General features: G+C 40.9%; 5 protein-coding genes and 1 long non-coding RNA gene across 6 annotated transcripts in view; 3 read left to right on the top strand and 3 right to left on the bottom strand.

Moving 5' to 3' along the window:
• Positions 1 to 3,853: 3,853 nt before the first annotated feature.
• Positions 3,854 to 24,555, bottom strand: LOC146607957 (uncharacterized). Its single transcript, XM_085348633.1, has 13 exons — positions 24,551 to 24,555; positions 24,370 to 24,440; positions 21,989 to 23,138; positions 11,508 to 11,772; positions 10,801 to 10,820; positions 10,109 to 10,113; positions 6,767 to 7,199; positions 5,182 to 5,625; positions 4,834 to 5,097; positions 4,463 to 4,717; positions 4,278 to 4,379; positions 4,067 to 4,150; positions 3,854 to 3,920 (listed from the first exon to the last, which is right to left on the bottom strand). Exons 1-13 carry the CDS (start codon positions 24,553 to 24,555, stop codon positions 3,854 to 3,856), a joined length of 3,165 nt encoding a protein of 1,054 aa, XP_085204759.1.
• A 7,813-nt stretch (positions 24,556 to 32,368) lies between these two features.
• LOC146607956 (uncharacterized) lies at positions 32,369 to 83,093 on the bottom strand. Its single transcript, XM_085348632.1, has 25 exons — positions 83,038 to 83,093; positions 81,284 to 82,907; positions 73,185 to 73,445; positions 72,363 to 72,803; positions 70,980 to 71,423; positions 62,292 to 62,723; positions 60,711 to 61,151; positions 54,068 to 54,331; positions 53,697 to 53,951; positions 53,364 to 53,612; positions 52,970 to 53,227; positions 52,454 to 52,756; positions 52,084 to 52,353; positions 51,879 to 51,962; positions 51,670 to 51,732; positions 51,169 to 51,252; positions 50,080 to 50,150; positions 44,607 to 44,668; positions 43,698 to 43,753; positions 42,996 to 43,213; positions 42,053 to 42,318; positions 40,831 to 40,944; positions 40,326 to 40,467; positions 33,097 to 33,137; positions 32,369 to 32,837 (listed from the first exon to the last, which is right to left on the bottom strand). The coding sequence occupies exons 1-25, from the start codon at positions 83,057 to 83,059 to the stop codon at positions 32,574 to 32,576; spliced, it is 6,729 nt and encodes a 2,242-aa protein (XP_085204758.1). The 5' UTR covers positions 83,060 to 83,093; the 3' UTR covers positions 32,369 to 32,573.
• A 13,840-nt stretch (positions 83,094 to 96,933) lies between these two features.
• LOC146607955 (NLR family CARD domain-containing protein 3-like) lies at positions 96,934 to 109,131 on the bottom strand. Its single transcript, XM_085348495.1, has 8 exons — positions 109,063 to 109,131; positions 108,373 to 108,601; positions 101,577 to 103,338; positions 101,310 to 101,483; positions 100,101 to 100,274; positions 98,384 to 98,539; positions 98,012 to 98,058; positions 96,934 to 97,836 (listed from the first exon to the last, which is right to left on the bottom strand). Exons 1-8 carry the CDS (start codon positions 109,084 to 109,086, stop codon positions 97,268 to 97,270), a joined length of 3,135 nt encoding a protein of 1,044 aa, XP_085204621.1. The 5' UTR covers positions 109,087 to 109,131; the 3' UTR covers positions 96,934 to 97,267.
• A 1,377-nt stretch (positions 109,132 to 110,508) lies between these two features.
• Positions 110,509 to 125,378, top strand: part of LOC146607939 (uncharacterized) — a 200,538-nt gene continuing 185,668 nt past the window's right edge. Inside the window, exon 1 of the mRNA XM_085348631.1 lies at positions 110,509 to 111,813. Coding sequence (XP_085204757.1) covers positions 110,512 to 111,813 — 1,302 coding nt within the window. The 5' untranslated portion in view covers positions 110,509 to 110,511. The remainder of the gene's footprint in view (positions 111,814 to 125,378) is intronic.
• LOC146607954 (uncharacterized) lies at positions 118,310 to 119,067 on the top strand. The gene is made up of 3 exons (XR_014905134.1): positions 118,310 to 118,543; positions 118,640 to 118,736; positions 118,923 to 119,067. It is a non-coding gene; the product is annotated as an uncharacterized LOC146607954 (long non-coding RNA).
• The window catches only part of LOC146607953 (NLR family CARD domain-containing protein 3-like), a 13,246-nt gene continuing 12,614 nt past the window's right edge, over positions 124,747 to 125,378 (top strand). The window contains exons 1-3 of the mRNA XM_085348478.1: positions 124,747 to 124,874; positions 124,959 to 125,057; positions 125,145 to 125,249. Of these exons, the coding sequence (XP_085204604.1) occupies positions 124,750 to 124,874; positions 124,959 to 125,057; positions 125,145 to 125,249 (329 nt within the window). The 5' untranslated portion in view covers positions 124,747 to 124,749. The remainder of the gene's footprint in view (positions 124,875 to 124,958; positions 125,058 to 125,144; positions 125,250 to 125,378) is intronic.

The raw sequence follows: 125,378 nt of genomic DNA, 5'->3' as shown, positions 1-125,378 counted from the left end.
AATGTGGGATTTAGTATTATTTATGGTTCAGTTTCCTTGTTTGTCCTACTTGTTCCAGTAGTGTTCCTAGTTTAGTCACTTGTATTTCTGGTTTTGAGTTTTTTATCTAGTCTGTTTCACTTTTTGCCTCCATGCATGTTAAGTACTGTTTCCATGTTTATTATTGTCTCCCGAGTCACTGTGCTTGCATGTCTTGAGTCTGAGTTTATGTATATTTCCTGTTTTATTTTGATAGTGCTTTGCCCTGTCTTCATTTTTGCTTCCTTCCTGTCTCATTGTGTCTGATTAGTCCCAGCTGTGTTTCCCTCCTGTTCCTCATTCCCTCCTTATCCTTTGTGTATTTGAGTCCTCTGTTTCCCTGGCCCGTCGTCATGTCGTCCCACTAGCTGTGTGTTTCTCCGTGTTCCTCGGTTTCCTCGCAACTACTAGTTTTGGATTTTGTTTCTTATATCCTGAATTAAATTTTTTCCACAGCGCAATAAAGCTGCCTCCCTAAGTTCACCCCTTTGTGTTTTTAAATTCAGCCTCACCCTGTTAGATAAGGATATGAACTTTTTGGGTAAGTCAGGCTTTCTGATTCAGGGTTTGTGTATGCTCACCTGAAAGGTAGCATCTGTTCTCCTGTACAAAATTAACTGATTGAGCACTTCCTACTGCAAACACAGTAGTATAAAGAACATATAAATAAATAGTAAGATTTAACACTTGTGCTGCAAATACAATTGTGATTTGATCATCACATATAAAAAAGCAGGACAAGAAATCTATCAGCTCAGTTTAACACTATATTGTTGCTCAGTGCAATGTCAATACTGATGTTTATTTCTGACATGGCAGCTGCACATTACAGATCTGAAATATTGCACACACCTAAACATTAAAGGTTACAGTGTGTTTATCTCTGGTATTCTCCCATAGCTTAATAAAGCAGTGTGAAAATCACTTCAAAGTGAATTTAATGTTATTTATTCACAGATATGTCTATAATCTAACATCATCAACCAAATACAGGCAAATTCCTGTGACAAACACACTTTGTACTGCTCCAACTTTACAGCTGAGCTTCATTTGGTTGTACTAGGTTCATGTTTTTCATGATATAGTAAAATATGTCCGTAGAAACATGTGACGTTCTGTTGTGAATAAAATATGGGTTTAGCAGATTTGCAGATGATTGCATTCTATTTTTATTATATTTTCCACAGCGTCAAAAGTTTCGTGGAAATGGGGTTGTACTATAAAACTGTAAAATTATTATAGATATATTTGTTTAATTTGGTAGAATCAAACATGATTTGAAATAATTTGATGATAGTGTCACGGTCTGGGGGGCAGACCGTGGGGGATGTTGGAGAAAGGACCCAAACGCTGGACTTAATGAAATGAACAGTGGGTTTATTTACAGTGAGGTAAATGTACACCACACATTGAATCTCCAAAAGTGCTCCCTCGACTCCCGTGACGTGTCTTCTCCCAAGTGCTGGTATCCCGTGCTCTCTGCCCCTGTGCCTTCACACACCCCGTGTGTCTTGCAGTCCTGTGTTCCACTCTCCTGAGGAAAAAACACAGACACAGCCGTTATGGCACCAACTCCAGCAGGCATACACTGACCAGCACTACAAACACTGACATGGAGTCTAACTCAACGATCCTGCGCCGGAGGAAGCTCCATCGCTCTGTTAAGTAGCTCCCCCGACGATCCTGATCAGAAGCAGGTGTGTGGTAAGCTAGGCGTGACCAGCAGCTGGCAGGGCCACACCCATCAGGCCTGCAGGTGGCTGTCCTTCATCCTCCAGCCTCACACACATACACACACCAGCATGGAACACAAGAACACAGTGCAGCAAACATACATCCAATACACTAATAACAATAAAGGTCCACACTGTTCACGAACCCCGAGTCCCCGGAACCGGGTCCGTGACAGATAGTCACTAAGGAAATGAAAAGGAAGACATTTTGTCAACACTAACAGAAACTCTCATGGGACTGATGTCTAACAGTGGGTAAATAGACTGATGTAGCACTTTTCTAATCTCATGGGGCATCAGAGTGTTTAATACAACATGCCTCATTAACCACTGTTATACAAGCAGTTTTTTTTCTATGCTTAAGTGCTTTCTATCTAACACTCACACACATGCAAAACTCCAATAGATGCATCAGAGAGTGACTTGGTGTTAGTAGCTTGCCCAAGAATAATTGGCATCCAGACTGGAGCAGTCACCAACTTTAAGATTAGTAGATGCCTGCGCTACATCCTAGATCCATGGAACAAGTAATATACAATGTGTGATGCATTAGTTGAGCCCACAGCTCACACAGAAACCAAACACACTGTACAAATTGCATTTTTATGCACAGTCCATATTTCAAAAGGCTCAAAATTATTTGAACCACTGACCGAAAAGCAATTTCATGTGAATGTGAATAAGCCATATTCAGCTATTAGCTATAGTTAACTCTAAAAGCCTGTTTAGAGAGAAAGCAAAAACTTCAGAAGAGGCCAAATCAACAGTCTGGTTCATTCTTAAAAAGAAGCAATGCCAGCAAAAAGGCCTGAAAGATCACAGAAGACAGGAAAAGTGCATGATGACAAAATTATTTCCATGGTTAAGGAAAACAATTTCACAACATCTAACCCAACATCTCATCCAAGAGAGCACGTAAGCATCTCAAGGGAGGAATTAAAACAGCCTTTATACGTGTCCGGTGACTTTGAGCCTCTGAAAATGGGGCACTATGTATAAAAAATGGCTCTAAATCCTGAATAGTTAGCACAACATTTCTGTTAAAACCCTAGAATTCAAGCTAAAAGACGACACTTCAATTTCATATTAATCGGCTGAATTAAAATCCTTTGAGACAAAACTACAAAAACTGTGTTGCTGTCCAGATGTGTGCGCATAGACTGAACTACAGATTATGATTTGAGGCACGCTCAAATCATAATGTTAACAGACAACCCACTCTGCATCCTGAGTGCTAAACAATATTAATCTCATTTAACCTGCTCAGTGCTGTGTGATGACATACTCTCTCTTAATATGTATATGATGATAAAACCATTCTCAGTGTTGTTATATAATTATAATTCCCATATCAAAAAATGTAAGAGTTGTGTGAAATTTTAGTGCACTATTTTTAAAGACAGACTGTTTTCAGTCAAAATCACATTTTGTACATTTACATGATTAAAAGTGATATTTGTAAACTGATTTGATTTTCACATGTATTTCATAAAATCTAAATATGCACCGTGTTTTACACCACACCTTTATTTCTTGCATTAGTTCATTTAAAATAAAGAAATGACACTCACTGGTATCTTTGTTGTCATGCCACCTGACTGTAATGTTATTGCTTGACTACTGTGAAAATCATTATGACATCTTTATGTTTTGACTGACACATAAAGTCCAACATCAATACAGTTTTTGCAAAAGTAACAAAAATAAACAAAGTTGACTCACAACTTTAATGTAACAATTACAGCCTCACTTTATTTTTTCACTATGCGAAAATAATTTAATCACGATAAAACAATCTGATGTGTAAACATTAGGATGACTGTTGCATAGCTTCAATCAGAGCTCCATAAAACAAAAATCTGCAGAACTTTCAGAAACAGTCTGAGGTGTGCTCGTCTCTATACAAATACTATTTTTAATAATGACATAATAAAGAAATACAATAAAGCAAAATAAAACATTCTAAAGTAGCTATTAAAGCTTACTGAACCATTATTGCTGTTGTACATTACAGATTAGCAAGAAACAATTATGAGACCATAAAACCACAGCTCCCTGATGATGACAATGATGATGATGATATGATGATGGTGATGAGTTCTTCACCAGATCTCAAACTGCTTGTGTTCCTTGAAGGCTGCTCTGTGCACGATGTTGTTGCTGTAGAGTCTAGAAAGAGACCAAAGCAGAGAGAGCAGACGTCACTCATTCACTCAGAACAACATGAATCCATGTGAGCTCAGACTGTGAATGATTCCTCTGAGAGTCTGAGGAGAAACTCCTTCACTGATGGGGACTGATTCATGTTGGCTCACCGCACACAGTCGATGGAGGGGTTGATGGAGAGCAGCTGCAGTAACACATCAGTCGAAGCATCAGTGATCTGATTGTGACTCAGACTGTAACACAAACACAAACACAACAAGAGGCTCTAAGTGATCACTGCACATCATATTATTGTAGTGTGTGTGAACAGGCTGATGGTTATTGGTGCCTCCCAGAGAAGGATCAGTGTGTGACACTCACTCCAGTAGTGTAGTGTGTGTGTCCCGGCTGCTGTGTGTCAAGTCCTTGTCCTGGATTTCATGGAGGAGACACAGAAGCTGCTGGAAGCTCTCTTCACTCAGTCTGCAGAGATCATAAATATAAAACAAGCTTTAAAGTAAAACTCTACATTTTATTTGGCCTGTGATGTTCAGGAAGACATTTACTTGACTGTTAGAGGACCATCATGGAGCAGCAGTGTAATCAGACCCTGAGCAGGGATGCAGCTCTCAGTCAGGTCTAACCGTCCGACTGTCCAGTATCTCAGCAGGGAAGCCAAACTACTGACAGCCCTCAACAATACTCTCTGTGATGGTCGGGCTTTCTTAGGCACAAGAGAAAGCTCTTCCACAGCCAGTGGACAGACCACTCTGCCTCTTCTTACCCACTGAAACAGGAGCAAGACCATGTCTATGGAAAGCCTGAAGATCACAGAGACAAAAGAGCAGAAATGATGAACACCAAGAACCAAAGATTCAAAGTGGACAGCAGATAAATGGTGTTAGAAGAACAAGAGAGTCATGATTTCACTTCCTGCCTCAGACTGTGTAGTTGTGTTGTGTGTCTAAAGAGGAGAGCGGCTCCTCTGGCAGACATCTTGCTGGGTGTGAGGATGAGATCCACTTTAGAGCCACACAGTCTGAGAACTCTCCCCACAGACCAGCAGCTTTTCCTGTGTAACTCTCCTGTTAACAGCAGCTGGAACCCCAGGAGCTGCAGCAGAGACTCCAGCTGCTGGGCCTCCTCTCTGGATCTTACAGACATGGATGTACACACACTCTGGAAGAAGTCTGGATCACAGCTGAAACACAGTGAAGATGAAACCAAAGAACATGCTGAAAATATTCTGCAAATGAAAATATTAATTAAAATCTGTCTTATTTACCTGAGCTGTGAGATATAAGGCAGACACTGCAGGAAACTCCTCACTTCACTCTCTTCATACGAGCAGCCTGTCAGCTTCACTTGTTTCTTCTCTGGTTGGAGTTTCAGCACTTCCAGGAGGATGGAGGTCTTTCTCTCTGAGAGGTTTATGGACCAGACTGCAGGAGCTGACTGGAAAACTGACTGTAATGATGGAAGGACACTCAAGCCTGTTTTAGTCTCATAGTCCTTCAATTTGGAATAGAGATCCAGCAGGAAGTCACTTTGACACTTCTTTCCATAATCACTCAAGTTTATGTTCCCATAGGGGAATGTTTGATATGTGCACACTGATGATAACAGCTCCAGTATCTTCTCTCCTGTCTGCTGTTCTCTCTCTGCTGCTGCACAGAACAGATTCCCAAAGAACCTCATTGTGTCTTCATCTAATGTCTCCTCATCAACACTGGAACAATAAGAAGGAAACATTTAGTGATGATTTGATGTGAGCTGCATAAAAACAACCACACACTACTGATGGACTCCATCTTTCCTTCCTGTACATAATGAAGCTCCATGTTAAACACATCTTCCATCAGAGCAGCTGAACACTGTTTTACACTCTTACAACACAAACACTCATCCTGCTCTAACACATCTGCTACATCTGCAGGTGGACACACAAAGTGATGAAGACTCTCTGCTGTCTGAAATCTTCATCTGCTGCTCACTATAGAGCTGCTACCATCATCATCATCATCATGCTCAGTAAAGTTCAACAAAGTCAGGAGATAAAGTGCAGCTTCATGTAACTCATTCATTTACTGAGTTACTCACTGAAGGACTCATTGAGTTTGCTTTCATGTTGTTTCCATGGCGATGATTGATTCAGGTTTCTGGCTGTATCACTGCAGCATAGAGATGGTTCACAGCTGCTTTGATTTTGAAGCTGCTCTCATTTTCAAAAAGCCACAAACAGTTTGAACTTTGACTTTAAACACTTGATGTCACGTTGTTGTTGTTTTAAGAGCAGCTTTAAACAGGACTGACTTGTCAGCACTGAGCTACGTTCTTCTTCTTCTTCACATCATTTCATGATTCTGCTGCAGGTCAAACATGCAAGTTTCCATCAAACATGTGTGCACTCCAACACTCTCCTCTCTGCTGCATGAGCCCAGTCACATGCTCACCTTCATTCACACAACTTACATCAGCTTATTGAATTTAACATGAAATCAATTCATTTCTTCACCTATCAAATCTAAATCAAATTCAACCTTTCTGATGAGAAACTTCTTTACTTTAGATCCTGTTTCATCTGAGATTTATAGAAAATATGAAACTTCACAGCAACAAACAGCTGAACAGGTCAGTGAAACACAGTAGTGTACTGAGCACGTTTCCCTCTGAAATATGACAGAGTCTGAATACATTTACAATATGATCCATGTAGATAAAGTCACAAATATGATGCTGATGACAAACAAATAGCACAAGACAAAATCACCACTTTACAATTTATGGAGCTTCAAATATTTCCATCACTTCTTTTCACAGCACATATTTTCTTACAGATATTTGACTCATGTGAAGAAGATTTCATTTACCTGAGCTGTGAGATATAAGGCAGACACTGCAGGAAACTCCTCACTTCACTCTCTTCATGTGAGCAGCCTGTCAGCTCCACTTGTTTCTTCTCTGGTTGGAGTTTCAGCACTTCCAGGAGGATGGAGGTCTTTCTCTCTGAGAGGTTTATGGACCAGACTGCAGGAGCTGAAAAAACTGACTGTAATGATGGAAGGACACTCAAGCCTGTTTTAGTCTCATAATCCTTCACATGGGAGTACAGATCCAACAGGAAGTCACACTGATATGCGTCATCATTATCATCATCATCATCATCATCATCATCATCATCATCAATGAAAGGGAATGTTCCATGTTTGCACACTGATGATAACAGCTCCAATATCTTCTCTCCTGTCTGCTGTTCTCTCTCTGCTGCTGCACAGAACAGATTCCCAAAGAACCTCGTTGTGTCTTCATCTAATGTCTCCTCATCAACACTGGAACAATAAGAAGGAAACATTTAGTGATGATTAGATGTGAGCTGCATAAAAACAACCACACACTACTGATGGACTCCATCTTACTGACTCACAACACAAACATTAATCCTGTGTGTGAAATCACTGTGTACTGAACTGTGACTGTCATTTTATTTGCTGTCTGACTTTAGAGCAACAGATGCTTGATCCTGTTTTATCTTAAAGTTGATGTGACATGTTCTTATTCTTTAACATGGCTGTGTTATTGTTACTGTTTGATTCTTATTAAACATCATTTCATTATTGTCACACAGACAGAAGACTGTCACATGTTTCAAAGTGGAAACTGATTGATTTAGTAAGTCAGACAGTAAAGCTTCAAAAACAGCTCAGCTCTTTCATTTGAATGTTCACGGGACTAAAACTCAAGTGAGTGTTAACAACAAGTCAGTAAGAAGAAGAAAACATTGAACCCTGATCTTTAGTGAATTTACAACATTTGTGTGAAATGAAGGATCAATGTGGATTGATTGCTTCATTGGTTAACCATGCAAAGCAATAGTCCTGCAATTCATCTGAAGGTGCAATACTGTATGAAAATAATCTACCATAGTTTATGGTTTATTCATGATATCTGATAAAAATTGTGAACCTTTTATGAACCAATAAGCTGATTGTGATTCAATAAATTACATTCCATGATTAAGCAGCACTGTAAAGAATATTGTTAGAAACTAGAATTAATGGTTTGTGCTTGTTCTGGTTAAAGCACTTGCATTATTTACATATGGCCATATACATAACTATGGAATGTGATTTTAATCAGTGATAGCGCTGTTGTTTACAGGCTTGGTTTTTTGTGAGATCGTGAGACCTGGATTTCTTCCTTGCCAAGGGAGACGGTGAGCTTCTCCCTTTGAAAGAACCATAGCCATTCCAGGTTGCTCTTCCCTCAAGAACAATTGCAACAGTGCGGTCGGACGAAATCGCACCAATCACAGACATCTGACCTTCTGGATTTCACTTAACTAAACACTGACTATTAAGCCGGCATGACAGACATATGTGAGCTCAGATATGATTCTGGGGTATTACTGTTATTGCTATTATTGTATTCTATTTTCATATTGTCATTCCTGTTTATGAAATTGATGTTTAATACAAGTCAAAACAGTTTTACCTGTGACTCCAGTCATTCTTCTGCACCTTAGTCCTCCTATGACTCTAGCTTGTGGCCCATTTTTCCTTTTACTTTAACTTCCCCTACCCTATCCTTTAGTAGCCTACATAGATCAAAACTAATAAAAATAAAACTGATAACAATTACAAATGCATACAAGGTACAAGTTACAACTAAGTTATTATTGATAGAACGTAAAATATTTCCAGTGTTGTTTCAGGGAGCACTTCATTTTATGTAGATTTAATCATGTAAAGTACATTTTATTTACCTGAGCTGTGAGATATAAGGCAGACACTGCAGGAAACTCCTCACTTCACTCTCTTCATGTGAGCAGCCTGTCAGCTCCACTTGTTTCTTCTCTGGTTGGAGTTTCAGCACTTCCAGGAGGATGGAGGTCTTTCTCTCTGAGAGGTTTATGGACCAGACTGCAGGAGCTGACAGGAAAAATGGCTTCAAAGCCATTTTAAAGTCACTTGAAAACTCTTTCACATGTTCAAACAAATCAAGAAAGATGTTGTCTATGTCCGTTTTAACTGGAAACAATAGGAGGAGCCTCTTCAGTATATGTTTGTTTTTTTCTTTATATTGAAGTGCTGCTTTCAGGCATAAATCCATGAATAGCCTCTTCTGCTCCCTCTCCAGTGTCCCATGGTATTTCTCCTGCCTCCATGAAACTGGACCTCTGAAGCTGAAAAACAAAATTTCAGATTTCTGTTAAACTTGATTTGATCAAACTTTAAACACCCAATGTATAGCAGGGAGTAGACACAGGGTTAGTGTCATGCTGGAATACAAAAGGGGAAAAAACTTATAAATGTAGAATGCCCATGCTTGTACAAACCCAATTCTGAGACAGCTATGATACTGTGTTACATATAAATACAAATGTTAAAGTTAAAAGTTAAAATTAGTCACCTATTAAAACATGGTATTGAAAATAAACAGCGGAAAATAGCCACCCCTAAGGTTTTTTTTTTTGTGTGTTTATGGTTGTAATTGTTGACCCTGGAGTTGCCCACCCCTGCTTTAAACCCTAATCTGTCATTCAAACATTCTTGTTAGATTATGGTAGTTTCAGGTATTAAAATGCTATTACATCCGGACATAAGAGGACGCATAGCATAGTTAGTAAATATGCTGAGCGGTGATGTGGGGTCATCCAACACCGGCTCCAGGGAGGAGCATACGGCAGCATGCTCCACGGAAGATTTTTCTATTGGAACAGTCTCGAGATGACAACCTACGCTCAGCCTTCGACCAAGTGATAAGAAACGATGGTCGGTGTATTCACGATGGTCAGTCCTGAAGCGGTGCTGGGATTTTCTCCCTTTCAGTTATTGTTCGGCAGGAAACTGTGGTTGGCGCTCAACCTTATTAAAGAAAACTGGGGGGTCCAAGCCCTGCTAAAAATGAGATTCAATACGTCCTGGACCTGAGAGCAAAGCTTCAAGCGTTGGATAGGTTATCACGGGAGGATTTAGTTCAGGCCAAGGAACAACACCAGCACCTGTACAACAGACCCAGGCAATTTCTACTGGGAGATAAAGTGCTGTATTGCTCCCGTCTTATAGCTCAAAGCTACTTGCCAAGTGGCAAGGGCCCTTCGTGGTCACATGGCAAGTGTGGGACGTGGACTACAAGGTGGCATGGTCAGACAGGGGCGGAACCACACAGATCTATCACCTCAATCTCCTTAAAGCATAGATAGGGGCTGAAACCGCTGCTCTTGTGAGCCTGGTTAAGGAAAGAGATGAATTGGGGCTGGAGGTGCCAAATTCCACCATTGTGATAACCATCTCACACAGGCCCAGAGAGCAGCGGTTAACACCCATTTCAAAAACAGCGGTTTGTGGATGTCTCTCCTCTGCCTGGCCATATGAATCTCATGGAGCATCACTTTGAAATGCAGCTTGGCGTGACGGTGCATTCACAGTCCTACAGGTTATCTGAGCACAAAAGACAGACTGTTCAAAAGGAATTGGCAGAAATGCTAAAGATGGCATCAACAGAAGAAAGGTAGGTCTATACAGTTCTGTGTGGACTATTTCAAGGTGAATCAGGTGTCAGAGATTGATGCTTGTCCCATGCCCCGGATCGATGAGCTTTTTTCGCTTTTTTACTTAACTGGATTTAACCAAGGGCTACTTGCACATTACCTTATCTGCAGAGTCTAAGGGAACAAAAAAACGGCCTTATCCACTCTTTACAGTTTGCACCCATTAATCACACTTCCATTCTGCTTATTTGAAGCCCTGACCACTTTCCAGCACCTTATGGACCGGGTACTGTGTTTAAAAGCTGCATATGCTGCCGCTTACATGGATGATGTCATCATCCATAGCAACAACTGGGCAGAGCACGTGCAGCGGGTGGCCATGGTGCTGGAGTCCCAGAGGCAGGCGGGGCTCACGGGGAACCAGAAGAAGTGCACTGTTGGACGGAGGGAGGTACAGTATTTGGGGTACCACGTGGGAGTTGGGCAGGTGCATCCTCAGATGGATAAAACAACAGCAATTGCCCGCATCCCAAGACAAAAACGCAGGTGAGGCAGTTCTTGGGACTGGCCAATTACTACCATCGGTTTGTGCCCGGCTTTGCGAAGCTGACCAACACCTTGACCGATCTCACCCGAAAGGGTGCCTCGGATCTGGTCCAGTGGAGGAAGCAGTGCCGGGCGGCATTTGTGTGGGTGAAAGAAGCTTTCTGTGGGAAACCCCTGCTCCACACACCTAACTTCTCCCTTCTTTTTATTCTGCAGACCAGCACCTTGAACAGAGGGCTTGGGAGTGTTTTAACCCGGGAAGTAAGAAGAGTCAACCACCCCATCAAGTACATCAGCTGGAAACTTTGAGAGCGGGAGGCCAGGGACAGCACCATGGAAAAGGACTGCCTGGCAATTCAGTGGGCAGTAGACTCCCATCATTATTACCTCCTGGGCTTTAGAGTTACACCATTATTTTTTAAAGAAGTAAAACAGTAATAAAAAAAAATAGAAGTTACATTGTCAGTACATTAGATATTGATATAAATTATTTAGTTCGGTAACAAGTATTAAAGTCAAGTCAAAACCTATTTTTTCCATTTTAACAGTCATAATTATTTGAAAGCAAAAGCTACATACCTGAGTGAGCTGATGAACGGCAAAGCCTTTAACAGAGACTCACACTGACTGTGACAGGCAGGAGTTTCCTTGTCCCAGTGGAGGCACACATTAACCTTTGTATGCATCCTCTGCATGACTTCCACAGCTCTTTCAAAAAGCTTCTTTTCACCATCAACTAGAAGGTGAAGGTTTCCATCTAGGCTGAGTAAGCTTACAAAGTTCATCTGCTCTTCATTGATAAGAAAAATCTCCCAAAGCTGTCGAGGCAGAGGGCCAGACCTACAATTGAAAAAGAGATCATTACCTCAGAGTAAAACTAACCAAGAATACGCGTCTCATTAAAGGATGTAACCTAAGCAGTAATATAAGCCTAAAAGCGCATGTTCATTCTTACCACTGAACATTTTTAAAGCATTCAAACAGCTGTCTCATTCCTTGTTCTGATATCACAACATCCTCGAGGTTCAGCCTTATTTTCCATTCCTTTGACTGAGTGACCACAAAGGCCACAGCACAGCAAGGGTAAGGATCCAGACTGTCTCCACTGAGGTCAAGGCGGTATTTTAGTTTGTCTAGAAGGTAGATGCACGCTTCAGGACTCTGGGACTCATACAAGCACTGACATAAGAACAGTATGTGGACATGGAGCCCACTGTCCTCAGTATCAGCCTCTTCTTGCTCACACAGATGAGGAAGAAATGTGTTTATCAGCTCCTTGAAGAACCAGTTAGATGTATTCTTCAGGTCCTGATCTGGAATCAGATGCTTCATCAAACTTGGGCTCTTCTCATTCAACAGTCGACACACGAAGGGGATCAGATGTTTCATGTGTTTCTTCTCCTCTGTGAGGCACTGCTGAAAAACATCTCTGACTTTATCAGGATTCTTCAGGAGCCACAGTGCTGCAAAAAACTCCTGCACTGTGTAATGGAGGAATGCATATGTGGTTATCGTTTCTGTCGGGGCCACCTTGATGAGAAGTGGTTTCAGGAAGGACAGGACACAGCTGTCTTCACAGGTCAGGTCTGTCAGGTTCACAGATTTTTGTTGAGTTGCAAGAAAAGCAGCTTCAGCCAGAGACAGAATTTCTTCTGTCTTGGTGCTGATGAAGGAATTTAGATCTTTTTTCTTTGTTTTGCTGTTTATCTGAAGGCAGAATCGAATAATATTGATGTAGATCTCAGTTATTGTACATGGCTGTGGAGAGTCTTCTGAGTTAAAGCAAGCAGCTATCATCAGTGCATACATGGGGACATGACAAAGAGTTACCAACTCCAAGTTACTCAAAACTTTCTCCTGATCTTCACCGAGTGTTGCAGATAAGTATGTTTTTATAGTCTGCTCACTAAAACCTTTCACCTCCACTCTGTCAAAGTCCCCAGAAAGGAAGTCTTCATCCTTTTAGAATCTTAACGTGTCCTGAGTGTTTCCTTTATTTGTACATACTGTTAGGTTCACAGCAGAGTTTTTAAAGGAAAGTGTTCAGAATCAGAATCAGAATCAGAATAGGGTTTATTGCCAAATGTTGAGCAGGTTTACAACATTAGGAAATTGCTGCGGTGCTTCAGTGCAAACATAGTGTCATAAATAGCACTTAAATAGACATGGAAAAAAATAAAAGTAGGGATAAGAATTAAAAGTGCTACGTGGAAAGATATATACATGAGTGCAGGTGGTGATCAGTGCCAAACATGGAATGATGCAGTGACACAGCGTAGGGTCATGTGTTAGTGGCGGGTACAGTCATATGGTTATTGTTCATGTGTCCAACAGCAGAGGGGAAGAAACTGTTCTTATGGCGAGAGGTTCTGGTGCGAATGGACCGGAGCCTCCTGCCTGAGGGGAGCAGGTCAAACAGACTGTGTCCAGGGTGAGAAGGGTCAGCTGAGATCCGAGCTGCACGCCGCAATGTCCTGGAGGTGTACAGGTCCTGCAAAGATGGGAGTCTGCAGCCAATCACCTTCTCAGCAGAGCGCACAACACGCTGCAGTCTCTGTTTGTCCCTGATAGTGGCTCCAGCGTACCACACGGTGATGGAGGAGGTGAGGATGGACTTGATGATTGCAGTGTAGAACTGCATCATCGTCCGTGTTGGCAGGTTGAATTTCTTCAGCTGCCTCAGGAAGTACATCCTCTGCTGGGCTTTCTTGATGACGGAGGTGATGGTGGGCTCCCACTTCAGGTCCTGGGTGATGGTGGTACCCAGGAAGCGGAATGAGTCCACAGAGGTGATGGGGGTGTCAGTCAGGATGATGGGGGGGAGTGGGGCTGTGTGCTTCCTGAAGTCCACAATAATCTCCACTGTCTTCTGGGCATTCAGCACCAGGTTGTTGTGGCTGTGGTTGTTCAGTGTTTGTTCAGCTAAAAGATTTAAAGGGCAGAATAAACTACATTTATATTTCGTTAATAAACATATGTAATAGAGCATTGAAGAGAAACATCAGTTATCAGATACCTGTAGACTTCAGAGTATCAGAGACTAGGGATGGGTATTGATAAGATTTTAACGATTCCGATTCCTTATCGATTCTTTTTTTTTTTTTTAAAAGGAGAACACTAAAGTCGATTAGCTTAGAACTTTGTTTTATATCTTCTCTTTGAACAAGATAGAAATTTAGGAGTAACATGGCCTTACAAACCCAACAGTGAGATCTAAAGAGAGCCACAGCCTACGGCTCTTCAATGGGGTGTCACAGGGTCCCCAGGAAAAAAAATGTATATGTAAAATAATAAAATAAATATTCTCCTGTAGCAATAACAAAGTTTAACATAAATTATTCTGTAGCAATTACACAAGAATATCCAGTAATGTCAGAATCAGAATCAGAATCAGAATACTTTATTGATCCCTGGGGGAAATTATTTTTTGTTACAGTGCTCCATTTTAAACCAACATTAAGACAAGACAGACAATACGCTAACTAAGAATAGTACAATATATACATATATATACATACATACATAAGTCACTTATAAATAAATAGTTGGAAAAGAAACATGTGTAGTTGTAGCAGCAAACAGTGTGTTAAGTGGATGCGTTGTACAGGGAGATGGCCACAGGCAGGAATGATTTCCTGTGTCGTTCAGTGGTGCTTTTCGGTAATCTCAGTCTCTCACTGAACGAGCTCCTGTGACTGACCAACATGTCATGGAGTGGGTGGGAGGTGTTATCCAACATTGTCTTTATCTTGGACAGCATCCGCCTCTCCGACACCACCTTGAGGGAGTCCAGCTCCATCCCCACAACATTACTGGCCTTACGGATCAGTTTATTGAGTCTGTTGGCATCTGCGACCCTCAGCCTGCTCCCCCAGCATGCAACAGCATAGAGGATCGCACTGGCCACCACAGACTCATAGAAAATCCTCAGCATTTTCTGGCAGATGTTGAAGGACCTCAGTCGCCTCAAAAAATAGAGACGACTCTGGCCCTTCCTGTAAAGTGCTGTGGTGTTTTTAGCCCAGTCCAGTTTATTGTCAATGTGTACTCCAAGGTATTTATAGTCCTCCACAATGTCAACACTGACCCCCTGGATTGAAACAGGGGTCAAGTGTTTCCTGGTCTTCCTGAAGTCCACGATCAGTTCCTTGGTCTTTGCCACGTTGAGCTGCAGATGATTCTGCTCACACCACGTGACAAAGGAGTCAACCACAGCCCGGTACTCTGTCTCATCATGTCCTGCCTACAATTAAACACATTCACTTACCAAAGTGAAATCGGGGGCATGTGCTGTGGCAAATGGGTGCAAGCCTTTGACCACAAACTTAGACACTGCTCGGTGACATTCGTCTATCCTGGCCTGAAAGGAGACGCTACCGGTAGACTGCAGCGAGAACTGCCAGCATCTGAGCCAGACTCTGTCTGTCTCATCATGGTTATCTAAATGCAACGCACAGTAATAGCAGGTTTTGTAATAAGGTAAATCGCGCTAACATAATATGCAATGCTAATTGATTAGTTACCTGCAGTATTAACGGGAGAGGACGTGGAAACGCTACCGCTGCTGCTGGGTTGAGCTTCGCTAGTCCGGAGCGGATCAAAAACACGACATTCGTTGAACGCAATCGCGTGTTTTTTGAGCAAATGCTTTTGCATGTTCATAGTGTTTCCTCCCTTTGATGAAATCTCTACTTTGCAAGTATTGCACGTTGCCCTGTTGTCATCCTTTCTCATAAAGTGTAACCAAACTTTTGAGCGTTTGTGCCGCTCAGGCGCCGTGTTTCCTACTGGGTAAAAGACGCTACTCAACGTGATGACGTCATTCGGGGCGACTGGAATCGATAAGGGAATCGTTTTTAAAAGTGGCAAACGATTCCAAGGAATTGAAACAGTGGGAACCGGTTCTCAACAAGAACCGGTTTTCGATACCCATCCCTATCAGAGACACACTTACACATCAGCCTCAAAGTCTCCACTGATGAGAAACTCCATCAGCTGTTCAGCATCTTTGTGCTGTTATTTTCCTGATCACAAGAAACAAAAATCAAAAACTGTAAGACTGTGGTGTTACTGTGAGCTCAAAGACTGTTATTGTCTATTATTACAGTGGCTTTAATCCTCACACGGAATCTCACCTGTTCCTCTCTCCACCACATCACATCATGCTGAGTGTGAGCAGCTTCATTTTCTGTGACAGGGGAGTAAATTTCCCATTAAAGCATTGTAGCGGGTGACATGGTCTAAATAACCCAGTTATTCCAATGAAGATAAAAATGCCAGACAAAAAAACTCAGTACACATCTACATTAACCATAAATCTCTGCAATTAAAATCACGTTCTGGGTTAAGCTTATCAGTAATTAAAACCTCATTATGGGTCAAACTTGTCTCATTTGTTTATTATCAATGTGCCTCTGCTCTACTGCAGTTTAATCCGAATTTAAAGAGCTAAAAAGAAAGAAAAAAGGCTGTGAACATGTAAATTTAGTCACACACACACAAACAGTTATCACAAGAAAAACTAAACAATAGGCAGCCTACTTCTTCTGTTTAAAACAACTCAAACTGCCTGTAAAATCTTTAAGTTCTCTCTGCAAAAGATGCCGAAAATAAGAAGTCAAGTTTGGATTAAAGGAGCAATATGCACAGAGCATGATAAAGGTACAAAGATATTCCAACTTCCGGGATCAGCGGCTCATAAGTGATGAGTAACTTTCGAACTATCAGAATGGAGACAAGAAGCGATCCGAGCCGAACGATAACAAAAGTCTAACTTTTCTGTCCTGCAGGACATTTGCTTCATGTGCTATTAACTACAACACACCACCAAGTTGAAAACAACACTTTTACATTTTTATGTATATTAGGACAGTTGTTTAGGAATGCGTGAGTTACATAAAAGTCATTTTCTTCCCTTTTTCTTTCTTTTGGTCTTCAAAAGAGAGAGAAAAGCCGCCTTCACCTCTTTTATAACACAAACAGCTTGAGCCGATCGAGTTCGCCAGACAACCTATGTGAGTGTCGAAACACACATGGATGTACACGACAATAAAGAGAGACGAAACACAAGGACATAGTACTAATTGATATTAAAATCTGTAACATAATGTATAGTTTGAAGTTTAGTCTGTTACTGTTACTATTTTTACCATTTCTTTTTGGAGCAACTGTAACCCACATAATTTCCTTAGGGGTTAATAAAGTATTCTGATTGTTTCAGGATGACTCACCATTATCCAATGACACATCTGCTTACCTGTATCTTTTGCTCGTTTCTCCTCCTCTTCTTTTCTATTTTTTTCTAAACTGAGCACCTGATGGTTTTGAACTTTTCTTGTCCATTTTCCATTGGTTTTCATTTTGCACTCCAGTATGAAGACAAATCCCCCAACTCGAGGATCGCCACAACATAACCTAATAGACCTACACCTTAGTTCACATATTCACTTTGTCTAAGGTGTATTTCTGGGATTTCGCACAACCCGGGATTAAAATCATGAATACAATGGGCTTGGATTTACAACATTATGAATGAAATGTGCTCTATTTGGAAGCAGTTGCCCCTCCCCTTTCGACAGGTTGTGTGTGAGACTTTAAATCATCAAACTGTAAATTATAAATTTTAAATTGTTATTGATCCCTTTACCCCTGTTCCTAAAGTGTATATTTATTTTATTACTCTTCTTATATTTATTGTTTGTTTACTTACACTGCTGTAACTGGAGCCTCGTCGTCTCGTCTCTCTATATACTGTACTTATATAGCGGAGATGACAATAAAGTTTACTTTGACTTCAGCAGCAAGCGGCGCACCGAGGGCTCTCGCGCTCACTTTTACTGGACGTTTTACTTTAGTAAAACAGTGAAACATGAGTCTTTCATCACCGTTCAGGTTGTGGGTTACAACAGAAAGTGATACATTTACTGTTCTCAAGTGGAGTCAGACTATTTCAACAGAGGATGTTTTGCTGAATAAGAGGATAATCACGTCTGTGTGAACTCGAGTCATAGAAACTTTTACAAACTAAACCACGTTTGTCCATAATTTGGACTGCAGGGAACAGGGGGAAGAAATAGTGAGAAGGTGATTAGCGGATCACTGAAGGTGGGGCAGCCCCTGAGAGTATAAGGAGGATCCATAGAGGTAAATAAAATGCATTAGCAGTGACGGAACTTTGACCTCTAACTTTTGTTATGTGGTATCGTTTCAAATTACAGAGAAGTGTGCACAGTGTTTAAACAAATAGGACTGTGACAGGAGAGGGATTAACTAATGAAGAGGTTGTTTGTTTTATTGGGAGGGATATAGAAACAGAATAAAGTTACATGAAATACATGTGAGCTGCTGGACAGACAGGTGAGATCCATGTGAATGACTTCACTAAGTTCTTTCGTTCATTCCTCTGTTAAATCCAGATGATTTTTTGTCATGGTTAGTGAAGGACTCAAAAAGCAGAATCTTAAATCTTCAGTACAGTGTGTTTATTTACAGTGACACATGATCACACAGAAAAGCAACAATCTTTGCGACTGGGTTCTGAGACAGCTGGATGTCCTGAAGGCTCGAATCCTCGCCACGGGCCTGGTCAGAAGAAACACCAGAAACAAGTCCACAACTCAGTGAGAACATTTACTCAGCCTGGGATTCCTGCACAGACACAAGCAGAAGGTAATTATCAGGGAACACACAGGCGATGGAGAAAACTGATCATATGTTGGCAAACTAAATGGTAAAATGGTAAATGGCCTGTATTTATATAGCGCTTTTCTAGTCCCTAAGGACCCCAAAGCGCTTTACATATCCAGTCATCCACCCATTCACACACACATTCACACACTGGTGATGGTAAGCTACATTGTAGCCACAGCCACCCTGGGGCGCACTGACAGAGGCGAGGCTGCCGGACACTGGCGCCACCGGGCCCTCTGACCACCACCAGTAGGCAACAGGTGAAGTGTCTTGCCCAAGGACACAACGACCGAGACTGTCCAAGCTGGGGCTCGAACCGGCAACCTTCCGATTACAAGGCGAACTCCCAACTCTTGAGCCACGATCGCCCCAAACTAACTTTACTAACTAGCTTAGTCAACAATCCAGCATTGAATAAATGTCTTCCTCCGGCTTAAATGGAAACTGGCTGATGACCAAATCTCTCAGGTGCAGATAGGCTGAGACTGGAGGAAGACACACGTCTACAGATAGAGAGACAGAGAGAGAGCAGGCAAGAGTGAGAAGGAGAGCGAGAGAATCCTCACATATGAATAAAAGCAGGACAAGAAATCTATCAGCTCAGCTTAACACTATATTGTTGCTCAGTGCGATGTCAATACTGCTGTTTATTTCTGACATGGCAGCTGCACATTAGAGATCTGAAACTTTCAATTGCACACACCTAAACATTAAAGGTTACTCAGTGTGTTCAGCTCTGGCATTCTCACATAGCTTAATAAAAGAGTGTGAAAATCACTTCAGTGTCATTTTAATGTTATTTATTCACAGATATTTCTATAATCTAACACCATCAACCGAACACATGCAAATTCCTGTGACAATACCAAACACACTTTGTGCTGCTCCAACTTTACAGCTGAGCTTCATTTGGTTGTATTAGGTTCATATTTTTCATGACATAGTAAAATATCTCACTAGAAACATGTGACATTCTGTTGCGAATAAAATATGGATTTAGCAGATTTGTAAATGATTACATACTGTTTTTATTTTCCACAGCGTCCAAAGTTTTGTGGAAATGGGGCTGTACTATAAGACTGTGTAAAATTGTATTTGTTTAACCCTTTCATGCATAGTGGTCACACAGTGGACAGCTATTCAAAGACTGTTTTCTTGTATTTGTGTCAGTGTTGATGGTACACTTGCACATAAACCACTACATTGGACACTGATGTGTCACTCTTGACTCAGTCTGTCTTGGTCTTGTCTTGGTTTTGATATCCTCTGGTCTTGGTATTGTCTTGGTCCTGCGGTTTAGGCGGTCTTGACTGTCTAGTACTCAAAACACTTTATACAACATGCCTCAATAAATTGTACAGACAATCACTTTTGTTTCTATGCTTAAGTGCTTTCTATCTAACATTCACACATATTCAAACTGCAATAGATGCTTCAGAGAGCAACTTGGGGTTAGTAGCTTGCCCCCAAAATAATAATGCATCTACGCATGCATCTACTAATAATAATTAGTAGATGCATGCGCTACCTCCTGAGCTAAATCCATGGAACAAGATATAAGTAATGCCTGATGCATTAGTTGTACACGGGAGACATCATGCTTTCTTTATATTGCCAGATAAAATAATTTAATAAATAGTAATTAAAAAAAACTTGTATTAAATAAGAAACATGTTGACAAATGATGGTGGTCACAGTGGCATCATCAAAATGCAAAAACTAAAAAGTAAGCAGAAAGTGATGGGATCTGACTACTTCCTGAAATTCTTCTTTAGCTGTCATTAAAGTGAACAGTCACACAACACATGGCCATTTTTATGCATAGTTCCCTGTTTTAAAAGGCTCAAAATTATTTGAACAATTGACTGAAAAGCAATTTAATGAGAATGTGAATAAGCCATACTTATAACTATAGTTAGCTCTAAAAATTCTTTTAGCGAGAAAGCAAAAGCTTCAGAAGCCAAGATTAAACTGAAAATGATAAAGGAGAGAAATAGATCATGATCTGAAGTATATCATATCATCTGCCAAGAATGCTGGAGGCTATGTTATGGCATAGGCATGTATGGCTGCCAGTAGAACCAGGTCACTAATATTTATTGATGATGTGACTGTTGATAGAAACAGGAATAATTTTGAAGTGTACAGGGGTATACTCTCTGCTCAGTTTCAGACAAATGCTGCAAAACTGGTCGTACAGTGCTCCACAGTGCAAATAGATAATGTCTCAAAGCATACCTCTATGTAACCCAAGACTTTTTCAAGGCAAAGAAATGAGATACATTCTTCAATGAGCAAGTCAGTCACCTGATCTCACCCAAGAGAGCATGTACGCATCTCAAGGGAGGAATCTGGTATTAAAAACTGCCTTTATACACTGTTCAGGAAATAATGAAAAACTGAAAACACATCAGCTCTCAATCATTTTGTCCAGTGACTTTCGAGCCTCTGAAAATGGGGCACTATGCATAAAAATGGCTACAAATCCTGAATAATTAGAACAACATTTCCCCCGGAATTCAAGCTAAAAGACTACACTTTAATATAGAACATATTAATTGGCTGAATTAAAACCGAAAGAGGCAAAACTACAAAAACCGAGCCGCTGTCCAGATGTGTGTGCACAGACCAAACTACAGATGATTTGAGGCATGCTCAAATCTTAATATTAGCTACCAGCTGACGCTAATTGGCTGCTGCCGGTCCAAACAATTTGATTTTGATTTGACCAATATTTGTTGAATAAAAAATGTTGTGACGCTACATAGTATGTATATAGCAGTTGAAATGTTTCAGTTAAGTCCTTATTGGTTAAATATATTGTTTGTTTATTTATTTATTTATTTATTTATTTATAAATTGTGTACACAGGAACAAGAATAACTTAATGTATTTTAGCTTAACTGGCTGACATTTTTGTATTATTTTTGTGATTTCTTATTGGCCTTGTTTATTTAATGCAGGCCAGGTGAACCTTTTTTGGGGTATGAAAAAGGATGGCGAGCCAATGAACGGCTAGGAGCAGGACTCATTCTGCAATTGAAGCTTCCACTGGTTGGGTAGGAAGCTATCAAAGACGACGCTCTGTCCCCATTTTCCAAATACACTGATTTCCGCAATCATACACACCATTCCCCTCATTTATGGACAATGGCGCTTGGACATCTCTCATGGACAGTGCATCAGTGAAGCATGGTGGTAGCACCATGATGATTGCTACGAGTGAGAAAGCTGTAGTTACAAAAAATCTTGAATGTGTGAATTTATCAAGACAAAAGGGAAAGGCTCAGACATGTATCTTTTAAATGGAGAGTAAGTGTAGTTTGCAAGATGTGAGCAAACATGTAAATTACATGCTCTCACTTACCTTTGGAGTTTGCTCAGACATCCTAGTAATGGTCTCACTCCTTGTTTTGATACTTTTGTGTTTTGCAGCTTCAGCTGTATTTTCCTCTCCTTACTCTGGCTGATTATATAGGACACAGCATAGCATTGCTGAGGATCGAGAGTCTCCCCACTCAGATCAAGACAGTAGTCCAGTTTATCCAGAAGATAAACACAGGCTTCAGCAGACTGAGACTCATAGAGACACTGACATAAGAACAGCAAGTCTATTTCACAGTCCTCAGTGTCACTACAATCTACAAAGGTGGTCACCAAGTGTTTGAAGAACCAGCCAGATGTTTCTCTGAGCTGCTGAGAAGGAATCAGACTTTCTAGCAAATCAGTGTTTTTATCATTTAACAGTCCACACAAAAAGGGGACTAAGTGTTTCATGTGTTTGATGTTGTCAGTCAGACACTGTTGGACAACACTTCTGGTCTGTTCTGGATCCTTCAAGACCCACAGTGCTGCAAAAAACTCTTGAACAGTGTAGTGGAGAAAGGCACACAAGGGTTTCTTTGCAGTTGAGCTGACTTGAGATACACTCCTGCTCAAAAAAGCTAAATAAGCACAGCTTTCTAATTTGGGCAGTGATTTCAGGTTCACATTTTTTCCTTCTGTTGCACAAAAAGCAGCCTCAGATAAAGACAGTACTGCATCCCATTTAGTGCTTTCATTTTCAGATGTCTTGCCAACATTTCTCTGAATGCAGAAATGGAGGATATTGAGGTATATTTCTGTAACTGTGCAGGGATGTGGAGAGAACTCTGAGCCCTCAAAACTAAAGCAGGCAACCACCATCAGAGCGTACATGGGGACGTGGCAAAGAGAGAATAATTCCAAGTTACACAAAACTTTGTTGAAGTGTTCCTCACTCAGATACTTGGATAAGTATTCTCTGATGCCCTGCTCACTGAAGCCTTTCACTTCCACTCTGAGACAGTCCCAACCTAACAGGAAGTCTGCTGACTCCACCTCTGGTCTGCAGGTGATGATGATCTTTGCTTCAGGTAGAAGAGTCTTCTGTATGAGCTTAAACACCACAGAAGTAGAGGGGATATCTGTAACGCCATCAAAAATGATAGTAACATTGTCAGCATTATTCTTTATGTCCTCTAAGACTTTGTCTTTGCCTTACTCCAAATTCATGTTATACATTTTATATATTTTTTAAGAACCATATTCGTCTCAGCTCTGTTTTTGTTTTTTTTTAAACTTTTTATGCTTTAAGCTGAGTTTATTTAAACTCCAAACCTTGTACCTCACAACTGGGAGATTTTAACATAAAATAGTGGAGCTGCTCTTCCTTTTTGTTTTGCTTCTTTATGGTTATTAACCTGCCAGCATGCGCATGTTTCCAGAGGAGAGGGGATGCATGTTCTCTAACTACAGACTACTGATCCAAAAACAGGCTTTACTGAATTGTATATATTTTTTAAGTAGTGTTGTTTTGTTGAGTCACCATTTCAGAGTTGCATTAAATACAATAATATAGATGTATTCTTTTTCATTTAGGTCTACTCCAGTCATAAAAAAATAAAATTCTTGTCTGTATATGTGATATATACAACCATATTCTTGTGCTGGACATTTTAGGCTGGAATTTCTAATCCTTATATTTTGATCTAAAAACTAAAAAATGGTATACAATGCATTTTTGTTTAAAAATAAAAATAAAAATCTAAAAACCCCTTTGAAACCCTGTACTCAAAGCTTCTTCAGTTTACCATGGACCAAGTAAAAGTGAAGATGGTTGTGTCCAATCTGAAGGCTCCCAGGTCCTCATGTTTGCAGATCACAAATTGAACAAACGTTAAAGACAAAAATCATAATGCATAGCTTCCACTGTGTGACTCATTGATACTTGTTCAACCTATACATGAGCCAAAAGTGACCAAAAACCAAACAGCAGATAAGCTTTAGTACAAAGGGACAGTTATAAACGACTGATTTTGTTGTGTCACTGGCAAAATTATTAAATTAAGCATTTACAGAAATGGTTACGATGTAGCACCATCACACCCTTTAATGTCATATACCACACACTTAAAGACAGAAGTAGTTCAGATTTATTGATATGTGGAAACAATGCTGTTTATCCCCCTCTAAGCATTTTTACTTACAGCTCTTTAATGGTTTTGTAACACATACAAATACTGTATCTACGTTTCTTTCTTCACCCAGGTTTGAATTATTTTACATTTAACATCCGCCAATTTAAGCAAAAGCCATCATTTTATCAGCTAGTTAAGAATATCTGGTTTCTTCAAAGCAGTCACTTTATTGTGGATCTCAATAAGACGTTTCCCAATACAGATGCATCAGAAATTAAAAGTGTAACAATTATTTTTGAGAATATTTTACAGCTTTTGGTCATGGAGGGAGTATTTCCTCCACTGCTGTTATCATCATCATCGTCATCGTCATCGTCATCACTGAAATAAGCCAACTTAAAAAATGTATGAAATTGAGCTAAAAATGTCTGCATAACATCAAAAAAGCATCGTCATTAATGAGACCCATGGTCATTAAGCGAGGCGCTGACCTCATTATGCTTCCCACTCTTCAGCCAAAGCAGTGATGAAATACAGTTTTTAACTGTTCTGTTGCTCTACTGTAGGTGTTGTGTAGCTAAACTCATGTAATTAGATACACGGGTTTGGTTAATTCCACAAACGTTTCTTCCATGTTTTTTTTTTTTTTTTTTTCGTTTTTTTTTTCAGGTTTGCAGTATTACACAACCACAGTTTGCAAAACATAAACAAATGGACTACTTTCATAACCTTATTCTGGCTTCTGCTCTGCAGGACTTTGAAACACACTTCAACCATAAACTCTCCGTTTTTAATTACACCTCAAAACACATTTGTTCACACTTGTATACACTTTATCATTACCATGGTCATGCATTTGTTCCCTTGATAAGACTTTTATAGTTTTGCTTTGTGGTTTTATTCAGTTATTTTATTCCTTTGTAACTTTGTATTTTTAAGTTGTTGTAGTAACGTAATATCACTTATGGAGTCTAAATTGACGTGTTTAAATGTGTCCTTGATTTAACCCACAAATAATTAAGTCATACGGTGATTATTCACTTTTCGTGAAGCTCGGCACACGCAGAGAAATCATTCAGGGGTCATGACTGTGAAACAGGCTCCTTTTCAAAGATATACACATCACAAATGTCTCTGGATACAAAAACATCGACAACACAAAGAAATATCTGGAAAAACACAAGAAGACTGTCGCTCACTCGTCTTTAACTTTCATAGCTGAAAAGACTCTCAGCTGAGCTCCAGGTTTCATCATTTCCTCTTTTCTTAGTGGATCCTGTTGTTTTTTTTACTAAATCTTTATTGCTTCGTGGTTTTCAGTCCATTGTATAATTGAGGGACACAGACCAGAAACAGAGGAGAGCAGGTAATCATTATATCTGTGAGCTGAAACATGACTAGTTTAAATATTGATAAGATACTTTGAAAAGGAAGAAGAAATCATCTGTGGTTCTCATGTCATAACATAATTTAATATTTAAAGAGAAACCTAACATTAAATTTGTTTATCAAACAGATATTGTGATTTTTTTAAAAAAAAAGTATTTTACAGTCACTAACTCATCCTGTAAAATAAGACAGAGAAAAAAGCGTTGGTTATGCAGCACAGTGCAAAAGTCTTGAACCATCCATCACATCTTTATATTTCGCTTCTAAGGATTCAGATGTTTCTTTAATTTTTAATGCAACAATTCTCCAGGTTTCTTTGACTGGTGACCTAAATATTAGTATTAAAAATGAATTTGAATTTTAAAAGCTCCTTCGCTGTTCACTTTAAAGTAGCTTCTATGAAATTATCCTTCCCTGTCATTTATAAAACAGTGATGTGGACTCTGGCTGCTATACTGTTAGTGATGAAGACTATTTAGTGAACACATCTGTTTTATTTCTGCATTTATTAAAAAACATTCTAGGACGACAGTTGAATAATTACTGGTTGATCTCCAGGACTTCACATGAACTGTTTCTTTATTGTTGACATTTTGTTTTCATATCTTATTCTGTAGTTTTTATTTATTGATCTTAAATCACATTACTCCACTATTTAAACTCTTTCTGCACAAAGTTTGAACTAGGAAGTCAAAACCATCCGTGTTTGGCCTTCATAAAGGATTCCTGCTTATAATCATGACGGAAAAAATACAACAAACTCGAACAGCTGGGTCTGTTAGAGACCCTGCGCTACTTTAATAATGGTTTTATAAATGTATTAACTGATTATTATTCTTATAAACTGTTATACTGTCTGCTGTAATTTTACAATAATCCTTCCACTGAGTAAATTGGGTGACACATCGTGGGATAAAGAGCGGCAGCCATGACCTTATAATGACCTATAAAAAATAAAAAATAAAAAAAATCATGTATATCACATAAGTTACAGTCGGAACATTTGTGTCTCTCTTTAAATGTTTACAGATCAGGTCATGGTTTCCATGTCGGCACAAACAAGTGTATTTAGGCAGGGCTGGACTGGGACAAAAAAAATCGGCCCGGGCATTTTGACTAGAGACCGGCCCACCAGGCATTATAGGAAAAACCATAAAGCCTTTGAATGAAAACAAACGCTGTTGTGACAGTGATGTACACTGTCTTGTTGGTATATATGTATCAATCTAATAAACTTAAATCTACACCATCCTCCCTATTCTGGTATTCTAACCCGAAAGTAGACTGCTTGGTCGAGTTAACCACCTGAACTATCTACACATGGTGAAAACCTGAAATTAAAACAGAGAAGACTAGAGGTGAGACATGATCATTACTGATTACTGATGACAGATTTAGATATATTTTCATAAACTATTCATTTACCACATCAATAAACAGCATGGCAGGGCAAAATATTTTTTCTAACATGGCAACCTTTAAAAAGTGAAAGGAGATAGAAAGACAGGTGAGAAAGAATAAAACTTAATTGACTTTTTGATGGCATTTTACTTACAGTACTGGTACAGTATCTAGAAAATGTGGGAAAATACTGGCATCATATACAGTACTTAGCTACTTCTGAAGAAATGATGGGACCCTAAAAAAATTACTATGTACAAAAATGGATTTCTATACATTTTACATCAGATGAAAACGTTTGTTGTAAGATTCAGATAATTATTTATTCAAAGTTTTTAAATGATATAACAAAGAAAAGAATTTCTTTGTGCCCCCCTTTATCTGTTAATGCCCTACTTGGGCCCCTGGCAAAACTTTGCTAGATCCGCCCCTGCACAGTTACCAGCTGTCAGCTGCATAGAAAGGGATCCTGGTGTTATTTGTCTCTCAGAAACAGTTCATAACTTCCCTTCAACTCATTCATGTCACCTAAAAGGTAAACCTGTTTCTCCATCACCTGTTCAGCTCTGATGATTCAGTAAGGACATCTCCTGGTTTCATCTTCATGTTTCCCTCTCACCACATATCCAAACCGACATCATGACTAGCAGCTTTACAGCTGTGGCTCCAGCAAACATCAGCTGATACTAGAAATTAACCCTTTAAGACCTACCATTGAACCAAGTCCACCAGAGCTTATATTATATTTTTACATGTTGTAGAGCCATTTTTGGGAGCATTTCAAGTTGCTATACATCAATACAACCATTAGAGCCTAAATTTTAATAATATGCATGCATTAAGTGCATCATAATTACATAAATTGCAAAAAAGTGCAATAAACTACAAAAAAATTGAAAATCGTTTTTGTTTTTTAAAATATATTTCTAGTTAGAGAAATTTAAGAGGCTTATCCCTCAAAACTGTAAATACAAAAAAGTTGCACAAAATAGTTTCCCACCACGGGAAATTTATTTTGAGTGTCTTCATAGTTTTATTTTTGAAATACACCAATTTTTATACACTGCAGGAAAAACGAAAATAAATATTATACTGCAAATTTGCAAAAAAGCAGCATATGCATCAAAATAAACTATTTCCAGCAGTGCAATATGAGTCCTCAGCATCCCAGAAACGACACAGAAAGTCATAAAGTCAAACATAACTTTTAAAAACACCAGCATAAGCTCATGAGGCCTTGATGGTAAAAAACTACATTTCCGCGAAAATGACGTCACTTCCGGTTTCGGGCAGGTCATGGCGGACATGCGATAGTTCGTGCTGATGGACATAGGAAGTGTTATGAACAGCTGATGGATCGGCAAAGCGTGTTTCTGGAATATTATGTTTTTGTTGCTGCAAGTGCTTTTTATGCAGTTTTTGCAAAGCTATATGTGGAAGGAAACCGTGACCTAGGACAAGCTGATGGCATAAGATGTAAGTACAACTCCTCTGGTTTCATATGCAAAAAAAATTATTGCGCTAGCTCACGTGGTTGCAGTGCTACCGGGATTTAAAAATAGTTACGCAAAATGGAGCGTGCTCTGACCGGTTTTAAAGGGTTAATATTAAATAAATTCTAACAACAGCTGATCAAGCTTGAACATGCTGCTGTTGTTTAACGCAACATCCGCTGGTTTCCTCTTTCTGGCGCAAAGTGGGTGATAAACAAACAAGAGAGATGATCAGCTGATCATTGATCAGTTTCATGATTGAAGTAGAAACAGGAGATGGAGGGGAGAGAATGACAGAAGAAGAGGCAGCTGTGCAGCAAAGACACAGAATAACTCCAGCTTTGTGTCTTTTTTCATTCTACCTGAAGTACGGGACAAATCACGTTCCTTTTCCCCTCAATACAAAACGTGCAATATTTTCTCTGAATACCAGACGATTACGTTTTTTACGGGACGGTTGGAAACTCTAATAACTAACCTTATAAATAAAATAAGATAAAACAAGTTCAACGTCAATAATATCATAGCACCCACCCAGCAGTATATAAACTCCCATGCTAGCTAGTACGCAGTACGAGTTATTGTAACTGACTGTAAAAAGTCAGCATAACGAAAATAAACTCCACCTAAACTTGGTTTATATCTGACCCAGATAGACTGCAGGTCATAACTTCTTACCTGAAGTTCAGTTCACTGCCTGGGGTCTCTGCTCCTCCTGCCTTTCCGTCATCCACCTGCCAGCGTGTTGCATCTGCTGGCCTCCACCACTTGCTAATGTTACTAAATCGGTGGAAGCTCCGCAATAGCCACCACCAAACAACTGAGTTATTTTTACACATCTCCCAGCATCTGGCCAATCCACCACCTTTCAGTGTTTATACTGTTACGAAAAAAAAGAACCCATCGGCCCATAAAAACGAAAAATCACCATGGCCCACCGGGCAAATGCCCGATGGCCAGTCCAGCTATGTATTTAGGTGATTACCGTGTAACGTTAGGGTCACATATCCTGAACATATACAGAGAGTTTACTGTGTGGATCCGTTTTAAAGAGGAAATAACTAGTATCACCTTCTAACGCAGCGATGTTCCGTTATGAAACAGACTCGAAGTAACGGAGGAAGTCTGACTTCAAACCATCTTTTAAAAAAAAAAGTCGTAACATACCTGATCAGCAAAGCAGAGCCTCCCAGCTGAAATAGCTTTAAGCAGACCATTCCTCTCTGAACCTGTGGAGCTTTCACAACAAATAACCTGAATTCAGCTTGATGAACAGTCTCTCAGGTCGCTCGATCTGCTGTTTATAAAAGAAACGCTTCCTGTGGCTCTGTTTGTAGGTTCTGCTGGTGTCCACAAGATGTCGAGCTCGGAGCAGCAGAAAGATGACACGAAACACTTCTGTGGATTTTTTTACAATATTTTTACTGAGAAAGAGAAATTATTAAAAACAAACAAACATGCAAATCACATGTAAATGGTTTGGATACAAATAGATAATCTATAACAAGCTGGCAGCAGAGATTGTAAAGAAATATAGCAAAATATTTATATAAAATATTTTAAGTGGTTAAAAAGGACTGGATTGGTTTTACTGTAGAACACAGAGTATGTACAGCAACGCAGTCATAAAGATCCTAACATAATAGGTCATTTCTTTATTTGATATATAAATACATTTTAAAGCTTGTTGACTGCAGACTATTTATCAATATAAGCAAAGAGATAAGATATCAAGATGTAGAGAAACCATCACACTAGCCGGTGTTGTGCCAAAAAGTGATTTCCAATGTTTTTTGATTATTTTTTTAATTTATTTTGTCATGAATTTCCTTATATTGTTAAACAGACAGCAGCCAACAGGATTTAAGAAAAGGTTATATATATAAATGAGCTGTTTTAGAAACATCGTTATGATGTTTTATTTGTCACAATATTGTGACTCTTGTGCACATCAGTCTTTAAAACAAAGATTTTCAGCTGGATAAATAAAGGATATAAAAAAGTCACTTTCACAGATTATAGAGCAACACGTCATTTACAGAAGTTTAAATATGGAAATCGCTTTTTTGCACACACACACACACACACACACACACACACACACACACACACACACACACACACACACTCTGCACAGACAGAAACTGAAGGAGATTTGTGATGAAATAGTTAAACGAATAAAGACTCAAACACTTTGCGGAAGCATAAACACTAATGCAAGAAAAACAACATCCATTATTTACAGGTGACCTACTCATGCCCAATTCTCATAAAGAATTAGATTTTCCAACTGCTTTTTTATGCTTCCTGTGTAATTATCTCATAGACAGCAGGACAAAAACATGCAGGTTCACTATAGTCAGACCATCATGGCAGCTTCTAGCTTTTTCTGACAGTGTGACAAGAATCTCCAGAAACCTTTGCTGTTATCACAAACACAGCCGTCTTCTCTGTGTGTGTTTTATTCTGTAAGTAAGTCTGTTGTGCATTGCATTGAATTACCAGTAAATGAAACAGCCTCATGTTTCCTAACAGAACAGGGAGAAATCAGTATTATTAGGTCTGGAGTCATTACAGTTAACAGCCTGCTGGTTGCAATCATCTCAGTGCTTTTCTGTCCCTGTTTCTATGGAGATGTGTTAATCAGTGATAGTCTGGCACAACAAGTAACCTTGTGCCCAATTATGCAACTCTTTTCTTGTTTCACAGAGGATCATTATCAAGATATGACGACAGCAAACGTTTTGATAAAGTGTCACTGTGGAGGTGGGTGTCCATACAGCTGTGTCAGGGTTGGGTTAGCTGAGCTGTGATGTCACACGTGACTGTTTTTAGTGGTGGAGGTACGTTGCACATAAGGTATAGATCACAAAGAGAATGTAGGATGTCTGAATACATATACTGTATCGCACTCAGTATTTCCTGCATGGCACAATCATTGAGACACAATCACATCAATTACAGACATCTGGCCTCTTATTTATTCCCTGAGTCCACATGCAGCTGTACATTGATGTGAAAGAAAAAATATTTATTTTAAGCAGACAAAACTTGAATTGAATTATAAACGAGGTCCATTAACGAGTAAATTTTCATTAAAGTGTAACAAAGAGAAGAGAGAAAATTATAAACTAAAACTGATAGATATGTTTATGATATTTTCTTCCAGTTATCTCAACGTACCAAACATGGTTTTATCCTGACTGTTTACTCATTACATCTTTACTCTCATTGGTGATTACAGAGTCTCTCTGCTCTGTCCTGACTGAAACATGCAGACCAGAATAAATACAGTTATCACAAAAGTACAAAAAATAAATATGGCCAACTTCCTGCATTGATAAAACAGTTGTAGTCTTTGTTTTGTCTTAATAAGAAAATAACTGAATAATCATCATTACACAAGCATCAGATGTAAAACTGGAAAAATTAAAGGAGTGAGACACAGCTGGGAAACAAACAAGACAACGAGGCACGGAAACAAATGTAAATACAAGGCAAAGAGACTATCAAAATAAAACAGGAAGTAACTACACAGAGGATCACGTACCCAAGATGAAAACACGACGAAATGATACAAAAGGACACAGGTGAGGCTGTACTGAACCGAACCACAAATCAGTAAAAATAAAGATATACTCAAAATGTAAACAGAACACGCTGGCTGCTCTTTGTCTCCATATAAACTGTCCTCTTAATCATCAAAGATAAAAAGAAAAAATCTGACCTAACATCAAAGCTCATTTGATCTAATGTTGGTGTGTCCTTCACTGCTGACTCCATGAACAGTATCACACTCCACCCAATATTTTCACAAGCAGAGTAAAAACTACGATTCTCTGACGATGACAACTGCTTCAGATCTGCTCTGTACACAATGTTGTTGGACTTCCTCAGTCCAATACTCCAAACCAGTAAAGTCAAAAAAGTCTTAATATTCACAAGACTGTGGTCACCTCACTTCATGTGGAACATACACAGTTCAGTTTATTCTGGGAGCTGTAGCAGAAAGAAAGCAGCATGAAGCTTCTTAGCTGCTCTTTACTCATGTTGGATTTCAGGGAGCTCCTCAGTCTTTTACACACATTGGTACTTATTTTTACCTCCAATACACTCAGCCCAGGAGTATGCATGAAATAGAGTGACCGCACACCATCTACGTATTCACTGGAAAACTAGCTTCTCTGTTCTCACATAGAGAGCTGTGTACAGTCTGTGTGAAAGCAGATATTTAATGTCTGAGGGTTGATAATTTCTTCACCAGGTCGTTCCTACATATCATCTTTAAGATGTTCTCCATCACCTGCACAGCTCCAGTGATCTCATATGTCTGCACCATCAGATCTACTGTGTCATTTCTGTCTGCTTTGGACAAATAGTTTTCTTTGATGGGTGATATGTTGTTCCACACTTCAGTCTTCAGGTGCCACTTAAACTTCTTGAATTCTTCATCGTTTAAATCTTCGAGGATATCGGGAAGCATCACCATGATTTTCTGTTAAAATCAGAGCATACTGTCAGTCTGTAGATGAGGCTTTGCAGGTCATAATGAAAGGAAGTTGAAACCATAATGGTGTACACAGTGAATAGAAGATAGCCTTACAGAGAGCAGAGATAAGAAGTATAGTTCTTTAGTTCCTCACTTGATCCATATCCTTATTGATAACAGCACACTCATTGAGTCTATACAGAAGTTAGCTAGAACAGATTCAGACACTGACAATAAACTTTGTCCAAACTGAGATCAGCCTCACCTCTGCTGGGATTCTCCCATCTGCAGAGAAAGGTAGATGATCTGCAAGGAGCCAGGGATAAGAATTATAACACGCAAGCATTTAAAAGAATTGACGAATCTTGAAATTAAACGCAATGTTTTTGTATTGCAAGTCCAAAATATTTACTGTAAATCACATGTCCTGTGTTTTTTTTTTGAAAAAGGGTAAATGACACATTTGGGAAAAATAAAATAAAAATCTCCTACAAACAGCTTGTATTAAAAACCTCTATGGACATGAATGTGGCCAGAGGCAGCAGGTGAATGGCCTCCTGAAAATGTCTGACAGCCCTTGAGTCAAACAAAAAGAAGTTTCTATTAAAGGCATTTTAATGTTCCATGTTAACCCACTCAGATGTTTGGACAAGGTGCTGCCAGTCCTGCCATAGAACTGCTAAGTCTTGCTTTCCAATCTGAGGAACACTTAACTTCATGGCTTGTCTCTATTTTTTCTAATTTGTGCCTCCTTGTCTCCTCCTGCCTGTGAATCTCAGTTCATCATGCTCAAGGATGTCTAACTTCCTAAACTGCACCTGGACAAGAGAAGAGACTTGAAGGATGAACACATCTAATTGATCCTTTTACCTGTGGATATAGTCTAAAACTACAGCATAACTTTTGCCTTGTGTGTTGAGATTCGTGATCAGCAAAAGTGTGTTTAAACATTACTTGCAGACTTCCACATCTCTGGAATCAGCTTGTCAGGAAAACTCAGATTCGGCTCAGTGCTTCAATATGTTCACCACCTTCTCACTAACTGCTCTGCAGTTTTAATCATACATTTTTTTATGTGTTTGACCAAAAATGGTTTAATAGATAGTCACCCTGTTAAATTACAGCTGGCAGTTTTTCTTCTTCTTCTACATTGTATTGTTCTTTTTTTTTTTCCCAGTGTTGATATTATATATTGTTTTGTTTGTAGGTTAATTGCAGGAATTTCTTAAAGATAGAAATACCTGTAGAGAGTGGTCTCCTCTCTACAGGAGCTCACTCTGCAGGTGGGGGAGAGATATAGGAGAGGTAGAGAATGAACTCAACCTGGGTGTCTATTGTCTTGTGTAGATTGGGAGATGATTGGATGATGGGGTGGGTGCAGTTTTCTCTGGGGTGGAGTCGGGTGGGCTGCCCTGGACTGTGTGGGGCGGGCCCCGGTCCGGATGGGCCTTCCCTTTCTTCCCTCCCCATCCTCAGCTGCCTCCCTATTCCCGCTCTACCACACCCACCCACACACGCAGGACTTGGGGTGCAGGTATCTCACCAGGGTGCAGGGGAGGCACTCCCCCTCTGTCCCCTTCTGGCCGCCTGTGCCTCAATTTTATTCTGCAACCTAGACATCCACATTACTCACTCTCTCACATAACACATACATATAGGGCCTTGGGGGTGGGCACGTTTTACAGCATCCAGAGGATGGTCGGTGTACTCCAACCCACCTCTGGCGCTGGTGCCCTACCCTCAATTTTAAATGCATTTAGACACTAAGGGTTTTCGGGAGGAGCCGTGCTGCTCTATGAGAGGAAGCAGGAACCATGTTCTCCTGTGTTTTAAATGCACTTTAGAACAGCACACAGCAACACTACTAGGGCTGGGTTTTTATAATCGATTCATCGATTAAAATCGATTCTGGCTTGGATAACGTGAAATCGATTCATTAAAATCCTGAATCGATTTTTTTAATATAAATTTATTTTGCCCGAAATGCCAGAATCTCTGGTGACATCTCACAAAATTTCAAGAACCACCAAACAGTTAAGACAGTAAATGAGAGCAGGAACACGGATTCTGCACATAGACTTAAACACACAGCGTGACCCGCGGATCAGAATCAGTGAGATGTCGCCTTTCTCACGGTCGGGGCTGAAAGCCGACAGCTCGCTGATCCTGATGTTTCGGCGGGTCGGCGCTTTGTGTTCACGCCCTTTATGCGCTGATTCTAAAGCTGTTAGTTTGATCTCTCTCCAAACACTATTGACTGAACCAGCAGCAAAAGAAGATCCAAATGCTTCACATAAACATCGTCATGAATTCACTCTGACTTTTACTGTTTTGCTTCCACCGCGATGCGCAGCTCTCTCTCTCTCTCTCTCTCTCTCCCTCTCTCTCTCTCTCTCTCTCTCTCTGTACTTCAAGAACAGTTTCCCTTTCTTCATTATTCGCTTGCTTGTTACGCACCAGTCTACTGTTGTTTACAGGCTGTCGGCCGCTGTTTTTTTCCCTTTTACATACTTCCGAAAAGAAAACCTAATTTCTGCCGTTCAATACTGAACAAATTTAAACTTTCTAAAATTATGGAAAATGCAAAACGTTGTGTCTCTAATAAAACCGCTGCAACTCAGAGGTAACGTTCATGTGTTGATTCAAGGTTTTCTTTCGTTTTTGATGTGCTGCAGAATATTTGTATAAAATCCAGGCCAGGAAAAATCACCTTCATGTTTTTCTGTTTTATCTTCAGCTACTTTGACACAAAGGCCTCTGCTGTGACGCTCACACCTGTGATAAAGTCTTGTGTCAGCTTCCTTTTTATTGATAAAAAATATGTAAATATACTGATCTGAATTATAATATTTCTGACTGTCAGAATTTCCCAGATTTAAATCGAATCGAATCGAATTAAATCGAATCGTGGATCGAATCGATTCGGGACCTTGTGAATCGGAATTGAATCGATTCTAGAAATCAGTGACGATACCCGGCCCTAAACACTACATATGAGCGGGCGTAGGGAGGTTTGGGGTCTTCACTCACCCCGGTTCTGTTAGCCGTCAGGGCCGGGGGGCTGGGAGGAGGTGCTGGCCGTCAGATTGGGGTCTGGGATGCGGGGCCTCCCTGCTGCAGATAAGGAAGTGGTCCGCTTGCCTCCACCCCAGAGAGAAGGGTTACATCTCCTGGGTTTAGGTGTGGCTTGCCCCTCTGGGGCGGGGGTACCTGGACCTGGGATGTAGAGTACGTTTGGGGAGTGCGACTGTCTGTGCAGTGTCTATTTGTGTCTGTCTACACGTTGGGTGAATGACGAGTATTTGGTTGTGTATATGGGGTGGGAATGCACGTTTGTGTCCGCGTGTGCCTGTTCGTCTGTGTCTATATGTCAGGTTGGGTCTTAGACTCAACCTCTCTGGGTACATCTCAGGCCCTCCAAAGTACGGAGGCCTATCTCCCCTCACCACACTCCCTGCCGGTGGCTGATGCCCTCAGACGTTGGTGTGTTGGTGGTTCTTGTCGACTGGGGCTGGGCGCTCATCAATAGCGTGTGCAGCGGGGTGGCCTGGGGGGGAACAGGCCACCCCCCCAACCAGACTGGCCACCCCAGGTGCCACCCCAAAGGTAAAACAATAAAATTCAATCAAATGTACGATTATGTTTTCACGGTGAAGCTCAGATATCCGAGTGTAAGTGAATGCAGCATCGGCTTCTGCGCTATGTGCATCACGTTAGCAAAGGTAGGAGAGCCAAGCACGAAAGACGGCACTGCAGGAAACAATTTTTCGGTGAAAGAAAATGAGGACAGAATAAATGTCCCGGTAAGTAATATTAAGTTTGTTGAGTTTAGTAAACTTCGGTGAAATTAGAATACCAAAGAGAAAATAACACTTAAAGAATTATTGCAGCCGTCGAATATTTCAGACAGTATGCTACTGAGGGGAGCTAACATAAGAGTTATGAGTTATAAGATGTAATCTAAGTCGTAACATTGCTGTATGGAGCTGCAGATTTGGTTGCAGGTTAACATAGCTGGACTGGCCATCGGGCATACCGGGCATATGCCTGGTGACTTATTTTTTTTTATTTTTTTTGTAATGGCATGAACAATGACAGGTGGTGGATTGGCCAGATGCTGGCAGATGTGTAAAAATAACTCAGTTGTTTGGTGGTTGCTATGGCGGAGCTTCCACAGAGGCCAGCAGGTGGATGAGGGAAGGGGAGGCAGGACAAACGCAGTTTGTCCTGAACTTTAGCTAGAATGGAAAAAAGACACAAAGCTGGAGTTATTCTGTGTCTTTGCTGCACAGCTGCCTCTTCTTCTCTCATTCTCTCCCCCCTCCCTCTCCTGTTTCTACTTCAATCATGAAACTGATCAATGATCAGCTGATCGGCTTTTCTCTCTTGTTTGTTTATCGCCCACTTTGCGCCAGAAAGAGGAAACCAGCAGATGTCGCGCTAAACAACAGCAGCACGTTTAAGCTGTTGTCAGAATTTATTTAATATTAATTTCTAGTATCAGCTGATGTTTGCTGGAGCCACAGCTGTAAAGCTGCTGGTCATGATGTCAGTTTGGATATGTGGTGAGAGGGAAACATGAAGATGAAACCAGGAGATGTCCTTACTGAATCATCAGAGCTGAACAGGTGATGGAGAAACAGGTTTACCTTTTAGGTGAAATGAATGAGTTGAAGGGAAGTTATGAACTGTTTCTGAGAGACAAATAACACCAGGATCCTTTTCTATGCAGCTGACAGCTGGTAACTGTGCAGGGGTGGGTCTAGCGAAGTTTTTGCCAGGGGGCCAGGTAGGGCATTAACAGGGAAAGGGGGCACAAAGAAATACTTTTCTTTCTTATTCTCATTTAAAATATCTCGCTTTTATTAAATAATTATCTAAATCTTACAACCAAAGTTTTTATCTGACGTAAAATGTATAGAAATCATACATATACCAACAAGACAGTGTACATCACTGTCACAACAGCATTTGTTTTCATTCAAAGTCTTTATGGCTTTAATACCTGGTGGGCCGGTCTGTAGTCAAAATGCCAGATTTTCTGTCCCAGTCCAGCCCTGCAGGTTAATACTGGCAGTGTCACCATGCCAGCTGACTGGATTTCATCATCAGCCAGTGTTGTTCTTTATCAATATTACCAAAGTTTACCAAAAGGCAGCAGAGAAAGTATTTACTTGCTTTCAGGTTTCATTCAAATGTTAGTCTTTTCAGTTGTTTCCCCACTTTTTTCCTGTTTCAAAATCAAACACCAGTTTGTGAGAAGATTATCTTCTTTTTTTTTAATAGGCATAAGTTTTACATTGGAACTGGCTAATTTGTCAATTGTTTGTTACAAATGTTCGTATTTTAATATTAAAAAATGTTTTTGCCCAAAACATATGTGCACTATGTGTCAGTAAAAATACTATGCAAATATTGCTGTCCTTGAATGCTGAGTAAACACTGACAAAGCACTGATTGTATCTCTTGTACTTTATCAACGCAGTATCTAAAAACTTTGCACCGTAGAGGTTAAAATCTCCTTCTAATAAGAGTTAAAAGCGCATTCGGTTATTAGGTTTATAGGGTTATTGAATTATGGTTAATGGTTGGTAGAATTTTTTTTTAAACATTATCTGCCAATTACATCTGCCACCCTTCTCCAAATCTGTGCCCCCACCTGGCCCCCCCAACAAAAATTTTCTAGACACGCCACTGGCGCTCATGTATGTACTGGCTCACTCCTGGTGGCCGATTGGCGGGCCTGGCGCCTGTGGCCCGTCTGGGCTCCTTCCGGGGGGTGGGATGCCCTCAGGCCTCTGGCCTCTGGGCCTGAAGCTCGGTCCTCTCTGGCACAGCTGGCTGCCGGCAGAGCCCACGGGCACGTCACTGCAACCCCCTCTGACTTCTGCTCCGTAGCTGCTGGGTGACCTCTCGTTTGGGGCTCTACTCAGCTCTTCCCAGGAGGGTGGCACGGTTCCCCCCCTTTTGGTGGTCCTCCTCGGGTCCGTGTACTCTGGGGCCTCTGGATATCTGGGGCCTGGATCTCCTCCATACCTGCTTCACACCCTGGTGGACGGGGCTGTGGCTCCCCACACTCCCTAGCAGATCGTTACATGGAGAAACCTTTGGAATACAAGCATGCTGATCCACACAGGTGTGCACACAGGTGTACACACGGGTGTTCACAGACGCGGACTACACCTTTCTTGGCTGCTGCCTCAAAGCACATTGTGCGCTGTCTATCTTGCGTGCTGCACAATATTGTTTAATATTTAGTATCTACTGTTATCTACTGCTAGCTAGTTTATTGTGATGGTGCCGTTTTTATTATGTTGCTCTTTGTTGTTTGCTTTCTCTTCTGTTTTTTTTTCTCCATACAGGTGATCCAGGTGTTTTGTTTGTTTTTCTTTCTTCCCCCCTTTCTCACCGTCTCTTCTCCCCTCTGTTTTTCTTTCTCTCCCTCTCTTTCTTTCATTCTTTCTCCCTGTCCTATCCCCCAGTCATGTCTGTCCCGTTTGTAGCAACCGAAAATAAAATAAATACATAATTATAATAAAGGTCAATCAAATGGACCAATATGGCAAGGCCATGATGATCCACTTGGTAAAATAAATCCGCTTGGCATCTTTCTTGCCCTTAAGACAACAATTCTGATGGCTAAAGATCCAAACGGGACACAAAAAAAAAAAAAAATAGAAATACCTGGATGACTTCTAGTTTTTGGGTTCTAAATTCAGATGAAACTGAGGTTATTGTACTCGGCCCTAAAATTCTAAGAAATATGGTGTCTAACCAGATTCTTACTCTGGGTAGCATTACCTTGACCACCAGTAACACTGTGGGGAACTTGGAGGTGTTTTTTGACCAATATATGCTCTCCAATGTACATATTAAACAAATATGTGGGAATGCTTTCTTCCATCTAATATCTCTAAAATGAGAAATATCCTGTCTCAGAGAAACACTGAAAAACTAGTTTATGCATTTATTACTTCTAGGCTGGACTACTGTAATTTATTATTATCAGGATGTCCTAAAAACTCCCTGAAAAGTTAATTCAAAATACTGCAGCAAGAGTACTGACAGGGACTAGAAAGAGAGAACATATTTCTCCTGTATTGGCTTCCCTTCATTGTCTCCCTGTTAAATGCAGAATAGAATTCAAAATCCTTCTCATCACATACAAGGTCAGAACTGGAACCAGCTCCTAGTTTGAATTTGGGAGACAGACACCATCACTACTTTTTTTTTACCCTTAAAACTTTCCTTTTTGATAAAGTATATAGTTAGGGTTGGATCAGGTGACCCTAAATCCTCCCTTAGCTATCCTGCAATAGGTGTAGACTGCAAAAGGCCTCATTAAATACAAATAGACATCACAGCTTCTTAAACACCTGGAGCTCAAAAAGTGCTAAAATATGAGGAAGAACTCAAAGTCAACATGGATTAGTCAAGATGAATATTGTACTCTATTCCTTTCTAACATGTCCAAAGAAATTTCAGGATAATGACCTGTTAGATCTGCTTCATGCTCCCAAACCTCTGTGTCAGTTTGGTCTCGGATGGTTAGAGTCACTTCATCTGTATTCATTGGAAGGCGGATCACAAATGTTGGGGAGTAGTTTGGTCCAAACTCCATGTCAAACTCAGCTCTCTGAAAAGAAGCATAGCATCAGTATCTTTAACTATGGCAGTCTCATTAAGTGATTGTAACCCCATTCCTCTTATCATCTCATGTCTCAATTCATGTGGATGGCATAGTTTTGTACACCTAAGGCCCAGATTCTGTTTATAGTTTCCTCCATTGTAGACACTGATATTTCTGCCAATAAATCCTTACATGAACATAAAACGTACAACATCTTGATTCAAAAAGTCAATTTAAATGTTAAATGTAGAGAATATCTGCATTTCAGACACAGGGTGATTATTTTTGATATTGCTGGTATTATTTTACACACAGCTTGATGCCTCCATTTCATTAAAGTACTGGACAACTTTTCTTCAGAGTACTTACTTTGGGTTGGATTTTATTGGCCACGGGACAGTGAACGGTGTAGGTCGTATTTTTGATGAGGTTACACGCAGAAGGCACCAGGATGAAGTGGGAAGGTTGATGATGCTTGCTTACCTTAAGAGTCATCAGAACATTTTATATACAGTTTTATCCCTGCATGAAACTATTTACACAATGACACCAAATAAAATCTACAAATTTTAAGAAGGGATACACTTGAACCAGCAAACATTTGGCATTTTAATTGAAACTTTGATTTGTTATCATTAAACTATTTTTCTAATTAATTTTTGTTTTTCCAGAAAAAAATGCATGACTGACAGCTAAAATGGTTACTGAATAGCTAAGGGTAATATAAACAGGAGTTTATATTTAGGAGTTTGGTATTGTTGTGCAGTATACAGTAATGGATGCTTATAATCACTGCTTGGTTATGTTCTGGGTAGCAGCAGAGATATTAGAGAGAGAGATGAATGTAGTTAAAGTTCAGTTGTGACTCATTTGTCTGCATTTGGGTCCGAACAACACAACCTCCACGCCATCTGCCATCACACATTGTGACAGTTGGAGAATTTTGGTAAAGATGGTGGATAGAAGTTTAGATTACTGGAGAAAGTTTTTAAAACCTTACATGTGGGCAAAGTCAGCTAGCCTTAATCAGGTGCAACTACTGGTTTCATACAAGTGTTTCTTTTAATTTCCAAAACATTGAATTAAAGTTTATTTACATAAAGCTTTAAAGTAACTACCAAAGTAAGGAGCCAATTGTCTTTTAAATATGGCTGCTATGTAACACACTTGCTTTTACAAGGATTTTGATAGAAGTGATCAGTTTAAGATGACGATGTTTTTTAGTGACACTTTAAACTGGCTGTGGGTTGGTGGGCAGCCATAATGTTTAAACACCATGTGCTCCACAAAGAAGGAAATGCTACAACAGCAACAGCACAAGTCAGCTTTTCACAGCCTGTCCACAAAGAAAATCAATTATTAGTACCAGAAATTATAATGGGACTTATTTGTAAGTGATTCATTTCTCCCACTGCACATCTACACTGGAACACATTGTGGTTCCACCTGCCACATCCATTTTTAATCAATGTTCACATTCATTGTTGGTAGCTACAACTCCAAGTGAATATAAAGCTACACAACTATGCACTAAACTGGATTCTATTGACACAATGAAAAAGATGAAGCTGTAAGAATAATGAATTTTTACCTCAGTCATGGGGATGTTTCTTGGCAGAAGAAGCACATTGATGTTTTGAGTCTGTTTTGCATGGTTTGGTGGACTGAGGAACAATAAAACTTGCCCCTTAACTTGCTTGTTCCAAATGCCCATCAGGAAATCCAGGACAAGGCCAAAGGCAGAGAGGTGGGGGTTATCAACAATCACATGAGTATCTGTGATCTTTAGTGGTTTGATGAAGCTCATTGCATCATCAGTGAAGTGGGCAACAGACAGGAGGCCATCAGAGAGCAGAGCTGTGAAAACACAGAGTCAACAGACATGTATTTATCTGAACACCCACTGATCCACTCATTTTAACTACCCACTCTTACAAACAGCCTTTTTATCCCTTTTCTGACCCTCTTATCTCTTCTCTGTTCCTTTCTTTTCAACATGCTGTCTGGAATGAATTCATATTACTAAGATCATCATCAATCACTTCAATATGACCGTGCACTTTCTCCATTTTCAGTGAGTGAGCTCATGTGCACGACTATGTTCACGTGTGACTCATAGTGAGAATCTGTATGTATATTTGTGCCCATTCATATACACATATAGCGACACACACACACATAGTTGAGTACATGTAAAAGTCAATCAATATGAATTATCAAGGCTGAAGAAATATATCGGGGAAGCAGAGAGCATGAAAATAAACAGCCTGCTCTCCAAAGATCTATCCAGCATGTACTCTCAGCTTCAAGAGAATAACAACACAACACAACTAGAACTGAGCAATATTAGGAGAACATTTGGGAGAAAGAGGTGTCACACAACACCACTGCCAAGTGGCTGGTGGACCTAAGAGCAGACTGCAGCAACCACCCAGAGCAAGAGCCAGTCAACATCACAAAGGCAGACATACAACAAGTCTCTGGGGTGAGTGGGTGATTATTGTGGGCATTACTGTCAAAAATAATCTGCTCACCTTCCTGTGTTTTTACACAGTGTGGGAAGTGTAGCTGACGGACAGCATCCTCACAACATTTGATGTCGAACAGTGGCCCTGCAGCCATCTTTCCAGCTGGTTGGAGGACGCTCTCATCCCACTGGATGATTTTGTACAGGAGCTCTGCCTCTCGAGTCATATCAAACACCAGTCCAGTCAGAATACAGTGGAACAAACCTGAACCAGGACACTTGAACCTGCAGGATATAACATAAAGGTTGTATGACCTGAACTTTTAAACCCTAAAATGAAAAACTTTGTTCCTATCAGACTCCGCCTCACGATCACTGACCAAAAAGGGAGCACACAGACAAAAGTAAAACATATATCAAAGTTAATGCAGGTAACTCCAGGAGCATTTACTCCTGTAGCACCTCCACTAATGATGAAAGAGTGAAACAGAAATTATAGTAGTTTCTGTTGGTGGTTCAAAGGAAAGCTTGTTTTATTTTTCTACATTTCCCTAATTTTGTCTTCAATGAGATGAAAAACACAGCTAAAGATTTTCCTGTAGTGTGCATTAAAAGTATTATCCAAAATTTAATGCTAAAATGCTCCCAGAGGTCTGCATAATCTGTGTTGTTCTAATTGTGAGACATGAGAACAACAGAAATTTTATAGAAAATTTACTGAGAATGTGACATGAAAGCTGTTACAGCTGTGGATTTATGATGTTGTTACCTGTAGAAGATTTGTGCACATTCATTTTTTACTTCAGGTATGAAGCTGGATGGAAGCTGGAATTTAGAAAGAAACATTTGTTAATAAATGGTGAAAACTTAACTTAAGCATGCTTTACAGATAAATTGTATGTACAGTGTGAGAATACAGGGCTATAGAACCTTTTTTTTTTGCCTGTCCCGTTTGGCTCTTTTGCCATCAGAATTGTTGTCTAAAGGCAAAGAAAGATGCCCAACGGATTTACTTTACCAAACTGACCATCCCAGCCTTGCCGTAATGGTCCATTTGATTCACCTTTTATTGTTCATTTTATTTTCACTTACTGAATACGGGACAGACTTGACTGGGGGAAAGAAGGGGAGAAAGAAAGAGGGAAAGAGAAACAGCTGAGAAGAGGGACGGGGGAGAAGGGCAAAAAACAAGAACCAACAGAACGGGCAGAGAAAAAAAAATGCATATATCAATCACCTGGATCACCTGCTGAGAAAGAAAAAAGAAAACAAGCAGAAGAGAACAAGAGTAATAGAATAAACAACATCACAATGATATATGGGAATATGACAGTAAATACTAAATATTAAACATTATTGTGCAGCACATAAGATCAACAGAACACAGTGTGCTTTGAGGTAGGAGCCAAAAAGGGTGTAGTTTGTGGGTGTGATCACCCGTGTGTACACCTGTGAGCATGGGCTATAGAACCTGACAGTAAATTTACTAATCAGGATCCCACAGAAAGGGTATAAAGCTAAAGCTTGATGCAATATGATAATTATTCATGTGTAGTGTAGTGAAGTTTGTTAGTTTCATCTTATAAATTCACAACAGGCATTCAAAGAGTTTGTTAGGATCTACCAATCTTAGAATCTTCAGATTATTCTGAAATATAAATATAGTTTCTTTTCTCACCTTCTTCACATCTTTGGGATTTATGTCTGGTGTATTTGGACCCGGTTTGACCTCAGAGTCATCTGATGGGAGAAGACAAAGAGCTGTTGGCAATATAAACTATACTCTAGCTCTCTTCATAAGATCTGAGTCAGTCTGACTTCAGCAGCTCAAGGTTTCCTGCCATCATTTTTCTCTCAGAAACTTCTGGATTCCACCTGTGGAAATACCTGCTGCTGTTTCCCCATTTATCGATTTGGTTAAGTTAGCTGGTAGCTGTCCAATGCTGAAGCATGTTAGCTACAAACAATTTAGTTGAATATTTGTATTCTCTAATATTGTCTGCTATGTGGATAGACTCACTTTTCAGTTAGACTCTACAGCTACAGCCAACGTTTTTTGTGTTCAATATAGACCGAGTGGGCTGTTGTGGTAATCGTCTACTTACAGTACTGTGGAAAAGTCTCATTCCAAACCTAATTTATTTATATTTTGCTAGGAAATGTGAGAAAAAGGTGTAGTGATTTATTTAGCTTTTTTATTTTTATTTACTCTTTTGCAATTTTAATTATTTCCAAAGTCGATATTTGGTATGACCAGTTTTATTCTTCAGCACAGTCTGAGCTTTCCTAGGCAGCTTTCTTGCCATTTCTTTAAGTAGTCTTCAGGAATAGTTCTCCAGGCTTCTTGAAGGACATTCAAAATTCTTCTTTTGATGTTTCTGCCTTTTGTTTCATTTTCTGTTAAGATGATCCCACACTGCTTCAATAATGTTGAGGGTCCAGATTCGGGAGAGGTCAGTGTATGGCTGATAGTGTTCCAATGGGATCACAATGGTAAACACAATGTTCTCACACACTTTCTGTGTTTACAATTCCATCAAGTTTGAAAAGATCTTCGCCACTGGCTGAATTACAGCATCAAACCATGACAGAGATTCCACTGTTTTACAGATAGCTGTAGACACTCAGTGTTGTCATCTCTCATGACCTTCTCCAAACATACTGACAATGATTTGAAACAAAAATTCTAGTGTAACTCCGTTTCCCTTCCTTAAGAATGGCTTCTTTACCCCGATCCTTCCACTGAGACCATTTCTGATGAGACTTTTGTAACCAGTAGAATGATCAGCTGATGGTCCAGACACCTCTCTTAGGTCCTGTGTCAGGTCTTTCTTGGATTCCCTCCTATTTCTTAAGAACATAACAATAAATAAAAAAATAAATAAAAATGTATTTATTTATTTTTAGGAATGATGAAATATGCTAAGTTTTCTGGGAATAGCTGAGAATCCCCATGTTGGTACAAAAATACTATTTTTATGCCTGCCAAACTGTGTTATCTTTGAAAATGTTAATAGATTCAACTAAAAAAATGGGGGGAAAAATATGTGATTTTGCAACAAGCTATTAGAAGAAATTGCCTAAAGAAACAATTTAAAACTTTTTATTACACAAATTTGTCTAGTATGTGTTGACAAAACACTGGTTTATTTGTTGTTGTTGTTTTTTAGCTTAAATAATTCATTGGTCAGTCTTAACTGGCTTAAAAAAAACATAAAATATTATTGTGAAAGTGTGTTACGGTTCTGGGTCATTTTGACCCGGCTTTTGCAGTTTCTTATATTTTGGTAAATTTCTGTATTATGATTTATGTTCTGGTTCTTTAGTTGTGCTATTTTGATTATTATTCTAGATTTAGTTCAGTGTCAATCTGTGTTTTTGTAAATTGTTTCTTGTTTTACTTTGAAGGTTCATGTCTGATGTCAGTGTGTTCAGTTTTACTTCCCCCCTGTCTTGTTAGCCCTGATCTCTCCCAGCTGTGTCTCCCTCCTGTTTCCCATTCCCTGATTACTCCCTGTGTACCTGTGTATATAAGCCCTGTGTTTTCCTTTGCCCTCTGTTGCGTCGTTAATGTCTGCGCACCCTCATTTTCACTGTGTTCCGTTTGCCTGCCTGTTAGTTTATTTGTTTTCCCAGTTTAGTTAGTTTTCTGTTCTTCTTATTTTCCTGTAATAAACTGAGTATCTTAAGTTCACCTCTGCCTCCATGAGCCCTGCGTTTGGGTCCAATCCTGCCTACCTGCACAGTAGGGGTGCAACGATACACAAAATTCACGGTTCGGTTCGGTTCGATACTTTGGTGTCACGGTTCGATATTTTTTCGATACAAAAAAATGTTCATGCCTTTTTAATTTGTCATTTATCAAAATTATAAATATATATTTTAACTCAAAAGTACAGTTTTTAAATTTAACCCTAACCCTTGTGCGTGTTTTTTATTTTGACAGCGAATGCGCACCTGCGGACCACTTATGTGCAGCCCTGGTTATTTAGCTCGTCATATTGCAGCCACAGAAATTCTTTTGTCCATGAAACCATAAAGCTGCACTTTCTTTTTGCCTTATAGTCTGATTTGTCATAACTTCTCCGTTTTGTGGTAAGCTTTTCTTTGGCTGTCACTTCTTCACCCTGACCTGTCTTATTTGGCTCAGCAGAACTAAAATATATATCTGTCTGTGAAGGTCATCGTAGTCAAATATATATCCTGCTGCTTTTACACACGCACTCACATAAGCTCAGCGATTCTCTGCGCGATCAACCTCTCACATGTTTAAGCTGCGGGAGATTTCACTTGTCATGTTTGCATAGTAAGCTAACGATTAATAAGACGATGTCAGAGGAATTAATAATAATAATAATAATAATAATGGATACTTTATTGATCCCCATGGGGAAATTACTTGTTTTTCTCTGCATTTGACCCATTCACTCAGTGAAGCAGTGGGCAGCCCACTAAGCAGGCGCCCGGGGAGCAGTGTGTAGGGACGGTACCTTGCTCAGGGGTACCTCAGGGTAGCCGTTAAGTGGATTCGAACCGCCGACCTTCCGATCATGGGGCGACCACTTTACCTACTGAGCTATCCCTGCCCCAGTTTTGGTGCACAAATTATCATCACTCACAGATCAGTGCTGTCATTGCAAAGTGAAAGCAAAAAAACAAGCACAAATTCAAACGCGATTTCAATATGTCACATATTGACAGTGGCTCACCGATGCCAATGACATAATTACCCAGCTACATTTCTGAAAGAATGCAAAAGCATTGACATATATTTTTCCTTCCTACAATAGCCCGACGGGCAGGGAAGAGATAGATTTTGGTAGCCCGACTGAAAAGATCGCTAGCCCCGGGACGTCGGGCTAGCGATATTGCGAGCCCTGTATCTGATTGAGGAATCACTCATCTTTGGAAAAGAGAGTTTATTACAGAGAAATGGCTCTTTCCAAAATAAAAGCTATACTATCCGCTTCTTCTGGGCTATATTCTCAGCAGCATAAGGAGAATCATGTGCTAACAGCTGTCTAAATGACTCGGCTAAAGTTAGTAGCATGCTTGTTGTTTTTGTCTTTGCACTAGGATGATGTCGGCGTAAATGTGCAGTCATATTCGTTGTGTTCCCACTAGTGCTTTCAGGTTAATCTCGTTGAAATGACCTTAACGCCACAACACGGCAAATCTCCGTTAACGAGCTACCGCCGATCGCCCCGTGCATGGGGCTAGACGGCCAACACGTTAACGAGCTAACTGCGCTAACACACTAGTTCCCACCCATGTAATTGAGCATTGCATGGCACATCCAACATACTGTTTTACTTTAGTGCATGACTCGCTTACCTTCAGGGTCATACGTCACATGAAAACCAAAATAATTCCAAACGCCAGATCTGAATGAGGGTGCGGGAGGTCCATGTTGCAAAGAGAGCTTAACTTCTGTCTCGCTAGCTTGCCCTGCGCTCTTCCTTCTGACGATGCTGTCTGTGTTGAGCGCTCAGTGAATCTGCGTTCGACTACTCCGCCTAGGCTGCACTGTCGAGCCTAGGCGGAGTAGTCGAATGCAGATTCACTGAGCGCTCAACACAGACAGCATCGTCAGAAGGAAAGTTGATAAAATAAATTAAAAATTTTGTATTGTTCGATACATATGCGTACCGAACCGAAAGCACTGTATCGAACGGTTCAATATCGATACGAATATCGTTGCACCCCTACTGCACAGCACACAGCCATGACAAAGTGGTCATGGAAGCAGAATGAAAGGTGGCTGAAGATTTTTGTATAGTGCAGTATTTTAGTAGTTATTTTCCTTTGTGTATCTGCTTCCTTACAGTGGCTATGTTTACAAAGATTCTAATATTCCCATTTATTGGCTATAAGACTAAACAAAATAAAAAATGTAATAAATAGATACAAAAAGTCAGGATGAACACTGCCAAACTCAGTTCTGAGGTATGGGACCTTTTCATAACATAATTCAATCTTAATAATTGGTTACTTCAAACTTGCTGGACAATGTTGCCATCTTGACATAAATGCACAGCGACATAAGCTTCAACTGATTAAAATATGAGAGCTGCAGCTTTTAAAATTCCACCTGAGTAGAATTTAAAACAAACCTTTTGATGGTTTAATGTTATGTTTTATTTAGAGGTTAATCACATGAATATGGTGTTATTGATGGCTAATATTAAGGGCCTGTTCACTAGCAAATTTGAGTAAAGGCTGAAGGGGTTGTTTTAAAAGTTATAAAACACTTTTTTGGCTCTAAGGTCACACATTTACAGGAGCAGATCAAGTAATCTCTCTCTTGGGATATTTTTGTTGATGTTGTTACATTTTTCATAATTCAGTATAGCGCAAATCATGACAAAAGTCACGTCAAGGTGCTTTATGTTGTAAGGTAAAGACCAATGTTGGGCAATTTACTTTGAAAATGTAATTCAATATAGTTACTAGTTACTTCTTCAAAAAAAATAACAGAGTTAGTTACTGAGTTACAATATTCTAAAAGTAACTAATTACCAGAAAAAGTAACTATTGCGTTACTTTAAAAATAAATGTAAATATGTAAAAGAACTTACTGAAATACTAATATATAAATTACTAAATATACTTGAACATACTAAAATATGTATTCAACTGTTTGTTATAATTTGAATATGTAGTTGAAATAAATGGGCACTTAATAGAGGGGACTAACAGGAAACACTGTACACTAATCTAAACTATTCAAATGTTACCCTGTGATAATATGAAATAAAACACCAATCAGATAAAATTTTGTAATTGTAGTAGAGCTTTTTTTTCTATTTGCAATAAATAATACAGTAAAACACAATAGATGTTTTAAACCTTGTCTGTGATCTCTTTTTAAGAGAAAAATATTTTTTTCTACTTACTTCCACTTTAAAATTGCTACCTTTGAATTATCCAGACTCTCAATGATGGTGTCTCATTACTGTGCGTATGTACAATGATGAGACACAGTTTGTATGTGAACACCCGCCCAAGTCTGCCTCTTTTGGGTTCACCAGGACTACTTTACTCTTCCTCAGCCAATAAGCAGCACTTGTGTGAAGAACTGACATTTGTAAGACTCAGATACTCGTGTTTGTTCCTTACTTATCTTCTGAGAGAAACTACTAAAGTCGTACCTATTGATGAAGCTGCCGCCTGGATTTCCAGCATCTCCACTTCAAGTTCCTTTGTTTGCTCCTCCTCTGATCTACAACAACACAAGAAAAGCAAACTTTAAATGTGCATACATTAGATGGCATCACCTTGTATGTGAGGAGACTGATTCTGGATTTAACAGGGACCCAGTGAAGAGTATCCTGTCCTACCATAACTCTGAGACAGGATTTTAGAGATATTATGGAAGAAAGCAGTCGTGCATATGTCTTTATTATGTGCACTGAAGGACATATGCTGATCAAAAACTACTTCAAGATTCTTCACAGTGTTACTGAAGGCAGAGAAAATGCCATCCAGAGAAAGTATCTGGTTCGATACAACGTTTCTAAGATTTTTAATAAAATCAGTTTAATCTGAATTTAGAAGCAGGCAATTTGAGTTCATCCAGGTCTTTATGACTTTAAGACATTACTGCAGTTAAATAATTCTTGTGTGACAACAGCAATCTAACATTAGTACAGAGCAAAGTGAGTCAGATAGTTATGCCACAGAACCTGAACAGGAGCTTTTAAAAGGTATTTTGAAAAGCATATATTTTTTAAAAAAATCTCAGGTTTCTGCTATAAATGCTTGTCCTCAAAAACAGCTAAATGCCTGTTTGTTTTCTGAAGCTGGCCAGACGTTTGGATTCCTGTTGATATTTGTCTGACGTTTGGATTCTGTAGCTGTGTACTTCCCTCTGCCTTCATTGATTAGTAAGCTAATTAGGAATCTGTCATAACTATTGTGAAGCAAATGAAGTTAGAAGTGACTTACATAACAGACTTAAAGTTTTTTTGTTTGTTTTGTTAGAGTTTCTGAAGTGCATCTTTTGTTTTTCTACTTTTTCCTCAGTACCCCTGTACTCTTTGACTGTTGTTTCTGCTGCTGTAGGTCTTTGATCAACTCAGAATAAAAACTCTGACTTAAGTGCTTGAAAGCTCGTCTCAAGGTAAAGCAAATATGTTGTTGTTATTATTATTTTGGGCATTCTACGTTCTGTGAATGATTCCTCTGAGAGTCTGAGGAGAAACTCCTTCACTGATGGAGACTGATTCATGTTGGCTCACCGCACACAGTCGATGGAGGGGTTGATGGAGAGCAGCTGCAGTAACACATCAGTCGAAGCATCAGTGATCTGATTGTGACTCAGACTGTAACACAAACACAACAAGTGGCTCTAATTGATTACTGCACATTAGCTGAAAGATACATAAAATCAATGAGGTAAACTCCCAGTAATGATACAACTGATATGTTTGTCACTGTGATAAAGCAAAACAAGACAATCCATTGTGTAAATGTCAGGATGACAGTCATAGAGACTCTGCAACACTTCAGAAAAAAAAGATAAAAAACTATATGAGCTTTGCTTTTATATAAACCACATTCTTAATTATGATATTAAAGAAAAATATCTAATTGTTATCAAACCTCTTTAACCTGATTTTACTATCTTACACTACTGACTAATATGATCACAGTATTGATGCTTTCGAGCCAATATTTTCATCTAATGATTATCAGAGGACTGTTAAAGAATTCCTCCCTAATGATGACAAGTGCTTCACCAGATCTCAAACTGCTTGTGTTCCTTGAAGGCTGCTCTGTGCACGATGTTGTTGCTGTAGAGTCTAGAAAGAGACCAAAGCAGAGAGAGCAGACGTCACTCATTCACTCAGAACAACATGAATCCATGTGAGCTCAGACTGTGAATGATTCCTCTGAGAGTCTGAGGAGAAACTCCTTCACTGATGGGGACTGATTCATGTTGGCTCACCGCACACAGTCGATGGAGGGGTTGATGGAGAGCAGCTGCAGTAACACATCAGTCGAAGCATCAGTGATCTGATTGTGACTCAGACTGTAACACAAACACAACAAGTGGCTCTAAGTGATCACTGCACATCATATTATTGTAGTGTGTGTGAACAGGCTGATGGTTATTGGTGCCTCCCAGAGAAGGATCAGTGTGTGACACTCACTCCAGGACTTGGACTTTGTGCAGATGTGTGATGAGAGGGAGCAGCAGCTGGTCAGTGAGCTGACAGTGACTGAGGTCCAGCTCTGTCAGCCCTTCACACGAGTCCAGCATCTGGACCAAAGACCCACAGGCCCTCTGATCCAGCGTGCTGTGACTGAGATCCAGCTCTCCACCCAGAGCTCTACACAGGGACACCGCCCGCCTCACTGTGTCCCTCTCACTGTTCACAGGAACCAGAGACAGCAGCTGGAGGAGGACAGTTTTACTGACTCTAAACAGGACAAACAGAGCAAAGAGAAACTATCAGGATGCATCAACACCAGTGTGAACAAGCTTCTCTCTGGTTTAGACTCTTCTGTGGTGTTTCCCACCTGAGGCGGACCCTGTGGAGGACAGGAAACAGCAGGTCCAGCACGCTGTCCTCCACCTCACAGTCTCGCAGGTCGAGCTGTGTGTCCTGGCTGCTGTGTGTCAGGATGGTGGAGACGGCCCTGCAGTCATCAGCAGTCAGACTCAGAGGCTCAGGCTGATCCTCCTCTGGTAGCTCCACACAGGAGGAGCAGGACAGATCCAAGCTGTGCTGCAGAGTCCTCAGCAGGCCTGACGCTGCCTCCTGCTGGACGTCACAGGCAGCACAGCAGTGGATGAACCTGAGCAGCTGATTCCTGTCAACACTGCAAGGAAAAAACAAATGCAGAAGTACCGAATGTTAAAGAGTGTGTTGTAGATGATTTTAATCGGTGTAATTGGGCTTGTTTATTTCTCTTTCAGTTTACTGTTGGACAATCTGATCAGCAGGTAATTAGTACAAAGCCAAAATGTTGACCTTTTGTAGGAAGATTAACCTATGTGTTCATATTACATGAAATTTACCACAAATATCTGACCTGAGATGAGAAACGTTGTCCAGCATGAAGAGGATGGACTCTGCTCCCTCTGCTGGTATGGAGGTCCACAGGAGGTTCAGTTTGACTCTGTCTCCGTGTTTGAGGATGAAGATCAGAGCAGCACAGTCCACTGAGTCCAGCTCTCTGCAGCTCAGGTTGATCACATGACCAAGTGACCTCAGTAAACTGGGTACAGCGTGACTGTCATGAGCTCTGTAGAGCTCTCTGATGGAGCTCATCACAAAGCTGGGACTGGGCCTGAAAACAAACAGTTTATTTCCAACTTTGTTTAAAGGATCCATAAACTGCTGATTAAAGATGAGACAGCATTTCAAATCCTCCTGATTAAACAGCAGAAACTGTGTTTGGTAAAAGATCAAACTACATTCAGCACCTTTTAAACACAATCCTGTCCAGAAAGGGAAGCAGACGTGTGGTTTCCTCCTGTAAGAAGAGGTTCTTCCTCAGGTTCACAGTGATGGTCTGAGCTGACGCCTGCTGCAGCAGATAGTGAAGAAGCTCCCAGTTCAGACAGCAGGAGGTCAGGTCTCCACCAACCTTACTGAAGAAGGACAACGTCAAGTCCTTGTCCTGGATTTCATGGAGGAGACACAGAAGCTGCTGGAAGCTCTCTTCACTCAGTCTGCAGAGATCATAAATATAAAATAAGATTTAAAGTAAAAATGTACATTTTATTTGGCCTGTGATGTTCAGGAAAGACATTTACTTGACTGTTAGAGGACCATCATGGAGCAGCAGAGTAATCAGACCCTGAGCAGGGATGCAGCTCTCAGTCAGGTCTAACCGTCCGACTGTCCAGTGTCTCAGCAGGGAAGCCAAACTACTGACAGCCCTCAACAATACTCTCTGTGATGGTCGGGCTTTCTTAGGCACAAGAGAAAGCTCTTCCACAGCCAGCGGACAGACCACTCTGCCTCTTCTTACCCACTGAAACAGGAGCAAGGACATGTCGATGGAAAGCCTGAAGATCACAGAGACAAAAGAGCAGAAATGATGAACACCAAGAACCAAAGATTCAAAGTGGACAGCAGATAAATGGTGTTAGAAGAACAAGAGAGTCATGATTTCACTTCCTGCCTCAGACTGTGTAGTTGTGTTGTGTGTCTAAAGAGGAGAGCAGCTCCTCTGGCAGACATCTTGCTGGGTGTGAGGATGAGATCCACTTTAGAGCCACACAGTTTGAGAACTCTCCCCACAGACCAGCAGCTTTTCCTGTTTAACTCTCCTGTTAACAGCAGCTGGAACCCCAGGAGCTGCAGCAGAGACTCCAGCTGCTGGGCCTCCTCTCTGGATCTTACAGACATGGATGTACACACTCTCTGGAAGAAGTCTGGATCACAGCTGAAACACAGTGGAGATGAAATGAGAAAATATAGGATGAGCTACATTGTTAAAAACCATATTATGTACTAATATGATATTGAAAACAGAACTTTTAATGTAATAATTTGGTAATTTCTAGATTATTGCTATGCAATTACAAAAGTAATAACCAGTTAATTTACAGTACTATCATATCAAAATTCTGCTATAACCATCCATCCATCTATCCATCTATCTATATAAACATCTGTGCTGAGTATGGAGTGGAAGTCCTGAGGTCAAAATGGGAGACACCCCCTAGGATGGTCGAAAATGACCATGTGAGGGTGAAGCTAACGGTGGTCCCAGTGGTAATTGGAGCACCCAGTCAGTGACCCCCAAACTAAGCGAGTGGCTCCAGCAGATCCCAGGATCAACATCCGAAGAGGGCAGTCCTAGGAACAGCAAAGATACTGCGCAGGAGCACAGGAGCTCTCAGACCTTTGGTAGACGACCTGAGCTTGAAGGATAAAGATTGTCCTGCAGGAGCGAGAGGGAATTATTTTTTTTTTCATGCAAAAATTCTGCAGTCCAGTTTTCAACAGATTAGGTGAGGGGGTCGGAGGTATGGTATACTATATATACTATATGGTATACTAATATCCCAACTATCCATCCCCAATACATTTTGTAGTGGTTTATTTCTAATAATAGGCATTTTTTCAATATGACAGCCCGTAATTTTTCAGTATGCAAGCAGGCAGCTTGGTGCTACTTGCTGCAGGAGGCTGGATCTTTGGATGTCTAGAGGTCAATCAGTGATGAAGGCGCAACAGGTGGGTGGTGTTGAAACCCCCACAACCCTGAAATGGACAAGCGGAAGAACATGGATAGCATCTTGTATGTCTGATTTTATTGTGAAGCACTTTGTGATTTTTATGTGAAATGTGCTATATAAATAAATTTTACTTACTTACTTATCCTTTTAACTACCCCACCAAGAAAAATGAAATGGAGTTTATGTTTGCATTTCTCATTGACTTGGGTGAGGAATAACCACAATCACATACTTTTTTCAATAGACTCTATAGTTTTTAAAATATTGATATCTACCAAATGGTTGAGATGTCTCTTAATAGTTTACGTATAAAATGTTATTCAAGTCACTGGATATAGTTTATTTCTAGTAGTATGTGACTGAACTTTGCTGGTAAAGGAAAATTGTGTATTGAATAACAAAATATTGCATTTAAAAAGTGATTCAGAACAAAAATACTCATATTTGTCCCTCTGATTAAATGCTAGTGCAAGATCTGGACCAAGCTGAAACTTGTGAAGAAGTTGTGACAAAAGAAATCAGGGAGGGTGGGAGCATCTTTTTCTCTTCACTGAAGGTAACATTAAAGATCATGGATTCCCCTTGATATAGCAGCAAGTCGTGGATGATACCAAATTAACTTGCTCGACAGAACAATTTAAAGCCCCACTTATCTTGTTTGTTGGCAATATAAACTGAAACTGAACTATAGGCGGAGAGCCCCAGCCCTTGCGCTTTTCTATGAGGCCATGAACTCAGAAACACTGTGCTTGTATGTGTATGGTATCAGAAGACACCGCTCATGAACAATGTCTGAGCAAACACACAAATTCCCTTAGTGGTCCCTTGGACCACTGTAAGCAACATTAAGATAAGATAAGATAAGATAACCTTTATTAGTCCCACACGTGGGAAATTTGTTTTGTCACAGCAGGAAGTGGACAGTGCAAAAGTTATGACGCAAAAATTAGAATACAATAAGAATAAATACAGTACACAACTGTACAGAATAGAATAAAATAATATACTATATACAGTAGAATAAAATAGAATAAAAATATACAATAAGATAAAAATAGAATACGAATGCTATATACAACTGAGTAAAAATACAACGATGCCAGAAAAGATTATTGCACTTAGTGTTATTGCACATGTGTGGATGTGTGTGTTTGTTCAGTTAAAGTCTTTGTTGTGGAGTCTGACAGCAGTGGGGAGGAAAGACCTGCGAAATCTCTCCGTCCCACACCGTGGGTGCCGCAGTCTCCCACTGAAGGAGCTGCTCAATGCTGTCACAGTCTGCTGCATGGGGTGGGAGACGTTGTCCAACAGGGATGACAGCTTAGCCGCCATTCTCCTGTCACTCACCACCTCCACTGGGTCCAGAGGGCATCCTAGAACAGAGCTGGCCCTTCGGATCACCCTGTTCAGTCTCTTCCTGTCCCCAGCAGAGATGCTGCCGCCCCAGCAGACCACACCATAAAAGATAGCAGAAGCCACCACAGAGTCATAGAAGGTCTTCAGGAGTGGGCCCTCCACCCCAAACGACCTGAGTCTCCGCAGCAGGTACAGCCTGCTCTGCCCTTTCCTGTAGAGGGCGTCTGAGTTATGAGTCCAGTCCAGTCTGTTGTTCAGATGAACACCAAGGTACCTGTAGCTGTCCACAGCCTCAATGTCCATACCCTGGATGTTCAGTGGTTGCAGTGGAGAATGCTTGTGCCTGCGGAAGTCTACCACCAGCTCCTTGGTTTTACTGGCATTGATCTGGAGGTAGTTCAGCTGGCACCAGTCCACAAAGTCTTGAGTCAGTCCTCTGTACTCCTTGTCGTCCCCATCAGTGATGAGGCCGACTATTGCAGAGTCATCAGAGAACTTCTGCAGGAAGCACTGGGTGGAATTGTGGGAGAAGTCTGCAGTGTAGATGGTGAAGAGGAACGGAGCCAGAACCGTTCCCTGTGGGGCCCCCGTACTGCAGACGACCCTGTCCGACACACAGCCCTGAGTCCTCACATACTGTGGTCGGTCGGTGAGGTAGTCCAACATCCAGGTAGTGAGGTGATGGTCCACTCCAGAGTTCTCCAGCTTGTCCTTCAGAACCGAGGGAAGAATGGTGTTGAAGGCACTGGAGAAATCAAAGAACATGATTCTCACAGTGCTTCCAGCGGTCTCCAGGTGAGCGAGGGAACGATGTAGGAGGTGAATGACGGCATCATCCGCTCCAATGCCAGGCTGGTAGGCAAACTGAAGTGGGTCCAGTGATGAGCTTGTTAGGCAATTAGACATGTGCACTGTGGTCACGCCAGCATCGAATCCATGCAAGTAACATGGTTTATTAAAATAATCAAATTACAGCATTTACATTTATGTTAGACTACTTTTAATTAACTGTTTTAGCCCACTTAAAATGAAAATTTAAAAAAAAATCTTGTTCATGACCTGTGTAGTATGTTAACACTTTTGGAAGTAAAAATAACTTGAACTCTAATTTTGAAAATACAACTTTCTTTTCTTTTATAAAGCTCTGATTTGTATTATGAGTATGAGTCTGTGGTCTGGGAGGTAGTCCTGTAACTCTGTCTGCAAAATACAGTATATAATGACCAATGTTGGGCAATTAATTATATAGTTACTTCATCAAAAAACTGAGTTTTGCAAACAACAACGTTTTCTGCAGCTGTTTACCTAAAAATGCAGCCAAGGCTTCTTTTTTTTTAAATAAACATTTCAAACTATTTACAGAACAATCAGCTGTTCTGCATCAAAATAATTTCTGTCCACTATGAGATAAAGGAGAACAACAGCCTGATACCTGCAGGCCTGACAACAGGAGATGTATCACTCCTGTAACATTCAGCAGTCGCCTCATTGCTCTGACACACACAACGAAACTATTGACTACACTACACACTAACTACACAAGATTTGCGCTAAATGTTGCAAATCTCTCACATCTCAAAACCGGCGTCACTCCTAAAACTTCCCCCCTTCCTAAACAACTAAATGCCATGTTGCCATATTATTTTTTACTGGTGGACATGGTACATTTTTCCACCAACAGGAAAGGGTGGGGGTTTTTTTGGATTTGTTTTTGCTCACAGGCGGAGAGCGCTTTTGAGCGCTTTCCTTATAAAACGTGTTTTTACCGTTTCTTCAGTAAATATAAACAAAGATAGTATTCAGGAAGAAAACCAAACATTGCAGATATTTTTATCATAACTCTGGTTTTACGTGGCCTATCAACACAATTTAAAAACTGGTATAAAGTCCACACTTTTTCCGTCAATTGTTCCATCTGTCCTGCTCACATCTCCAGTAGTTGTACACGTTGTCACTAACATGGTTTAACTCCACATCAGCCACGCCACTTTGCTAGCTAAAACACTGGTGTTGGCACATAAGGACGCTGTCATAGCCTGTCAACGACGTTGATTAGCTGCGTATATACGAATGTGAATCGCATTATTGGCTGGAGCAGCCAGTCACCAGTCACTTACTGACTCACACTGCAAGACAGAATGAATTGTAAACGTATTTACTTTGATTTCAATTGAGATTCGATTTTTTTTGTTCGCAATGCAGATTTTCTGTGCGCGGAGACCGTGCCAGTAGTGCACGATTGCGCACGTGCGCAGCTTAGAGGGAACATTGCTCATGAATCAGTCACAGGAGCACATGGTCTTGAGCCATAGACTTGTTTAGTGTCCGTCTAGTAATTGTGAAACATTTAATTATAATTTTGACAATTTCCAATATTCATTTACAAGCTAGTGCCATTTAATTAAAAGGGAATTATTATTATTATTTTATTATCATAATTGATAATTATGATTTCCAGGTTTACTTTTTAATTTTAAATATTTACTAATGTTGACTCAGAAAGTTAAAAATTTATAAATAAATGAGTATTTATTAAGGAATTTATTGAGGAAATTCTTTCAGCATATTCTTGCTGTGCTAACACTTAATGTGATTAATTAACAGCAATGGATAAGGAAATGGGTCCAGTAGATTGATTCTATGGCAAATAATTAATTTTAATAACATTTACGTTAATGTTTGAATTAGCAAAATAAAGTGAAAACTCAACCATTTGGTTGAGAACTTTCTGAAGAAATTTTAAACATTTAAGTTCTTTTTTTTTCTGTCAAGTTAAATACTTCTGTTCACTAAGTCCTCTAACACTATCATATGTCAAAATTATTACTATTATTACTATTGCTAGGAACCAAAGTTTAATCCAAAACTTTGCAACTAAAATTTTTCTTTTGGTTTCTGACTTTCTGGTTGTTAGAGCAGAAAACAAACCAACCATTTACATCCAGAGTGCCATCAGGTGGATTTTTGTCAGCATTACAAACCATAACCACATGGGATAGATGAATCAATTACTTGGAGTCTTCTTCTTCTTATTATATATAGGGACTCTTGTTTCTGCCTTGTCACACTACTATTACCACTTTATTACACAGCTATATTTCCAGATTATTACTCACAGTTTTTTGGCTCCTATCATTCCATCCATCCATCCATTCACTTCCGCTTATCCTTTTCAGGGTCGCGGGGGGCGCTGGAGCCTATCCCAGCTGTCATAGGGCAAGAGGCGGGGTACACCCTGGACAGGTCGCCAGTCTGTCGCAGGGCCAACACACAGGGACAGACAACCATTCGCACTCACATTCACTCGCACATTCACACCTAATGGCAATTTGGATTTTCCAATTAACCTATCCCCACAAGTTGCATGTCTTTGGACGGTGGGAGGAAGCCGGAGTACCCGGAGGGAACCCACGCAAACACGGGGAGAACATGCAAACTCCACACAGAAAGACCCCGACCTGATGGTGGAATTGAACTCAGGACCTTCTTGCTGTGCGGCAACAGTGCTAACCACCGTGCCACCGTGCTGCCTGCTCCTATCATTCAATTACATAAATTTCAACATAATATTGCTCAACTATAACCATTGTTGCTATTATGATATTACTTAAATATCAAGTGGTCATTAATTTAGTACATGTATAATAATTACCACATCATAATGTTCTTCTGTTTGCCTTATTACCCTACGATTACCCCATTATTACCGAGCTGTAACAGAAAGTGTAAACAAAATTACCTATGCACCACCTTTTTCACCTGAGCTCAGACAATTAAGGCAGAAACTTTAGTAAACTCCTCTCTTCACTTTCTTCTTTACATCACTTTCTTGAATTTAACATCTAAATCAATTCATTCTACACTCATCAAATCTAAATCAAATCTAACCTTGTTTATTTTATAAACTGTTGTCCTGTTTCAGCATTAAAATTCATCTGAGATTTATAGAAAATATGAAACTTCATAGCAACAAACAGCTGAACAAGTCAGTGAAACACAGTGGTGTACTGAGCACGTTTCCCTCTGAAATATGACAGAGTCTGAATACATTTACAATATGATCCATGTAGATAAAGTCACAAATATGATGCTGATGACAAACAAATAGCACAAGACAAAATCATCACTTTACCATTTATGGAGCTTCAAATATTTCCATCACTTCTTTTCACAGCACATCTTTTCTTACAGATATTTGACTCATGTGAAGAAAATTTCATTTACCTGAGCTGTGAGATATAAGGCAGACACTGCAGGAAACTCCTCACTTCACTCTCTTCATGTGAGCAGCCTGTCAGCTTCACTTGTTTCTTCTCTGGTTGGAGTTTCAGCACTTCCAGGAGGATGGAGGTCTTTCTCTCTGAGAGGTTTATGGACCAGACTGCAGGAGCTGACTGGAAAACTGACTGTAATGATGGAAGGACACTCAAGCCTGTTTTAGTCTCATAGTCCTTCATATGGGAGCACATATCCAGCAGGAAGTCACACTGATATTTCTTCAGATCATCATCCATGTCAGCGTTAGTAAAAGGGAAATTTTGATATGTGCACACTGATGATAACAGCTCCAGTATCTTCTCTCCTGTCCGCTGTTCTCTCTCTGCTGCTGCACAGAACAGATTCACAAAGAACCTGATTTCTTCATCTGGATCCTCAAAATCAACACTGGAACAATCAGAAGGAAACATTTAGTGATGATTAGATGTGAGCTGCATAAAAACAACCACACACTACTGATGGACTCCATCTTTCCTTCCTGTACATAATGAAGCTCCATGTTAAACACATCTTCCATCAGAGCAGCTGAACACTGTTTTACACTCTTACAACACAAACACTCATCCTGCTCTAACACATCTGCTACATCTGCAGGTGGACACACAAAGTGATGAAGACTCTCTGCTGTCTGAAATCTTCATCTGCTGCTCACTATAGAGCTGCTACCATCATCATCATCATGCTCAGTAAAGTTCAACAAAGTCAGGAGATAAAGTGCAGCTTCATGTAACTCATTCATTTACTGAGTTACTCACTGAAGGACTCATTGAGTTTGCTTTCATGTTGTTTCCATGGCGATGATTGATTCAGGTTTCTGGCTGTATCACTGCAGCATAGAGATGGTTCACAGCTGCTTTGATTTTGAAGCTGCTCTCATTTTCAAAAAGCCACAAACAGTTTGAACCTTGACTTTAAACACTTGATGTCACGTTGTTGTTGTTTTAAGAGCAGCTTTAAACAGGACTGACTTGTCAGCACTGAGCTACGTTCTTCTTCTTCTTCACATCATTTCATGATTCTGCTGCAGGTCAAACATGCAAGTTTCCATCAAACACATGTGTGCACTCCAACACTCTCCTCTCTGCTGCATGAGCTCAGTCACATGCTCACCTTCATTCACACAACTTACATCAGCTTATTGAATTTAACATGAAATCAATTCATTTCTTCACCTATCAAATCTAAATCAAATTCAACCTTTCTGATGAGAAACTTCTTTACTTTAGATCCTGTTTCATCTGAGATTTATAGAAAATATGAAACTTCACAGCAACAAACAGCTGAACAGGTCAGTGAAACACAGTAGTGTACTGAGCACGTTTCCCTCTGAAATATGACAGAGTCTGAATACATTTACAATATGATCCATGTAGATAAAGTCACAAATATGATGCTGATGACAAACAAATAGCACAAGACAAAATCACCACTTTACAATTTATGGAGCTTCAAATATTTCCATCACTTCTTTTCACAGCACATCTTTTCTTACAGATATTTGACTCGTGTGAAGAAAATTTTATTTACCTGAGCTGTGAGATATAAGGCAGACACTGCAGGAAACTCCTCACTTCACTCTCTTCATGTGAGCAGCCTGTCAGCTCCACTTGTTTCTTCTCTGGTTGGAGTTTCAGCACTTCCAGGAGGATGGAGGTCTTTCTCTCTGAGAGGTTTATGGACCAGACAGCAGGAGCTGAAAAAACTGACTGTAATGATGGAAGGACACTCAAGCCTGTTTTAGTCTCATAGTCCTTCATATGGGAGCACAGATCCAGCAGGAAGTCACACTGATATTTCTCCAAATCATCATCAATGGCAACAAAAGGGAATGTATCAAATCTGCACACTGATGATAACAGCTCCAGTATCTTCTCTCCTGTCTGCTGTTCTCTCTCTGCTGCTGCACAGAACAGGTTCACAAAGAACCTGATTTCTTCATCTGGATCCTCAAAATCAACACTGGAACAATAAGAAGGAAACATTTAGTGATGATTTGATGTGAGCTGCATAAAAACAAACAAACACTACTGATGGACTCCATCTTGTCCTTCCTGTACATAATGAAGCTCCATGTTAAACACATCTTCCATCAGAGCAGCTGAACACTGTTTTACACTCTTACAACACAAACACTCATCCTGCTCTAACACATCTGCTACATCTGCAGGTGGACACACTGCTGAAGGGGCAGCTGCCGCTTGTTGGCATAATAAGGTCTCTCCCTTTTTAGTGACGCCGGGAACTGGTGAAAGGGGAAGAATCGGCAAGACAGCTGGCTTATCGACAGGAGACTAGCACCAAACCAAAAGAAATACTGCGAAAACACAATAGAAAAAACATAACCTGAACAGTGTGTCTGGTCCGAGTGATGTGTGGGATCACAAACCCATCTCTCTGGGATAATTACATTAATAAACTCTTTTTCAAGAGTTTCAGATTATTTAATTAACTGGTTAAAATCTACTGATCTTCTGATTAATTCCCATTGCAATCTGGAAATATTAAAAATGTAGGTATTAATATCTCTCCTAAACTTGCAGATTTAACTAAATTAAACCACATCCCACTTTTAAATAAAATAAAATGCAATCTGGAGAGATGGAAATCTCTACTCATGTCACTCATTGGAGACTCATTATAACTCCATGGAGGGGCAAATGTAATATGACAAGACTCTGGATTGAATAATGGCTCGATTTCTGATTGGCAGGGCATCCGAGGGGATGTGCGACGCTGGTGTGCATCCTGCCTAGAGTGTGAGCTGGTTAACCAACCAGCCATTCCAAAAGCTCCTTTGACCATTCAGGGAGTTCCCGTTTGAGCACATTAGCATGGACCTCATTGGGCCATTTCACCGAAGTACACACAGATATTACTTTGTATTAGTTCTGGTGGATTATGCAACACAATATCCCGAAGCGGTGCCATTGAGTACCATTTCTGCAAAGAGAGTAGCACAGGTACAATTTCAGGCCATCTCACGTGTCAGTATGCTGAAAGAGATACTGATTGACCAGAGCATGTCTTTCATGTCTTGCGCACTAAAAAAGCTGTACAGCTTACTAGATATTAAATCAGTTTGTGCCAGCATTTACCACCCGCAGACTGATGGGCTGGTGGAGTGCCTGAATAAGGGTTTGAAATCCATGATTCATAAGTTCATTGACGAGAATGAATGCAATTGGGATCGCTTATTAGACCCTCTGTTGTTTGCAGTGCAAGAGATTCCCGAGGCCTCCACAGGAATTTCTCCCTTTGAGTTACTGTTCGACAGAAAGCCATGGGGGATGTTGGACCTGATTAAAGAAAACTGGGAGGAAGGTCCAAACTCAGCGAAAAATTAGATTCAGTATGTCCTGTACTTGAAAGCAAAGCTGCAGATATTATCACAGGAGAATTAGCTCCAGGGTCACGAACATCAGCAGTCCCTTAGTTTGGCAGGGCTAGACTCAACACATACAGGGAGTGCAGAATTATTAGGCAAGTTGTATTTTTGAGGAATAATTTTATTATTGAACAACAACCATGTTCTCAATGAACCCAAAAAACTCATTAATATCAAAGCTGAATGTTTTTGGAAGTAGTTTTTAGTTTGTTTTTAGTTTTAGCTATTTTAGGGGGATATCTGTGTGTGCAGGTGACTATTACTGTGCATAATTCTTAGGCAACTTAACAAAAAACAAATATATACCCATTTCAATAATTTATTTTTACCAGTGAAACCAATATAACATCTCCACATTCACAAATATACATTTCTGACATTCAAAAACAAAACAAAAACAAATCAGCGACCAATATAGCCACCTTTCTTTGCAAGGACACTCAAAAGCCTGCCATCCATGGATTCTGTCAGTGTTTTGATCTGTTCACCATCAACATTGCGTGCAGCAGCAACCACAGCCTCCCAGACACTGTTCAGAGAGGTGTACTGTTTTCACTCCTTGTAAATCTCACGTTTGATGATGGACCACAGGTTCTCAATGGGGTTCAGATCAGGTGAACAAGGAGGCCATGTCATTAGTTTTTCTTCTTTTATACCCTTTCTTGCCAGCCACGCTGTGGAGTACTTGGACACGTGTGATGGAGCATTGTCCTGCATGAAAATCATGTTTTTCTTGAAGGATGCAGACTTCTTCCTGTACCACTGCTTGAAGAAGGTGTCTTCCAGAAACTGGCAGTAGGACTGGGAGTTGAGCTTGACTCCATCCTCAACCCGAAAAGGCCCCACAAGCTCATCTTTGATGATACCAGCCCAAACCAGTACTCCACCTCCACCTTGCTGGCGTCTGAGTCGGACTGGAGCTCTCTGCCCTTTACCAATCCAGCCACGGGCCCATCCATCTGGCCCATCAAGACTCACTCTCATTTCATCAGTCCATAAAACCTTAGAAAAACCAGTGTGGAGATATTTCTTGGCCCAGTCTTGACGTTTCAGCTTGTGTGTCTTGTTCAGTGGTGGTCGTCTTTCAGCCTTTCTTACCTTGGCCATGTCTCTGAGTATTGCACACCTTGTGCTTTTGGGCACTCCAGTGATGTTGCAGCTCTGAAATATGGCCAAACTGGTTCTCAAGTGGCATCTTGGCAGCTGCACACTTGACTTTTCTCAGTTCATGGGCAGTTATTTTGCGCCTTGGTTTTTCCACCCGCTTCTTGCGACCCTGTTGACTATTTTGAATGAAACGCTTGATTGTTCGATGATCACGCTTCAGAAGCTTTGCAATTTTGAGACTGCTGCATCCCTCTGCGAGATATCTCACTATTTTTGACTTTTCTGAGCCTGTCAAGTCCTTCTTTTGACCCATTTTGCCAAAGGGAATGAAGTTGCCTAATAATTATGCACACCTGATATTGGGTGTTGATGTCATTAGACCACACCCCTTCTCATTACAGAGATGCACATCACCTAATATGCTTAATTGGTAGTAGGCTTTCGAGTCTATACAGCTTGGAGTAAGACAACATGCATGAAGAGGATGATGTGGACAAAATACTCATTTGCCTAATAATTCTGCACTCCCTGTATGCAAAACGCAAGGGTGGCGGGGCTAAACTCAGGCAATTTTCATTGGGAGACAAAGTGCTTGTATTACTCCCTTCTTAAAGTTCAAAGTTACTAACCAAGTGGCAAGGACCCTTGGTGGTCATATTGTCATGGTCCTGGGTCTTTGACCCAGTGTTTTGAGTTTATTGTTATTATTTTCCAGTTTCTGCTGTTTTGTATTTGTTCTTAGGGTTTGAGTTGTGTGTTTAGTGTTTCTATCATCCCTACGTGTGTCCTTCCTCTGTGTCCTGTTCGTGTCCCCGAGTTGGTATTGTGAAACAGTCTGTGAGTTTCTTGTTTTACTTTGTAAGTTTGTGTCTCATTATGCCCATTAGTTCCAGCTGTGTCCCCTCCTGTCTGCCATTTCCTAATTACCTGGTGTGTGTATTTATACTGCGTGTCTGCCTGTGCTCCTTGTCGCGTCGTCTGTGTTTCTCTGTGAATCTTCTGTGTATTTAGCATTATTCCGTGCTTCACTGTCTCTCTGCTCCTTGCCCCGTGTCCTCCTTTTGTGTTAGTTTTCCCATTTTAGGTTTATGTTCGGTTCTGCCCACACCTTGGTTATTGTTCACTGTAAATAAAACTCACTTGCACCTCCGCCACTGTCTGCTATTTGGATCCTCCTCCTCACCTCCACACTACTGCTGCCCCAGTCATGACAGTACGACGTGACCAGCATGGATCCAGCAGACTCACGTTTAGTGTCAGTGGGGAAGTATCTCACGCTGTTGTGGAATTACTATGGGAGGATAATCCACACTGCCGACCCCTACAACAGGCAGCTGGAGCTAGTTTTCTTTGATCATTTCTTGTTGTCCACTGCCTCCACTGTCACTTTCCTGGACATTAATGGACTAAAACGCATAATAACAGCTCTGAGAGCGAGGCTGAACTATGAACTATTTGGCATGGGCGGTCCTGGGAAGGAAGATTCAGCTGCCCTTCTGGAAACCTTCGCCGCTTGGTGTTCTCGGCGCCAGCAGCATTTTTCACCAAGGTTTGTGGCCAAATCTCTCAATCCACTTTTAAAGAAGAAATGCTACCCTTGCCATCATCACCCTACCACACTTCCTCTCACACCTGTGGTATTGACGGGAGCGGTGGCCATTTCCACACCGCAGCAGGAGCAGCCGCAAAAGCGTTCTACCTCCTTTCTTTCAGGCACCCCTGCTTCCTCTTCCACAAGGAAGCAACAATCGCACCGCCGGCGCATCACCCCGAAACCGGAGTTTGGCACTTCAGCACGCCCGGCTGTGGTGAGTGTACAGGACACTGATAGTGTTATTTCTGACTTTGGGACTTTGTACTCTGGGGCTGAGTGTTTCGTGACAGGGGATAGTACTCCCAGTGATTTCCCCACTTCACCTGCTGCACGTCTGTCAGTGCAATCTGTTCAGCCATCAGTTCAGTTAGCTGCTCAGCAGCCATTAGCTCAGTCAACGCCTCCACCACAATCAACTCCGCTACCGGTAGCTCAGTTTTCAGTTCTGTCAGCCTCTCAGCCACCATCACCACTGGCATCATTACAACCTTTACGGCAGTCCATAGCGCAGTCAGTAGCACAGTTAAGTGCTCAGTCACAGTCTTCGCTTGCCCCTTTTCAGGAGGCTGTGCCTACTCCACACATTTTGGACTGTTTTTCTAGCATTCACCCCAAGCAGAGAGACAAGCATACTAATACTGACATATTTCCTCATGAGCTGGCTAGTTTTCAGACTGTAACTTGCTCCAGGGCCTCCTCAGAGGCTGACTTGCAGCCCTCAGTGGACTCTGGACACTGGAGGCTAAGAAGCCAGATGAGGACTGCACCCGGCTGTTGCTCCCTGAGCAGGGTCAGTGCTCCGCGCAACAGCAGTCTTCCTTATGTGTGCCAGAGGCCCACGTGCCTACTGGTTCTGCGGCAGCTTCCGCTGAGGGGTCCTGTGAGCCTCCTCAGCCTGCTGCTTCCACTAGGGGGACCGAGGAGCCTGTCCAGCCATCGTCTGCCTGCGGCTCCCACGCCGTTGCCTGCGGCGCCACCGTCTGCCTGCGGCTCCCACGCCGTTGCCTGCGGCGCCACTGCCTGCCTGCGGCGCCGTTGCCTGCGGCGCCACCACCTGCGGCTCCCATGCCGTCAGCTGCGGCGCCAGCCTCCGTGTCCGCATCCTCGGCATCAGCCTGGTCCAGCAGAGTAAACTTTTGTATCATGGGGTTCCCTTTTGTTCTGGTTTTGGGGGGGCGGGGGGGGAGTTGATTTTTAATTTGGGGGTTTTTTGGGTTTTTTTTGTTATTTTCTGTTTTTCCTTTTTCACTTTTTTTCTTTTTCTTTTATCTGTTTTATTGTTATCATCCGAATTTTAATGGCCTAATCTGTCTTGATATGTCTTTGTATAGGTTGGTACTTGCTGTATTGGGCCTGATATGTGAAATTACATGTGTAAAACTTCATAAATAAAGAGGGGGGAAAAAAAGAAGAAAAAAAAAGAAAATTACAGCTGAAGCGGAACTGGACACTGCAACATGACAATGACCAAAAGCATACGAGCCAATCCACCAAGGACTGGCTAAAAACAAAGAAGAGAGTCCTGGAATGGCCAAGTGAAAGCCCTGATCTTAATCCCATTGAGATGCTGTGGAGTGACTTGAAATGCAAGAAAACCCTCAAACATCTCACAGCTGAAAGAATTCTGCATTGAGAAGTGGATTGAGGAGCTTCGGATCGATGTCAGAGACTGGTAAAAGGCAACAAAAGGCGTCTCACTGAAGTTATATCAGCCAAAGGGGGCAACACTAGTTATTGGGGGGTAGGGTGTCCAAACGTTTTCCACCATTAAAAGACACATTTTTGTTCATCTCTTTTTCTTTTTTTTTTTTAAATGTGTAAAAATTGTTTAATTTTTGTTGTTTAATTGCAATTAAGTCACTTTCTTTTCCAGTAGTACATGAAAACATGATTGGACATTGATACGTGAACATTTAATAAAGAGTCGATTATTTAATGGGGTGTCCTAATTTTCTCACATGACTGTATATCACCTCAACCTCCTTAACCCTTGTGTGGTGTTCATATTTTTGTTACTCAGCCAGTGTTCATGGGTCTGGTGGACCCGCTAGAGTTTTGGCTTTCCAAATTAACACTATCAAACAATTTTATGTTAAATTACTCAACAGATGTTTACTTCATCCCAATTACAAGCCATATGAACAGCAAACATAGTTATTTTTTTCCCTTTACCTTTGTTAGATCACATTTATGAATTAATGTGCTTCTCGTTTTTTTTTGTTTTCTTTTATAAAATGTTATAAAAAATAAATCAGTTATAATCAAGTGGAGTGAGTGGAAAGACAACACATTTACACGTGAAGCAATATGTTTCACAACTAAATGGCATCAGCTGCTCATCAATGGTGACATTAGGCCCAGGGTTGTAAAACAGGGGGAGGTGGTGCACACACTTATCCCACACTGTCCTGATGGCAGCTAGCTTGTCTCTCTGCCGTCGAGCTGGTCTGTCGTCTCGGTTATCAAAACGGATAATCCTGGAAATTTTGTGGAAGTTTTCCAGAGACATTGATGCACGGAAAGGTTCTTGCCGGTTTCTGCATCCCACAGGATTCTGTGGATTCCCCTTTGGACCTCAAAACTCCTGCAAGGATAAGAACCCCAAAGTAGGCCTGCAGATCAATTTGGTCCATCTCCTTCCACCTCTCTCCAAAAACACACCGTCCTTCTAGATTACTGCAATCCAGAATAATTTTCTGGATGGAATCTGGGATGAAAAGCTCAAATGAAGACTTGATGTCCTGCACATGAGTAACTGTCAGCCGTGTTGGCCCTGGCTTATTACAGTAACAGCTCTGCAGGGTGGCTCATTTCTTGGGCAAGAAGACCATTCAATTTCACCAGTTATTGACATCCATATTTCTTCACTTGCTGTCTGGTGGGCTTGTTCTGGTCCTGGAGCTGGCTGCTGATGGGGTACTCGTCTTTGTTTTGTTACTAAATGGTGCTCAACCTCATCCTCTTCTTCAAAGTCACTGTCAGACTCTGAATTTTCAGAAATGTGAAATATTCTGAAACCTCTTTGTCAACATCATCCTCCGAAGCCCCTCTCTCTTCCAAAATCAATTGGATGGCCCTCGCAGCAGATAATCTTTTGCCATCTTGATCAGTTGTGATAAAGAACCACACTGGCAAAGTCTTATTTATAGTATTATGCCCCTAATTTGCAGGTGGGACAGGGTATGAGAAAATAAAATTTGGATCCCTCAAGAAAGAGGGTAAAATGTGTGGGAATGTAAGAGCAGACGGTGTTGATAGTTGAATTTTCAACAATGTGGCAACTTTGTGCGGGAGCAGGAGGGGAAGAAAACACTATCAGCAGCACCAGAAAGGAGGAAGACAGAGTGTGGGAACACAGGACCTACACTTTCAACACTTTTATTAGACCTGGGTCCAGTGGACCCGAACACCTTGTATGTAATGTAAATGCGTGGGGGGAGGTACAGTATGAGGTCATTGAAAATTAGTTCGGATTTATGTTCTTCACAGAAAATAAGCCAAAGCCAATGAATTTCAGGTTGAAAAAATAATTAATTGTTTAATTTTTCTTTTGAGAAAAACTGAAAACGGGTCTCACAGACCCGAACACCATACAAGGGTTAAAGCATGGAGAGGGGCTGAGGCTGCTCATCTGGTGAGCCTGGTTAAGGAAAGAGATGAGTTGGGGCTGGAGGTGCCAAATTCCACCATTCCAATTTCGCTGCATTGTGACAACCATCCCACACAGGCACAGGGAGCAGATGTTACTGCATTGCAACAACGTTTTGCAGCTGTGTTATCCCCCCTTCCTGGCTATCACGACGCTCATGAAGCACCATTTTGCACCAGCATTAAAAGTCATCTGAGATTTATAGAAAATATGAAACTTCATAGCAACAAACAGCTGAACAAGTCAGTGAAACACAGTGGTGTACTGAGCACGTTTCCCTCTGAAATATGACAGAGTCTGAATACATTTACAATATGATCCATGTAGATAAAGTCACAAATATGATGCTGATGACAAACAAATAGCACAAGACAAAATCATCACTTTACCATTTATGGAGCTTCAAATATTTCCATCACTTCTTTTACAGCACATCTTTTCTTACAGATATTTGACTCATGTGAAGAAGATTTCATTTACCTGAGCTGTGAGATATAAGGCAGGCACTGCAGGAAACTCCTAATTTTACTCTTTTTATGAGTGTACTGTGTCAGCTCCACTTGTTTCTTCTCTGGTTGGAGTTTCAGCACTTCCAGGAGGCTGGAGGTCTTTCTCTCTGAGAGGTTTATGGACCAGACTGTAGGAGCTGACTGGAGAACTGACTGTAATGATGGAAGGACACTCAAGCCTGTTTTAGTCTTACAGTCCTTCAAATGGGAGTACAGATCCAGCAGGAAGTCTGATTGATATTTCTTCATATCGTCATTCATGTATGCATCATCAAAAGGGAATGTTTGATATGTGCACACTGATGATAACAGCTCCAGTATCTTCTCTCCTGTCTGCTGTTCTCTCTCTGCTGCTGCACAGAACAGATTTACAAAGAACCTGATTTTTTCTTTGTGTGACCACCAAGCATCAACACTGGAACGATAAGAAGGAAACATTTAATGATGATTAGATCTAAGGTGCAGAAATACAACCACACACTCACTATAGAGCTGCTACCATCATCAACATCATGCTCAGTATAGTTCAACAAAGTCTGGAGATAAAGTGCAGCTTCATGTAACTCATTCATTTACTGAGTTACTCACTGAAGGACTCATTGAGTTTGCTTTCATGTTGTTTCCATGGCGATGATTGATTCAGGTTTCTGGCTGTATCACTGCAGCATAGAGATGGTTCACAGCTGCTTTGATTTTGAAGCTGCTCTCATTTTCAAAAAGCCACAAACAGTTTGAACCTTGACTTTAAACACTTGATGTCACGTTGTTGTTGTTTTAAGAGCAGCTTTAAACAGGACTGACTTGTCAGCACTGAGCTACGTTCTTCTTCTTCACATCATTTCTTGATTCTGCTGCAGGTCAAACATGCAAGTTTCCATCAAACATGTGTGCACTCCAACACTCTCCTCTCTGCTGCATGAGCTCAGTCACATGCTCACCTTCATTCACACAACTTACATCAGCTTATTGAATTTAACATGAAATCAATTCATTTCTTCACCTATCAAATCTAAATCAAATTCAACCTTTCTGATGAGAAACTTCTTTACTTTAGATCCTGTTTCATCTGAGATTTATAGAAAATATGAAACTTCACAGCAACAAACAGCTGAACAGGTCAGTGAAACACAGTAGTGTACTGAGCACGTTTCCCTCTGAAATATGACAGAGTCTGAATACATTTACAATATGATCCATGTAGATAAAGTCACAAATATGATGCTGATGACAAACAAATAGCACAAGACAAAATCACCACTTTACAATTTATGGAGCTTCAAATATTTCCATCACTTCTTTTACAGCACATCTTTTCTTACAGATATTTGACTCATGTGAAGAAAATTTCATTTACCTGAGCTGTGAGATATAAGGCAGACACTGCAGGAAACTCCTAATTTTACTCTTTTTATGAGTGTACTGTGTCAGCTCCACTTGTTTCTTCTCTGGTTGGAGTTTCAGCACTTCCAGGAGGATGGAGGTATTTCTCTCTGAGAGGTTTATGGACCAGACAGCAGGAGCTGAAAAAACTGACTGTAATGATGGAAGGACACTCAAGCCTGTTTTAGTCTCATAGTCCTTCATATGGGAGCACAGATCCAACAGGAAGTCTGGTTGATATTTCTTCATATCGTCATTCATGTATGCATCATCAAAAGGGAATGTTTGATATGTGCACACTGATGATAACAGCTCCAGTATCTTCTCTCCTGTCTGCTGTTCTCTCTCTGCTGCTGCACAGAACAGATTCACAAAGAACCTCATTCTGTCTTCATCTGATGTCTTTGTATCAACACTGGAACAATAACAGGGAAAAATTCAGTGATGAACACATCTTCCATCAGAGCAGCTGAACACTGTTTTACACTCTTACAACACAAACACTCATCCTGCTCTAACACATCTTCTACATCTGCAGGTGGACACACAAAGTGATGAAGACTATTGCCTGAAATTTTCATCTGCTGCTCACTATAGAGCTGCTACCATCATCATCATGCTCAATGTTTTGTTCCCTCTGCTGCTCTATTGATGAGATTCATCAAGAGATCAGAAAAATCTTTAAAGTCAGAGTTTTAATTCAATGTAATAATTTCTGAATGACACATTCGAAGTTAAAGACAGATGAAATATAGATGTGGGCATAAGTAGATTAATATGCATATAAGCAGTATACCTGAGTGAGTGGATGTTGGGTAAAAACTGTAAGAGAAACTCGCTGACAGATTGGTCAACGGAACTTCTGTGATCCCAGTGGAGGCAGACTTTAACCTTCTCTGCACTTTTCTGCAGGACTTTTCCAGCACGGTCATAGAGTTGTGACTGACTGTTTACTGAAAGGTGCAGCTGGTTCTCAGCAAAGCAAAGTAAGCTGATGTAATCCACCTCCACCTCGCTGAGAAGACAAATGGTCCAAAGCTGCCATGATAACTGGAAACTGGAAATTTATTGGAGAGCTTCATATTAATTGACAAGTAATGAGAAGTTAACAACCATCAAGTCTCTTGATGGTTGTTAACAACTGTTTTAAAAGAAATTGTTTTAAAACAAAAAAAGCCAAGAAAATAAGAGTCCACAAAATAGGTAAGTATGTTTGTTATTGCCTAAACTGAATTAAAATGTTTGCTTTTTTCATTCTAGTTTCCACATCTCAACACCGAGACTCAACTGCAAGAGTCTGCATAGACAACTCAGATTCACCACAAGTGTGCTGTTAACATGTACAGGCAGGGGTGTCCAAATCCAGGCCTCGAGGGCTGGTGTCCTGCAAGTTTTACATGTGCCCTTGATCCAACACAGCTGATTTTAATGGCTAATTTCCTCCTCAACATGTCTTTAAGTTCTCCAGGCCTGGTAATGAATGAATCATTTGATTCAGGTGTGTTGACCCAGGGTGATATCTAAAACCTGCAGGATACTGGCCCTTGAGGCCTGAAGTTGGACTCCCCTAGGGTACAGACTAATGCACAGAACTTTAGTTTGTACTTTGTAATTTTTGCTTACCCTTAGTTTGACCACTGACTTAAAAATCTGCAATCTTGTGTTATGATCCTTGGTCTTTTTTTTTCTTTTTCTTTTTTTTTTAGGCACACTAACATATTTAATGTATCAATAGTTGATTATTTTTTCACAGAGGTTAGAAAATTATTCTTAATATTATTATCCTGATATCACTTCAAAGTTTCCCCCAAGTTCTTATGCTCATCTTAGGCAACCATCTTATAAAAAACTGTTTAAGTTTAATTTTTATTATTTGGGGAACAACGAGACAACTTTTAAAAGAGGAATAGTTTTACAAGTGGAGCTCACTTACTTTTTTCTCCTCCTTATCTTTTCTGTCAATCTTTTCACTAACTCTGCATTTGGATAGGGTCAGTGTCACTACGGGTAGCATGAGGAGATACCTGGAACCTGCAAAGGTTGCACAGATAGTCTAGCCTCTCCAGGATTGCACATCAATATGTGCCATTCCCAAAAGGTTTTCTGTGTCTCCCAGGCGAGTCCCAAGTTCACAGAGAAGATTCCAAGAGTTAGGTAGTTACCTAGGAGAGCTGGACAGGACCCTAGAAGGTCCTTAACCCATCTGCAGGACTGGAATCTGCTCCTTTTTGCAAGGAGAAACAGGATGGAGACTGCTAGTGCCCTAGATAAATAACCTCCACCAGGGCCCTGGAGGGAATGTCTCTGACCAAACAAACAATCAGAAATAGACCTCAGGGCCTGAAATCATCTAGTGGGCCTCACTGCCTGGCACCAAGGACCCAATTGCCATCTGCTACTGGTGCCCTGTTATTTTCAAAGATGGGAGCAGTATCACCCTGAGCACATATGACAAACATGAAGGGGTCTGGAGAAGCTGTGGAGAACATTATGCTGTTTGTAACTTCGTTCAGAATGACCAGTTTGGTGGTGGGTCAGAAATGATCTGCACAACCCTCTACAGGCTAGGCAACTACACCCTGACTACCACAAGGTATCAGGATGAAACTCCTGAACCTGGGTCCTGGGCTCCTCCTTCTGTACGACAATGTCCAGTTTCATGTGGCAAAAGCATGCAGGTAGATCCTGGAGGATGAAGAAATTGATACTATTGACTGGCCCCTGACTTGTTCGACCTAAATCTAATAGAACATCACTGAGACATTATGCTTTGGGGCATCCAGCGTCACCAGATAAGAGTTTGACCATCACTTTGTTTTGTCAACATCAGCTCAAGTGTGAAGCAAGGTGGTAGCACTATGATGATTGCTAATGGTTTAAGTTTTAAAAAAGGCATCATGAATGTGTGAATTTATTACATTTTACATTTTAAATGAAAATCTCAGATACACATATGTCTTTTATATGGAGAGTGATGCAAAGTATTTGTACTTTGGAAGTTCTGACAAAAATGAAGAAAATACTAAAGGCATTAGAATGACAATGGCAAAAAAAGAAGCATGGAGACCTTCAGACAGCAAGTTAATTTAAGTAGATTTTATGTGACCTTTAGCTTATATTCATAAAATTAAGGACTGATTTTAGCTGGTCTACCTCAGAGAATGTTTTCTAGTATTAAAAGCAGAGATGGGCAGTAACGTGTTACTTGTAACTTACTTGTAACGCGTTACTGTAATCCGATTACTTTTTTCAAGTAACGAGTAAAGTAAGGGATTACTATTGCAAAAACGGTAATTAGATTACCGTTACTTTCCTGTAGGAACGCTGCATTACTGCGTTACTAAAACCCTGATTTTTTGCGAGAATGTCTCTGAATTGGACATGTGTGTGCTTAATAGACTGGCAAATTACAGCAGGATTTTCCTATCCTCGGTCAGAAGGCACAGGTGACTTATATGATGAAAGAGAGGGTCCACAGCAATGATAATTAGGGTTCTTTTAATCCAAACATCTCCAGAAGTGAATTCGTGTGAGTATATGTATGTGTGTGTGTGGTTCTGTAAAATAACAGAAATTACAATTAGCAAACAATTAAAGTCAACCAAACTGGTCTAAATAATACAGAAAGGGTTGAACAGAAATGACTAAACACCACCCCCTGGTGGACACAAATGGGCTGCTGCACAGGGATAGACTCCATCTTTACTTTGGGCAGCTCAGTTCACAAGGGTAGCACCATTTTGGTCAAATCAGCGTGAATATACAGTGTCTCGTGGCTACACAAACCGCTGGAAAACTCTATAAAGGCATCACACAATGTAGATAGGCAAGTGTATGATAAGTTACAACCATAGAACAAACAAATACAAGGCACTTACTTATCATTCACGCACACGCACGACACATGTTCAGTACAACAGCCCAGCTAGAACTAAAAATGACAAAAACTGAAATAGTGGAAACTTGTTCGCGGTCTGAGGAGCTCAGCATTTAGTACTTTTTTTTTTCTTCTTTTTCTCACGTGGTGAGTGATATTCTGTCTATAGTTCATGTTGAATGTTAACATTTGTTTTGGTTCTTTAAATGTTAGGGGTTTAAGAGAATCTGTTAAAAGAAAAGCCTTATTTTTGTACTGCAAAGGTAAAAAATCAAACTGTATTTTTCTACAAGAGACTCATTCATCTGATAGTGATGTATCTTTTTGGTCAAACCAATGGGGTAGCAAAATCCTGTTTAGCCATGGCTCAATGAGGTCGGGGGGTGTAGCAATTTTATTCAATAACTTTCCCGGGGATCTTGTAATACAACGAACTGACTTGAATGGTCATTGGTTGATTGCTGTAATGAGAGTTGAAAGTTTGTTTTTCATTTTAGTCAACGTTTATGGATATAACAATGAAAGTCAGAATAAAATTATGTTAGAAGATATAACTTCAAATATTTTTGAACTTAAAGGTCGATACCCTACAGAATACATTTTAATGGGTGGTGATTGGAATATGACTCCTGATGAATGGACTGATAGATGGCCCTCAAGGACAGGTAGACCACAAAAAAAATAACCTAATTATAGAATTTTTGATTAATAACAACTTGACAGATATTTGGAGAGTAAGAAATCCAGAAATTAAGAGCTTTTCCTGGTTTAAACCAAATGGAGCTTGTAAATCTAGAATAGACTATTGGCTAGGAAGTGACATCATTCTTAGCCACACTGTAAAAGTTGCAATGTCAAATGCACCTCTATCTGATCATTGCTTTATTGAACTGTGCTTAGAATCGGAAATTAGACAATCAAATAAAAGAACTTATTGGAAGTTCAATGCCAAACTTTTACAAAATGAAGACTACTGCAACATAGTCAAAAAAATTATAAAAGATATTATGGCTGATCATCTAATTGTAGGATATATCAATAAATGGGAATTCATTAAATTCAAAATTAGAGAATTTAGTATTCAATTCAGTAAAAACATAAGTCAAAAGCAAAGAGAATATGAATGTAAATTATTCCAAGAAATTACTTATTGCTGTAGTAAAGATGATCTAAATACCCAAGAAAGGAGTAAACTTATGGAGTTGCAAACTAAATTAGATCAGCTCTACCTAAATAAAGCAGAAGGAGCTTTTGTGCGTTCACGGGCCAAGTGGATTGAGGAGGGGGAAAGAAATTCTTCATATTTTTTTAATTTAGAAAAGAGCAGACAGAAAAGAAATTTTATATCTTCTCTGTTAATTGATGGCATTGAATGTGACGACCCTAAAATTTTGGAGAATGAAACTTATACATTCTATTCCAATTTATACTCCTCACAGTTCTCCCAAGCAGATTGTGATGTCTTTTTTGATCAAATAGATAATCTGATCCCTAAAATTGATGAATCATTTAAGGAATTATGTGAATCTGACTTCAGAATTGAAGAGTTAGATGCATCTGTTAAGAAAATGGCACTTAATAAATCCCCTGGTCCAGATGGGCTTACAGTTAATTTCTTCCAATTTTTTTGGGAAGACTTACGGGAAATTTTATTCAAAGCTATACTGGCCAGTATTGAAAAGGGAGAATTGATGTCTAGCATGAAACAAGGATTAATTACATTAATTCCTAAACCAAACAAAGATAAACGACAATTGGATAACTTAAGGCCCATAACTTTATTAAATACAGATTATAAAATTTTCTCTAGCTCAGTTGCAACAAGGCTCAAACAAGGGGTTTCAAGTATAATTAGTGAGACACAATCAGGGTTTTTGAAAGACAGGAACATTCATAATAATATCAGATTGGTTTTAGACTTACTGGACTACAATGATCTGATTAGTGATGACAGTTTTATTCTTTTCTTGGACTTTTATAAAGCTTTCGATTCAGTAGAACATCCTTTTATTTTAGAAACACTAACTCGATTTGGATTTGGGGATAAATTTAGGAAGATAATAGATATACTGTATAATGATATAAATAGCTCTGTGTCATTAGGCTATGGCACTGGTAAAAGATTTAGCGTCAAAAGAGGAATTAGGCAAGGGTGTGGAAGCTCTCCGTTGTTGTTCATAATGGTTGTGGAGATGCTCGCAATTCTAATTAAAAACAGCAGCGTTGCCGGAATTGAGATTATGGACAATTCTTTAATAATTAGTCAACTTGCGGATGACACTACTCTTTTCTTAAAAAATGAACATCAGATTCCCCTGGTAAAACAAATAATCACTACATTCTCAAAAGCTTCAGGCTTAAAGTTAAATTTAAATAAATGTGAATTATTGGCATTAAAGGAGTGTAATTCACAATTACTGTACGATATAAAGGTGAAGAAGGAGGTAAAATATTTGGGCATCACAATTTCAAAAGATCACAAAGTCTTAGAAAAAGTAAATATTTTAGATAATGTTGACAAATGTAAGACAATCCTAAATAAGTGGTTACAAAGAGACATCACAATTTTTGGAAGAATATTATTAACCAAAATGGATAGTTTATCTAGATTTATATATCCAGCTTACTCTCTATCAATATCGAATAAAGTTATTAAAACAATTAATAGCTTGAATTTTAATTTTATTTGGAGGAATAAGTGCCATTATATATCTAAAGATGATTTGGTTAAACCATACATTGAAGGCGGTGGAAACGCAATTGATTTTGACATAATGAATGGTGTTTTGAAACTTAAATGGTTAAAATCCTTCCTAAATAATCCACACTCCATTTGGTTTTTTATACCAAGTAAGGTCTTTAACACACTAGGGGGTATCGACTTTCTCCTAAAGTGTGACTTTGAAATTACTAAGCTACCTGCTAAACTCTCTGAATTCCATAAACAGGTCCTTCTTTATTGGAAAATGTTATTTAAACATAATTTCACTCCACATAATAGCCCAATTTGGAACAATAGATATATACTGATGAACAGAAAATCTATTTTTATTCAAGACTGGTTATCAAAAGGTGTTTGGGCAATTGCCCATTTTGTAGATGAGGAAGGACATGTTCTAGGACATCAAGATTTTTGCCAAAAGTTTAATATCCAATGTTCTAAAAGTAAATTTAATCGGGTTATAAAATCCATTCCATTGTCACTTAAAAACATAGTTGTAAATGATATAATATATTCTGACATCTCCCCCAAGTTAAGGCAATTATATATAGATGGTATTCGATTTTGTGATGTTAAATGCAACAATAAGTTTCTTAGATCTTCATTAAGGAGTCTTTATTCTCCAAATTTACTTAGACGTAATTACATATTAAAAGATTTCCAAAGGGAAGAAATTGAAAAAATAAGAACTGATTATATCACCTTCCCTATCCCTCCTAAAGGGAAAGAAGTCCAATTTAAAATCTTGAATAAAATTTACCCGACAAATAGACTCCTTAGTGATAGATTCAAAATAGAAACGGGTAATTGTGTATTTTGTGAAACAGAAGAGGAGGATTTGGACCATCTATTCTTTTTGTGCAATTTTATACAAATATTTTGGTTGGATTTTCATACCTGGCTTTATTCCAGTGGGATTCAAATTACCCCATTTACCTTAAATATGATAATGTTTGGAGTGTTTTTGAAAGAAAAGAAAGCTAATTATGGTGTTAATGTGTTATTAATCTTGTGTAAGTATTTTATACATAAATGTCGCTTTTTTAAGATTAAACCAACACTGGCTCACTGGAAAAACGACCTAAACCTGTTGGTTAAATCTTTGACTTTAGTTAAAAAGAAAAAGGCTGCTTTTTTTGTTTCCTTTGTAGAAGATTTTGATTTAGTGAGTTAATAATCTGTTAATTTATGTGACCCCATCTTTATATTTTATTTTCACTATATATGAAAGTTGCTAATATGTAAGAAATGTTTATTCTCTGAATCTGTAATATATGGTGCATTTTGTTTGTATGTTTATATTACTAATAAAAGAAAAAAAAAACAAAAAAAACAAAAAAACAAAGGATGGGAGGAATGTACCATCTTAGCAGTGGTTAGAGGGGGTCCGTGGAACAGTCTATATACACAAATCACAGGGGTTTTCTACAGTCTCATGACAGTGACGTAAGCAAGTGCGACGTTCGTGACAACAGCTGTGTGCAGATCAACAATGGATAATATATCGAGTGCGGGAGAGAGTATGACCGTGCAGCGTTTAAAGCGTGGAAGTACTGACCTTATTTTAAGTTTGATTCCATAAAAAGTGACAAAAACATTAGCGTCCATCGTGCGTGGGAAGAAAACTTCTTTTTACAGCGAAAAAAACCCCCTAAACTTCCAAGCAAGCACCGAGTGCGCTACGACGTAATGGGAAACTCACAGAGAAACTCGCGGATTCTTCCACTGACTGCTGCGGCACACCTGCACCAGGGACCGCTAGTCTTTGACATTATTTATTTTCTGCTGTGTTTTACTTGCATCTATTTGAAAGAGTGAGTGTAAACAAAAAAATTATTTTACGTGCTGGAATGTGCAGAAAATAGGTTTAATTGTTAAACTAATTTCTTCCAGTCAGAGAATGTTGCATATAATTAAATATTTGCTTGATGCATAAAGTTAAAAGATTAAAACTAATAAAACAAGTTTTAAAAAGAGACTTTTCCATTTGATTACATTTTGTATGATGGATTATGTAGAAAAAGTAGAATTGGGCTGAAAGATCTATCGCTTTATCACCTATTCAGGTTGTAAATCGTGTTTTTAAAAAGTAACTAAGTAACTAAGTAATTAATTACTTTTGAAAAGAAGTAATCAGTAAAGTAACGGGATTACTTTTTTGGGGAAGAAATCAGTTATTAGTTACTGATTACTTTTTTCAAGTAACTTGACCAACACTGATTAAAAGTCAGAAAATGTCAAAAAGTCTACAGATATTTAGATTAAACAAACACGTAAACTATATGTTCTTACTTACCTTTGGAGTTTGCTCAGACATCCTAGTAATGGTCTTATTCCTTGTTTTGATACTTTTGTCTTTTCCAAGTTCAGCTGTATTTTCCTCTCCTTACTCTGGCTGATTATATAGGACACAGCATAGCATTGCTGAGGATCGAGAGTCTCCCCACTCAGATCAAGACAGTAGTCCAGTTTATCCAGAAGATAAACACAGGCTTCAGCAGACTGAGACTCATAGAGACACTGACATAAGAACAGCAAGTCTATTTCACAGTCCTCAGTGTCACTACAATCTACAAAGGTGGTCACCAAGTGTTTGAAGAACCAGCCAGATGTTTCTCTGAGCTGCTGAGAAGGAATCAGACTTTCTAGCAAATCAGTGTTTTTATCATTTAACAGTCCACACAAAAAGGGGACTAAGTGTTTCATGTGTTTGATGTTGTCAGTCAGACACTGTTGGACAACACTTCTGGTCCGTTCTGGATCCTTCAAGACCCACAGTGCTGCAAAAAACTCTTGAACAGTGTAGTGGAGAAAGGCACACAAGGGTTTCTTTGCAGTTGAGCTGACTTGAGATACACTCCTGCTCAAAAAAGCTAAATAAGCACAGCTTTCTAATTTGGGCAGTGATTTCAGGTTCACATTTTTTCCTTCTGTTGCACAAAAAGCAGCCTCAGATAAAGACAGTACTGCATCCCATTTAGTGCTTTCATTTTCAGATGTCTTGCCAACATTTCTCTGAATGCAGAAATGGAGGATATTGAGGTATATTTCTGTAACTGTGCAGGGATGTGGAGAGAACTCTGAGCCCTCAAAACTAAAGCAGGCAACCACCATCAGAGCGTACATGGGGACGTGGCACAGAGAGAATAATTCCAAGTTACACAAAACTTTGTTGAAGTGTTCCTCACTCAGATACTTGGATAAGTATTCTCTGATGCCCTGCTCACTGAAGCCTTTCACTTCCACTCTGAGACAGTCCCAACCTAACAGGAAGTCTGCTGACTCCACCTCTGGTCTGCAGGTGATGATGATCTTTGCTTCAGGTAGAAGAGTCTTCTGTATGAGCTTAAACACCACAGAAGTAGAGGGGATATCTGTAACGCCATCAAAAATGATAGTAACATTGTCAGCATTATTCTTTATGTCCTCTAAGACTTTGTCTTTGCCTTCATCTGGTTCATTGAACACACTGAAGAGAAGATCCTCCAGTTTATGGACCTCTGTGATGTTGGGTGTTTCTCTCATATCAAAGTAGAACATGTAATCTAGATCCTTGTTGTCTTTCTCTGACCATAGTTTCAACATCTGATGGACCACAGCCGTTTTCCCAGTTCCAGGTTTTCCTACCAAAAGGATTTTTCTTTCATACGTTTTCAGCAGTTCACTGGGGGAAGTTTCCTGTTTGTCCTCAGGTATGTAGGCCTTTAGTTTTTTAGTGCGAACCTTCCTGCTTTTTTTTATCTTTGACTTTTTTATTTTGGATGGTGAAGCCTGTCCTTGTGTGTCTAACACAAGTGAAGTGTACGACAAAGATGTCTCCTTGTTGAACAGGACTGCTTTACTTTGGATCCATGATCTTTCTGAAATCTTTTGAGTTTCTGATTTCAGCTTTTGCTGGTATCTGTGGCACGGGCTGGGCCCTGAAAGAAAGGAGAAATTAATTAAAAAGTAATTTAGTGATTTAACTCATGTGTCACTGAACAACACTGCATTTTAAATGAGTGTGATCACATTAAAACATGCCACGGACTTCAGTTTGTTTAAAAATACCTTGTAAATACGTTACATCCATGTTGGTGTCCTCCTTGAAGGAAAAGCAGCTGATCCAGTAGTTCAGGTCAAATTCGTCTTTCAAAGAAGAGTCTGTCTCTGTATTTTCCAGAACAGACTGAGCTTTCTGTGGATCTCTTTATTATGTCAATAATCCTGAGAAACTCATAGCAAGCTGCTTCCCCCTTTTTGATGACAGAGTCCACAGTTCTTCTCCTTTTGTCAAAGTCGCCACCATCTGTCCTTATTTTACTGACTTCTTCCTCTGAGAAAACTCCTCTCTGGTACAGATTCTCCACAATCACAGCAGTGAGCCTCTTTAATGTTCTCACCAGGTTGAGTCTGGCCCTCCTGACAAACTCCACTGCTGACTGAGATGTACAAGCTATGTTTCCTTTATTTCCTGGATTTCAGTAACTTCTGTTGAATAAATAAATAAATATGAATTTAAACAAAATATATTTCACTTCAAAGATTCAGACTATTAAATATAAAGCATGCCAAAAGAAATAGACTTGATCTCCACCCAACACTAATTTATCTTAGATTGACGTCCCACTGATCACATCCTGTGTCAAACAAGCTGGTTTAAGGGGGGGGGGGGGGACTAAAACTGCATTTAAAACAAACACACACACGCACACACACACACACACACACACACACACACACACACACACACACACCTGCTTAATTTTAAATTATTAATTAAGAACGACTGTAGAATTTTCTTTTCCACAGTTTGATGTATTTTGAGTATTTGATGCTTAATTATTGAGCCACAGTTTTATTTTTGATGTTGCTTTTGATCCTAGCACTGCTCGGCTTTGTTTTAAATTGATGTGTCAAGTGTATTTATAATTTATCCTCAGGCTTTGACTTTTTTCTCTGTGTCTATTGATTTTATATTCTTTGTTCATTGCATGTTTTTTTTTTTTGCAAATAAACTTGCAACTCTGGTTTTTAAAGTGCTATGCATTTTCCCATTTTACATCCTCACTACTTACTCAGCACACTGCGAGTCTTAGTAACTTGCGTAGTGTTCTCTTTAAACGATTATTTATTAATTCACTCATTTATTTGTTCTGGACTGTTAACAGCTCAGCCATTCTTCAGCAAGATCTACACTGATGTTGGACACTTACTCCAAATCTATGCCATACATATTTTTTTTTTATGAACCATATTCATCGCAACTCTGTTTTTTAAACCTTTTATGCTTTAAGCTGAATTTATATTAACTCCATTTTACAATCAGCCAGTTAAGAATATCTGGTTTCTTAAAAGATTCAAGATTCTTTATTTGTCACATGCATAGTTATACGAGTACAACACGCAGTGAAATAAAATGTTTCCTGAAATGCTCTTCAACTATGCATAAAGAGGACATTATATACAGTAAGTAGTGAATTATATACATTAAGTTCTGGTTTAGGACTCGGATGGCCTGAGGGTAGAAGCTCCTCTTGAGCCTCCCCGTTTTTGCTCGGATGGTGCAGACGGAATCTTCTGCCTGATTGCAGAAGTTGGAACAGTTTGTTGCTGGGATGGGATGGGTCCTTTAATATCTGAACTGCTCTGGACCAACATCTCCTGGTGTAAATGTCTTGTAGGGATGGGAGAGCATTGCCGCATTGATCACTCTCTGAAGAACTTTTTGGTCCTTAACACAGCTATTCACATACCAGGATGTGATCGTCTGTGTGAGGATGCTCTCCACAGTACCTGCATAGAAAATCCTGTGGATCACTGGAGAGACCCCGAACTTCCTCAGTTGTCAAAGATGGTACAGGCGCTGCCTAGCCTTTTTGGACTGGACCTGAAAGGTAATGGAGAAATGGTAAATGGCCTGTATTTGTATAGCGCTTTACTAGTCCCTAAGGACCCCAAAGCGCTTTACACAGTCATCCACCCATTCACACACACACTGGTGATAGCAAGCTACATTGTAGCCACAGCCACCCTGGGGCGCACTGACAGAGGCGAGGCTGCCGGACACTGGCGCCACCGGGCCCTCTGACCACCACCAGTAGGCAACGGGTGAAGTGTCTTGCCCAAGGACACAACGACCGAGACTGTCCAAGCCGGGGCTCGAACCAGCAACCTTCCGATTACAAGGCGAACTCCCAACTCTTGAGCCACCATCGAGAAGATGAGAGTTCTGTAAGTTAGGTACATGTAAACAGTTGTGCCTGAAACAAGTGACTACAAGGCTTTAGTAAACGAGAAGCAGCTATACTCCCCGTGTGTGGTTCAGTGATTCCATTTTTGTTTTTTGAAGATGCAACATTATTTTGGCGATGAGGACATTTAGGGGGAAGGAAGTGGGCAATCCGACACACACACAAAAAAAGAACAAAGTGATGGGAGTCAGCTACAGATTTCGCTAGCTTTCAATGAATGCAAGAGTTTTCCACTGAAAATAGAAGGCAGTAATTTGAAGCGGAAAATGGCTATAATTGGCATGGTAGTAGCGTTCGATCCAAAGAATCAGACTTGGGATGAGCATATGGAAATACTCAAGCAGTTTTTCACAGCTAACTGGATCAAGCAGAAAAGCAAAGAGCTATATTAATAAGTGTCGTCGGAGCAGCGACCTACAGCTTGATGTGAAATCTTCTCAGCCTGGCCAAGCTGAAAGACAAAACCTTCCAAGAGCTGGTACTTCTGAAGAAAAATCCCTTTGATCCAGAGCCCAGTGAAACTGTGCAAAGGTATAAATTCGACGATCGCTTCCGCAAGCCATATGAAACTGTCATAGAATATGTAGCGGAGCTGCGTCACCTGGCACAAGATTGTAACTGTGGCAACACATGTTGAGAGATAGGATTGTCTGCAGAATTAGGGATGATTGAATTCAGAGTGTCTCTTGGCATAGAGATGCAAATATGCGGCTTTTCAGGGGTCTTGTCTTGACGAAGTTTACCATGCACACAACATCATCCAACACAGGAGCTAGGTCTGCTGGTAAAGTCTTGGTAACGAGCGCCTCATGCTGCAGAAAACAGTACGTAACAATAACATCTGGGTGTACCGCTTTCACTCTGCTAACGAAACCTTTGGTGCACCCAACCACAGTTGCTGCTCCATCAATGCAGACACTCAGTTTTTCCACTTAATTCCTCCTTGTTCAAGATATTCAGGTGTAACCCAAAAACTTTCCTCTCCTGTTGTTTTTTCTGGTAGTACCTTGCAAAATAGAAAGTCTTCTCTGATAGAGTCTCCATCCACAAAACACACATTGGCCAAGAGTTGGAAATGTCCACTTATGTCCGTAGACTCAACAAGTTGCACCGCAAACTTCTCCAAAACCAAACTTTCAATGTCTGCAGACATGTCATCGATACGTCTGGCAATTGTGTTATCTGAGAGCGGGACTCTGGCTATTTCTTTAACTGCATCAGGGTCAAGCATCTCACTCACAATTGCTTTGCAGGTAGGTAGGATTAAAGTCTCTGCTACTGTGTGTCGTTTTTTGGATTTGGCTATAAGTTCAGCTACTAAGTAGCTAGCTTTGAGAGCTCTTTCAGACACCTTTGTGTTTTTTTCTCATTAAAGTTAGCCATTTCTCAGTGTCTTCACGCAGGCGAACAAAATAGTCTGTGTTCTTCTTTTGAAGTGGGGAATGTTTTGTGTGGAGATAACGTTAAAGCTTGCATGGGACCATTACACTGTTTGAGAGCTTTTCCTCACACACCAAACATAACGGAGTCGGTGCAGTCAGATCTCCAGTGAAAGTAAATCGAAACGAAAGATAACTTTTGCTGTATTGCTTCAAGCTGACCGATTTAGCTTTCTTGTGACTACCACTCATACTAGGCTCTTCTGAGTTACAAATTTTGTCCAGGGCCCAGTTCGGAGTTTGCAGGATTTTTTTTCAAATATTTATCCATCTTTGTTGTACGTCTTGCAACTGCCACGTACCACACGCATCACTATTTCTATTGTCTTAACTTAACAAGGTCATATTGTGCTACTCACTGCCACCCACTGGCATGAAAGAGTAATTACTCTACCAGTCACTGCATTGAAAGCACAGATGCCCAACAACAATTTTATTATTTGCAGTGTTATGTGCGTGTGTTGTTTGTTTGTTTCTGAATGAATGTATGGGGGCTCGGCTGTGACTGGTGGACGGAAGGAACGGCTTGATGTAACTGGCTCCCGTTGTGGATGTAATCAATAAAAGGACGACAGAAGAAACTGTGGAAAACTTCCCGTGCACTTCCCTCAGGTCCAGACGGAGCAGCCGCAGCCATAGCTAATTAGTTAAATTCGGGAATGTGTGTGAAGTGTGGAGCAAGTAGGGTGAGCTGCCAATTATTTTGGGAAGCTTTATTTTCTCCTGTGTTGTTAGACCAGGGAGGTCAGACTGTGTCATTTCTTTTGTTGTTTTCTTGAAGAGGTCAAAGGGGAACCGAAGTTTAGGTTGGGTTTTGTTTGTTGTGTTGGCCTGAAATCATACACTCCCACTATCGTTGTACTGAGTGCCATTGCCGTAAATAAATTATTGTTAAAAGCCCGATGATGCAGCTGTGTCTGTTTGGGCATGGGAAGTCACGGGACACCCCGCTCTCGTTACGGTCATTCCGAGCCAGATCGTAACATGATTTGGGGGCTCATCCGTTTTGTCTTGTTTTTTGGCTGGTTTTGTGGTCTGTAGTTTGTTGTCAGCCTATCTTTCATGCGTGTGGAGGGGAAGTGAAGGATGAATGTTTGAGGATGGAGTTTTCTTTAGATGATTTTGTTACCTTGCCTTCCTGGGATAAGATAGAGCAGATCGGACGGTCCACTCTGTGTTGATCTGCCTGCAGCAAGACTGCCCCCGCTGCAGTTGCGCTGGCGTCAACCTCCAACTTAAAAGGAGATACAAAGTTAGGTGCTGCTAAAACTGGGGCACTGCACAATAAAGTCTTCACCGACTTAAAAGCAGTTTGGCACGCCGTAGTCCATATGAAGGGTTTGGTCGGGCTGACCAGGTCAGTCAGGGGAGCGACTACGGAGGTAAAATTTTTACAGAAACCTCGGTAGTAGCCACACATTCCTAAGAAGCGGCGTAACGCCCTCCTTGTTTGTGGAATCGGAAACAAAATAATACCCTCTACCTTCGCGGTCACGGGGCACACTCGCCCTTGACCCACCTGCTTTCCAAGGTAGGTGATGGTTGCTTTTCAAACTCACATTTGGTCATATTTACGGTGAGCAATGTTTCCTCAAAACATTTAAAAACAGTTAAGAGGGTTTGGAGATGATCACTCCAGGAAGCAGAATAGATGACCACATCATCTAAGTAGGCATCAGAGTTAGGTACCCCGACCAAAACCTTAGGCATCAGGTGCTGAAATCTGGCACATTACGCAAGCCGAAGGGCATCACTGTATACTGAAGGAAGTGATCAGGGTAATGAATGTTGAGATCTCAGACGCTCTAGCAGTTAAAAGAACCTGCCAGTCTCCCTTTCATCAATCCAATTTGGTCACATAAGTAGCGGATCCAACCTGATCAACACAGTCATCCATCCAAGGTAATGGGAAAGAGTCGGCTTTAGTGGCCGCATTTACCTTTCGATAATCCGTACAGAATCGAGGAGTATTGTCAGACTTTGGCACTAACACACATGGAGAGCTCCATGCGCTAGCACTTGGAACGGCTAAGCCGTGCTCTCGGAGAGAATTGACTTCTCTCTGCATTATTTCCCTTTGCGTCATCGCTCCCAGATAATCCATTATCCGACAGTTTGTAAGCGGGGAGGATGGCAACAGCGCACACCGGAGGCGCTGTTGTATTTTGTTCAAGTGGATAGAACAGTTTCAATATATTCACATTACAAACTCTGGTTTTTCGCCGCCGAGCTAGAGTGCGAATCACATAGTTGTTATTGTCGAGTTTATGTTCAACACTGTAAGGACCAGCAAACTGCGTTAGTAAACTGGACACCACCACAGGCAATGACATGAACACTTTGGCCCCTGGTTGAAAACTTCTATCCACAGATTTTTTGTCAAATCGAGATTTCATTTTAGTTTGCACTTGCTTCAGGTTTTCCCCGGCTATTTGCCACGCTAGCCGATGTCTATCTTGAAGCTGACTCACGTAGTTAAGAACACTACACTGCTCGTCCGGGGTCTCCGCCACTTTTCCCTCAGAAGTCGGAGAGGGCCTCGGACCACATGTCCGAAAACAGCGGGACTGCTGTTTAGCCTCTCTAATGGCAAACAACAATAGGGGCAACCCCCATCCCACTCTTTACCAGACTCTAAACAGACTCTTACTTATGTAACATAACTTTGAGAGTTTGGTGGAACCTTTCCAAAGCACCTTGACTCTCGGGGTGATATGGGATAGATGTAACATGCTTGGCATGTAGTTCTTTAACAACCTGTGCAAAGACTTTAGACATAAAGTTGGTGCCTTGGTCTGTTTGAATGATTTTCGGCAACCCAAACATAGAAATAATTTGATCAAAGCCTTAATTACTGCTTTGGCTTTCATCGTACGGAACGGAATGGCCTCCAGAAATCTCGTTGCTGAGCACATTACAGTGAGAATATACTGATGACCGGCTTTTGTTTTCGGCAACGGTCCCACACAGTCTAGTATTACTTTTTCAAAAGGTTCACCCATTACTGGAATAGGAGATAATGGCACAGGCAGAATGGGCTTATTGGGTTTGCCCACCAACTTGCAGGTGGCACAAGACCAACAGTAATCAGCTACATGTTAAATCAGGCCAAAAGAAGTTGTGCAGCACTCGGTAATAAGTTTTATTTATTCCGAGATGCCCAGCCATGCCGGCGTCATGTGCTAAGCTTAGCACCTGATCACGATGCTGGGATGGTACCACCACCTGTGTAACACTCAATGTTTCATGCTGATCTGAGGACCGCCGCCTCATTAACACGCCATCCTGCAGGAAAAAATGAGGAAGGATGCTTTCCCCAGCAGCGACAGCGGCTGCAAAACAGGAACTCAAAGACTTGTCATTTTTCTGAGCGCTTACCAAAGCTTCTTTATTCACATCTCCGCCCAATTCCGGCATTATATTTATCAAACTGCGTTTCTGTTTCATACGGTCTTTCTCCCCTACAAAAGGCTTTTGCTCCATAGCCACAAACGTATCTGCGATACTAACGACATCAGCAAATGTGTGCGCCCGCGTAACAGTGCAAACGGGAAACACTGTCGCTTTCAGATCAATAACATCTGAGGTGGTAGCAACAGGGGTATCCATCACTTCAGGCGGTGGAAAAACTTTCCCTCCAGCCTAATCATTGCCCAAAATAAACGACACACCTTTAAACGGCAACTGTTGTCTTACGGCGACATACCCGGTGGAGTGGTGCACAAAGAACACTCATTTCAATTCCCCACACCACACATCTGTGTGGTAGGCGGTTTTATCCGACAGTGGCAACACATCATCTAACATAAAAGACTGATGTGCCCCGGTGTCTCGGAGAATAGTGATAGGAACCCTGTCCTTCTCTTCTCCTGTCACCGAAACGAAGCCTTGGGAAAGGAATGTTTTAAAACGTGACTCTACCTCCATCTCTGGGTTACACCCCTGTGTTCGATCAGGACATATAGGTGGGGAAACTACTTTAATGAGCCCCACGGGTCCCTTAGACCCTCTGCGCTGCTCTTTCTTCCACAGCGCAGGACAACGGGCAATCAGGTGACCAGACTCATGGCAATAAAAACATTCCCGCCTTCAGTTTCCTCCTGTCTCGCCTTTCGGGCCTGTTTAGGAGATTTTATTCTCTTTTCCAGCCTTCCCCTCACTTCTCGTGCTACCCCAGCTGGGAAAATGGTTTTATGTGTGAGGGGAAATTCGTCCGCTAAAACTGCTGCTTTCGCCAGGGACGTCACCTTCTGTTCATTTAAATAAACAACTAACTGATCAGGGAGACGCTTTTTAAATTATTCTCCAAGAAGCACTTCCTTTAATCCCTCAATATCCTTCACTTTGCTTGCTTGCATCCAACGTTCAAAGAAGTGACGTTTCTCACGGGCAAATTCCACAAAAATTTGATCAGCGGTCTTTTCACTTTTACAAAATTTCTGACGGTAAGCCTCAGGGACTAGTTCATACGTGTGCAGAATGGATTTTTTCACAATATCATATTGGAGGCTGTCGTTAACGGAAAGGCTAGTACATACTTCTGGAGCCTTGCCGATTAACTTACACCGGAGTAGCAGCGCCCAAAACTCCTTAGGCCAATTCAATGTGGCTGCTATACGCTCAAAAGCGCTGAAATAAGAATCAACCTCAGCCTCCCGAAACGGAGGGACTAGTGTAACATGCTTGGTGATGTCAAAGCCTGTTGAAGTAACTGTGTCTGTTTGGGCAAAGTAATTATTAAATTACATTTTTTATTTAATTGAAATGAAATAATTTCCCATGGCACACCTAACGATCTCTCACGGCACACCTATGTGCAGCGGCACAGTGGTTGGGAAACACTGGTTTATTGGTCTGAGTATGGAAGACTATTGATGTTTGTTTATGGTTAAGTGCGGGCAAGTGCTGGTTGTAAAACATTATTGTCTACTGGACTTAAGTTCTAATGGAGATTGACCATTTGATTGAACACTTTTTTGAAAGCAGTATCCTTTAAGCTTGTGTGTAGAGTGGTTAAAACAGATAACATAATTTAAGCATTTTAAAAATACACAAGTGAATATTGTACTACAAAGCTTATACACTGCTATTGATGTGTTTGTAGTTGTGATAGAAATGAATGTTTTATTTTTATTTAATGAAAGAAATGTTTAAATTAGGGCAGGATATTTTAATAAGGGTTTGACTGCTCACAATATTCACAGATGTGTGATAACAAACATGGTTTTGTATCTTTTGGTTTGTATTTAAAGGTTTTCCACCTGTTTTTTATGACTGTATTAATTGATCATTATTATTATTATTATTATTATTATTATTATTATTATTATTATTATTAGTAGTAGTAGTAGTAGTAGTAGTAGTATCATTATAAACTTCTCGGTGAGGTACAGTGTCTACTGTAATTTTACAATAACACAGGTCTGCAAAAAATAAATAAATACATTTTTGCTGCATGGGATATTTTTGGTGAGTTTGATGTATTTTTAGGGTGCTGAATCCAAAAATGATCTCCATTTCCCTCCATCACCTACAGTTTTTTGCAAAACAAGCGGAGTTGACATTTAAAAAAAAAAAAAAAAAAAAAAAAAGCACAAAAGCGATTAAAGAAAATCAATATTTGGTTACAATTAACTATGCATTTTTTTTCTTAGACTCCTTACCTTTCGCTATGGACACAATAAATCATTAAGTCATTATTGGATATGTTTTGTTTGGGTTTTTTTTTTTTACTCAAGTATAGGATAACAGGTTTCAGTTTTAAAAAGGAAACTGTACGCTTAATTACACTAAAACATGAGTTTTGCAAGAACGAGATGGAATTTTTAAAATATTCTTCCTGGTTTCAGTGAGTAAAAATCTATAAGAAACAGTCAGAAAGTCCTATGCAGTTTTTCGGTTGCAGACCTGTGTAATCTTTCCCTTGAGTAGTCTAATATGGCTGACGCATCGCTAGGATAAAGGGCGGCAACATGACCTATATATTCAAAAACACAAAAAAAAAACCAAAAAAAAAAACCCCATAAATCACATAAGTTACAGTCGGAACACTTGTGTCTCTCTTTAAACGTTTACAGATCAGTTCATGGTTTCTATGTCGGCGCGAAAAAGTGTATGCAAATGATTACCGTGTAACATTAAAGTCACATGTCCTAAACATATACGAAGTTTATAGTTTAGGACGATGTTCAGTTATGAAACACAGACTCGATGTAACGGCGGGAGTCTGAGCTCAAAACATCTTTAAAACAAGTCATAACATACCTGAGCAGCAACACAGAGCCTCACAGCTGAAGACACTTTCATTTAAAATAAACACTTCCTGTAGTTTCGCCTCAGCTCTTTTTGTAGCTGCTGCTAGTGTCCACACGATGGCGCCATTGTAGTAGCAGAAAGATGAAACAAACCACTTCTGTGGACGTTGGAAAAATGTTTTTATTGAGAAAGGGAACATATTAAATGATTTCAATAAAATTAAAAAGCATTCTATAAATACACTAACAACAATAAATACCATGATATACACAAGGACCCAAATGTGAAGAATGTAGTCAAAAGCTTTACTTTTCACTGTGAGGTTTCACCAATACAAACATCGAGCAGATGGAAAACAAGTAGCCTACCAACAAAATATCAAGGTTCACTTTGAAAGCAAACTCAGTAAAATAAATAAATAAATAAATAAATAAATAATAATAATAATAATAATAATCTGAAACTGTAATTTCTTTTAAATTTCCCACTTATGGACATTTCCTCAATAACTGCACTGATTTTTTCCCCCCATGTTGATCTGACCTTTTCCTCCATAATAATCACAACAAACTGGACACTAGTCCAAGCAAAGAAAGATCAATAGATTTAGGACAGAATGAGGAAGGACTGCAGGAAAGTTAACAAGTACAAACAGCTGTTTTACATGAAAGACCTGCGGGGTGGCTGTAGCTCAGGTGGCAGAGCAGGTCAGCCACTAATCAGAAGGTCGGTGGTTCGATCCCAGGCTGCCTCCTGGCTGCATGCCAAATATCCTTGGGCAAGATACTAACCCCATGTTTGCCTACTGGTGGTGGTCAGAGGGCCCGGTGGCGCCTGTGTCCGACAGCCTCGCCTCTGTCAGTGCGCCCCAGGGCAGCTGTGGCTACAATGTAGTTTGCTATCACCAGTGTGTGAATGACTGACTGTAGTGTAAAGCGCTTTGGGGCCTTTAAGGACTAGAAAAGTGCTATACAAATGCAGGCCATTTACCAAAATACCTAAGGAAACTTCTGCTTGGAGAGCAGATAAGATGTTGTTTTGTTCACAAAAGAAAAATGACACAGACAAACCACAAAGAGATCCAGAACATACAAACATTTATTGCAAGATACAAACCTGAGGTTTGCAGAATACTGAAATGCAGGTAGTGCCAGAGTTTCTAAGAGGGGTTTAAGACAAACATACACTGAGCAGTTGGGGATACAGGATAGATTTACTTAAATATGCTGAAGCTTCTTCCTTATGTGGCAGCACGAAGGAGGAAAACCAGTAAAGTTGACACCCACACTTTTTAGGTAGAAGGACTGACAATACAAAACAGTTAATTAAAATACTTTATCAACAAACATTAATTAAAAGGACAAGATTCACTGCCACCCTAGTTAAAATGGAACTCAGTAAAATAATTTAACAAAATGGTGGAGACTAACCACTTCGGGAGGCAACCTAAAGGAAGGAGTGCCCAAAGGTGCCACCAATTACTCTCTGCAATCCTCACTTCTTCTTCTTCTTCATGTTTAACGGCGGTTGGCAACCAACGTAAAGGAGCATTACCGCCTCCTACTGTTCCGGAGTATGGGTCTGCAATCCTCACTGCCACTGTCACTGCAATTTAAATGGTGCGTTATACCCATTTCCCGGTGTGTACACTCACATGCAGTGGCGGTCCTAGCCTGTTTGGCGCCCTGGGCGAACACTCCCTCTGGCGCCCCCCCCCCCATAAAACATATTAAGGATTGTACATTAACATAAAACTGTTGTCGAAATTCACCAGAGAAACACACACACATGAATTTAGGGAGAGTATGCATTGTATGCAAACGGCTACCAAACAGCCATCATAATTCGTCATACAATGAGAACAGGACAAAGCAACAATTTACCATTTCTTCTTGGAGCAACTGTAATCCACATTATTTCCTTAGGGATTAATAAAGTATTCTGACTCTGATAGTTTCACGATACATGACCTGTCATTATCCAATGACACATCTGCTTACCTGTATCTTTTGCTCGTTTCTCTTCCTCTTCTTTTCTATTTTTTCTAAACTGAGCACCTGATGGCTTTGAACTTTTCTTGTCCATCTTACGTTGGTTTTCATTTTGCACTCCAGTATGAACACAAATCCCCCAACTCGAGGATCGCCACAACATAACCTAATAGACCTACACCTTAGTTCACAGATTCACTTTGTCTAAGGTGTATTTCTGGGATTTCACACAACCCAGGATTCAAATCATGAATACATAATGGGCTTGGATTTACAACATTATGAACCCCTTTCCACGGGTTGTGTGTGAGACTTTAAATCATCAAACAGTAAATTATAAATTTTAAATTGTTATTGATCCCTTTGCCCCGAGTCCTAAAGTGTATATTTGTTTTCTTACTCTTCTTATTCTTATATTTATTGTTTGTTTACTTGCACTGCTGTAACTGGAGCCTCGTCCTCTCGTCTCTCTATATTCTGTACTGTGTGTAGCGGAGATGACAATAAAGTTTACTTTGACTTCAGCAGCAATAGGCGCACCGAGGGCTCTCGTGCTCACTTTTCGCGTATAGAATTTCTATAAAACATCGGTGCAGATTATGTCTGTATCATAATGTCTGGTGTTTTCGTGTTTGTTGTTTTGTTTTATTTTGCGAGTTGGTTATTAGATGCTGCTCCAGCCACCAGTGAATCCCCCGCCGCCCTGCCCTCTCCTCCCTGTGCCGCAAGCAGCAGGCACACCTCGCAAACGAAGGGCGCCCTTACTCCCAGCAAATGGGTGATAGAAAACCGATCGGTGCCTGTACCATTCCCAATATGTGCTGGCATGATGTCGGGGCAGCATGAGTACGAGCAATTTTTTTTTTTTTGCCGATGCCCGTGATGCCGCCCCGGGCAACCGCCCGTGTCGCCCGTATCAAAAACTGCTACTGCTCACATGCATCAGAGGGAATTCCACCATATATCCCTAGCCTCCACAACAAGCAGCCATGCCTCCACTAAAGCTAAATCAAAAAATAAAAACAGAACAAAAAACAACAACTATATATTGTGACATATAAAACACAAAACAACTCAGTAAACGAGATATAAAAGAAACAAGAACGAATTCAAACACCCTAAAATGCAACTCCTTTAAAAGCATGATTAAAATATAACAAACAATTAACACTAAAACAGCATAAAACAAGGAACCAGCCAATGCCAGTAGTAAATGACAGCAAAGCTACAACAAGACAGCAGCAGTGTTTAGGCCACCCTTTAATGGTTATACAGATTAAGCAGTTGCCAGGAGAAATGAATCCAGTCTGCAATACTTAACAACAACCTGTAATCTTTGCCACCTTGAACAGGAATGAGTGCAAGTTGCCAGAGCTCAAGAGTAGATGACAGCTGTTCCTTATAACCAACCTCTGATTAACAGCTAAGGGAAGGGTGAATGTTCATGCTAGTGTTTTCAGTGGCAGAAGTGCAGTTTTGGGTCTCTTTGAAGAACGAAACATTGTTATAAGGTCTGCGATAATGTTTTACACTGAGGAGAGACACTACTCTCTACAGACTGACCCAGTGGACAAGTTAAGCATAACAAATAAGAAAACTACAGTAGTTATAGCAGTTGCTTGAAGGTCACTGGACATTAATATTAACATGCATTTAATAAAATCAGCACGGTTGATCATCCATATCACTGATATAATAAAACAGAAACTGATGCAACAACGCAAGTTTATTCAGGTTGCAGGAATCAATCAACATCTTCCTGCTTCGATATGTACGACAATGCTGATCATAAATACAGCCATAAAACTGTGTCATAAAAAACTGTGTCTTAGCTTTAGAGCAATGCAGCGTTAGTTATTAGTGTTTATTCTCCTTTAGGAAATTCATTTTTTGCTTCTATGAAATGTCAGATAAATATCATCACATCACACACACACACACACACACACACACACACACACACACACACACACACACACACGTTCATTTAAGTCATTAATTATGAATAAAATCTGGATAAACCCCGGCTGGTCTCTACACTTTTGTTCACTGAAAAATGATGTGTGAATGTCTCTGAAGAGTTTGTAAATTCATCTTCTGGGTTTGTGTAGCTCAGTGATTCCTCCCTGATATCACAGTTTGTCTCATGTACAGCAAACTAACTGCAAACAGCAAACTAAATCATCTCAGGTGAGTTAAGTTTAGAGAAACACAGCATACTTCACTATAAAGCTGTGAGTGGAGGAGGAGGACAGAAAAACAACATGTGGATGCTGGAATAATTGTAACTTTCATCGTTAAAGGACTAAAGAGACAAAGTTTACAAGGAAAGTGACAGACACGTACAGACTGCATTATCTGTTCAACAGTTTCTGTTTGCCTGGAAAATCTCTGATTCTACAGATTTACACAAACACAATGAAGAAACAGGCCTGAACGCAAACCCAGCATAAAGAGGTTCAGTGAATGTGGTGTTGAAGGTGTGGAGGTGGATCAGAGTGTCAGAGGAGACTCTGTAGAAGGACAGAGTGCCAGCAGGACAGTCCACATACACTCCTACTCTGTTAGAGACAGAGGAGGAGGATGAAGAAAAACATGTCTTTTGGTTATTGTGCCAGACAAAATAACGATTTTCAGAGCAGCTCAGACTCCAGGACTGATCATTTCCACCAAACAAACAACTAATACTGTCTCCTTTCCTTCTGATTCCTCCGTAACTCACTGAAATGTCAACCCTGCCTCTCCACTCGACCTCCCAGTAGCAGCGACCAGTCAGACCATCTCTGCACAGCAGCTGAGGACGGTCATCAAATCTGTCTGGATGATCAGGATATGACTGAACCTCCTCCACATGTGTCACCGTCCTGTTGTTGTCAGACAATTTGAGGTTTGTGTGTACTGTGTTTGTGTCGATTGTGAGTTGACAGGAATCTAATGGAGAGAACAAACACAATCCAGCTGCAGTTATTGATCCATCATCTGTTCATTGATTGACACTTTGATGGTGAGTCCTGACATCAGAGATGTGAATGAGTGATGTGACAGTTTGAAGATGGTTGAATGTGTGCTGCTTTATTTTCATGAATCACATTAACAACACACTTACACTTCCTCAGACCTGGTCTCAACCATTGGACTCCAGCAGGCTCCACCCTGAGAGAAGGAGGGGGGTCAGACCAGCACAGTCTCTTTCAGCATAAATAATATGTAAACCAATATGTTGTGTGTGTTAAATAATTTACTAATGGGAAATCATGAAACAGTAAGTTAGGCACAGAATTAATGTCCCAGGTGTTCTTCTGAGAAATCCCCTGCATGTAAAACAGGTCCTATATGTGTGATTGTTCATATAAAGTTCATATTCTGGCTTAAAGAAAAGGAGAAAAAACTACCAGCACTTAGTGAAGGACAAAGAAAAAATTTCCACTCCTTTTTCCTCTATCAACATTGTACATGGCTGCAGCCAGTCACTCCATACCTGAGAGTCTCCAGAGTCAGCTGCTTCAGGAGATTCACTCCTGTCTCTCCAGGATGATTGTAGCTCAGGTCCAGCACTCTCAGATGAGTAGTGTTGGCGGTTACAGCTGATGTAAGGGAATTACAGCCTTTCTCTGTAACCAGACAGCCTGACAGACTGTGAGACACACAAAACACCATAAGTGGGGAAGAATTTATAAAAACTGGTACTTGGTCCACATTTTAGTTAATGACTCAAACATAAATAACTAAAAAAAAAATTTACAAGAGAGGGGACAGTATGGTTCCCTCAGATTTTGGCAGTGGAAATTGAATTTTGATACTTGGAAAAACACTGATTTCGTGAGTTTTAGACACAAATATAGTTAATGCCACCTCTATATTCAGTTTACAGTGTTGGGAAGGTTACTTTTAAAATATATTCCAATACAGATTACAGAATACATGCCCCAAAATGTATTTTGTAACGTATTCCGTTACGTTACTCAATGACAGTAACGTATTCTGAATAATTTGGATTACTTAATATATTATCATGCTTTATCATGCTGCAGGTAAGGCTGCACTTTTTGCAGTGATCTCATATGGAAAACTATTCTGCACGTATATAAAACAGGTCCACGGCTCCAAACCGTAGTAAAGGGACCTCTGGCTAATACGTCGGGTTCCCTGTCGGCTCGTAGCTGAAAACTAGCTTTACTTTGTTGTCTGGGTCAACGTTGCTAGTGAGACAGACAGAGGCGTTGAAAGGCTGCTCCAACGGAACTTATTGCTTCGGAGGAAAACACGAACACAGTGTACAATCGAGTCTTAATAGCTTAATTACAACTGGGCTCGGTATGGCAGTCCATTCTCCCTGCAGCATGAACTGCACTGCCCATAGGGCTACATTCTTTAGGGCTATGCCTGTAACACTCTGCCTATTGCCTTCACATTAAATAATCTTTTGAGTAATCATTTTTAAAAATATTTCTTCACGTCATTATGCGGGCCACAAGTAGGGGTGACATGGACTGCGAGATTGAGACACAGGCATTAGAGCCTCTTAATGCGTGTTTTGTTTGCGTTTCCACCGGCATGGAATTACCAGAAATAGAGAGGGCATAGCCTAACATATGAAACAGGAAAATACCGCCATGTAATCCATTTATTTCAGTAACTGTATTCTGAATACCACCTTTTAAACGTTAACTGTAATGGAATACAGTTACTCATATTTTGTATTTTAAATACATAACGCCGGTATTCCCCAATACTGACAGTTTAGAACCAAACTTTTCAGTAAGTGATGGAAGGATATGTTTAATATTTATTTTTCCAGTCAAATGGAAAGCTTGAACAGATAGACACGCAAATGGAATTTAGCCCTATAATAAATGTTGACTCACATTCTTACTTGCTGATTAACAGATCTCAAATATGTGATCATTTGTATTTAAAACCCTTTCAAATGTTCATAAGGACTGGTTTTCATTAGTAAGTCTAAGCTACATTTTCTGTTTCTGAAGTGTCACTAACAATGCCCATGCACAGCTAAATAGTATTATTGTGTACTGGATACTAATTGCAGCATATGGTCTTCAGGGTACCCGTTCACTTTTGCAAGCACATCATAGAACACATAAACACCGATGGTTGAGTAAAGTGAATATGAAATCCAAACAATTAAAACAATGTAATTTTGAGTTCATGAGTTTAACAGTGTGATGAACCCTGACCTTAGAGCTTCCAGTTTGCAGTGTGGACTCTGCAGTCCAGCTGACAGGAGTGTCACTCCTGAATCCTGCAGGTCGTTGTTACTCAAATCCAGGTCTCTCACACTGGAGAACTGGAAGCTAAGAACTGAGGACAGACTTTCACAGCTTCTTTCTGAGAGGTTACAGCCGTTCATCCTGAAAAGATATTGTACAAAATTTTTGATGGAGACGAGTCTGCTTACAGAGCAGAGGTGAGAGCCCTGACATCATAGTATTGTACAACAACCTGCTGCTCAATGTATGCAAGTCCTCGGAGCTCATTGTGGACTACAGGAAAGTGCAGGGTGGAGGACACATACCCATTTTCATTGAGGGGAGAGTGTCAGATGCTTCAGGTTCCTGGGCATCAGCATCATTGAAGATCTGATCTGGTCATCACGTGGATGTGATCACAAAAGCAGCAAAAGTGTGCTGAGGAGGTTTGGCATGGACCCTTGAAAACTCCCCAACTTTTATGGATGCACCATCGAGAGTATTCTGTCTGGCTCTATCATGATTTGGTATGGCAGTTGTAATGGCTCTGGACCACAAAGCTCTATGGCTCTATTATTGTACGATCTACTGTACAATATATAGCGCCTTGAGGCGACCGTTGTTGTGATTTGGCGCTATATAAATGAAATTGAAAAGATGAAAAAAGAAAAGTATGAAAGGTGATCAGATCAGATCATATCACTGGGTCTGAACTGCCAGCCATCCAGGACCTGTTCAGATAGGGTTGTAAGAAGAAGGTCCACCGGATCCTCCCTGATTCCAGCCACCCCACCCATACACTCTTTATGGTCCTGCCATCAGGTATGAAGTATATAAGCATCTACAACCACACCAATAGATTCAGGTACAGTTTCTACCTGAACTTCAGAAATATAGGACAGTTTATTTTGCACAATCATTGTACACACTGTAACAGCAGTCTGGCAAGGAAGTAGCGGCTAGCAGGTCCAGCAGGCATGTGGTGTGGAGGTTAGCCGAAGCCAGTCAGTTAAATCAAACAAGAGACCTTTATTCGTTGTCAGCAACATAAGTTGCTGCTGCATAAATACCTGTGCTTCTTGTCTTTAATTACTTTGTCACTGATCTGTACTTGTTGTAACTTAAAGAGATTTATGAATCGGAAACTTTAGACAAATATCTAAAAAACATATAAACCAAACTGTGAGTTGCTCTGACCTGAGAGTTTCAAGTGTGCAGTGTTGACTCTTCAATCCAACTGATAACAGCTGTACTCCTGAATGTTGTAGGTCATTGTTGCCTAGTTCCAGCTGTTTCAGTCTAGAGGACTGAGAGCTGAGAACTGTAGACAGAGCTTCACAGCTTCTTTCTGAAAGGAAACACTCACTCAATCTGAAAAGACATAAAGATGAAGGCAAGTTTTTTCCCCCCCATCACTGAACCAGAGCAATGTATTCAAATAATGTTAACTTGACAATAACTTACAGAGCTTTCTTGGAGGCTTTGACCACTGGCAGCAGTCTCAGTAGAGCCTCTTCTGAAACACAGTACTTCTTCAGATCAAACACATCCAGATCTTCTTCTGCTGACAGCAAGATGAAGACCAGAGCTGACCACTGAGCAGGAGACAGTTTATCTGTGAAGAGACGTCCTGATCTCAAGTACTGTTGGATCTCTTTTACTAGAGAACGATCATTCAGTTCATTCAGACAATGGAGCAGGTTGATGTTTTTCTCTGCAGATAGATTCTCATTGATCTTCTTCTTGATGTACTGGACGGTTTCCTGATTGGTCTGTGAGCTACTTCCTGTTTGGTTTAACAGACCTCGTAGGAGACTCTGATTGGTCTCCAGTGACAGACCAAGAAGGAAACGAAGGAACAAGTCCAGGTGTCCATTTGGACTTTGTAAGGCCTTGTCCACAGCACTCTGGTAAAGGTGTGTACCTGTTTGTTGTTCTTCCAGCAGATTGACTCCAGAGTTAATGAAAGTCAGATGGACATGAAGAGCAGCCAGAAACTCTTGAATGCTAAGATGGACAAAGCAGAACACCCTGTCCTGGTACAGTCCTCTCTCCTCTATAAAGATCTGTGTGAACACTCCTGAGTACACTGAGGCTGCTGTGATATCGATGCCACACTCTGTCAGGTCTGATTCATAGAAGATCAGGTTTCCCTTCTGCAGCTGCTCAAAAGCCAGTTTTCCCAGAGACTCAATAATCTTTGTATTTTCCAAACTCCAGTGTGGATCTGTCTCAACTCCATCATCATACTTGACCTTCTTCACTTTGGCCTGAACCACCAGAAAGTGGATGTACATCTCAGTCAGGGTCTCAGGCAGTTCCCCTTCCTCTCTGGTTTTCAGCACATCCTCCAGAACTGTAGCAGTGATCCAGCAGAAGACTGGGATGTGGCACATGATGTGGAGGCTCCGTGATGTCTTGATGTGGGAGATGATCCTGCAGGCCTGTTCCTCATCTCTGAATCTCTTCCTAAAGTACTCGTCCTTCTGTGATCTAGTGAAACCTCTGACCTCTGTCACCATATCTACATATTTAGGAGGGATCTGACTGGCTGCTGCAGGTCGTGTGGTTATCCAGAGGTGAGCAGAGGGAAGTAGTTTACCCCTGATAAGGTTTATTAACAGCACATCCACTGAGGTGGACTTTCTAGGATCAGTTAGGACTTTAGTTCTGCGGAAGTCCAGAGGAAGTCGACACTCATCCAGACCATCAAAGATGAACACAACTTTAAACTCTTCAAAGCTGGAGATTCCTGCTTCTTTGGTTTCAGTAAAGAAGTGATGAACAAGTTCCACCAGGCTGAACTTTTCCTTTTTCAGAACATTCAGCTCTCTGAAACTGAATGGAAATATAAACTGAATGTCCTCATTGGCTTTGTCTTCAGCCCAGTCCAGAATTAACTTTTGTGTTAGGACAGTTTTCCCAATGCCAGCCACTCCCTTTATCAGCACTGTTCTAATTGGTTCATCTCTTCCAAGTGAGGCTTTAAAGATGTCTTCTTGTCTGATTGTTGTTTCTGGTCTGTCTGCTTTCCTGGATGTTGTTTCAATCTGTCTGATCTCATGTTCATCATTGACCTCTGCAGTCCCTCCCTCCGTGATGTAGAGCTCTGTGTAGATCTGATTCAGAAGGGTTGGGTTTCCTGCTTTAGCGATCCCCTCAAACACACACTGGAACTTCTTCTTCAGGGTAGATTTAAGAACGTGGCAAACAACACCATGTGTTCCTAAATGAAAACAAAACCGATGAAAGAAATAAAGAAATTCATTAATAAAAATATTATATATATATATATATATATATAGCTGGATAGCGTAGTGGTTAGACTACACGCCTTTGGAACAGAGGATCGCAAGTTCGATTCCTGCCTGGGGCGTCTGTATCCAGTAAGGGTCCTAAGGCTAGACCCCCTATGCTAAGCAAGCCTACCGCAGACATGAGCGAGACAGATAAATATGAAGGCATGCCGGCTCGGACGTCGCCCGGATCAACAAGGTCCGCGTCAGGTGTTGAGGAACCAGGGCACCCTGACGAAAAGTGGGCTACTGGAACAAGAAGGCATCGGTGGGCAAGAGACGAAAACAGGGCGTTGTTGGAATGCTACTATGCAAGTAACCCCGGCGGAAGGGGCTACATGAATAGGATGAGGGACCTATGGATTCTTCGATACCCAACATCCACAATGATGGCGAAACAACTAGTAGCTCAGTGTTCCAACATTCGAAAGAAGGGACTGCTCTCACAGCTAGAGATTGACGAGGTACAACACAAATGCTACGGCAAGGAGGAGTCAGGACGCCAGGTCAGGGGGGAGATATCATCACCCCCACCCGAGATTGGGTACATAGCCCCAAGTGCGATAGGAGAAGGATCGTTGAGTGCGAGAGGAACTGACCTGAAAAATAGGATCATGGCCAAGCTTGAAACCTGGATCCCGCGTAGCCGGTTACCAAGATTACGTGAAGTTCCCTCAGAAGGTCTGCTAGATGATGTTAATGCAGCACTACGGGCAATACCTACAACCACGATTACCGACACTAACAAGCTGATCTACAATACGGCAACAGTGATCAGTGAGATGCTTGGCTACAAGTTGAACAGCGACAAGGGGCAGTACCCTCCATGGAGAAGGAGGCTAGAGGGCAAGATCAAAGTAGCACGGAGGGAGGTTAGCCAACTAACGGAGTTGCAGAAAGGTGCGACAAATAAGGTGCCTAAGAAATACAGCAAGCTGTCCATACCTGAGGCCTTGGAAACTGCCAAGCAAAGACTCACAGCCTTGGCCAGCCACTTGAGGAGGTACACCAGAGAGATAGAAGGCAGGAGAATAAACCAGCTGTTCTCCACAGAACCAGCAAAGGTGTACTCTCAGTGGCAAGGGAACAATAAGAGAACAGCACCACCAAGGCTGGAGACGGAGCAATACTGGAAGAGCATATGGGAGAAGGATGCAACCCATAACGGCAATGCTCAGTGGCTAGAGGATCTGAGGGCTGACCACAGCGACCTCCCTGAACAGGGTCCAGTAACCATCACAGTGGCAGATATCCAAGAAAGGGTCTCCAGTATGAAGAGTTGGACAGCACCAGGGCCCGACATGGTTCACGCCTACTGGCTGAAGAAGCTGACTGCACTCCACGAGCGTCTGGCAGCACAAATGAACCAGCTGCTAGTTAACGAGAGACACCCGGAATGGCTAACTGAAGGCCGGACGGTCCTGATCCCCAAGGACCCCAAGAAGGGACCGGTCCCCTCCAACTACCGACCAATAACCTGCCTCAGTACTACATGGAAGCTCCTGTCAGGCATCATATCGGCTAAGATGAACAGGCACATGGGTCAATACATGAGCGGGACACAGAAAGGAATTGGCAAGAATACCAGAGGCACAAAACACCAGCTACTGGTAGACAGAACAATCAGCCGAGACTGCAAGACCAGACTGACCAACCTGTGCACTGCCTGGATTGATTACAAGAAGGCCTATGACTCAATGCCCCACAGCTGGATACTGGAATGCCTAGAATTGTACAAGATCAATGGGACCCTAAGAGCCTTCATCAGGAACTCAATGGGGATGTGGCGTACAACACTAGAGGCCAACTCCAAGCCCATAGCACAAGTCACCATCAAGTGCGGGATCTACCAAGGAGATGCTCTGTCCCCAATGCTGTTCTGCATAGGCCTGAACCCCCTCAGTGAGATCATTAACAAGACTGGCTACGGATACCGACTACGGAACGGAGCAGTTGTCAGCCACCTCCTGTACATGGATGACATCAAGCTGTATGCCAAGAGTGAACGAGACATCGATTCACTGATCCACACTACCAGGCTATACAGCAATGACATTGGAATGTCGTTCGGACTGGAGAAGTGTAGTCGGATGGTAACAAAGAGAGGGAAGGTAGTCAGAACTGAGGGGATTGAACTACCAGAAGGCAACATTGCAGACATAGAGGACAGTTACAAATACTTGGGGATCCCACAGGCGAATGGGAACCATGAAGAGGCCGCTAGAAAAGCTGCAACCACCAAGTACCTGCAGAGGGTCAGGCAAGTCCTGAGGAGTCAGCTGAATGGTAAGAACAAGATCCGGGCCATCAACACGTACGCCCTGCCCGTGATCAGGTACCCTGCTGGGGTAATAGGCTGGCCAAAGGAGGAGATAGAAGCCACTGACATAAAGACAAGAAAGCTCCTTACCATGCATGGAGGGTTTCACCCCAAATCCAGCACCCTGAGGCTGTACGCTAAGCGGAAGGAAGGGGGCCGGGGACTGGTGAGTGTCAGCACCACAGTCCAGGATGAGACAACGAACATCCAAGAATACATTAGGAAGATGGCCGCAACTGACCGAGTGCTCAGTGAATACCTCAGGCAGCAGAAACCCAAGAAAGAGGAGGGAGACGAGGAACCATCATGGAAGGACAGGCCCCTGCACGGTATGTACCACCGGCAGATAGAGGAGGTGGCTGATATCCAGAAATCCTACCAGTGGCTGGACAAAGCTGGACTGAAAGACAGCACAGAGGCACTAATCATGGCAGCACAAGAACAAGCTCTGAGCACAAGATCCATAGAGGCTGGGGTCTATCACACCAGGCAAGACCCCAGGTGCAGGCTGTGTAAAGATGCCCCAGAGACAATCCAGCACATAACAGCAGGGTGCAAGATGCTAGCAGGCAAGGCATACATGGAACGCCATAACCAAGTGGCCGGCATAGTGTACAGGAACATCTGTGCCGAGTATAACCTGGAAGTCCCGAGGTCAAAATGGGAGATGCCCCCAAGGGTGGTGGAGAATGACCGAGCTAAGATCCTGTGGGACTTCCAGATACAGACGGACAAAATGGTGGTGGCTAACCAACCGGACATAGTGGTGGTAGACAAACAGAAGAAGACGGCCGTAGTGATCGATGTAGCGGTTCCGAATGACAGCAATATCAGGAAGAAGGAACACGAGAAGCTGGAGAAATACCAAGGGCTCAGAGAAGAGCTCGAGAGGATGTGGAGGGTGAAGGTGACGGTGGTCCCCGTGGTAATCGGAGCACTAGGTGCGGTGACTCCCAAGCTAGGCGAGTGGCTCCAGCAGATCCCAGGAACAACATCGGAGATCTCTGTCCAGAAGAGCGCAGTCCTGGGAACAGCTAAGATACTGCGCAGGACCCTCAAGCTCCCAGGCCTCTGGTAGAGGACCCGAGCTTGAAGGATAAACCGCCCGCAGGGGCGTGCTGGGTGTTTTTTTTTTTAATATATATATATATATATATACACTCAACAAAAATATAAACGCAACACCTTTGTTACTGCTCCCATTCCCCATGGGATGGACGTAGAGACCTAAAATTCATTCCAGATACACAATATAACCATCCCTCCCAAACAGTGGTCACAAATCAGTCCAAATGTGTGGTAGTGGGCACATCTGCTATATTGAGATAATCCATCCCACCTCACAGGTGTGCCACATCAGGATGCTGATCTGACATCATGAGTAGTGCACAGGTGTACCTCAGACTGCCCACAACAAAAGGCCACCCTGGAATGTGCAGTTTTTTGCGCTATTGGGGGTCTGGGGACCCAGAACCGGTCAGTATCTGGTGTGACCACCATTTGCCTCATGCAGTGCAACACATCGTCGCATGGAGTCTATCAGATTGTCAATTGTGGCCTGTGAAATGTTGGTCCACTCCACTTCAATGGCTGTGCGAGGTTGTTGGATATTCGTGGGAACTGGTACACGCTGTCGTATACGCCAGTCAAGCACATCCCGAACATGCTCAATGGGTGACATGTCCGGTGAGTATGCTGGCCATGCAAGAACTGGGACATTCTCAGCTGCCATCTGCCCTGAACAATGTGAACCATGATTCATCCGTGAAGCGCACACCTCTCCAACGTGCCAGACGCCATCGAATGTGAGCATTTGCCCACACAAGTCTGTTACGGCGACGAGCTGGAGTCAGGTCAAGACCCCGATGAGGACGACGGGCATGCAGTTGAGCGTCCCTGAGACGGTTTCTGACAGTTTGTGCAGAAATTGTTTGGTTGTGCAAACCAATTGTTCCAGCAGCTGTCTGGGTGGCTGGTCTCAGACGATCTTGGAGGTGAACCTGCTGGATGTGGAGGTCCTGGGCTGGTGTGGTTACACGAGGTCTGCGGTTGTGAGGCCGGTTGGATGTGCTGCCATAGTCTCTGAAACGCCTGTGGAGACGGCTTATGGTTGAGAAATGAACATTCAATGCACGGGCGACAGATCTGGTTGACATTCCTGCTGTCAGCATGCCAATTGCACGCTCCCTCATTGCTTGTGGCATCTGTGGCATTTTGCTGTGAGACAAAACTGCACATTCCAGGGTGGCCTTTTGTTGTGGGCAGTCTGAGGTACACCTGTGCACTATTCATGATGTCAGATCAGCATCCTGATGTGGCACACCTGTGAGGTGGGATGGATTATCTCAATATAGCAGATGTGCCCACTACCACACATTTGGACTGATTTGTGACCACTGTTTGGGAGGGATGGTTATATTGTGTATCTGGAATGAATTTTAGGTCTCTACGTCCATCCCATGGAGAATGGGAGCAGTAACAAAGGTGTTGCGTTTATATTTTTGTTGAGTGTATATATATATATATATATATATATATATATATATATATAGTTCACTCGCAGTGTGGTTGCTTCAATAAAATGAAGATATTGGTAAATGTCCCATTTAACCAGTGGTTTAAATTCTACGAGAAATCCTCTTACTACTCTGCAGACGGTCAGCCAGCTCCTCCTGGTCCATTTTCCTCAGGAAGTCCAGTATGATTTTCAGAAAAGCCTCTTTGCTGCTCCTCCTCTTCTCTTCATCCCTACCTTCCAACACCTCCTCATCCTCCTTTTGCCTCTTCAAGCATTCGCAATAATCCGGACTGAGAACCTTCTGGATCTTCTTCAACTCATTCTTCACAAAAGTGATGACGTTACCCTCCAGCTCCTAGAATAGAATATTGTTTGAATGACCAAATCAAACTGAAGTAATGCAGTGTCTGTGTTGGAACTGACTGACAATCTGCTAGTTTACAAACTGTAGCATGGAGATGACAGTGAGGAGAATGGGTGTGTTTGTTCATCTGTACAGCACTTTGGTCCATTGTAGTTGTTTTATACCTTTTTAGTCTATTCTATGTGATAGTTCATGCTGACAATGTGATGACGTATATTCCAGCGTAGGAATTGCACTGGACAGGTGATTGGCAAAGATTGGCGAATCGTTTATGTGGATTATACCATGTGTGGGTTTATTTTTTTATTACATGCGCATTTTACATGATTTCTGCAAAACCCCTAATGGAAAGATACCATGGCCTGGGACATGTTAAATGCATGCTTTATAAATAAAAATGGCACAGTATTGTTTGGTATGTATATAAAAGTAGTTGGTTCACATGTACAGACCATAAATATGGTGTCCATATGCATTTGATGCTGCTGCACAGACTGACCACTTTGAGACTCAGAGGTCCCCTTGTCCACTCTGTGGAGGAATCATAAAAAAATTGTTCAGATTATTTCTGTCCACATAGGTCTATAAAGTGATGTTTGTATTTGAACAGAGATTCAATTCAGATACATGAAACTAACACTAACAAGCCTCAAAGAAGTGAAGCAACATTAAAGAAGACTGGGCCATAACTCATCCACTCTGATGTAAGTAACTGATAAAGTCATACAGAAGAGATTGACTTTGACTCATTGCTGCTAAAGATGTTTCTATAAACTACTGATTTGCACAGGAGTGCAAATAGTCATGTGAAAAACTTTCTTTTTCATTTTCTTATGACACGTTACAGTCCTGTAGATAAAATTTACTCTGTGATGTGGAGAAAACTCCATCCTTCAGAGAAGGGTTATACATGTTACTCATCTCTACACTCAGTCTTCTTTATGGTAGACTGTTTAAGTACACAACAGACATAAATGGGAAGACTGCAAGATAGAGACAAGTGAGAAGCGATAATAACCTGTCTGATCACAGTATAATTTGCCTTCATTTTTATCAAAATGGGAGGACTGTAAATACTCTGTGGAAAAGAAATGTAGGTATGTTCAACAATCAGAGATTCAGAGAAATTAAAAAGGAGAACAAATGATTCATAGCAGAAAACATAGAGAGTACAATAGTTCCACCATTTTGTGACGCAGAATTAAAACTGTTATGAGAGGGAAGTTAATTTTAAGGGAAGCTTTTGAAAATGAAAAGGAAGCAAACACAGAAAAATGGATGATTTGAATGGATGGATTTTTGTACAGAAGCAAACAAAGAATTGGAAACAATTTTACAGCAAAGAGCTATTTTATCAAACTGAAGCTAATATGGTCTATATAAAGACGAGTGAAGGGAAAGAACTTTGGGCTATAAGGAATAACTAGAAGTAAGAAAAATGGAGGTTGGCTGCATTTCTTGCTGAGATACATCTTTGAATGCTGAACATAAAAAGGACTTCTGGAAATATGAGTGCTCTATACCAGTGTTAGGCTGGGATTGCAACAGTATGTGTGCTATTTTTATGTAAATGATTTAAATGATTTCCAATATGTTGCTGTTTCTAGACTTTTAATGGAACAACACAAAACATCTCCCTTGGCTTCTGGCATGTTGCATCTCATTTTTATGTTTAAATCACCGTGTATCTATTATAAAATGATCAATCCATACTGGCAAAAAAAAACAAAATAAATAAAAATACCTGTTATTTCTCGATATAGACAGATTGACATGAGCTCCTGACTTACAGGTTTACAGCTTTCCACTGTAAATAAAGAGCACTGTTTGCATCGCAGAGTCTGCGTTTTGGGTCCTCCTTTCCCCACATCCCCACGGTCTGCCCTCCAGACCGTGACAGAATGATCCCGCCTCTAATGGACCCAGCGGTCTCCGAGGAGAGGCTCAGGAGGGAAGTAATGGACGAAGTGTACCACCTATGTGAGGTGTGGTGGGAGAAGCCAGCGGAAGGTTTGCGTCGCGCCGTGGAGAGGCGGCTGCAGGAGATGCTTTTTAAATTCCCCTGGCTGGTGGGCTCCCTTAATGCGGTGGTCCTGGACTTTCTACTTTCCACCCTCCACCTCCACTCTCCTCCTCAGGCTGCCCACCAGCTCGGACAGCTGGTGGATTCACTGCCTGAGACGCCGGCCCCGACGTCTACACGGAAACGACGTTCGCGCCGCCAGCGTTCCTCACCGCAGCCACATCCACGGTCATCTCAAGAGCCGGCTGTGGTGAGTAGTACGGACAATTTTCCATTTCCCTCACCATCTGTGTTTGTGTCTGCAGTGGACGAGCTGACAGCGCAGGTAACATCACCTCGGTCAGAGGTCTTCACACCACTCGCTGCTTCACCATCTGCGGTTGTGGCGCTGTCGTCATCTCATCCGCATGCGGTCATCCCTCAGCCATCTTCTCCACCAGCGGCAGCCTCCATTCCACTACCCACTCCAGCAGCCCTGTCCGGAGGGGGCGACCTCACACGCGTCCAACGCCTGATGGACTGGGTAACTCACACCACCAACGCAAGGGCAAGAGTGGTGGGGTTAAATGCCATCGAGGCAATCCTGGAGGGAAACCCCTACCTCGGCCAGCTCAAGGGAGTTTCCGCCTGCCTTGGCACCCTGCGTAAAGCCCGGGGGGTGGTGCAAGCTCGGGAGACCACAGACTTCGTCCAGCAGCAGCAGGAGCTCAGCGAGCCGGAGGAGCCCGCACCGCCAGCTGAGGAGCTCAGCATGCCCAAGCAGGAGCTCAGCGAGCCGGAGGAGCCCGCACCGCCTGCTGAGGAGCTCAGCAAGCCGGAGGAGCTCGGCATGCCCGAGCAGGAGCTCAGCGAGCCGGAGGAGCCCGCACCGCCAGCTGAGGAGCTCAGCGAGCCGGAGGAGCTCAGCAAGCCGGAGCAGGAGTCCGGAGAGCAGGAGGAGCAGCTCAGCGAGGCGGAGCTCAGAGAGCGGGAGGTGCCCGCACGGCCAGCCGTGGAGCCCAGCGAGCCGGAGGAGGAGCAGCTCAGCGTGCCGGAGGAGCTAGGCGAGCCGGAGGAGCCCGCACCGCCAGCTGCGGAGCCCTGTGAGCCGGAGCTGGAGCAGCTCAGCGAGCCTGTGGAGCCCGCGCTGCCACCGGAGGAGCTCGGAGGTCCGGAGAGACTCGCTCAGCCTGAACTGGAGGTCAGCGGGTCAGATGGACCATCACGTCTAGCGCGCCCTCCACGCCAGCTACGCCCAACGCGTCTGCGTCAGCGACCGGCGCGTCATCGACCGGCATGTCATCGGCCATGTACCACACCTCGCTGTTGTTCACCGGAGCTGCGCTGCCGCCACTGGAACCCGGGCAGGCCGCCTGGGGAGGAGCGCCGCCGCCGTCGGACCCGGGGCAGGCCGCCGGAGGAGCAGCAGCGCCGCCACCACCACTGGATCCCAGGCAGGCCGCCTGGGGAGCAGCGCCGCCGCCGTCGGACCCGGGGCAGGCCGCCGGAGGAGCAGCAGCGCCGCTACCGCCACTGGATCCCGGGCAGGCCGCCTGGGGAGCAGCGCCGCCGCTACTGGGCCCGGGGCTCGCCACCGGAGGGGCAGCAGTGCCGCCGCCACTGGAGCAGTGGCAGGCCCCCAGAACTGTTTTGCTGCTGCTGCCGGACCCGTGGCCGTCTGCTGGAGCTGCGACAGCGCCGCTGCTACTGGACCCGGGGCCCGCCACCGGAGGGACAGCGGTGCCGCCGCCACTGGAGCAGTGGCAGGCCACCAGAACAGTTTTGCTGCTGCTGCCGGACCCGTGGCCGTCCGCCGGAGCTGCAACGTTGCCGCCATTGGACTCGAGGTAGGCCCCCTGAACTCTTTTTGTAATGATGGGCCGCCTGAGACTGTTTTGTGGTGTTTTTTCTTTTTTTTGCTCCGTTGCAGGGGGTACGGTCGGACTTTGGAACTGTGACCTTGGGGGGGTTGTTTCTTTTGTGGTTTTTGGTTCTGGCCCTCCATCCTGGACCCCCGCCGCCCGCCCTGGGTTGGTTGTGCTGTGGTTTTTGGTTTGTGTTTTTGTTTTCGGGTCGTCGGGGGCCGACCCTTAGAGGGGGGGTACTGTCACGGACCCAGCTCTGGAGGACTCGGGGTCCGTGAGCAGTTTTGACTCACCTCCCGTTGATATTGTTGTTATTATTATTTTGGTGATGTGTGTGTTTTTCTGCACTGTGCTGTGTTAGTCTGTGTCCCACTCATATGTATAGGCAGGGTATGGGTGTGTATGTCTGCGGGTGTGGCTGGAGGATGGAGCTCAGCCACCTGCAGGCCTGAGGGGTGTGGCCCTGCGGAAGGACTGGCCACACCTGAAGTTCATGCCACACCTGTTGGTGATCAGGGCTCGTCGGGGGAGCTACTTAGGAGAGAGTTGGAGCTCCCACCGGCGCGGGATCATTAAGCTAAGACTCCAAGTCAGTGTGTAGCATTAGGAAGTGCGGATCGTGTGTGTGTGTGTGTGTGTGTGTGCGCGCGCGGGTTCAGTGTTTAACGGCTGCTTCTGTATTGTCCTGCAGGTGAAACGAGGGACCAGAAGGGCAGCACGCACAGGGTGTGCAGTAACACAACAGCGGGGAGCACGAGCACGAGCACAGACGTCGGAGGGAAGCACGCACATGGGGTTCGAGGGAGCAACGGGGAGTTATTGTGTTTACAGCTTTCCACTGTAAATAAAGAGCACTGTTTGCATCGCAGAGTCTGCGTTTTGGGTCCTCCTTTCCCCACATCCCCACGGTCTGCCCTCCAGACCGTGACAGAAAGAGGACATTTAGAAATATTTACTGAAAAATCTCTTTGTCTGACTATTTGTTAATTACACTTAATTCTAAAATAATGGACAACACAGCACTGTGGATTGTTTTTCTTTGCAGATGTCTATCTAAAAATGCTGTAACTAATGTTAAAGAAATAATTCCACCATTATTTTCTTCAGTGCCATCTCTAAACACAATGCAGAGCAACTAATTGACGTCAATTATCTTGTTAATATTGTCAAAACCTCACTGTATATGACTCTTGATGCTCTTGTTCCTCTGACAAAGAAAGCGGCTAATTGGAGAGGTTTGACTCCCTGGTGTAACTCATAAAAGTTTACCTTGAAGCAGATAACTCATAAACTAGAGAGAAGGTGGTGTTCTGCTTGTTTAGCAGACCTTTGCCTGACCTGTCAGTGTGTGTTTCTTTATAATCTCCATCTTTGCTAATAGAGGATCACCATATTGTTTGGTGTTTCACTGTATAATTTTGGGGTCTTTTAAGTCACATCTACATCACTTCCTACCTTCACCTGCAGATGAAACACAAATCATTCATGTGCACATCAAAAGAAATCCTCCTTTCCGTCATGTTTGTTGTCCAAATATCAGCTGCTTCTTTTCTGCTTCATCTCAGCAGCTATTTTTATAGAGCTAGCTCACAAAATCAGTATCTCAATGTCAGGTTAAGGTGCTGACAACATTAGACAGAGAGCCCCAATGATCAAATAAGCAGCACTTGGTGGCTTCACTTTTAACATGAAGAAAGTTCCCTCACGGAGGAAGTTTGATAAGATAAGTTTTGAATTCTAGAATTAGTTTAGAAAATTGTTCATACATCTATTTTCTACTGCTTATCCAATTAAGTGTTATGATCTGGCAAAAGCCTATCCCAGCAGCTATAGTTTAAGAGGCACCTTAGAGTCACCAAGTAACCTAACATGCATGTTTTTGGACTGTGGGAGGAACATGAAACTTCACACAGAAAGTCTGGCAGGATCAAACCCTGGACCTTCTTATTGGGAGACAATGTCATGAACCAGCACAGCATCATGCTATCCTAATAAAATTGCATATATGTGGTTGATATTCTTGTTTGAATTTTATGTTTTTTTTAAATGCAAGTAATGCATGTAAACCCTAACATTATTTGCTGGAGGCACACGGATCTGTTAGAGATTATTAGTGATATGCACCAGTGAATGCAGCCTAATCCTGGTTCGGACAAACAGGAGGTGAAGTTGTGTTTATTGCCTCCAGCTATTTGAGTTGATCAGATCCCTTCGGTATATCACAGTCCACTTTTCTTTAACAAAGAGACACAGAGTCAAAGCTTTGGGTATGATTACATGCAAATCTTTTTCATTTTAAATCAATAAACTAATAAAAATGATGTTGTCAGCAACACAGGCATGAGATTTAAGGTTTATTGACATTCTTTCTCTTGTCTGAAATGGCATTGCTTCACTATTTAAAGTGCCAGGTTCACCATTACGTTGTCCTCTTGCATTATGGTACGTTTGAATTTTGCAGTTCCTCTATTCTGGACATTATGGTACAAGCCAGAGGTGTGGACTCGAGTCACATGACTTGGACTCGAGTCAGACTCGAGTCATTAATTTTATGACTTTAGACTTGACTTGAAAAAATGTTCTAAGACTTGTGACTTGACTTGGACTTTTACACCAATGACTTGGGACTTGAATTGGACTTGAACCGGTTTACTTGAAAAGACTTGAAATTTCACCCCAAATATAAAATTTAACACGCATATTATATAGAGATTGAAAATGTGACGTCATTCAGGGGTAGAACCGCAAAGGATTCTGGGAACTCGTGGCAAGAAGTACTAGCGCACGCAGGCTTTCAATTAAAATCAGTTACACAGCGATAAAAAGAAACACAAAAATGTCAAGAAGCTGTTGTATTATTAACTGCAATAGCTGGTCGCATGACAGCCACGGGAAGCCGACGGGTAAAGAGATCGGTTGTTATCGGATTACGACGTTTAAGAGAAATTGTTCAGCCATGTTTCCGAAGTGACAAACAGGTGACGGATGGCCTGGATTGCAGCCATTCAAAGATCAAATATAACGTCCCAGAACACTCCAGCTCACAGGTTAGTCTGCTCCAAGCATTTCCACAAAGGTCAGTCTGCTGTTGTAGTTAATACGTCATTTTCATAACATAATTGGTGATATAGGTTACAAGCAAGTCTGGCGCTGAACAGAAATTGTCGTGCTATGCTCCTTTGTTTATTGTGCATAAATAGTGAATTGTCCTGACACAATATTGCGTTTCGCCTCTGTTATTATGGTACATTGACAAAAACATATACTTTTATTCACAGGATAAAACAGGTTTTTTGTATCACTAATTGCCCAGTACGATTACAGCATACAGTATTATTGTCACTGCTACATTTCTGTGATGCGTACCAGAAATTATTTCCACTACTAATTAATTACCGTTGAGCTCAAAGGTCCTATTAATAAACGGTTAAGGAATGTGTATTTATGAAGACGATTTGTGAGACTGGTAAACTTATGATACGTACGATGGTCTTTCGTTCTACACGGTGCGTTTCAAGGTCCTGTACCCATCCGTCGGTAAACTGTACCTGGGCTTGTTGCAGTGACCGGAAGTTACTAAACTTCATGAGTGTATGCACTCACTCCAAGAACCGTATGCTTATAAATATGCATATAAATATGCTACGATGAGATAGCTGACTTCATCTAACTAGCAAATGTTTTCCAGGCTACGTTGGTGATGCAGTTTTTTTTTAATGTGTATGATATTTTTGTCATGCGATTTTAAAGCCGGTCCTACAACCGCATCCAAGAATAACATGCAGCTTATCTCAGAACTGTCGGTGAAAATTATTCTTGGAGCTAGGTTTAATTGAGCTGCATTCTAAAGAGGTGCAATTTCACAATTTGTGTATATTTTCTAAGTTCACTATTTTGTCATGTGTTGAGAAAAACACAGATTTAAAAATTACATGGTCTAATATTTACATTTAGCATAACTGCAACATGCTTTTTTTCGTTTTTTTTAATGACTCGAAAGGACTTGAAATTCAAAATTTCAGACTTGTGACTTGACTCGGACTTTTACACCAGTGACTTGAGACTCGACTCTGACTTGCCTGACATTACTTGAGACTTGACTTGAGACTTGAGGATAAAGACTTGAGACTTACTTGAGACTTGCAAAACAATGACTTGGTCCCACCTCTGGTATAAGCATACAAGCAGGAATCCATGTCATGGGCTGTATCCCAATTCAGGGTCTGCAGCCTTAAAGTAAGCAGCCTTAACGGTCCACAAGGGCGGCGTACTCAAAGATCGCTAAGGCCGGAAGTGCGAGGCTTGTGAAATCGGACGGTCTAGCCTCCGTTGCGCTGCCCAGGTTGCCTAGCAACCATGATATAAAAAGCTTTTCCTCCACAGCAGGAAAAAAAACAACAACAATGACTTTTGCTCCACGGGAGAAAAAGCTGCCCTTCAGTAATCAATAGTGGATCCACACTAACAACGATTCAGAGATCAGCTGCTGACCGTCAGCTTATCTTTGCTGAGCTGCACTCTAAAAAGTAATTCATCAGGCCTTTTACCACCACTTGATTAAATCCATGGCTGCAACATAAAAATTCTAATTTATTGATTAAGATAGACCTTCTAAGTTGCAAACTTTATTTTTTTGGGTTGTGTTGAAATAATAATGTTGGTAATTACATTAAATTAATTTTATATGTAATTTGAAATTAAATCCCAATGTTAGTGGGTTTAAAATAAAATTCAAGTTGTAATTACTTAAAGAAATTGAATAGATAACTTATTCTTTTTCCACTGTAACTTCTGATTTCAAATTCCCTCCCCTACCGACTTAACTAGCCCGGGCAAATTCACACATGTTGGGTTGCATGGTGCAAGCTTTTGTAAAAGACATTTCAAGGTAAGTAACATTTCATTTACAAATAACAGTTCTACCAAAGCAAAGCATTTGTGCTAGTCACCTGTAGTGGATTTGTGTATGATGTGATGCTCATACAGATAAGGAAATACTTTGCACTACCACATGTGGCTAATGCTAGCCATTCTAAACTTTAGCACAGCAGAGGATAAGACTTATAAAGTTTCATTTGACAAAAGTCTTCAGCTAGAGAGTGCAACTGTGGCTAGGAAAAGCGTGGTTAAAGTTTTGCTACACAGTGCAATCTAATTTCGATCTTAGGCTGATTTTGTTTTTCTTTTTACCAAAATTAGAAGCCTTTAAGCTGTGAATAGTTTTGTCAGAGGATGACCTAGAGGCTTCTTTTTCCCCCCTGGCTCACCTATTTTATGTCTTTATAAAATTTGCATGACCTATATGTAATATTACATTGTAAATGATTTTGGTTACTATTGTGATACAGCTTAAAGTAAGTATTGTTCTTGATCTTAAGAGCTGCAGCTATCTTTGTTTCTTTTTGAAAAATCAGGTTGTGTGAAATATTGTTAATGTCATTCCAATAGCATTATTCTGGCATAGGCTATGTGAATCTACTTAACATCAAGACTTTATGTAAGCAGTTAGTATAGTGTGATAATCTAGGGTCATTAGTGCTTTGTTAAGTTGGGACACAAAAAATAAATAAATAAATAAAAAAAAAAATATCGAATTTCCCAGAGGAACCCACCCGAGGGATTAATAAAGTTCTATCTAATCTAATCTAATCTAATCTAATTTTTTACAAAATGGGCTGGAAGTAAACAATGTGTAAATTCGAAACCTCTGCAGAAACAGGGTTGCTAAAACATTAGAGATTACACCACGGTTATGGTGGGGAAGTCTCCCTTGTCTTCACCACGATTGTTTTGGTTCCCTCAAAACTTGGGGTAGCCTTAGATCATGTCTATCCTCTTTAAATAATGTAATACAGCATTCATTAATGCAGTATAGCTAATAGTCTGCAAGGTTTAATTCTTCTGTTTGTGTGGTCTACAGATAAAGGAGGAGTTCAAGAGAATAACCACTGTAAGCCTTGAATGGCTACACTTGACCATTGCACCCCAAAACTGATGGATGTCATTTTATCAAGGGGAGGAGCTAAAGGAGTGAGAATCAGGCAGATCAAGGACATGCTTCTTGAGGTAGGACAACTATTTAGACTTTGGGTAGCTTTAAAATGCACTTTGTTGGCAGTCACCCATGTAGTTTATACGCATACTTTATTTTTTCTTAAATAGTACAATACAATTGAAACACGCAGAGAAGTAGCCATCTGCTGCCTTATCACATTCCTTGGAGAGAAGGACGAGGACCTTTTCATGGAGTTTGGTGCAAGTAATTCAACAGTGTGTGTGTGTGTGTGTGTGTGTGTGTGTGTGTGTGTGTGTGTGTGTGTGTGTGTGTGTGTGTGTGTGTGTGTGTGTGTGTGTTCCATTGATCATCTGAATTCATTAAGATTCAGTAAGTATAAAAGTCTAATCTATAATTCACTAACCTATTTTTTAAAATTTGCTTTACAAGGACACCGAAGAACTTAAGGCAGGTGATGAAAACTGCCATCATCAGTAACCGGTACACCCCTGGATCTAACCATAAGACTGCAACCATTGTGGTGGAGGAAACAAAAATCATGGAGGGCCAGAATTTCCCAAGGTGCTGTGTTTTGCTCATGGGCATAATATATGCTCTCAATCTAAGCTAATGCAAGGATCTGAAATATACTTTTGAAGTTGTTCAGAAGCTGTTCCTTGACCTTGATGGAACCATCATTATGTTAAAGATGTTGACTCTGTTTCAAAAATTGTTAACTGTTTTGAATCCTGTATGTGTAACATTGATCTTAAAGGTGTTTGCTGCATTGTGTAATAGAAAGATGCAAGATCTTGTAAAGTTTAGTAGGCATTGAAAGTTAACATTTACTGAACACTTGCATGGAAGTATTACTGCAACAAAATGTTTTCTAAGTAGATTTTTTACCAATTGAACACATTTGTTTCTGTGGTGTTAAATACATAAAGGCATATTCTATAACTTGGCTGTGATGGTATAAATCTAAATTTCTGGTTTATTTTCACTTTTTAAATACAAAGTGTTGAAATGCCTACTGTTAAAAAATAAAAAAGTTATTTGATAAAAAAAATGTTGAATGAATTCCTTTCTTAAAAGCTATTACAATAAAAAAAATAAGAGAAAGCTAAAATGATGACAATAATGATGAAAATCAGCAACTTAATATTTTAAATAATGAACTTTAAAAAATTGTTTTTGTAATTGCTGTAATTAATTACATAACACTTAAAAATCATTTCAAATAATGTGGAAAAAGTAATTGGAGGAACATAATTTTTATGAGTAAACAACTTAAAAATATGTTTTTAAGCTACCAAATATTACGTAAATGGTAATTAAAATCACCTTTGATTATGGAGGATAATTTAATTCCCGTAACTCAATATAGTTTGTTGGTTCAATCTAATTTCAACATAAGTTATCATAACTCAAAAAGAGTAATGGAAACTGTTGCGTTAATTTTTTTTGTTGAGCTTAAACAATAGTTTTTAGAGTGTGGTCACGCACGTACACAAACATTAAATGGCCAGCTTTCCCAGCCCCTGCTTCCCAGTTCCAGCTGGAGCCGCTCCATAGTTCCAACTAAACGGAGCGGCAAATTTGTGCTGTTTGTGGTGGAACTAACCTGTACACAGCTGATGTTAGCAAGGAAAACATTACAGAGTGCTTCACTTACCTTTCACGGAGCTTCCCACAGGAGACGATCACCTGCGCCACACAGTTCATGAAAGTGAAAGTAAAAAAAAGATGGGCGTAAACACCCAGCCCAACACATGACACAGACAATAAAAGATACAATGTGTTTTCGTGTGCGTTATTATTTAAGGTGGAACTTCAATTTAAATCCACAGACCAAAAATTCAAATACACAAAGATAACTTTTCACAAGTTAGTGGGTTAAAGGGTTAATCTATGAAAAATAAAAAGGAGTGCGAGAGCACAAACCTCCACCAGGCAGCTGTCTCTCTGGGCAGTATTTGCTTTTAAGGGTATTGTAATTTATTTTGTATATGTCAATTTTGTTTTCTTTGTTCTTTTTAAATGCCCTTTAAGAAGTTTCAAAAGATTTATCAAAGGTTGACCAGACATTACACCATTAATAAAATGTCAGAGGTCCAAAGTAATGTGGTATTTAGAATCCCCATTTATATATTATCCCTTATATTCCTATATGTTGTCCATAGGAACACTGGCGGCAAGAGACAGTTTTAAACGGCTCTATATGGCATTATTATCACTCTGACTTTCAGATCAATATATTGAACTTGAAAGCAAATGTGACGTGTTATAGTAAATATGTACTTTCTATAAATGAATACCACACTTGTATAAATCACTCAATGACAGAAAAACATCAAACAGAAGGCTGTTAAGATCTGGTCTGTATTCTGAACAGAGAATACAGACTCTATATTCAGACTCTAACGCAGTCTTTAATCTCAGTTATAAAAATCCAGAATGTGTTTCTGAGAAAGATTAGATTCACTAAAAGGCAACTGCTTCTCTTTTCAGGAAGTTCAAACAGTAACAAGTTTTTAATGTGAACATGTTTGTACCGCTAAATCAACACCCGCCCAGCATTTTCTAGATGGTTTTAACATGGCTAAAGAGTTTAAAAACTTTTTTTGGACTTCTCTTATGATACACTCACATAGAGAGAACAAGACCAAACGTGTGCAAAAATCTAAGGTGCTGGTGTGCTTGTGGTGGTCGCAAGCACAGATGTCAATCAACAGACTTTTTTCTTATTGTAATTAAGAGTTTGTCAGCATATTTGAGAGGTGGCATTAATCCAATAATGTAGTGTTTAATCTTTTATTAATCTCTATGTTATGTCATGTTCACAGAAACTAAATTTAAAGCATGAAAGTTGTGATCATGAACTTTACCCAAAGAGGGCAGTGTTAGCTCTCCTTCACCCAGGCAACTTGAAGAGTAACAGTTATACCTGAAGCCATCATATTAAACACACATGACTGGAATTTCCTGATATATTTATTTGTGAAGCGTAATGTGCATTATTTTTTATAAAAATGGGTCCATAAATTGTAATTAAACTTCGACCTCTGACCTCTGGCCTTATAAATATATCAGTTGATCAATTGATCATAGATCCCTGACTGTGTGCAGTTTTATTTGCTGACAACTGTTGAAGCACCATCAGAGACCGCCCTGTCCTGTCTTCCACTTGCATTGTTTGAGCTCCGAGGCTGAAAACAGATCTCTGATTGAGGAAAGAAGTCCTCCACCTCAAAGGAGTGCTCTGTGGCAGAGGTGCGATCTGGTGTCCTTTTGTTCTGGCCTGAGATCACAGACTAACTCCTGCCTGACTCAATGTGAAGCCACAGACTCTGGGTGTGTCAAACCACTGACACATGTGGTATAAGGTGTCCTTTAAAACAGTAAATCACAGGACTGTGTGTCAGGACAGAGCTGACTACTGGAGCTTTGATTCTGAGCCTAATTTTATTTTCAGAAGCTGGTGGTGAGATTCAGGTACCAACAGCCTCTTGTTCAGGTTTGTACATCAGTATCAGACATTTTTTCAGCTTCTCCATGCAGGTCATATATGAAGAAATCTGCAATTATATCATGAAGTTTTCATCATTCAGAGAATCCACAGAATGAAGTCGGTTTGGCTCCGGAGCCTCTGGTATATAATCTGCTGATGGCCGTTTAAGCTTCTGCGCTTCAGGTGAAGTTTTCATGGTGGTGACTGTCCTCTAGTGGTCACCATTAGTAACTACAGTAGGTGTGGCACACTGATGGTTAACACGCGCTGAAAATATTACTTAGAAAATAACGACTATAGTTTAACCAGTGCACTAAACTAACTCTGTTTGAAGTAGTTCAAACCACATGAAACGCTAATAGCTACAGTGGACTTGGTTGTACTTGAACTTCAGTCGTTCGGCTGAGGTAGACTGGTGGGCGGGGCGATCTCCTGTATCAGGCCAGCCTCTGTTTATTTCCTGGTTAGTTAAACTGGCTTTTGTCATGTTTACGTGGATACTTATACTTTGGTAAGTGTTTGTTTGTGGTTTATTCTTTGCTTTTGTTTGCAAAGTTGCTCGTTTGTTTGTAAGAGCGGATTTGTAGAGTGTTTATTTTATGTGATTATCAGAGCCCAGCGTGCGGACTGGTTAAGTATGATGGAGAGATCTGTGAAAGCACGCGCGCTGATAGAAGTGTAGCTTTAACAAGGGAACCTTTTAAAATCGTATCTTGAGGCCAAACCATTAAACTTGTAAAGCGGTTTCTATCAGAAAGTGAATCTGGTGACAAGGAAATTTGGATAATGACTCAAAATAACGTCCCGGAATGAACAAATGCCTGGAGCGAGTAAATATCTGCTCGGTGAAAAAAAAACAAACCCTGTCAGCTGTTTGGATGCAGTGTGTTTTTATTCAGGGCATAAAGATACAGTGGTGTCAAACATGCGGCCTCGGGGCCAGAAACAGCCCACTTTTGGACGACTTTGCACATTTCAAAGTTTAAGACAGTTTAACACAGGCAGGGAAACTGTGCTGAAGGTATTTCTAGATCTTGGCAGTTTGTTTGATCTGTTGTAAATGTAAAAATATTCTTGAACGTGTTTATATTAAAACACAAAAAAGTGGATTATTGTGAAATTATTTTACTCTTTCAGCCCACGTGAGATCAAATTGGGTTCATTACTAAATCAAGTTTGACATTCCTGCGTTACATGTTCTGTAAGCAGTAATTAGGCCAATATTAAAGTTTACAGTGTTACAGTTATTGCCCTGAAAAAGGCCTGGATTGTAAAACAGAGAAAGAAATGTGAAACAGCACATTTAGCCATGATACCATGATTTGTCCCAGTAGACTGACTATAGACCGTGTGACTGTTAGCATTCACATCTTCGTACTTATTAAAATCTATAAATAATTATCTGTAACTTACTGAAGATTTATCAGGACATTTTAGCTGCAGTGCTGAACAAGTTTATCAAACCACCTCCAGTGTAAGGTTTATGCCACAGCTGTCCTTATATTAACAGTAATAGTTATTACCAAAATAACAGTTTATGTTTCTGTAACAATTAATCAACCAGTATGCAAAACCTCTGCAATCTAAATTATATTTTCAATGCTAGAATATAATTATCCATGTTATCCATACCCAAATGTTCTCTTTTACAGAAAAGCAGAAAAAATGTAAAGCACAGTAGAATTTTATTACAGTTATTTACTTTCATTCCTGAACAGAAAACACAGAAAAAAAATGTTTTAGTGGTTATTTGATGGATTAATTTCTGATCTCTGACACAAGTCCAGTGTAAATTTGGGTATAAAAATGTGGATTCAGTTTGTAATTTGCCTGATAAACAGCAATTTCATTATACCATCATTTAGTTTTAAACAAGTTTTTGGCAGATTTCTCAAGTCTTTGTGTTTTCTTCTTGTTGTTGTTGTTTTTTTTTTAATGTCAGGTAGTCTAATAAACTTGTTAAGCACACAGATCAAAGTCTTAAACATACCTAAGAATATTTTACAGGAAGTGTTTGATTCTTGTTTTTGCTACATTATCTGATTTAAGTCCAGTTACATGTTTGCTGTAGTTTAAAACCTTGTTAAACTTGTTAAACCTGCTGTACACAAACATTTAACTATCTGTTTTAACCATGCCTGTATACACAGCTGTTAACTCTCTATTTGCCTCACAGTTAGACCTAAAAGCCACACAGTGTCAACAGAATTGTTGCTGAACAGTTTATTCAGCTGTAAATCTGCTTCAACCTGGCCAACAGATGGGCAAAGTTGAACCACAGTTGAAACTATTTTATTGAGTTTCATCTCACAGTAAAAACTGCATAGATCACAAGGAAGCAGAGGGTTAGGGCTGGCAGCTCCACACAGCACAAAAAGGAGGACTTCTCACCATCTGCAGACTCTTCTTATTTGAACCCTGATTCACTGTTTTGTTGCCAAAGTAAATACAATGGTGTCGACCCATGTAAGACACAAAGCTCCTGCAGGTGAATCATGGACATTGAGTACTCAAAAAACATTAAGAAAATGAGAGAACACAATCACATTAACAACTAATGGATGCATGTGAATCTTACTGAAGTCATACGAGAGTTGCTAACAGGTGGGATAAAAACCTAACTGTGACATACGTGTAATTATCTGACAGCTGACAAACCTAAACGCTGTCCACGTATTATCTGTTTTTCTTTTTATCTGTCTCCTACTATTAGCTGCTGTCCCTGGTTCTCAGTTCATTTCCAACAAATCTGATGTTCATCCACTCATGAAGTTTTGTTTGTGTGAAGGAGTGGGCTCTGCTATGGATCAGTGTGAGGACAGAGAGGAGGGAGTCCCCCCCTCTAAAACCGCTCTGTGTGGGGAACATGAGAGCCAGACCAAAGCTCAGAGGTAAGATGCCCATCTTTAACTGTCCATGACTCTTCTCCATGTCACAGCTCAGCACTCACACCACTGCTCCATCATTATTCACAGGAACCAACCTGGACCTGGACCCAGCTGTGTGTCCTTAAAGAGCAACGATTCAAAAGAACTTGCGACTGATTTCAAACAAAAAAGTTCCTCCAGTAAAACGTGAGTTGTTTTCAATATTAACTGATTTAAAGAATTAACTTCAAATCCACATATGACGTTTTTTCATGCAAGGCTATTTATTTTTAGGATCCATCAGATGCTGAATTCTCCGAGACCTGAACCCAGCTGTGTGTCCTCAAAAAGTGAACGGCCAAATAATTTAAACACCAGTTTTAGACATACTGCCAAAAAGTAAGTTACCATAATATGAAAATGAATATTTTACATAAAAGTATATGATTGTATAGGCTTAATAGAACAGCATTGATCACAGAGTCGACTCCTCTGAAGCTGAATCCAGCTGTGTGTCTGTGAATAGCA

The sequence above is a fragment of the Diplotaxodon limnothrissa genome, linkage group LG23 (assembly GCF_057381915.1).
Source record: "Diplotaxodon limnothrissa isolate DT_005_m linkage group LG23, D_limnothrissa_male_GT1.1, whole genome shotgun sequence".
NCBI lineage: Eukaryota > Metazoa > Chordata > Actinopteri > Cichliformes > Cichlidae > Diplotaxodon > Diplotaxodon limnothrissa.
Note: the sequence above shows the minus strand (reverse complement) of the source record. Positions and strands in the feature narration are given on the sequence as shown.

Excerpts from the sequence above, each read along its gene's own strand:
- LOC146607955 (XM_085348495.1), bottom strand. The coding sequence starts at position 109,086 with ATGCATATGGACACCATATTTATG. Across the intron at positions 101,484-101,576 it reads AAAGCCTCCAAGAAAGCTCT|ATTGAGTGAGTGTTTCCTTT; the intron begins GTAAGTTATTGT and ends ATGTCTTTTCAG. Across the intron at positions 98,059-98,383 it reads CTGACTCTGGAGACTCTCAG|GGTGGAGCCTGCTGGAGTCC; the intron begins GTATGGAGTGAC and ends TCCTTCTCTCAG.
- LOC146607957 (XM_085348633.1), bottom strand. Across the intron at positions 10,821-11,507 it reads TCATCAGCTCACTCAGGTAT|TGCACTTCTTCTGGTTCCCC; the intron begins GTAGCTTTTGCT and ends TCCGTCCAACAG. Across the intron at positions 5,098-5,181 it reads CCTTATATCTCACAGCTCAG|CTGTGATCCAGACTTCTTCC; the intron begins GTAAATAAGACA and ends ACTGTGTTTCAG.
- LOC146607956 (XM_085348632.1), bottom strand. The coding sequence starts at position 83,059 with ATGGATGTAACGTATTTACAAG. Across the intron at positions 53,952-54,067 it reads ACACAACTACACAGTCTGAG|GCTTTCCATCGACATGTCCT; the intron begins GCAGGAAGTGAA and ends TGTGATCTTCAG. Across the intron at positions 53,613-53,696 it reads GATGGTCCTCTAACAGTCAA|ACTGAGTGAAGAGAGCTTCC; the intron begins GTAAATGTCTTT and ends TGATCTCTGCAG.